The sequence below is a fragment of the Tympanuchus pallidicinctus genome, unplaced genomic scaffold, assembly GCF_026119805.1.
Source record: "Tympanuchus pallidicinctus isolate F22 unplaced genomic scaffold, pur_lepc_1.0 scaffold4, whole genome shotgun sequence".
NCBI classification, from domain to species: domain Eukaryota; kingdom Metazoa; phylum Chordata; class Aves; order Galliformes; family Phasianidae; genus Tympanuchus; species Tympanuchus pallidicinctus.
The window spans coordinates 22,161,126-22,288,754 of record NW_026294758.1 but is presented as its reverse complement, the minus strand read 5'-3'; the positions used below and the strand labels follow the sequence as shown (position 1 = coordinate 22,288,754).

At 39.9% G+C, this 127,629-nt stretch overlaps 2 protein-coding genes across 14 annotated transcripts; one reads left to right on the top strand and one right to left on the bottom strand.

Moving 5' to 3' along the window:
* The first annotated feature begins 46,040 nt into the window (after positions 1 to 46,040).
* Positions 46,041 to 105,861, top strand: CAST (calpastatin). 12 transcript variants are annotated; one of them, XM_052701516.1, is made up of 30 exons: positions 46,041 to 46,174; positions 52,443 to 52,505; positions 62,906 to 62,971; positions 77,442 to 77,501; positions 82,450 to 82,497; positions 83,733 to 83,789; positions 83,893 to 84,009; positions 85,626 to 85,724; positions 86,201 to 86,302; positions 87,042 to 87,122; positions 87,219 to 87,272; positions 87,854 to 87,943; positions 88,105 to 88,200; positions 88,689 to 88,790; positions 90,193 to 90,276; positions 91,248 to 91,295; positions 93,793 to 93,897; positions 94,184 to 94,285; positions 95,875 to 95,976; positions 96,861 to 96,935; positions 97,730 to 97,762; positions 97,893 to 97,982; positions 98,526 to 98,624; positions 99,658 to 99,759; positions 101,397 to 101,489; positions 102,300 to 102,353; positions 102,750 to 102,839; positions 103,348 to 103,427; positions 103,822 to 103,888; positions 104,605 to 105,861. In XM_052701516.1, the coding sequence occupies exons 1-29, from the start codon at positions 46,136 to 46,138 to the stop codon at positions 103,877 to 103,879; spliced, it is 2,289 nt and encodes a 762-aa protein (XP_052557476.1). In that variant the 5' UTR covers positions 46,041 to 46,135; the 3' UTR covers positions 103,880 to 103,888; positions 104,605 to 105,861. The 12 variants fall into 12 exon arrangements, with proteins under 12 accessions (XP_052557476.1, XP_052557478.1, XP_052557481.1 ...); XM_052701518.1 differs by having other exon boundaries at positions 62,903 to 62,971; positions 77,445 to 77,501; XM_052701521.1 differs by having other exon boundaries at positions 62,903 to 62,971; positions 103,353 to 103,427.
* Positions 105,862 to 106,549: 688 nt separating this feature from the next.
* ERAP1 (endoplasmic reticulum aminopeptidase 1) lies at positions 106,550 to 121,008 on the bottom strand. 2 transcript variants are annotated; one of them, XM_052701512.1, is made up of 18 exons: positions 120,408 to 121,008; positions 119,469 to 119,607; positions 118,168 to 118,302; positions 117,476 to 117,596; positions 116,949 to 117,103; positions 116,257 to 116,370; positions 115,328 to 115,459; positions 114,669 to 114,800; positions 114,431 to 114,514; positions 113,917 to 114,080; positions 113,341 to 113,420; positions 112,864 to 113,047; positions 111,521 to 111,677; positions 111,247 to 111,431; positions 110,392 to 110,553; positions 109,658 to 109,798; positions 109,466 to 109,547; positions 106,550 to 108,244 (listed from the first exon to the last, which is right to left on the bottom strand). In XM_052701512.1, exons 1-18 carry the CDS (start codon positions 120,878 to 120,880, stop codon positions 108,098 to 108,100), a joined length of 2,787 nt encoding a protein of 928 aa, XP_052557472.1. In that variant the 5' UTR covers positions 120,881 to 121,008; the 3' UTR covers positions 106,550 to 108,097. The 2 variants fall into 2 exon arrangements, with proteins under 2 accessions (XP_052557472.1, XP_052557473.1); XM_052701513.1 differs by having other exon boundaries at positions 113,917 to 114,077.
* Between the last annotated feature and the right edge of the window lie 6,621 nt (positions 121,009 to 127,629).

Sequence of the window (127,629 nt, the reverse complement as noted above, 5' to 3'; positions counted from 1 at the left end):
AATGCATGAGATAAGAGAACCAATACACAGGTAAACAGATTGAGCTACATTCAGAGGAAACTGGAAGCTATTTTTAAAAAGTATATACATTTCTTCTGAATTTTTTTTTTTTTTGACAGTTAGTTTGCAAGCTATTACATACATGAATTGTGATTAAGTCACAAAAGGTGACAACCAGCAACGATTTTAGGTTAAAAATCCAGAAAAGTTTTCCTCTGTGAGATAATGTCTCACTGAAGTAAATGAGAAATCAAGTTACAATTTCCTCTTGCCAAAACACATACTGGGCTCATAGTGTGAGCACGTAAGTGAAAAGAAGATATCTTTTAGAAACCACACATTTTGTTACCTTTCTGTGGTAAGTAGGAGCTTTTTTTCCACATCAGCATATTGCAGAGAAGAGTGCCATGCCTACCACCTACCTGTGCACCATTTGTCATTAACCAAGAGTAGGTGAGCATCTATCCATCCCCACAAGACTGCTTCACGACCGACCTGTCCAGGCTCTGGAGCTATCCTTGTTTCTCATGGTACTTGATTCCCCTGATGAGGCCCTGCCAGTGCCTGAGGCTACCTCAATAGGACATGCACTCAGCCCTACAAAAAAACTTGCAAGAATTAGGCTGATTTGCTCAAATGGGGGCAAATTCCACTCTAGTCATTCTTTCAGTTAAAAATATTTTACTTGGGCTTGGATTAGGTCAATGAAGAATAAACCTAAATCTTGGACCTTGAACTGAAATTAAAATGCTCAGTGTTGGATTGACAAAAACAACCAAAGCAGCATGTGGCCATGCATAGACTTGTGCCTGTTCTTTGCTCTTTCTCAGGGCAGTATACAAGTGCCTATGTTACCTAACCAAGAGACAGCCACACACAGTGGTCTTGAATCAGTGCTTCCAAGTGCAACCTGAGTACTTTTGTCCAAGAAGTCAAATACTAATTTACATCAAATGAATAAAATCCATCTGGAAAAGGTGCAAATGTTTGAGTTACTAGAGCACCACTGCATGTTGGAAAAGAGATTTAAAACATTAGTTGGGCTCAGGTTCAGCTATGATAAAGCAAGGGCATTTCAAAACACATCAGTCACCCTTGACCACAGCTGCTGTTCACGTGTTCCAGCACTTTGTGCATGCGTGGCATTTGTGTTAGTAGAAGGCATTACTAGCTTTCAGTGGTGTGCTAGCCAAAGCAAATGTAATAAGTAGGGATAGGACATGCATTTTAGACAGTGCTATAAAGATGCACTAGTGAAATCACAGGTTTTATGAGAGGATCGCATAGGAATAGATGTCCTTCATCTCATAATGTCCAATAGCAGGCCCTTACACTTTTTAGAATCATAAAAGCCATTAAGATTGGAAAAGACCTCTAAGATCACCTCCAAGGGACGGTGACTCTACCACTTCCCTGCGCATCCTGTGCCAGCACCTCAACACTCTTTTTGAGAAAAAATTGTTCCTAATATCCAGCCTGAACCTCAGGGGTACTATTTACAAATTATTTGCATTGGCAAAATAGAAGCAACTTGAGTAAGAATAACAATTACTTTCCATTTAGTATCAAGAGTTCCAGTACACAGTAACACAAGTACCTTTTAAGAGAGATCAGACAGAAGGTTTATTTGCTATGGCTGCAGTGAGACAATGCTCATGTCCCCTCTGCAATCCTTTGAACAGTCCTTAATATGTTGATGAAGCCTAGTACCTGTGCCTGGGAGGGATTAGCTCCTTACTAGGCTGGGCACTAGGCTGCAGTCTGGCAAGGAGGAGTAAGAATCTAGTCAAGAGATGGAGATCAGTATGGTAACTGGCAGAGGTAGCATAAAACTGGGCTGGACACTGTCAGAGGATGGGATGACTGTGTGGGAGCCAAGAAAAGACACAAATTCTTTCCCAGTCTTTACTGCCTTAGCATCACATGCTGGAGTCTGAGAGAGCTAATCTCCACAAGCACTTTATGACTGGTAGCCATCTAAGGAGAAATGGGCTCCTTTTGCTGATGGGGCATGAAGGGAGTCACTACCTACTTTAAATGGACAGGAAAACTAACCCTACAGCATATGCATCATTACTACTAAACTGAGCATGTAACCTGAGCTGAGCCCTGTGACTGCCTTTTTGCATATTAAATGACACAGGGTGACTGTAAGTCATTTGAAGAACTATCACTTCCTTTAAAACTTGTAAGAATAACAGTTTGTCACTAGATAATTTATTCTCATCCTGTACATGAGGGAAGCCATTAAAGAAGGAAAAGGAAGTATTTATTAAAAGTATTCTTTTCCTAAGCCATCTTCCTCGTGCCAAATATTCTTAGAAGTTTATTTCTCCCACATACAAAAGGCATGCTGTGATCTCTTTCTCTACTGTTGACAAGTGCAAGAGAAAACCTAATCTCTTCACTAAGAAAATACAATTCAGGAAGAGTAGAATGTCATGGGGTGGGTATGTCAAGACTGCAGAGCCACACAGAGCAAAAGAGGTTGATTATGTAAGCAAAGAAAGTACATCACACAACAGACTAAACTTAATTCCGGTGACATCTGAAAACACTATATTCTGCATCTTCCAGAATGATTATGTCTCACCACAGGCAAAATTATGCTTTCTCGGGAATGCACTCATTAGAAAGGGAGATAGAAAAGGTTACCAAAATCAAAGAAATATTTGCTTCATCTTAAAAATTATACCATGGTTAATAAGCCAATTTTTTTTAAAATGGGTCACTATGGATTGTTCATTTTTCTAAGATATTTTCCTTCTCCACAACTTTTTATTCTGTCTTCTGTTGACCATGATATACACTCCATATAAAGATTTATTTAAATGAAGTCAAAGCCTAACTCAAATACAAGAACGTGATTACAATAGTTTCCCAGTTTATTTTTTTATTACTTGAATCTTCGTATTCAGTAACACTTCAACACGAGATTGACATCAGTATTTTTTCTAGATCAAGCTATGCCAAATCTTCTGCCCTCCCTTCCCTGCTTCCCTTCTTTTCCTCCTTCCTTGCCTTCTCTCCTCTCCCTCCTTCCATCTTTTTAATTTTTTACAACAGCAAGAGGGTATTTGCAGGTTTCTCTAGATTTTTATGGAACCAGCGTTAAGCCCTGTTGCTAAGCAGAAAGCAAAATCAATGTAGAATGCAATCCATACCATCTCATCTTTGAATTGCTGTAGACATTTTACCTTTTTCTTTTAACAGTTTTCTTCATTAGAAATCTGGTAAGATTTTTTAACTAGTATGTTGCACTCCACTATATTTCCAGACTATAACATCATGCTGTTTAACTTAAAGGTTCCATTCTGACGAAATTGCTAAGACAGTTTCTGGTATTAAATGACCATTTCTGAATACAGAGTGAAGCACACTGAATTTTAAGCAGATTCCTTTCACTTACCTGCTGGAATTTGTATGGATCTTTCTCTTTTACTCAAGTCATGACAATGAAAATTTCTTTGGCATCAGAAATTCTATAGCATTGTAAATTGCTTACATTCACGGTTGCAAGAACTGCTTAAAAGCCTGCTCTTCGTGTAAAGTCAAAAGAAAAGAAAATCTTCTTTTCTTGCATTCCATTTCCTGTTATTTAGTTGTAAAGACTCCACTAATAGTCAGCCTACTGCCCCACTGCCATGAGAAATGGGGATGTCTCCTAGTGCTTCACATGCATCTGAAAAGGACTGTGCAGAGGCATGAGGTTTCTTACCTGGCAGCTCATCCCTTCTTCTTGCAGTGAGTCTGACAGCAGCACCTAATGCAGGTCAGTACTCAGCATGCAGGTCCAAAGCTAGCAGGACCAAAGCTAGGTCCCCAGCAGCTTTAGTGTCTTCTCCTTCAGTGGGAAATCTGTATTTCTGGATATCTGTTGTGCAACTTTTGCCTCTCATCCCAAGGAGAACAGTAAGTACATGCCAACTTGTGTCAGTCAGTGGAGCTGGGAATATATGGGAGTGTATTTCTCCATGGTAATATTGGATGTTCACTATCTCCCAGATTTTTATCATATTTCTCTTCATCCATAAAGCAGGAATGTGCTATTCCCCAACTTACAAACAGATAGAAGCAGCCCAGGCAGATTTGAGCCCTCTCAACTGATTCACAAGTGCAACATGCATGCCTGCCTCAGTCATGCTCACAAATGGCACTCTGCGCTGCATTCTGCATTGTAGAACTGTTTTAAATGACCTGTCACAATTCACAGTAGAACTGGCAGCTGCATGATGCAACAAGGCTAACAGACAACCAGAACAGTCAACTGCATCCCATTCGAGTTGATGCCACATGGTGAACCAGTTATCTCATCAGCAACAAGGAGACTTGATGGACTTATGCTCCTATTTGGTGTACACATCCAGACTTTGAACTGTAGGGCACTCATGCTGCTGTGCCTGTGTACCTCAGTGTTATATAAGTGAAGCTTATTTTCCAGTGAAGCTCTGGAAAATGCAAAAAGCAGAAGCAGCCCCACTTTCCCACTCTATGGCACAGTACTTCTGCTAAATCTTCTCTGCACTGCTGTCTGCCAATCTAAACCAAACTCAACAGTTTTAGTTATTTAAAGCTGGAAATTCCTCTTGACAAAAAAAGAAAATACAAAAATATTCCATTTTATTCAGCATCCTGAACACCCAGGATAGAAATAACTATCTTGTGATTGAACAGTTATAGCACAGCTGTTGCTGGATTAAAAGGATGATTAATTCATACACTTTATACTTAAAAGTTATTTTGGAGAACATGTGAACAATATATGCCTGGAAATTCCCAATTAGATTCAAGAGCATGTTGGAGTGAGTAAGCACACACCCACTGAAGCAGATGTTTGTTTGCACTATCACAGTGCATGTATCACCTACTCAGCTGACTTCAGAGACGTGAGGGGGTGGTTTGAAGATGCTGCTGAATTCAAAATGTCCCTGTCATTCATTTTATTATTACACTTCTCCGAATTAAGAGTTTTTGGAGAAAATTTCAAAACAAAAGTCAAGCAAGAGAGAGTAGACAGCCCTAAAGCTATTTCCTTTAGCAGGGGATACTTTGCTCTTCCCCTTCCCTCCCTCTTCCCTCCCCCTTCCCCTCTTTCCTTCCTCTTCCCCTTCTCGTTCCCCTTCCTCTCCCACTTCTCCTTCCCTTTCCCTTTCCCTTTCCCTTTCCCTTTCCCTTTCCCTTTCCCTTTCCCTTTCCCTTTCCCTTTCCCTTTCCCTTTCCCTTTCCCTTTCCTTTTCCCTTTCTCTTCCCCTTTTACCCTTTCCCTTTCCTCTTCCCCTTCCCATCCCATCCCATCCCATCCCATCCCATCCCATCCCATCCCATCCCATCCCATCCTATCTATTCCTCTTCCATTTTTAAAAGATTTTGGAACAGAATCTTGATATTTTATCAAATTGCTTCCATCAGTAATAATCCATCCTTTTCCTAGAGTAATAAATATTCATTGACATTATCTTATTTATCAGTGTGATGCTCCTTAGGCACTCACATGTCCATGCCATGTTTGGAATCAAGTCCCATTCTCTGCCTTTCTGAACATCATCTTGACTGCAGTTCCAGCGCAAGTGATTTTCTGTGGAAAGTCAGCAATGAGTGAGGTTATCAATCTCTTTTTTTGACAGGAGGCTTCCACTTCGCTTTTTGACTTGGGCAAGCAGTGAAACAGAACTATGAACAGTACAAAAAAAGAAAGCAGACCTAGGGATATGGGAATAAGACGTCTTGCAGTGTTATACTAGTTAAAAGAAAAAAAAAAAAGGCCCAAACCTATTCAGAACTGAATTTCTAATGTAACCAGTTTGTCAGCCTCAAGATTTAAAACAAAAAAAGCCAAAAATCATGGATGAAAATAATCCTAACAAAATAGACAAATTCTCATTTTTCAAATGCAAAGAAAATCACGAGAATAAATTCCAATTTTAAATATTGCAACACTCTCACATAATTTCCTTAGAGAGAAGTTAAAAGATCTATCATTAATACAGCACGATTCATTACTTCGCTCTTTGCAATGGAAATCAGAATTGCTATTCTTTCTTATGAAGAAGGAAACTGGAAGGATAGTGAAATACGGTGACATGCCAAAGAACATGCAGCAGGATGCACAAAATGTGGACATCCCAAAATTCAGGCCATTGTTCTACCTAGGCAGTGAGTCAACATAAAAATTCAGTGGTCTGCATTTCTCTTATTCGTTGTAAGTCTGTTTTCAAGTTTATTTTCTTAATGTTTTCTCTTCGAGCAAGTTATCTTTGCCCTGCAATGCAAGGAGAAGATGGGCAAGATAACAACAGGTAAAAGCTAATCACTCCTGTTTAGAACTTTTAAATCCTATTCTCTACAGTGCACTTTGCCAATACTGAACAGACGTGAACATACTTCTGTGAAACAGCAGCAGTAAATTCCATTTGCAGTGAAAAAAACATAAATACTATAGCAGTAGTACCTATTGAACATGTGAAGGGATAATTTCTTTCTTTATTTTTTGCAGAAAGGCATAGAATTCTGTATGTTACACAGCAAAAACATGTTCAGTGGAGTCACAGCTTTTTCACATCTGTAGCATTACTTTTACCAGTGCATGGCATTTACTGTAATGTTCTCTTGTGCTGCAGCTTTAGGCATTGTGGCACTGCTCCCATCTGCCCCAGCCTCCCCAGAGGCTATCACAGAGCTGGTGCTAGGGAAGGTGTATTCCTGTCTTCAGTTAAACAGCAGAAGTGTGTTTGAACTAAACACTGGATTTTGTATTTATGTAGGCAAAGAGAACTTGTAAGTTTCCCCTTTTGATTTAGCAGTCAGTGTCACCAAGAAGAGCCATGATAACATGTTCTACAGCTATTAATATATCTTACTGCTGCAGCTCGCTGCAAAGGGAGAGCAAGTCAAAGATGAGTCAGTTCCAGCTCCTAAGATAGCTGTGATAAGCCAGATCACTGAAGGGCCTTCTTCTCTGTGTCACAATACAGAGATGTACACCCAAAGGCACAGACTAGACAGCTCTTCACATACATAGGCTATTAATACAAGGATTTCTTGCCAAACACAAATTCCATTTTGATCTTAATTAAGAGCCCCCCCATCCTAATTTCTGCAATTCCTTAAAAGTATTTGCGAAGCTTTAATACAGGAAAGAAATAAAATATTTTACGTACGTTGAGTCTCTTCTCTGCCTTTAATCATTTCAGCATCATTTAAGGAAAACAATAATCTACAAAGGGGGAAAATCACAACTGCGTCACTTTGATACCACTCACACTCTTTTTTTCTCTCAGGTGCCCTCAAAAGCCTTCCATGTGGCTTCTCCCCCACAGAGGAGGGGACAGGGCCAGCAGAACCAGGGACATGACTGGCTCCAGGCTGCAGCAAGAAGGTTGGCAGGTTTTGGGAGCACATGTGACCCTTCACCTCACTGTGGTTTTGCTAATTTCTCCCCTTTGGGCTGTGCCTTATAGGTGCCATGGAGTTGTTCAGTGAGGATGACCAGTGTTAGTGCTGTGGAGCCAGGACTGTTCTGGGTCAGAGGTCTCCTGCTGTCTTTTCCTTTCTCCTAGTTGCCTGACTAGTTTCTATTTGTTGCAATTCTCTAACAAAAAGAGGTCCTTGATCCCAGTGGGTTTTTTGTTGTTTGTTTTGGTTTTGTTTTTTTTCTTTAAAACATTTCAATGTGCTTTCTCTGTGCAATTCTTCCTTTTCTTCTTTTTCTCTTTCTTTTGATCTAAAATTGATGACAATCAAGCTTGCACTCCAGCTCTTTGAGAGGACTAGCACTGCTATACTCGTGAGAGCTTGAAAACAATGCAGAAGAAGGAAAGAAGAAAGAAAATGTGCTCGAAGAAGCACAACCCCTTAGGGCAAGTTCTTCATGTCAAAGCACTTGTTGGCGTGTTGTTTTGAGGCTTTCAATTTAAACAACAGATGAAATGCAGTGGCCTGAATCCTTCCAGCTGAAGCTCTGAGGAGATGAAGGAAAGATGGCTGCTGCACTGCGCTGGACTTTGAATTTATTTTTAGAGTCGGAAACCTCTGCTTTTCTGTGGCACTCAGTATTGTTGCCTCAAGAAGAGTGTCAGAAGGAATTTAGCTTATGCACTCCCTTCTTGTTTCTTTTTCTTTTTTTTTTCCTGACCCTAAATTCTACAGCTCTGAGATCTGTTAGGTGTTTCCAGTAAAACCTTCTTCCCCAGATTGCCTTCGTTTTTCTAAACCATTGACTCCACTCATAAAATCTCAGAGAAATATGATAATTGATGCTGCTTATAAGTAACTTTTAGGGAAATGTCAGCAGCTCTGCATTCAGCATATGCTGAAGCAGTATTCTTCATATGCTTAAAATCTCATCTCCAGTCTCCTGGAGATAAACAGGTCACTTCCAAGCTGTATTATATGAACAGCATAAGAAAATTATAGATATGAGCAACCTCCAGATTGTACTAAGCATGGAAAATTAAATCACCTTCCTTATTCCCTTCAGTGGTAAAGAGAGATTTTTTTACAACAATTTTGTGATGCTGAAGGATACCTGCTATAAACACCCTGAGGAAGATGAGAGGGCTGGAGAATCTCGCCTGTGAGGAAAGGCTGAAAAAATTGAGCTTTTTCAGTCCGGGGAAGAGAAGGCTATGAGGAGACCACACTGTGGCATTCCAGTACTTGAGGAGAGCTTATAAACAAGAGGCAGACCAACTTTTAACACAGTCTGATAATGACAGGGCAAAGGGGAACAGTTTCAAACAGAAAGAAGATTTAGGATAGATATCAGAAGGAAATTCCTTACTCAGAGGGTGGTGAGGCACTGGCACAGGCTGCCCAGAAAAGCTGTGGCTGCCCCAACACTGAAGGCACTCAACATCGGATTGGATGGGGCCCTGGGCAGCCTGAGCTGGTGGAAGACAACTAGCAGTTCCTGAAGTTCCTTTCAACCCAAGCCATTCTATGGTTCTGTTACTATATGATTCTATGATTTCTGAAGAATTTACTTTCCATAAGTTTTGGTAACAGAAGCCCTTATCTTCACTGTCATTCGTCATGACTGAATATAATCAAGAATTTTATGAATCAGAATCATTCAGATTGGAAAAGACCTCCTGTCACGGTTTTATGATTTTTGGTCATCAGTATTCCACACCATAACATCATGTAATGCACTGGGGGTGGGGTTTGATATCTGCCGAATGTTCGTCCGTCGGAGAAGAACTACATTTCCCCAGGAGGCTTTGTGGTCAGCAAGGGGATATAACTCCATGCAAGGTCACCTGAGCCTTCTTCTTCGCCTGCTCTTCGCTGTCTGCGCTTCGCTATCTGCTCTTCGCCGCCTGCGCTTCGCCGCCTGCGTTTCGCCATCTGCACTTCGCCGTCTGTACTTCAGTCACTCAACTGGACTGCACTTCTCACCCCAGCATTGTGGTGAGGTCTATACAATTCAAACAGACTCTCTCTCTCTCTCTTTGTAGTTTACTAATACTATATTTAGTAAAATCATTTGTTCCACCTCAGATCAGTGCTGTTGTTTTTTCAAGTATTTTGGGGTCCCCTGCTTCCCCTTTTCCAGAGGCGCGGATCCGCAGATCCCTCCGCCCTGCTGGTCACGGAACTGGGCCGGACCAGCCCATAAACCGTTGACACCTCCAAAATCATCTAGTCCACCTGTCACCAATATTGCCCACTGAACCATGTCCCTAAGTACTACACCTACCCTTTCCTTAAACATCTCCAGGGATAGTGACTTTACAACCTCCTTGGGCAACCTGTTCCAGTGCCACTATTTCTGAGAAGAAATTATTCCTAATGTCCAGACAGAACTTCCACTAGTGCAACCTGAGCCCATTCCTTCTCATCTTATTGCAGTTACTTGGCAGAAGAGGCTGAACCCCACCTCACCACAATCTTCTTTCAGGTAGAGAGTGATAAGGTCTCCCCTGAGCCTCCTCTTCTCCAGGCTGAGCAATCCCAGTTCCCTTAGCCGTTCTCCATAAGACTTATGCTCCAGACCCCTCACAGCTTCACTGCCCTTCTCTGGATACTCCAGGGCTTCAGTGTTCAATGTTCTTGTAGAAAGGGGCCCAAAACTGAATGCAGCACTAGAGGTACAGCCTCACCAGAGCTGAGCACAAAGGGAAAATCACCTCCCTGCTCCTGCAGACTGCACTATTTTTGATGCAAGCCAGGACGCCATTGGCCTCCTTGGCCATCCAGGCAAATTCTTAACACTTGTCTTACTCCCCATTTCTTGATGTGAATGGATGTGTGATTGTCCATTGTCTTGGAGTCTCTTCAGTTCTCAGCAAGAGTACTGCTGTTAGAGAAGAAAGATGTAAATAAAGCAAGCAAGCAAGCCAGTGACAGAAACCCTGTGTCACTTGGAGTCATGAGCTTCTCCTTATCCCTATGAATGGTTCAATTGGGCTTGCTGACCTGGGAGAAGAGTTGGCTGAAAGACCATTGAATCTTCACTGCCTGGATTTTTAAATATTTTCTTCCTTTTCTCAAATATCAGAGCAGTACTGTGTTCCTCCATGAATCTCAGAAATTATAAGAGCAGTCATATATGCTGTTTCCAATATGAAGGTAAGAAAAAAACAACAATATATTGCTAACCAAGATGCCATAATAACAGTATTCCTTTATTTTTTCAATGAAACCCTGATTCCTTTGAAATCAGTTAAAAGCTGGGAGGAGATGATTTTTCTGTGTACGCTGAATTTTCTGTCCATTTTACATTGCTAGTCTCTTTCAAGCAGGCTACCTTCCCCCCATCTCCCGCCCCACACATTCCCTTTGAGCGAAGCATCAGCTCGTTCTTATGAAGAAATATTTCTCTTGATCTCTGTAGTGCCTCTCATCCAAATTGCAGCTATCTCTTTTCAAATGTCTCATTGTCTTCTTAATTAGAAACCAGCCCCAGGGTTTGATTCCTATCCTCCTTGTTCCCTGTCAGGAGCTGGGAGGCTTGCAATCATGGTTGGAATTTTTACTTGCCTTCTCCAGAGCCCACAGGCTGCTTCAGAGGGCTTGATTAGCACTGTAGATATTCTTTGTGTGAGGCTCCTATCAGCAAACGAAAGGCACAATCCTCAGACACCCGCCTGCCATCGCTACAGCTGACAGTCTGTGGCATAATAGCTTCTCACTGTTACAGCTCTCCTTGGCTCTCCAATTAAAACTGAAAAAAAAAAAAGAAAAGAAAAAAGGGAGGAGAAGGGAAGGAGGGAAGCTTTCTGCATACTAAACACTCTCTGTTTCTCAACATGAGTACAAAGATATTTCTAGCTGTTTCCCAAGAATGGTGAGGTAGAATTGCAGCCAGACAGTAGGAGCAGAGGCTCTGAAAGCAGTGGGTGAGCCTTTGGTTTGCCCCTGGGTGCCACCAACAGGCTTCTCTGAGCTGAATGCCTGGGTGAGGCTGAGCCATGGACATCCACTGCAACAATACAAGTCCAAGAGGATTGATCCCAGAACAAAGTTAGAAAGGGAGCAAAGTAAAAGAAAGGGGAAGGCTTTATATAAAAAAAATATATATTGTAATAGTTCTTTCACTCTTCTCTAACTCTCCTATCATTTTTTAAGTTTGCTTGTGACTTACAGCAGTGAAGGGTAAAGGAGCCCCGAGCGCTCTTTATGTTATGCGGAGTGCCAGCTGACAGCAGCTGACAGACTGCAGTGCCAGTGGTGGTGGTTTGTCACCATCCTCCAGGGGATGAAGACCCCATGGGCTGGTCAGGCAGGACACACACAGCACGCTTCGCCAGGAGCTTGCGCCATCATTTCCATCCAGTGCTGCCTTTTCTCTCCGTCCCACATTTCCCCTTGTGTCTGACTCTGCAGGCCAGCTGTCTCTCTGCAAGTCTGGCAGTCTTTTCTTAAAAAAAAATAGTGCAATTTATTTGGAACATACAAGCAAGTGCAAAATTTGCATATAACCTTAACTGCCAAGGAAAGAAAACACATTCAAAATCAACTGATTCCACTGGTGAGAGCATGATGCTTAGCATTCCTGAATACACTGAGTAAATTACATGTGCAATACTACTCATGTGTTGCCTGACTGTAAGATTTACTCATGCAAACAGCCGCAGAAACAACATAAGAAGAAATCTTTGGCATATTTTCAGAAGGCAGATGTCATAGCTGAGGAGCGTGCCTGACAATAGGGTTGTAACCCAGGAAAGCAGGAACCCACTGCTTGTTTGGATGCCTGACTGGAGCCCAAGACAATTATCAAGTGTCCCAGGCAGCCCAGATCTCACTATATTTCAAAAATACTGTTTTTCCCTTTCTCCCATACTTTCTTATCTATCTTAAAGTGGGGATAAATTCAGTCCATCCATTTGGTGCCACACAAACACCCCATTGGTGCTCTCCAGCCCCGCAGTCACACTGATAAAAGTGATCTATGCAGTTGTTACTGAATGAAGTGTTTTCAAGAAGCTTCCACCAAAAGCAACCACCAATACCCCACCTGAAATATTTGGTTGTATGTACAGTTGGAATTATTAACTGTTTTGCAAGCTCATGGGCTTGCTAAAGAGCTATGTTTTGCCTGAGGATTTGATGTCCATGGTAAATGTCACAGGATCATAGAATCGTAGAATTATTTGAGAGGAAGGAACCTCTAAAGGTTATCTAGTCTGAGGGTCCCTTTCGTTTATATCCAAACAAGTGATGCAAAACTGAGAGGTAGGCCTGCTTTGAAATGGCAAGCCACTTTAAACCAAAATCCAACTAAATGAGGGGGCTGAAACTCCTTCTACTCTGGTTTATCATGGTGATGAACTGGACCAGTATCTATGCACACATTGCCTAGCCAGAGGTGAAGAAGGATCTACCAGAGGTTCCAAAAGGATGGTAAGCTTTTTTCTTTCTTTCTTTCTTTCTTTTTTTTTCAAGTAACCCATAATATGATATAAAACACATTCTTTTTTTTTAGTACTATTGCAACTGTGTATGGCTTTGGAGAAGGCTCAAAACGTGCACACAAAGAGAAATTTACCCAAATTGAGACAGACTGGCCAGCCAGGTCTTTGGATGCATCTGTTGCTTGGGTACATTGCCTTCTGCTACCCTTGTGAGGTAGAAGAAACACCCAGGCAGAGACAGCTGATCAGAGTCAGAGGTGCAAGAAAGACCACAGCTTCCCTGTAAAATGGATAGCATGGGAGTATTCAAAAGGAAAGGATTACACTGGGAGCCTGTTTTGTGATGGGGAAGATGGATGGAAAAGGGAAGGTGCTGAAGACAGCATGGAAGTGGGGAAAAGAAGGAAAAAAAATATTTCTATACACATATCCTACATATACTGTCTATTACACTTTTTGCATCTATTGAAGCATAATTTTAGTGAATTTGCTACCCTGTAGGGAAGTAAATACTAAAAGCTCAGATCATTAATCCTTAATACTGAATAGATGCAGCTTGTTAGCTTGTACTTCACCATGTAATTACAGCTAATGTGAAATGTTCTTAGAAACACTGGGCTGCTAATCTGCACATCCAAGCTGGATATCAGCAAGAAGATGTCCTGGAGTGGAGAATCACGTCCAGATGGGGGAAGGTGCACTTTCAGCAGTTCTGATGACTGACAGCAGATGCTGGCAATTAATTCAAATTTAAAGATGACATGTTCAAATAGTAGGCAAGTAACGTAAAGATTCTAAATCTAATCTTCCCAAACAAAATCCCAGTCAATCCCTTTGGGATCCCCAACCACAATGCCCTTTTGCTGCCACCAAGACTTCGGCATCTGGATTTGACTCTTGATCTTTTCCTGCAAAATCATTTACTCCTAGATTCCTCACATCCACCCTGGGAACTCACTGAGCATGTGACAATTAACATGATATGCAGCTCCCCTTTCCCTTCCCCCTTGTTTCATTTTCTTGATTACTGTAGTTAAAGTAATAATTTAGTTTATAATCAGTTGCTTTGTGCAGTTATTTATAAATATCTGGATTTTGAAAGGCAGTGACAATCTCATCCAAGATAACAAAATCCACTACTGCAAGAGTCCTAGGCAACTTGTGCTGTTTGCTCATGAAAGCATTAAGATGTGTTTATGGTCATTTCAAAGTCACGGACACCTGGCTGAGCAGATTACACAGCCCTGATGCCATTAATTTGTCATCAACAAAACTTAGTTTTAACAGCAAATGTATTTTCTGAATTATCAAAGTGATCTGCAGGAGATCAGCAGAGGCTTTTAGAAAAATTAGTTGCTCCTCTATCCACAGCCAGAAATCACAGAGCACAGACTTGTGCTGACGTACACAGCACAGGCAAATGAACTAAAGGATGATTGCTGCAATTATCGTTGGTGGACAATCAGAACTACAAAGTGGCTGAAGAGAATTATCCTGTTTAACAAAGGGAGAGATGATTTCAGTACGAGAAGATACATACGACAAAAGTGCAGAGGATTTCAGAGGGAAGGAAGTGAAGACTGATGTGATCATTAATTCATTCTCTGGACTGGTCAGATCGTCAATAACCTAACCCCACCTTGTGGTTGTTCTGGACTCGTTTGTTTGCTTTGCTCATTAGGCTGAAAACTCTTGCTGAAGAACAGCCAACTATTGTTTAGGGCTTTTGACAAAAGGGAAGATACAAAGAACAAAACCGAGGAATGCCATTCAGGCAAAATAAGGTACTGAAGGAGTCCATATGGATGGCAAAGGAAAGATAATGTCAAGTTCCAAGCAACTTGAAAGCTAGGTTTACTGAGTCAAGTGGTAAGAACATTTTAGGTCAACCATTGTAAATCTGTTATAGCATCAACCCAATCAAACCTGGGGAAAAATTAGTGTGTCATTATTTATTCAGAGCATCCCCAGTTTTTCAAAAGTTGTATTATTAGAAACATGCATTCCAAAAAATGATAACCTACAGTTATCACCATGCATGTTTTCAGTTAACAGTGGGTTCTTTTGCTAAAAAGCACACATACAGCACTGCACTTAGTTAATAAGAAATGGAATAAAAAATGGATAAAAATTATCTCTTTTTAAGACACATGTCTGTTTTCCCTGCTTTTGTGAAATCAAAACATCAAACAAAGAAATCTCTTCAGTGACTCACTGGCAACCTATGAGCATATGTGCCTACCCCCACCAGCCACTCTTACATCAACACTTTCACAAAAGCTACCTACTGCAGATTGTTGATTGCTCTGATTAGCTTGCTGGTCACCATCGTGATATAATCTCCTTCTAAAGCAATTTAATTAGCACAGGGAAAGAACTGACCTTTCTCAAGATTTTATTTTTTCCACTTGGCTAAATATATCTCACTGAATATGTCAATAGCATCTCTGATGCACTCAGCTCTCCAATATCCTGTTGGAAGGAAAAAAGAATTTTAAAACACTAATTTTATAGGTAATGAGGAAAATAAGCTTTTTAATGTCCTTTGAAATAGGCAAAGCTATTCGGAATGCAGAATTGTTGAGAAAATCCTTAGGTGAATGGATTATAGACAATAAAACGTTGTGCTTCTTGTATTTTATAGTAATAGATATTGCAAATAATGGTAATTTTACAAAAGTACTCCGTTTTATTTTCCATCATTCATGGATCATGAGGCACAGAAAACTGAACAAAATCCAAATACTTTAGCTGACGTCCATCTTACAAGCTGCCCATCTTGCAGATCTTGCCTGCAAGGACACACCTGAAATTTCCTACTTCATAATTCCATTCATTTCTGGACTGCAGAAGCATCAGCTGTTGTTGTACAATGTGCCGAGCATCTCTGCATAGCAGCTATAAAGACACAGCTATTCCCAGAGCAGTACTTGCCCAGTTCCTTGCCAGAGCCCAAAAAGCACTGCACGTTTTTTCTGCTCACCCACTCCCATAAAAAAATAAACACTGAGGGTCTTCAGACCTTGCTACTGCCACTGATGTTGATACGAAGTATCCACCCCAGCAAGTGCAAATAACAATCCTACCTATTCTGTATTTACAGTCTGTGTATAACAATAGAAACAGCCCAGAGGTTCAGGCTCATATAAAGACAAACCTTGATTGGTAAGTACGTGGGATTCTTCCAATGAGAATGCTTCTTCCTCAGATGCTGGAAAAGAAAGAAATGCAAGCACCTATTTTCAAGCAATACACAGTCCAGACATGAGCAACATAAATGTGATTTGTTGCAATCAAGTGCTGTCTCATGATCAGTAGTACTTTCTTGTTGGATTACTTAATCTGCAAGGCTGACAAGGAAAATGAAACATACTGTGTGCACTTAAAAATGGTTACCTTCTTCAGCTGCCTTATTTTTAATATAGTCTTGAGAAATAAAGCAGCAGCTACTTGCTCTGTCTAGTCAGGATTAGTTTCAGCTTTCTAAGCAAGTAGTAAGAAGGTAAATCTGAACTCAGAAAGGTTGAAAGGTCTTTGTGTTTTTTCTCTATCTCCACAGGGTGGAGAAAGGACAAAACCTGGTATGCACTCAGACGCATACCTGCAGACTTTGCTTGCTTGTGTCACCCTTCCCATAACACTTTCTTCTTGCTTTGCTCTGTGGCTGTAAAATTATTCAAGATATCAGCCATCTGGATAGGAATTTCAGCTTAACTACAAGAGCATTATTTCATCTAAAAGCCGTCAGTCTGTATTTGTTCCCAGCTACCTGCCTCTGAGCCATACTGTTTGGCTCCTTAGAAGCTCAAAAGCTACACAAGGAACCCACCCCTCCCAGGCATGGGTACTTGGCCTCATTAGAGCATAAATGAGAATACCTCCCAAGGATGGATACTAGACTTTGCTAACAACAGAATGATCATTTCTCCTCACTTCTTCCTTTTCTAGGAAACAGTATATAGGTCAGGTCTCTGCAGTCACTTGGCCAAGATGTAGAGAGCAGAATGTCCTCTCACTATGATTTTGGTGGATAATGCTTCTGTTTGACTTTTCCTAAATAGTGCATGCACTATTGCACACTTGGAGTGCTTATATTGTCTGACAGCTGCAAGAGGACTCCAAATTCTAGCTCCCCATGCAGCCTATCAGTCTTTTTGTGTGAAGACTTGTTTGCTGGATGTTGCGCACCAAAGACACGCAGGTGATTGCACTGTAAAATTGCACCCTGCAATTTGATGCATGTGTGTGTAGCTCCGCATGCATGCACATGCCTTGATACGCATGTACGGGCACACAAAGAAAGCAAAAACGCTCTAGAAATTATCTTTTTCCACAGGAGTTTTTGTTAATTTTTTTCCTTACTTGTGTTTCAATTTGTTTGAGTAGGACATTACAACAGATTTAGGCAGTGTTATTTTTAAGAGATAGCTTGCTTTAAAAAGTTAGCCAGCAATAGGGACAGGATGGGATCCACTTTATGGATGAAGTTAGTGTGGCTTTTCTCCTCCATCCTTTTCAGATCTCTCACATATCATTTCTTTCCAAACTGGATTAGAAAAGAAGGTGATCTCAAGCATAGACTTGCTGCTATAACTAAAACATAGCGTACATCTTCTTGAGTCACTGGTTGTGCCATAGCGTGTGTGACTGTGATCTGATGCAAAAGCTGCCTGAGTCTCTAATTGCCAAGTATAACATGAGATACAGATTGAATAGAATGTATATATACTGGGAACACTCAGCTACTATAGCACTAAGGGCCAGGAAAGAACCCAGATGGAATATGTACGCAGTGAAAATGGCAGAATGACAAACATAAAGGGGCTGAATGGTAGGAAAAGAAAGTGAATCCAACCTTTCAAGGGATAATTATAACTTTTGGTAAGAGAAAAAGGAAATATTAAGCGTCAGAAGTCTGTGTCATGCCCATGTAAGTTATAGGAGTGACTCATACTAGCTTCACCTCAGCATCATAAAACTAGCACTGAGAACAACAGCCTTCTGTTCTGCCTGCAGTTATTTTAGAATGACCTTTTCTTTTTACTCTTTAGCGAGACAAAGGGAAAAAAATAGCACCATTAAGGTTGGAAAAGGCCTCTAATAACATCCAACTGTCCACCTAGCTTGACTTTGTATTTCAGCTCTTTGCTTTGGCTCTTGCACAGCTTTGAAAACGTAAGCGCAGGTGAGGCAGAGAAACACACAGCATTCTTTGCCTGGAGACTCAGACAGAAGCAAGGCCTGAGCTGACAAGGAAGGTGACATTCTGCCTTCTTCATGAGAAAAGCCTCTGCAGACTTCAGACTACCTGATTCAAGCCCCACCTCCTGCTGGGTCCTGCACTGTGCTTAGCAGCACCAGCAGGCACTTACAGGCAAAGCACAGAGCTCCTGCCCACCTGGTCCTGCTGTCAGCAATTGTCTCTTGTGGTGGCATTGCCTTCGGCACAGAAGGTTATATGGTAGTCTGTCTCCTAAAGCTGCCACTGCTTTGTCTGGTAAAACAGGTCCATTTACCAAGAGCACGTGCTGGATTCTGCACCTGAGAAAGTCTGCACCTGACTGGGGGGATGAGATGCTGGAGAGCAGCCCTGCAGAAAGGGATCAGGGTGTTCTGAAGGATGGCAAGCCAAACATGAGGCAGCAGTGTGCCCTGGAGCCCAAGAGGACAACCATACTCTGGAATGCAGACAGGCCCAGGGCTGCCACAGAGCAAGGGAGCATTTGGACATGCTCTCAGACACAGGGTTTGGGTTTCAGGTCCCATGAGTCCATTCCAACTAGGGGTAGTCTGTGATACTACAATCCTGTTGGATCCCTTTCAACTTAGGGTGTTCTGTGGCTATAATTGTGCTTTTTTTTTTTTTTTTTTAAGAGGAAAAGGAAGTTTTTTTACACAAAAAGGAAATCTTTGTATTTTCAGTAAATCCAGACCTGATCACATTCTTTTTCTGTGACTATTTCAATCAAGGTTATACAGCCATATGTAACAAACCTTGTGAAATAACATTGAATTGAAAAAGGATTTTTGTAGATATAAAAAAAAAGAAAAAAAAAAAGAAAAAGAAGAAAAGAATTAATTCATTTTGAAGGATTTAAGCTTCTCTGTATTTACCAGGTGAGATGTTTTCATAGCTTGACTACATGCTAGAGGTGAGCATTAATGGCAGGGTCACCACGTATATTTTTCATGCATAAAACTTAACATCACATTTTTAGACATGTTTTGTGGAGGTGTGGAGTATTTTATTTCTGAATGTATTCCATTTCCTTGGTGGCTGAAACCACATTAGTTGTCCAGTAGGGCTCAAAAAAACCACCAAACAAATGAACAAAAAAGGCCAACTGGTGAGCTTGCCTCAACAGTAACACTGTAAGCTGAAAATGAGAGACTTCCTCCTGAAAACACTGGAGGATTTCCAAGTAAAAGGCACAGTGGAAGTGCCAGACTGCAGCACTACCTAAAGTGCCTGGTGAGGCTCTTATGGCCAACAGAGAGCAATCAGCTTCCTGTGGCTTGCTCCCTGCTTCATGCTGGTTGCTGTTCATGCAGCAAGACCAATTGCTTTTACCAGAGGCAGTCGTGCAGGAATGATGGAACTGGCTTGTCTCAGAGCAGCCTCTTGTTGAAAACCAGCATGCAGAGAAACCTTCTGTGGAGGCTAAAAGCCATGGAGGCAGAAATGTACGTGTGCCTTGTTGAAATTTGCATCATGCCTAGTGGCGTGCAACAGATCTTGCAGGGGACAAATCAATTACTTAACGTTGAGAGAGGCTGTTTCTTGATTCAGATGTGAGATGAATGATTGTAGGAATTAATAAAAGATAAGCAGAAACAGAAGGATTTTTAATATGAAATTGTATAGGCTTGCTTGGTGTGTGGTTTAGCACCATGAAGATACATTTAATTCAAAATTTTAATGGAAAGATAACTTGAATTTAAACTTCGGCACTTTCCCTGATGATTGATAGGATCCTGCAGTCCCGAAAGACCTGAGAAAGCAATTCATAACAATAACAGTCACTGAGCAGCCACAATACCCAGGGCAATGTTGCAGTGCAGAATGTAGTTTATCCCAAAATAGAAGTATGTGGTTGATTTAGTATGGTACTATAATCATAGCAGCATTTATATCCAGGGCTGTTGCTTGAACTTTTTCTTGAAGACAGCATGGTAAAAAAGAGAACACAGAGAAAATCTACATATCCAGAAAAGTATCATGTGGTAAAGATAAGTGACTTAGAAAGATGTAAAGTTAGTTAGTTATTTTTCAGCTATTCTTTGCATTGCCTTTTTTTTTTTTTCAATAAAATCTCATGTTGTGCAGCAGAAATGTTCATGAACTATGAAAATGATGATGGCCAACAGCCTCTTAAAGCCATTTTAATGAAAGATCCAGGAAACAGAGCCTTGAACAGGGTTGGCTGGCTATCCCTGCAGCAGTGGCTGATCTCCTGTAGCATTCCTGACCTTCTACAATTTGCAGACTCAGACTGCAAGACACAAAACTAATTGGAATTCAGATGTAAAAAGGAATTAATGCAGCTGATGCCGGTGGAGGAGCTGATGCACCCTCAGTATAAGTTAATGCCAGCTGCAGCTCACTCCATGCTTTGTCCCCGGTAGGACACAAACCAATACTTGAAGTGAAACAAAAGAAGAGCAAGATAAAATGGGTTATTTACACACATGTTCACAGCCTGTCTGGATGAGCTGGCTTCTCCTGGGGAGGGGAATTGTGGAGACCCCAATTTCAAAGAAGCTATAGCTGAAAATGTCATCTTGCCCATTCAGAAAAATGCCATTTCACAATTTTTTCTTGCAGGATCTTCATTGTTGTTAGTGTATTCACTCTCATTTAACTAGGTAAGACCAAAAGGTAAGCCGAATGCCTGATATTATTTTGCAATCTTCTGCAATTAGCCATATATGGCAAGCTTACTGTAGGCCACACAATCAATGAAATCAAATACAGAAAAATGTGAGCATAAACAGCATTCAATTAAATAGCACTAGAATAATACAGGAAAAGCAGTACATCCTACAGTGTTTAATGACCAATAAATAATTTAATGTGTCATCACTTTTTCTTTCTTATTTCCATCCATAATATTGTGATAAAAGCTCCTGAAAGCTGAAATAAATTATACCTGCTGATTTTTCCATTATTTTCTGCTACAGATTTCTATTAGTTTTAAGTGTACAGTTTCCCTTTACAGCAATTGTGCTTGTTTTCCCAAAGATTCCATCTGATGGCATAAGAAATTCTTTTTCTTTTTTAAAATAAATGTATTTCTGTTTCCTGCATGGGTGTGAGCATGTTCTCTGTCCAGTATGAATGAGGATTCTAATTTAAATCTGTGGACTGCACTTGGTTTCCCAATCTAGTTTGTCTAATGCTTGAGCTTCTAATACAAAGCATTTAGCAGTCATAAGTTAATTATAAATGCATGTTGAATCTGTGGTGCTTTAAACTATGTGCATTTGTCTAATAGGAATGAAACACAAAAAAAAGCAGTCATGTCTTTCTGCAGTTTTTTTTTGTTTCAAAATTGAGGGTTTTGATTATTGCTGTAGAGAAAAAAAAAAGAAAAAAATTAAAAATCAGAAAGGTCTTCTGTGCAAAGAACAAGACTGTTGTTCTGCATTTTGCCCCAGAACTGCAGCATAGGGGCACCAGCAAGTCAGTGCATGCTGCCTCAGCATGGCGTGCCGCCTGCTCAATGGCTTGCACAAGCACACATGGGTGTCATTCTCAGGTGATTTAATCAACATCAGTAACCCTCTCCCACTGCAACATCAGAGTCCCCGTCATTCGTATCTGATTAAGAAATTTTGAGTCACTTTCTGACTCTTCTCTGATGCTTTTGTCTGCAGAATAATTTTGGTTAAATATTTACGAAGAGCACTGCACAGTCACAAAGTCAGATCAAACATATTTGGAAAAAGTGTACAACTTAGGACATTCTGGAGTTGTAATTATGTGATGTCAGAAAAAATGATTTTTTTGAAGAACAATTATATTACTGCCTGCTCCAATATGATGATCAGTCATTCATTTAGATGGCCATATCATTCCCTGTCTACCCAAAAGTTCACAGATTCAGTACATCTATTTCCACATGTGGTGTGTAATAAAAGCAGTGTTTTCTCTTGTAAGCCAAAATTGCACCCAGTCTGACTCCCCAAACACTGCACCTGTGAATGCTGCTTTCACAGAAGTGTTGCTGATGTAGAACTCATGTCTGGACCTGCACATGCTTGTAGCCTGGGGATAAGTTGCTGAAAGAGATTGCTAATAAAATGCTTGCAAACTGCAAAGTTCAAAATGGATTTTGGTGTTGTTTTATTTGTAGCCCTGTTCTCCTTTGGAATGATATGCTTTATTTACCAAGATATTTTCAAGTGCAAAGGTTTTTTACATTTGTTAAAGACTATTCATTTCACTTTACTACTGGTCTTTCAGATGATCTGTTGTGTTGTGGGTTCCCAGCATCCTCGGGGAATGTTTAATCTTTCTAATATGTAGCATCAGCTCCCTCTGGCACCATGGCTACAAGATACACTCCACGTTTCTGTCTAGAGTTATTGGAGATAATGACTTTTTTTTTCCTAGTAACTTCTTTCTGTTATTCTGATATGGACTACTGAGACTTCTACTACTCATGAGGTTTAAGTGAGAACATCATTCACGACTTTCTGAGAACATTTATGTTTTTTTCAACTATTTAGAACCATTTTTTAACAATAAGAACAAAAAAGCTGAAAAGCTCCAAGGTCAATGTTTCTTCTACTGTGCACTCTGGGGAAAAAATGGAGAAGAGTAAAACGCAATCTGTGCTTTAACAAGGAGTGCTTTTGCTATAATTGCACTCAAAATTAACACTAAATTTTACAGCAGTACTCATTCTTTTCTGCAGTTTAATTTCAACTTGATACAACATTTTGTTAGAATAAATCTAAATCTTTTCTTTTTCCCAGTGGAGACAAATTCAGTAATACTCAACAAGTGCAAAGGTTCCTGGCTAAGCAGAAAATCAAATGAGTGAATTGATCTCCTTATGTACACCCAATAACTAATGCAGAATCTACTGTGGTGCTGTATTATTTTTAACAAAGTATACCATAGAAAAAGGCATTTTCACAAAGCTGAACTCAAACTACATATTTGCAAGACACAGGAACTGAATGTAGAGAATTAGCATTGCTTTAACTGCTCTCACATTATGAATCAATCGCCACCCATAAACAATCAGAGTAATGAAAAGCCACAATTCACATTGGAATCTTTTTTTTATTCTTTCTTTTTATTCCTTCAGGAGCCTTATTGGACCACCGTGAAGGCTTGCTGCCCTCACTGTTAAGATCAGTAATGGGTTTGGAGACATGGCGTCTATCCTGTAACAATTGTTATATGGAGTATAAGGGCTGGGTTTGCCCTTCATAAAACCAGATAGGCTTATCTTCTCCCATGATCTGAAAATAAGTCAGAAATAGCATGGAAGAAATATGGCTGTGGCTCCTCATCCAGCTATTGAGTTTTATTTCTACTGATGTGTGTTTATAACTGACCCAAAGGCAAATGCTGTTCTTTAGTACAAGGCCTTTATTGACCAGATTATTCACGGTAGTCTTGTTTATTCTGCAGTGAGAAGAGCTGCTTTGCCTCGGGCTTGGAGGGTCAGCAGAGCCTTGTCTTGCTGTTTAGTCCAGAGTGCCGAGCTGGTATGTGTGAAATGAAGGCATGAGGAAGTGGAAGCAGGGAAGACTGACTTACAGTCTTGAGGAAAAAAAAAAAAAAAGTAATGAAAACCTTCAGAATCCCTAAATTGACATACGTTTTCATTACCATTAATATTAGTATGAGTCAAGGCAGGAACACAGTTACCTGCACTAATATTAACAGCAATGGAGGATTAGGTGGATATCATAGCTCTCCTTTAAATAATAATTAGTACAGCTTTTTTATTTCCCTGATGAGCCCAAGTAAAATGCAGACAAGAAGACACTGATACTGCTCTCAAACAGACGTAAAGGACAGTAATGTTTTAGCTTGCTAAGCACGTCTATTGTTTTCTCAGTAATACATCAATAAAATTCCCATTTGCCTGATGCAGAACATTCATTTCCTCATGGGTTGTTGCCAATTATCAGAAAGAACTGATCAATAAAGTAAAATTATCGGATTCATGAATGTTAAAAAGTCATGCATAATTCACAGAGCATGTTTAATTCCAACATGCTGGAAATGAGTCTTGTATAAAACAGCATAGCTACCACGCACTGCAGATGTCAAGAAAAGCACGTCAGATTACTTCATTTGATACAGATATAGAAAATATAAAAAGTGTTGTCCTAATATTCTTGAAGCAATCAGGAGACATGACATGGACATGGACAAAGATTTATGACTGTGATTATCTTTCTGCTTGCTGACGTAAATTAGCCTTCTGGGAAACCTAAGTTATTTCTCAATATGCTTTTAATGGTCTGAGTCAGAACTGCAGATGATCTCTCTCCTACAAGGGATTGATAGTAAAAATAAAGGTGAGTGCTTCCAAAGGACAATAGAAGTGGGAACGAAATATTAAATGGATGTGAGCTCATCCTTCAGTGTGTCACAGGTTCTGCTGCTAAGCAAACATGACTGTAACATGAAAATAAAGTGTTTACTTTTCCAGCTGAATCAGGCAGATGATTATTCCAATCATTGACATTATCTCTGCAAGCAAGGGATTATGCCTCAAACTGACAATGCACTGTTTCAAAAGTAATGGAAGTTTCCTTTGTCTGAGACCATTCATACGTTACGAAGCTCAAGTCAACTATGTTGGACACCTGATGTATTTCTGCATCTCTTTTTTCTTCTTAATATTATTATCCTTTCAACTTTGCATCTGAGTATCAGCCCAGAGTTTTACCTTCCACAACACGGCATCACAGAAGATGCTGCTTAGTTCAAGGCTATCAATTTTGCCAGTCATTACAGTGATAGGAAAGAACGGAACCATCCGTTCTGAGTAGCCTTTGCTCTGGAAAAATCATTTATTCTGTCCAGATGGCAGACCAAGAAGTTCGCCCACTTGTTCTCTTCCTTCCTGCTGTAAGTATTCTCTGTATAAGTATGGTAAGTACAGCTGCAGCTGTGACTTCATGAATAGGTTTATAAGGCCACCCTTAAATATGCAAATAAAGAAAAAAACATTTAGATACAGTTATCTTTCTACCAGTGGACATCTGCACTTACAACAAACTTCCTGGATAATTTGCATAGTGTATAGCCTTGACACAAAAGGAATGGCAAATGTTATAATCAGATGCTAAAGGAAGATGATAAAATGGCAAGGGTCAGTTGGGAATATGAGTAATTGATATCTGATTCTAGACATTGCTTTTATTTACTTGCTCAAGGGCAAAAGTTTTTAATAAATGATGCCAGGATACTTTTGCAAGTTGAATCTGTTCCTCTGAACTATCACAGATGAGCTAGAAAATTATGTTTCGGCTTGAAATCAAGCATTTGGAGATCCTATACTCCCACTCATTTCTGCGAGGGGGTAGTTTGGGGCTTTGATGCAGTCCATTCCAGCACCTTCTCTTCTCCTCATAGCTGGCTCCCACTAATCCTCATGATGTTGCACTGCCAAGTTGCTTGCCTAGTAACTTGAGCATAGCTGATGCATACATAGCTTTCACACTGAATGGGTGGTACACACCGTAGTAAAGGTGCTCTTGGCATTGGTTATCAGGGCCTACCAAGTATTCATTCGTGTGACATAAAGAAGAGCCATTTGCCAGTCAGACTTCTGCTCTGTGCTCCTCCTGTTTGTACCCTGCCTTGCAGAGACTTCCATGTGCTAAGACAGGGAAGTAGCCTTCACCAATTGAGAAATATGGGGGCTCCTACCTTGCTTACAGACACTGAACTTGCAGTGATACACAGGCATTTTCAAAGTGAATTACCTATTAATCAATGTACTCATAGTTGTTTTCATCTGAATAAACTCCCCTCTTGTTTTTTCTTTATCTCTTATAAATTATGCCTCCTCCTAATCCCTGTACAGCCTGTGACAAAGCATTCACAGACTTTGATGAACTTCGAAATTGAGCGATTTTAAGCGACCACTAATTAACCCATTATTCAAATGAGGCAGAAATCCTTGCACTGCAGTCAGGTGTAGAATGAAATAGATTTCTGGATGCTGCTAGGAGCAGGATTTAGTGCTTCCTTTCCAACAGCTGAGACAGAATGCGCCAGGGCAGTGGTGGGCAGAGTCCTGTCTGCAAATGAGCTGGGAGAAGATGATTCTGAACATAGAAAAATGGGTGGTTGTAAAAGAATTCAGTCACTTTTACCTAGGTTTTCCAAAACACTGCAGCTATATATTCACAAGCAAAGTGTGCAGAAAATAAATCATCTCATATGGAGGAGGAACTTTATCATACCAGTTTTCAACAGACATTAATATAGAATACTAAAAATTGTCTTTCAATATGATGCCTTAAATATCTATTGAGAAAACATCAGTAGAAATGCAGTAGTGATTCCTGTGGGGTCATCCTCGGCCTTCTAAATGCAGTGGGTTATACATTAGGAGGAGTTTCACTTGCAGTTTGCAGTAAGCACTGCATATCATTTTCATGGCACAAGAACACTTTTACTGTATTCTGTAAGACTGCATAGCCCTGCCTGAACTCTGCCTGGAAAGGGTAGAAAAGGACACAGATGTTTTTTAGATGTTTTCAGCTTGACAGAACAAAGAATAAGGTTGGATAAGCAGGCAGGCATCTGACTACTGCTTTGCAGAAAACTATGAAAGATTCAAGAGAATAAGAATCAAACAAGCATGGAAGGAATTAGGAAACAGGATTATTGAGCAGAAACATTTTCTGCACAAAGATAAATAATTGTTCAATAAAATGGGGGCAGAAGGTTTATTAGAAGAATGGAAGTGCACCCTCAGCAAGTTTGCTGATGACACCAAGCTGAGCGGTGCGGTCAACACAGTGGAAGGAAGGGATGCCATTCAGAGGGACCTCAACAGGCTAGAAAGGTGGGCCCAGGTGAACCTAATGAGGTTCAACATGGCAAAGTGCAGAGTTTTGCACTTGGACCAGAGGAATCCCAGGCATCCTTACAGACTGGAAGGATCGGTCCTTGAGAGCAGCCCTGTATAGAAGGACCTGGGGGTCTTGATAGATGAAAAACTTAACATGAGCCGGCAGTGTGCTCTTGCAGCTCAAAAAGCAAATGGTATCCTGGGGTCCATCAGAAGAGGGGTGGCCAGCAGGGACAGGGAGGTGATTGTCCCTCTCTACTCCGCTCTCATGAGCCCCATCTGGAGTACTGTGTCCAGGTCTGGAGCCCCCAGTACAAGGAAGAGGGTCCAGAGGAGGGCCACAAAGATGATCAGGGGACTGGAGCACCTCTCTACAAAGACAGGCTGAGGGAGCTGGGCTTGTTCAGCCTGGAGAAAAGAAGGATGCAGGGTGAGGGATGCTGGAACAGCTGCCCAGAGAGGCTGTGGATGCCCCGTCCCTAGAGCTGTTCAAGGCCACGTTGGATGGGGCTCTGAGCAGCCTGGTCTAGTATTGAATGTGGAGGTTGGTAGCCCTGCCTGTGGCAGGGGGGTTGGAGATTCATGAACCTCGAGGACCCTTCCAACCCTGGCCATTCTGTGATTCTGTGATTCTGTGTGCTGGAAGGAATGCCTTGGTGACCTGAAAGATAATTTTAAATCCTTGTCCCCATGAAGATCACAAGCAAATCTGTTTCTGACTTTGGTCAGGTCAGGACTTCCTTTTTGAACAAGGCTCATCTCAAAGCAAACCAGGCTTGCTATGGAGTATGCTTCAGTATGGAGAAACCAAATTTAAGCACATTTTTATGAAGGCTGGTTGCAACTGTGACCAGCAGAACTACCTGATATTTGTATGCACCCACTAGTAAAAGATGTCTGTAACAAAGACCCGGTAATAGAACACTGGTCTGCTCCCAGAGAGTGATCTCTGAATCTCAGTAGCACAGTGCCTGGCCATAAGGGTAAGCCTGGCCCTTAGCATTTGGCCATAACTAGGGCTGTCTGGATGGTATAAACCACCGTGCTGTTTGCTGACATTCCTCTGATCTGTTTATTTTCAGATATTTGATAATGGGGAGGAACCAAATACAACTCTCCATTTTTAACAAGGTAAGTTGTTTGCACATCATCCTGTCTGAATTCAAGACTGTCACACTGACTGTGAAACAACCATGTTCTTTCACATGCACAAATAAGGGATGTTTACCACATACCCTCCAGGACAGTTGGCCAATATAATTAGAAACTCTCCTATGGTATTTTACAGGAAAGGTCTAGGGAAGAAACCACTGTGTCAGGTTGACAGCTTGCAGAGAGACAGTCAATGTACTGCTAACAAGCCATGAATGTACCCTCTGATTAAAATAGACTGGTAAGTAGAATAGATTATTCTTGCTCCTACTTAGCAAAATGATCGTCTTTCCAAATATATGACAGCAGGCAGGTAATAGCTTCAATCTTCCAAGATAACGTATTTTATCAAAAAGGAAAAAAAGAAAAAAAGCATAAATAGTTAAAGGTGTATTTCCACCAATAATTTCCACAGTAAAAGTGTGTGTCTGGATTGCTTGCAGAGACCAAGGGCAAGATAAAAAAAAAAAAATAACTTAGCAGCCAGCACACAAAATAGCAATATGTAATGGGAAATTTTAAAAGTGGAGGAGAAACTGGAAACAAAATGTAGTATAAGATCAGCTAAGATTGTTCAATAAAATATTTGGTGCTGAAAGAGACACAAGTACCATTAACAATTTGTTCTGGATTACTGTCCCAGTAGCTGGATAGTGCAGATTACTTGCAAACGTATTAATGAAATTTCTTTATTCTTCAGTTGTGTTGCTTCTGTATTATGCTAATGATGAGCACATTGCATAGCAATCAACTCACAATCAGCAAAGTTCATTTACTGTGGGTTTGTAATGAACATGACCAAGTAGATGATGACATCCAAATCAAAAGCCCCTGTTTTTCCTAGATATGACAGCATATGACAGCACCCTTGATCCATATTATTTTTCTGATTACCATTTTTATGGAGTTAGAAAGCTGTGTAAACCAGCTGCACATCAGAATACTTTTCATTTTGGAATTTGACCTTCCTTATCAGTGACTACCTTGCTTTGTTTGTTGCTTCTCCTCTCCAGGAGAATATGCAAACACTGGAATAGTGCTCAAAAGTCCTTATGTATGTATACCAACACTTCCTTGTCCTCAAAGAATACAGATAGCTGCAATAAAAGTCTGAAGCAAGTATTAAACATTAGATAGTGTTATAGATTGCAAGAAAGGTACATACACTGAAAATGTCAGCATATAAGCATGACTCAGTATGGCTGACCTCCATCTCCTAGGTTCCAGGTGTTTCACATACAGTCATACTTGAGCTTCTAGTGTAACCATAAAACAACCAGAATGAAAGAAACAGATTCTTCAAATCCTTCCATGCAAACTAAGCAAAATTTAGTTTCAGTGCATTTAATGGAATGATGAGAACTGTGATGAAAGCCAGAGTTACAGTTATTCTATGGAAACAACCTGTTTGGTAACACCATGTGCTAGTTTCATCTAGTATTGACAATATATGTGGCTGTCCCTCAACACAGTTGTTTTCTTAAATGCCTGAAGAACAACTCTATTTAAATGATTTTGGACTATTCACAAAACTGTCATCTCGTGTTTTACTTAGAAGATAACTCAATTTGTATGTAAGGAGCAAGGTTAATCAGCATCGTGTTTGTAGCTACTGAGCTCAAACTCCTTTTAGGGAAAATACTAGTTTTCTTTTGACTTTTGAAAACTGATCTTTGAAACTGAATCAATAAATCTGCACTGAGTATGTAGTGATGGTTTCCTCCCCTTTGCTATTGCACAGCAGTGAGGAAATAATACATCTGTTAACGGTCACAAAGCACCACAGAAATTCTAGTAAGGAAGATTGCCAATATAATGCGACAAGGACAGAGCTCATTAATGGATCTAAGAACCAAGTTGTTCTACAGCAAGTTAAGACTAGACTTAATTTCCTGGCATTTACAAAATGTTTTTCCTGTGTGGCTTTGATGACTACAACAGTCGTGCAGTTCATTTGTCCACCTTCATGAAAGATAGAGCCATTCCAGAAGGCATGATCTTTTGCTTTGCATGGTGGCCCTGGCAATCTGACTTCTCTCTTTGGAATAATATGTTATCCTACAGATCATTCTCTGTTTTACGTGTGTCATCTCCTTTTCAGGCACTAAATCTTCCTTTTCCCATCTCGACTGCAGTAACAGATGTGTCAATCTTGAAGCTTGCCCTTTTTCAGGGATATCACTGTATTAGCACAATCAATACTTAGTGTAAGCCAAGGGTGGGCACTTATGCACATAGAAATATCAGTATTATGGATTATGGGCAAGGCAGTCTTTTTGTCAGCTTTGACAATTGCTCTGCAGGTGCAGCATGGCTTCTTTCAGCAAAGCCAAAATAGACACTTCTGGAGCCACAGGTCCTAAACAGAGAGGTATCAAGTGTAATAAGAAGGTGCAACCTGGAGATGGAGCTAGCCATGCCATCTCCCATTAATGGGAGATTTTTTAAGACAGAACACATACTGTGGTAGAAAGCTGTGTGTGACAGCAGCAAAACCAAATGTTGCATTTGTGAAGAGAGTAGCACTTTTTCTGTATTCTGGTGGAAGTGAGCATCTCTACAGCTCCTCTGCCCACCCCACAACCCATGTGCCACACCAGGCAGCAGCCTGTGATGCTGCAGTACACAGCTGTGATGGCAGCTGTAGGGCAGTGACAGCAACAGGGCCTGCCTGTGCCTGGCAGCAAGTTGCCATGGCTACAAGGTGAGCTGCTTTGGGGAGAAAATGGGAAGATGAACTCTGGCAGGGCTGCCAGTCATCAGCCAGCCCTTACTGCAACTCAAAGCCTCAGCATGGCCTCATGCAGGCCACCCTGGCCCCGGCAGAAGCTGCTGAATGCCCTAGAGCATCCAGCTTCAGCCTGGCTGATTTCAATTCCTGCATGCAGAGATGAACTTCTGGGAAAAATGATTATGTACCTCATTAGTTCATTTTCTCTTTCTTTCACATGCACCCCCTAGCCTTTGCAACTTCATTAAAATAGAGGAAGAAAGGTTACAGTGGCAGGGCGAGCTCATAAAGGCTTTCTCACTGTAAACATAGAACTCGTGCTAAAATAGGGAAAGAAAAGTCCCTGAGTGTATCTCAGCAGGCAGAAAAAAAAAAACAAAAAAACAAGCATCGAGTTTCTGAGTTCTTTCTGCTGCCGACTCTTCAGCAATGCTATGTTATGAAAGATTATATGAAAAACACCATTTTTCCTGTTTGTAGTGAAGGATAATCACTCTGGGTAAAAGAAGTAAAATCTGTCTGAGTTACCTGGAGTGAAAATAGTACAGTATTGGACCCTTCTTCTTACTGCCTTCGTTCCTGCCCTGTGCACTCCAGTTCCTAACATCAAGTCCTTTTTAGCTATGAGGCTGAAGTGGGAAAGTCCCAAGCCCTCATGAAGAAGCACCCAGCGCTCCAGGCAGGAATTTTAAACCCTGAGTTCAGCAACAGCAGAGCACTGCCACTGTGCTGCAGGCAAGTGGTAGAAACTAGAAAAGAATAGTAGTCCCATGATTACACATATTTTATGCCAAAGTGTTGATGGCAGTAGGAGAGATTCAAAAGGGAAAGATTTCAGAACTAACATTTGTCCATCAGCAATAAAAAGAAGGGAAAGCTTCAGAAAATCTTTTCATTTGAAGATGGAAAATTCAGTGGAAAAAAAGCAATGACCCCATAGCAACTTCTCAATCTATTTTCTCTTTTTCTCTCTCTCTTTTTTTTTTTTTTCCCAACCAGAAGTTAATTTGACCCTGGTTCTTCTAGAACATTCACTCCTATTTAGACTGTCAGCAAAGATACCTGTTAAGTGCACAGCTACTTTTTTTTTTTTTTTTTTTTTTTTCATATTTCTGGTCCTCCATGAGTGAGAAGAACAGGATGCACTAGGCTCTCCAGCAGACATGACACCTTTACATTTTACTCTTATAAACCTGAAGATTCCCCCCTAAAAAATCCTCTTGATACCTCTCTTTGCTGGAGCCACGGTCTCCCAGAATATTTCACAAGGACTGAGATGGATTATTTCAACCAGGAATAAACCTCAGCTTTGTCACTGTCTTATTCACACTTGATAGCATGAATTGATAATATGCTTAAATTTGCATGCTAGATTAATCAGATGCTGTCTTCCTTGTCTTGTCTGAAAAACTTTACAGTGTGTCAAATTAAACTCTATGTAAATTTGTTTCATGCTCAGAATTTTTCATAACGTGTGTTAAATTTTTATTCTAATGTAAATTAATTAACAGCTAGTACAGACAGGGCAAGTGATGGACAAACAGGCACATTTGAAGGAAGAATGGAAAGCAGCACAAAACTCATATTTTTCATTCAATCACAGTTTCTGCAGGCTGAAAGGCATGTACTGACTGATTTAATACCAGTCTGTAAGTGAAATCTGTGTGAAGGTTGTGTGGTAAAAATCACAGAGATCCCCAGTAGTACACAGAGGGCACTGCCTGGGTAGGCTGCCTACTTCCCCACTGCTGGAGGTGCTGGAGCTGATGCACTTCTGTCCTTGACCTGTGCTTCCCCATGCTTCTCTTCACGCAGACGCTGACTCCATAGCTTATATGGTAGTGTACTCACTGACCTAGGGTAGATGTTTCCCTGTGTACCAATAAGCAGAAAGAGCTCCAAAAATGCAGAACATGTGGTAACCATGGAGGTTTGACAGTAAGCTAAGACAAGAAGATTCCTTTCCTTCCTCTCCCCCATAATCAAATAGGCATTTTTCTACTTTTTTTTTTTTTCTTTTTTTTCCATACTGTGAATTTGTACCTCCATCACGTACGCAATCCCTGCTACATCTGGCCCACAGCAGTTGGTCCACAGCTGCTGACAAAATATCTCAACAAAATACTAAGTCTCTGTGTGTCATCCTATTTTGGGCTTGCAGTAGCTGACAGTCAATGTAGCCGTATGCCATCTTGTTGCTTCTGAAAAACCTTTGACTGTGCTTTCACTGCAGGACAGTTCATGGCTATTGAGCATCCTGGAACATCCTCCCTGGAGAAGGAAGATCCTGACATTTTTTCCTCAACCTATTGATAGAGAACCACAGTGAATCTGTAATAATTGCATTGCAAAGAGCACTGGAGAATGGACCCCCAAAGTCCTCAGGGCACAAAGACAGGAAGGACAGCATGTTCAGAAAATTATTTCCAGAGCTGCTAGTCACCTAGGGTAAATGGTTAAAATGGGCTACAAATTACACCTGAAGGCACAGTGCAGAAAAATTCTTTATTGTTATACTGACAAGGAATTCACACCTCCAAACAACTATAATCTTCATATGCTTTTATGTGGATTGAAAGTAAGCTTTCTTTTTTTCCCAGGCTTTTAATAATCTTTTTACTTTTATGTATAATGCAGCCAATCGTCTCTAGAAAATATAGCTGCTGCAATGCTCAGCCTAGCACAGAATGCCAAATAACAATGATAATCAGATATAATCTATGGCTTCTTTTCTCTGTTTGCATAGGGCAGATGTTAGCAGCCCTTAGTGGCCAACCATAGCTTAAAATGATGATTAGTTGAAAAACGGATTAAGAAAGAATTAAAAGCATACACCATATCTTAATATGATAAGTGAGAATGGTCAAGTTGGTATGAAAACTTACTTCCATTGATTCATTAATGATCTCATTTTATATGAATCCTGGACATCCTACTCCCAAAATACAGGAGAGCCTTTTGAGATCACACTCATAGAACAGCCCAGGTTGGAAGGGGACCTCAAAGATCATCAAGTTCACTGGGAAAAGGGAGCCTGGATGAAATTATCTGTCAACTTCCCCCATCTTATCTCAGAAATCTCCAGTGATGGCAATTCTGCACCTCCAGTGATGATTTTCCAGTGATTGATTGTTCTCACTGTAAAAAATATTTCACATGAAGATAACACCTATCCTGAGGCAACTTGTACCTGCTGCCACTTGTCTTACTATGTGGTTCCTTGAAAAGAGACAGTTTGTGTCCTTTTTGCAGCTGCTCTTTAAGTACTGAAATACAGTTACAAAGTCCCACTCTTCTCCAGGGTGAAAAGACCTAATTCCTTCAGTCATTCTTTATTGTGCAGGTTCTTCCTTTGACCGTCACCATGGCCCTCCTTTAGACCCTCTCCAGTCTGTCCACAGCTGTATTTTTTTTTAATTGTGTGGACTAAAACTAGAACGCAGTACTCCAGGAGCTGCCTGACAAGCCCCAAGTAGAGTGGGATGATATCTCTGCTGGTAATAACCCAGCAGGTGCAGCCCAAGGTCTGATTTGCCGTTGTTGCTGCAGCGGTGCACTGCTGACTTACGTTCAGCTTGTTTATCTTGATGTCCAGGTATGTTGCAGCAAGGCTGCTTCTCATCCCCACAGACCCTACCCTTGTAATGGGCTCTTCGGTTTATTGTGCAAAATGCAGGACCTTAGACTTGTCTGCTAAACTTCATATTTTTGCTTGTCCACTCTTCCAGCCTGTCCAGTGCTCTCAGTAAACTGGTCCTCCCTTTTGATGTGTCCACCTCAGCACTCAGTTTTGAGTCATCAGAAAACAATGTGATGTCTGAGAAACCACTGTGAAGGAAAAATAGGTTTTAATGAAAGCCCTTCTGACATATTATACAAAGAGAGGTAGAAATGAATTTTTTAAAAAAATTGTACTGTGTTCAGAGGGCTGTTATCTCACAATCATTAAGATATTCTGTTACCTATCCAGCATATGGCCGTGAAAAAGAGGTGAAAAGAGGTAAATCTTCTGAGCATAACAAGAGCAGAAGTACAGCAAGGGTTTCCTTTGGCCACTCAGATATGCTAAAGCTGTGCCTCAGTCCCAAAACTTCTTGGCAGGCTCAGTATTTCGTTCACTCCAAAGTGCACCTCTGCCTGTATGTTTTTCTTTGCCACTCTTCAGCATGGAAATGAAAGCACTGAGTCAAAGAGCACAGAATCACAGTACCTTTGAGGTTGGAGGCACCCCTGGTGGTCATCTGCTCCAACCCCATGCTCCAGCAGGGACACCTACAGCAGGATGGCCGGCACTGCATCCAGAATGAAGTGAGTGTGCACACACCGTTGCCGAAGAACATATTGTTTTAAATTAAACGGGCTCTACGTTACCAGCATTTCAGCTGTTTTCTGATGCACCCTGGTGTATACTGAGAGAACTGTTCTGCATCAGATGTTTTTTTTTTTTTTTTTTTTTTTTTTTGCAGATAAATATGCAAGCACAAGAACCCTTGCCAAGGAGTTTTCAACCTTGAAAACTGCTCCTTTTGTTTACCTTCAATTTGTTCATCTTCAAGGCATCCTGCAAAAGTGGCCAGCTTATTTGAATGTTTCTCAAGGAAGTGAGATAGGCTGTGCCCTGTTTTCCAGCTGAAAATTTCTAATTCTACCAGGCAGCTTTAATTCTCAGAAATGCACAAGAGAATAATGTGAAATCATTCTTTCTGAAAGTACACGTACTGAAGAACAATGTGGAAGCTCACATTTCAGTTCCCCTTCTGATCACATCTCTTATGTGAACCATCACTGCTGCATTGCTATGTTTTATCTATTAAAAGCAAAATTAAGTCTGTAAAAATTGAGGATGCATCTGAGTCAGCAGCAGTTTGTTTCTTGGTTCTAAGGACTGCAGTTCTGTAGTGCAAGTAAGGCATGCAAATATGTCTCTATCCAAACAACCCGAGACTGGTCCAAACACTGACTATCTATTTTGCCTTCAGTCACTATACCTTTCACAGTATTGCTTGGCTGTGCCTTAGGCCTAAAATGAGAGCAGTCCTTCAATTTTCAGCTTCCAGTATCCATAAATGAATCTCTGCTTCACGCAAGGGATCTCATGGGTCCCCCCGGCGGCCCCAGCAGGTGGCAGCGCTGCCCAGGAGACTCCCTGCCTACACGTGCCTACCACCGCCGCTCATTTCTACCAGCGCTCCAGGAGGCTGAAATTTCAGACTACTTTTCATTTTGAGTTACTCCCGCTGCTGCGTCTTTGCGTGCTCGCACGGCATAAATATTAAATGGCGCTTTAGGAATGTCGATAGGTTTTCTCCCGTTGTACCAACCCCAGCCTACTTACAAAGCTTCACTGAGGATCTCACAAAGAGGGCTGTGTGTTGAGGGGGAAAAAAAAAGAAAAAAATAAAAAAAAAAAAGGAAAGATTTCCAACAATGCGGCAGTTTCATTTGTCTTTTAAACGTGCTTCACTGCTGGAGAGCATAACAGCAAAACAAAACGATCAGGGCAGCAGAAGACAGGAGGAGACGAGCAGCACAAGGAAATGAGTCACAGGCCCAGGGGAAGGCAAAGGGAGTTCCCCTGAGAAGAGGCAGTAAAAATCAGAGCCTGCCCACAGGCTGGGGCAGCCTGAAGAGACTGAGTAGAGGCCAGCTGTACCATGGGACAAGAAGAAGCCAGCGTCATTGTGCTGTTGAGGTATGCAGCCATTTTAAGTAGTGAAAAGGGATGTGTACATCTTTTAGCTTTAATTTTCCAAATGCCATCTTTCTGCTATATCACCAGCTGTACAGGGGGTGCTTGAGACTCCCAGATGTTATTGTGATATAAAAAGAACCTGTGGAACATTGTTATTTAATCAAGCAGTTTCATGAGGCATAGTTTTGATTCCCATTGTTTCAGCAGGGAGTGGCTAATGTGTCATTTCCAGAGCATTTGGGGGATGAGGAAAAGCCCGTGCAAAGCAAGCATCAGCCAACATATGCATTACCTTGGAACAACCCTGCATTTCTTGCAGGATGTTTTGCAGCACTCCACAGTCCAAAAACAAACAACAACAACAACAAACACGTGGCTTTATTTGGGAAAATCTAGTAGTGCCTCAGCAGACTGCTGCAAATGTAAACACTGAGAACAACAGAAGCTGAGGGTGATACAAGCTGGTGCCTTAGTTGTGCATTTGCTGTGTGAGGCATGGTGTAGCTAGTGACTTTTCAGGTGTCTTGGTGCCTGAGGTGGGAAGAGGAGAGGGAGCTAAAATGGCCCCCAGTTGTCCCCATACAGGCTGTGATGCTATGCTTGGCAATTCAGAGCCAGTCCATCAGTGGCTCCAGTCAGCCTTTCCAAGCAAAACATACAGGAAGACAAACAAGAACCATGAGGAGTGCTATCCTGTCCCGCTCTAGGCTTTGCAGTCCTGTGTCTGTTCCTACGATTTCCAAGTCCTCCAGTGCTTTGGAAGTCCCATTTGTATTTCCAGGCTTACCTGCTCTTTTTAGTCTTCCCATCCAGTTCCCCATCAGGGTGATTTGTTCCTCTCTGATGTGTAAAGTGCGTCCTCTGCCCTTAATGCCATCCATCTGCTTTGGCAGCAGAGGCAGAAAAAACAGAGGAGATATCTACTCTGGCGCCATGCTGTGGCACAAATATGGGTATACTGGAACATAACTTTTCACCACAAATATCAGTGCACCAGCAACCTGCTGACCCCGTGTGTAGACACTGTATTGAGAAAGATTTGGCAGTAAGCAAAGCTGGGAGAACTCTGCAGTTTTGTTTGCAAGGAGAATGGACTTTGGTGTCCTGATTTAGAATAATAGAACCATTAAAGCTGGAAAAGGCCACTAAGATAATCTAGTCCAACCCCAACCCATCCCCATTCACCCAGTAACCATGTCCCTTAGTGCCACATCCACACGTTTATTGGAACACTTTCAGAGACTGTGACTCTACCGCCTCTCTGGGCAGCCTGTGCCACTGCATCACCACTCTTTCTGAGAATAAATTGTTCCCAGTATCCAACCTTCACCCCTCCAACTCGCCCAGCATAACTTGAGGCCATTCTCTCTCATCCTATTGCAGTTACATGGGAGAAGAGGCCTTCCCCACCCCTCACCACAGGCAATAGGAGAAAGCAATAAGGTCTCCCCTGAGTCTTCTTGTTTGAGACTAAACAAACCCAGTTCCTTCTGATTTTTTTTTCTGACATGAGAGAGAAGGGACTTCTGCTTGTGCTGATATTTGGAGCTAGCTAATGCAAAGCACTGTTGCTTCAAAAATAAAGGTTTTTTTTGAACTTAATCTAAAACTCAGAAGGGGCAGTTGCAACAAGTTTTGAGGCAGGTCACTGGCAAGCACAAATGACCACACTCCATCTGGTTATGCCAGACACTAAGTTGTGGGGGGAGCATTTTTCACGTCCCCCAGAGCCTGGATTAGGAGTTGTGCATTTGTGTTTATACATTACTTGTTTTTATTTAAGTGCAAAAAATTTGACTGTTTCAGGGTCTTACGGAAGGGACTATCTACTTTCTCACTTTGAGGCTGTTGTTTCTGCCACATCTAATAATCTCAGGTTTGTACTTTGCTTGTTACTCCACCTCTGAGCTGCTCTGCCGTTGGCTTACAGCGTTCCTGGAAACAGAGCAGAGCATGTTTGTCATCTGGTGCCTTCAGATGCTGAATCACACCAGAGGCATATAGCCAACAGCAGGCATCTTCCCCTGCTATTGTGCAGACAGAGGGCTGAAGGAACTATTTACTTCCCAACACAATCATGCAGTCCAGTCCAGCTCCCATGCAAAGAGACTTCTCTGCTGTTTATTCTGGAAATTGGGATGTAACCTGTGCTCCCTGGGCTGTGGTAAAGGTGCAGGCATGGAGTGCCTGTGAGGGAGGTAGCTGGGGCAGCCAAGTGGCATTCAGAAGAGCAAGCCTGGGCACAGTGCAGCTATTCTAGGTGTTGTCTCATGCAGAGCCACACCAAACAAATGCATTTCCTCAAGCACAGTACTTCAGCTCAGATTTTGCTGCTCTCTTACCCTGTAGCTACTTGAAGTGACTGTGTTTTGCAATATTTGGGGATACCTGTGAAAGCAGGAATGAGTTTAAAATATGAGTTCCTTCATATCTCATATCAGAAATCCTGTGTTTGTGTCACTCACCACATCTGCTGCACTCTGTGCATGCAGGCAAAGCTTATGCTGCACACAGCTGTGGTCCAGGGGTATCTGCACACACTGGATATCTGCACACAGCTTTCTGAATGGACACTGTCTGCAGGGAGCAGCAGCATTGCCTTGGTTGCCAGGGCTGCTAGGGCTTGAAGGTGTGGTGCATTCTTCTGAGTGGAAAATGTGGGTTTGAGGTTTTATGATGTGTGCAAGACTGTTACTTCTGTAATGGTTGGCACATCACCTGGTGCGAACTTGCACTGGATTGAACTACTGAGTAGTTTCATGGCAAACCAAGTCCTCTGCCTTTCTGTACTGATGCCTGGACCTGAACATGCATGGAAACTGGTCTCACTGCAACGCATGGCCACTCCAGAGCCCACGGTTGGACAAACATTAAACTAACACACAGCTTAGAAAGGGTAAGTGCTCTCAGGCAGAAGTGGTGCAGGCTGAGAAAATTATCCCTGCATCAGTACCATTAGAGCTGTATTTGTCTTCGGAAAAGCATGAGCTGGGAGGGAACTGCTGCAGCAAGCTTACCCCACAACAGAGTGTACAGTGCATTGTGCCATGACAGTGATGCTTGGACGCTTGGGTGAATCAATGCTTGATACTGTTGGGCTATTTTGCAGCCAGAAAATAGCTGCAAGCAGTAAACAAGGCAGGAGTGATGTGTTTAGTGGTGAAGCATAGCAAAACGAGCATTAGGGTTGCAGCAAAAGGTGAAGGCTTCTTTTCCATCCTCTAAGCTCAGTGGCAAGTCAAGCTGCACAGAGTGCTGTGGTCCTGTCCCAGCTACTTACTTACTCATCACTTGTTCTGTTCACCATTAGTTCAGTTTACTATTTTTTTTTTTTTAACTTCTCACAAAACAACATATGATTGTGAAATATTTTTCATGTTACGCATATTCCACTTCAGACCAATCCCAGTTTCTTTTTTCCATATTTCTGAAACAGGAAGCAATATCCTGCAAAACAATGTTGCAGCTTTCCATAAAACTTGTCCTTAATAGCCTGTACTTTGACTTCCTGTCTGCTGTTTTCACTGGAATCTGTCTTTTGTCATGGAGTCACAGAATGTCTTAGGTTGTAAGGGACCTTGAAGATCATTCAGTATAGTAATAACCTAAAAACAGTCAATCTGAGAGATAAGTCGTGCACAGTGTACAGTCTCTGATGATGAAGAAGAACTTAAACCACTGAGCAAATCAGAGGCGGTAATGGGAAAGTGGCAGATGGCTATAATAGGTTCAGGAATGTCACGCTGCAAGTAGACCTCTATTTGGAGACATGGCTATTAATGTTAATGCAGACTTTAATGTGTTAATCTCATTTCCAGTGGCGGCAGTAGTTAACTAGTTGAGTTCACAGTAGACAAGCCAGACAGCAACAAGGCTGCTAAATGCGTGACAGCATCCAGCAGCCCCCATCCAGCCTGTAGGAGATGACTCAGCAGCGTGGTGCTACATTCGGGGTGATTCTGTCTGCTTACATTCCTGTTTTCAGGCACACGGAGCAACTATGGTCAGCAATGTAATTGAGAATGCTATTTTTCTTGCTCTAAAGCGTGATAGACTATTTATGTGCGTGTGTATATATGAATGGATGCATGAATGTGTGGCTGCATGCAAATACAGTTTGTCCAGATAATTATGCCATTATGAAAGAGTGTCCATTTAGATGCAAAACTCCTTTAGACTTCTCATAGTCTGCAAACTAAAGATCACAATGTATATAATAACTTTTCTTCATCACTGCTATAACTCTACTGTAAAGCTTGGTAATCGGAACATAAATGTGATCTGACTGAAAGTGTTGTGCATAAACAAAACTCAAGGTCAACATTTTTGTCCTCTACCAGAACACTATGTGACATCTCACCCCTCCTCCACCTCCAGTTAGCAACAGGAAAGGCAGAAGACTCCTCTTTTTCCAGCAGTGCAACTGGAGAGATGAAGGCTGTTGGGACACACACCACCCAGGTGCAGCATAGCATCGCTGTAGGAAGAACAGGTGTGCTGCATCTCATGAGGATGAGCAGGGCTTAGCACTGTAATTTCCTTTTCTATCAACAGGAATTTCTTGTTTGCCTGAGGTTTCTATATAAGCTGCCACAAGTGCAGAAGAAAATACTGCAAAAATATTTCTATAATTTCTGACATCTCATTTCACAGGCGGCTGTGGAAAATATATGCGAAGGGGCATCATCTCCAGCCAACACAGCAAAGAGTTTATGAAACACTTGCAGGAAGCAAAACAAATAAACAAAAAAAAGATATTTAGTAGGGTTGGCACTTTTGTGCTTTCTAACCAGCATCAGACTGTTCCTGCCAGCCCTTGGGGTCAGTCACAAAAATGACCACCTTTTGTCATGCTGAAAAAACCCAGGCCACTTTGAGCTGCTTATACTATGGTAGCTCAAGGCACACAAAACTGAAGGTTCATGCTGTGGATGTCCCTTATGAAGGCAGAGCAGAGGCACATAGAGGAGCATTTTTTTTCTTCCTTTTCTGATTGCCTACTAGCTCTAAAAATTCTCCAAGGTTTCTGTTGAAATTCTGTCTCAAGGTTAATATTTTATTGCATAAATATTTTATTGCATTCAGTCTAAATTAACTGTATATTTCACTGTTGTTTTGCTGTAAGTGGATATTGTTTAATGTTTAGTCATTAGTCTTTTGTTTTACCTGGGAATCACAAGAATATTGGTTAATGCATTCTATCATAGAATTATACAAAAACATTGACAGGTAGATATGTATATGTATGTATATATAAATACACCAGGTATATGTGCAGGTACATACACATATTTTGTATAAATACTCTATTTATGAATACCACATATAAAATACTCCAGTGCTGTTTGTTTTTTTTTTCACTTTTGAATTAGTCATAAACTATACTTTTATCTGTCTTGGTCTTTTCGAGTGCTAATTTTGTATGGATCTGTGCACAGGTAGGTGAGAAAAAAAAATATAAAACAGAAGAAAGAGTCACAGGACATTGTGATGTGGTGGCACTTAAAACCTCATCTTCATTAACCTTGGATGGCCCACGGGAAGTCACTCACCTTTATGATTTACTGCATCTTTGCAAACCAATGCAAACAACATTAGAGCTTGTTTTACAGGATATGCAGAAACCTGCAGCTATTTTTCATAACCCTTCCTCTGTTAAGTCTCTGCAAATGTTAATTAGCTTATGATGAATTTCATTCGGAGGTATTTTTTATTACAAAACGGGCAGTAATCTGTCCCCTGTAGAATAAAATATCCACCCTTTCTCCCCAAAACTGGAAGTATTGAAACCAAACTGATGAAAGCTTAACTAAGGGGACCATTGCCTAATCATAATTTTTGGAGACTGGTGTAGAGTGGTGCTGGATGGAATTCCTGTACTCTGAAGGGAAAAACATTATTTCAGTGTCAAATGGAAACTGATCATCACTGAGCACATGTTAGGAAGTATATGAACATTTAAATCTCTCTCACAGGTTTTACATTTGCAACCTAAGGAATTGATACAACAGAGTTTGTTAAATTTTACCTGTTGAAACTGTAAACTGTGCTTAATCGGTGTGTATTTCACTCTACTAGCATGGTTTTATACTGATTTTTAGACCACCTAGTGTATAAAGACTTTAAAATTTCTGAATGCACGGATTTTCTTCATCCCAGCTCACATGAAGTGCTATCTAGAGGGTTATTTAACTTGTTACGAAGCAATCACAGTCTGTGATTTGAGAATCTGAGACAAAGGCTATTGTCATTTCCTTATGTACCAGTGCTGCATAGTGCAGAGTTCCGCCAGGTTTACAGAACATCAGAAATGTCAGACATAATTTTTGCTGTAATTTTGTTTTATACTTTATATACTGTTATATACTTTATACTGGAGAGAATATACTTCATCCCAGGAAGGTCTTTGTAGATAAAACCAGCAGACAGAAACGAGCTGCAGGTTAGCCACTCCTACATAGTTGCAATGTTTGACATTCATTAGGGTAATGCCCACCTCAATATACTCTCAATGTACTGTACTTCCTTTTGGATCTCACTTTATGGATATCAAATAACCTTGTACCATTCTTATCTATATCCAGTGCAGAGAAATGCCTGTAATTTGCTAAAAGCTGTATTTAAACTGAAACAAATAAATGATTTGAAGCACACATTCCTGAACTGGTCTCCATCCAACTGTCACAACTATTTTAGGAATACAGCAATCTTATCTTAGCTGCCTTAAATCTCTGCCAAGTCTCAAAACTGACAGCACTATTGGGCCTCACCAGTAGAAACTGGCTGTGGAGAAAAGAAACCTTCAATAAGTCTGTATTTATCTGTATATATCAATTAAATTCAGCTTCAACAATTATTTAATTTCAAATTTAATTTTGTTTAATTAAGTTCCAGATCAATATGTTGTGATTTGTAAAACTATAGGAATAAAAGAAGGCTATAGAATCAACACCTGTTTTCTCTTGGCTGGTATAAGGGTCAAGTCTTCTGTCTGTACAAAGCAAATTTCCATTTAGCTGTGGGATGGGATGTAGTCCAGCAGGAAGTCTTCAATCCACACTAAGCAAACAAGGGTATATAATTTATATGACAAAAGAGGACATGTTTACAGGTGCTTAGAAAAATACAGGTATCAATGTATACAGTAATAAAATATTTCTGTTTTAACAATAAAGGTTTGAAACACAGCTTTGTACTGTACTTGTACTGTACTGCGAGAATGTTAACGACTATTTGTCCTTATCAACAAATAGGATTTCTGTAACTGAAAAACTTCCCAATTTCCATTTCCCAAATGCTTTGTGAACGGAAGCAGTAGAAGAAACTAAATATACTTTATGTGTCTTTATTAATGCTGCTGTGTTAAAGCAGAGTGGGGACTGCAGGCACCCAATGAAAAAAAGTAAGTTCTGCAATGGCCATAAGAAGGCATTGTCCGGAGTTCAGAGGAAAAGAACAGAAAGAAAACTGACCAGAGTCTCTTGGTAAATCAGAGGGAGAGGGGTCAGCTAAGCAAACAACTTGTTCGACTCGTTTTGTACTTCTGTATTTTTTTTAAACTGTCGCAGATGAAAATCCAATTATATATGAAATTTTAAATTTCATTAATTTACTGAATGACTCATGAACTTGCAGTACTACTCTTATGGAAGTTATGTTAATAATATACATATATATATATATGTGGCAAAAAAATTAGTTAGATCTTGGTAGAACTTTCAGCACCTTTTTATCCACAGGCATATCACAGTAACTGGAGACCTTTGGAGTTTGAGTATGGTAAAGAAACACGAACCTGTGATTCTGCATTCCAATTTGTCTGCCAGTACCTTGGATTAAGTATAAACGTACCCACAAAGTGCATATCTAAATGACTGTTTAAAACATAAAGCCAATTATTTTAAATACTTGCTTCCACTGCACATTATCAACAATAAAAAAAACTTGTGTTCCTGCAGCTGCTGCTGTTGCTCCAGCTGATATACACTGAACAAGCAATTTCAGGACTGCCCATCATCTTCTGTGTTCATGATCAGCCCTTGGCAGACCTCCCAGGGCCATGTATCTCAGCACGTATCTGTAGGTTTGCTCACTTGCAAGAGAAACGCAGATGCTGTGAAGGAATTGTTAGAAAATGCAACAGAAACAATAATAACAACCTGATCAATCTCCAGAACACTGCACATGTATGCAGGTGCTGCAAGATCTGGAGTAAGGCTCTGCGCTCTTCCCTGCAACTATCCCATGCTGGAGGGCATCCACCACGCCCTCTGAGCCAGGCAGGGCTGCCATGTTATGCACAGACTGATGCAGGTTGAATTCTTCCAGAATATGTCCTTCTGGGTAGATATGTATGGCAGACCTGAACGGGATTTCTGAGGGTCATTTCAAACATCATGTCTTATGCCTAACTTCCCACCAGAGAGCTTAAAATAGACCATGTGCTGGATCAGCAGAACCCTCAACACCCTCCAGGACACTGATTAGCAAGAAGCTTTTCCTGTATTACTGCCTCACTTCTGGGTGACTCCAGGATTTCAGTCACTGATGGCTTCAGTTGCTGTCATGAGGCATGTAGCAATAGAAGGGGTGAAGCACACGGAGTTGCCTACGTGGAGTGCTGTGTCAGACAGCCCTTCTGCGTGCAGCTGAAGAACTCCGTGCTGTTCTTCCTGTCACAGTGAACTCGTGTGCTTAAAATTTTAGGCAGAATGGAAAGCAAAACCCATACATGCTATTGAATCACTTCAAAGGCCAGTGATGAGTGCATGTAGTGCAGGAAGAGCAAGGAATGCCTCAGGCTGGGGATGTGCCTGACCCACGCTGCTTCTCACCTGGAGGCTGAAGCCATTCTGAGGCCTTGCATACACCCACCCATCCAACAGCACTGACTGGGGCTGCTTCCCAGCAGCTGGCTTTGATCTGCGTCTGGGAAGGACTTTTGTCCTCATGCTTCAGGGAGTGTGGCTGTAAGGGAAAGAGCACTCCCTGAAAACTTCTTGTTCCTCCTGTTGGTGTATGCGACCTCAGCACACACATACGTGCCCAGAAACCACTGCTGCTCTTATTACCCTTATTATAGAGAATATCTGTTTTGATCACAGTTACTCAGTCATGATTCAACTTCCAACAGCTTTGCGTGACCACGACAACCCCTGCCGTATTTTGGAACAGCTGTCAGTACTGTTGTCAGTCAGGAGCTCAGTTCTGTGAGGACTCCTCAGGCTGGGGTACTGCTTTCTGACCAAGTACCCAGTGAGTGCCACTGACAGGAGCCTCAGTGCTGCGGGACACGTCTCAGTCCCAGGCTGAGGCCACGGGACGAGCAGCTTTACGCTCAGAACTGTAGGAATGCACAAGCCTTGCCAAGAGACTGCGAGAAAAGGCCTTCCACGGAGAAAGCAGTAAAACTGTCAGTAACTCCACTTGAAAGTTGGAAAGTGTCGACACTTCCCCGTCCCGCCCCAAGCCTTAACAACAGCCACACAACGCAAGCCGCTCCCGCGTTGGAGGAGCGAGCTGGGACGCCCTGCCCTGGCCCCCCCGGCCCGGCAGGAAGAGGAGGGACTGGCCGCGCGGTTCGGCAGCGTCTCTGCTCCGCGCCGCCACCGGTCGCCCCCCGCCCGCAGCGGCACCGTGCGCCATGTCCCAGCCGGGCTCGGGGCCCCCCGGCCCCGCCGCGGTAAGGTGGGCAGGGAGCGGCGCGAATGCGGGGCGAGGCGGGCGGGGGGCACGGCGACTGCACTGATGGACCCCGACGCCCCCAATTCCCCCTCCCCCCTCCCCCGCCAACCGCGACCCCTCCGCCCGGTCCGCGGACCCGCCGGCACCGCCCTACTGCGGAGCTCGGTGGCGGCTGGGGCGCGGCCGTGGCCGCTCCCTCGGCGGGTGCCGCCCCCGGAGGGAGGTGGCCGCTGGGGCGCGGCCCGTGCGTCTATGTGCCGTGCCGCGCCGTGCCGTGCGGAGCAGCGAGCAGCGCCATGGCTTTCGCGCGCTGGTGGTATGCCATGGTAAATGCGGGGGGGCGGCTGCGGCCTGCGGAGGGCTCCGCATAGCGGCTGCGAGTGGGGCCGCCCGTGTGTGGCACGAATGAGCGGGGAGGTGGGAGTGACGGGCGGCAGATAAGCGCCGTTCACGTGCTTGTGTTGTTGTGCGTCAGGTCCTGTGAAAACCTGTGGCGTTTTCTGGATGTAGCTCCGAAATTCTGCTGTGAACTTTGTCTAAGCGATGCTGGAACGTGGGTTCGTTCGTGCTGATGGCTGTTTTTGTGATGCTCTGAATAATGCGAGCTCTCGAAGCGACTAAATTATGCCATTCGATCAAAACTCAGCCATTAAGTGATTTGCAGCATAAGGCAGAGCGTGTGTGGGTTTGTTTCTGCTTTGGCTAAAAATCCTGCAGTGTGCCTTTTTTTGGAAGCGTGTGCTTAGCTGCAGGTAGGTCATGGAGCTGCCAGGAATAATTTTGTCTAGCTGAACAGTCTCTGAGCAAACCTCATCTCTCATGGCTCTCTGTGGTTCTGCTCAGCTTCGTCAGTGCTCATTAGACTGACAGGACCTGTAATTGCTTACAAGTCATCTGAATTATTAGTCATAGCAGGAAGCAGTTGGTCTTTCAGAGGAATGGTGAGAAGGAGCCTGCCCTCTCTTGAAGTTTTAGAGAAACTATATACAGTGAAAGGTGTCTTTCAGAGAAAACATCGATTTAACATATTTCCTGAATAATGGTTGAGGTAAATAGGATCCCCCTAATTTCTAATTGCACTTTTCCATTGCTCAGAGTAGCTTGGATGTTGGATTAGTGATGTTTCTGAGTGTTACTTGTTATAATAAGTCAGTGATATGGCATGATGATGATACCACAGAATCAGAAATAGGAAAGTGTGAGAACTGATGCATTAACTATTGATGGCTCTGTAGTCCTGGGCTACTGAATCCAGGATAGGAAAAGATACAAAGGCCACCTCGTTTCCTACGTTCAAAGAGGGAAACCACATCTCTTGAGTTCTGCTGGAAAGCAGTCTGTGTAGTTACTGGTCTTTGTGGGTGACCAGTGTCCTCTATGTTCATGTAAACATCTATCACTTACTGGGATGCTTTCTTCCTGAAGGGCATCATGGTCTAATAAATGGGGGAGTGCAGGAGGCGAAAAGGAAGAGAGGAACAGATATGAGAGATTCAATGGTTGTTCTATTAGGTGTTGGTTTGGTTGTTTGTTTTTTTTTTCCTAGGAGATGTGTGCTAAGCATACTGATCTTACAGCCCTTTGCATAATGTGCAAGGGCTGTAAGAAGAATCTGGCTTTCACCTATGCTTTCTGTACACTTCCTTGATGCATCTTTCATCTGGCAGTTCTGTGAGCGGCATCAAATATCTCTGTCTTTTTCCCAATTTCAACTGAAAAATGATGGTCAGATTCCTGTCAGCATAGAATGATTGTCTTCAGCAGCAGCGATGCAGAATTAGTTGACTTCAGCTGAGAGTGTTGCAGGCAGACTTCCCATCTTACCCAGTTACTGACAGAGGTCATTACTGACCTCTGAGATGCTGTGCAATTCTTTGAACTGGGGGCTTACTGGTGCTAATGGAACTCCTGATGTTTAGGAAGAATGTCTTGGAGCAGGACCTTTAGCTGATGTCTGATTTTTATAAATGTAAGCTGAGGATGCAGTTGTACATTCTGTTATTAGTATTTTGCACAGCATTTGAGTGTGAAGGTAAATGTGCTGAGGCAATAGTGTCAAGATGTTTTTCTGCATGCAGAATAAGACAAAGATCTCAAGTTAAACTTTGTTGTTGATGATACTTCTTCGTTGTTTTTTCTTTTTTTTTCTTTTTGGATTTGTCATTATAAGTGGTTTTGCTTGCTTTGTCCTTAGTGAAGCATATTTGGAGCCAATTTATTTTTCCAGCAACTACAGAAAAGTGTTGCAAATAAGTTACATTTTAAGTTTAACTAAAAGTGTATGCTGGCCCTTTTTGTGACAGATTTGGAGCTGCTTCTGCCATCAGTATGTGTATGTTGTTACCACATACATAAATTTCTTTGACATTGTAAGAAAAGTGAGCAAGAAAAAGGATGCCCAAAGCAAAAGCAGCCTCTTTCGCCCACGCGGACATAAACTATGGTTGGTATATACCAACCATGTGGGTATAAAAGAGAAAGACATGCATACCATCCCAGGAAAGCTTAGCTGAGTTTCTTGCTAAGCAAATTCATTAATTTATTTAAACTACAAGTCTTAGTGCTTGGAAATGCAAAGCAAAAGGGAGCTGATGGAGGTCATTTTGAAAATCGGATCCCTTTTCATATCTTAAACATAAGCTTTTCATGGAACCAGTGTGATCTTTGCGGAAGGTGTATTAGAAAGTTGTGCTTTCCTCCTCAGTTTACCTCCTCAGGGTGGCAGACTTTCAAGTGAGATAATGCCTTTGTAGACTGTTTTATTATCTGAGGCCAGAGAGCATCGGTGCTTAATGTGTATGCAGTATGTGACTCCAAGTGACTGGATAAAAATCACTTTGGTGGGGACTTATGTGCTTGTTCCAAGTGTCATTTGAATTTTAAATTGGAGTCTCATTATTGTAGATGCTGTTTGACACAGCTTTCTAGTGGGAAGGCTTCAGGAGCCTAATCTCTGCCTGACTTGAAATTAGGTGTGGCAGAGCTGGAGTACTTGGCCTCCCTAGGGTGCTTCAGGGTTGAACAGTTGATCTTCTTGAAGGATGATTGAGGGAATGCTGCCAACCCGTTTGTCCTGCCTTTCCTCTGACTCCCAGGCTCTCTCTGGGAACCTCAGATTACTGTACCTGACAGCCCGGTCTAGAGGTAGAAAAAGAGGTTTGACACTTCGGTTGGGATGCTCTTCACTTCAGCCCCCTGCTGGGACATAGTCCTGGGACTGAGAACTCTCTTGAGGTTATGATCCTGTCTGCCGTGTGTTTCCTTGGAAGGAAAGAAGATGTGGACATAGGTAAGAAGGGTAGTGCCTGGTTTGGCACCGACAGAAGTCTGGTGTACACAGTAGGATCTGTGTAGGATTCCTGCTTTTTGTGACTTGCAAAGGAAGAAGAGAATCATTCTGGACTTCAGTTGGTGTTGCTGCCCAAATCTGAGAGAGCGTACCAATGAGATTGACAACATACATGCAATATCAGGAAGATGTGCTTGCTTTGTTAACCCACTTCCATTATGATAATTAATATTCTCTTGGGAAGCCAATAAAGCCTTTCATTCTGTGCAGTATGCATTTACAGTTCTCCATAAGCTATCTGTGTTGATAACAGTAAGAGATGCAGCTCGATTCATGGTAGCACTCAGCTTTTTGAGTTTTGTGCTGCAAAAAAGATGGCAAGGTGTGTGAGGAGCGGCTGAGGTCCCTGGGTGTGCTCAGCACAGGGCAGAGGAGCTGAGGGGAGCCCTCATGGCGGCTGCAGCTCCTCCCAGGGAGCGGAGGGCAGCGCTGAGCTCTGCTGTGTGTGACAGCGACAGGGCCGAGGGAACGGCGTGGAGCTGCGTCAGGGGAGGGCGGGTGGGGGTCAGGGAAAGGGGCTGCACCAGAGGGCGGTGGGCACGGAACGGGATGCACAGGGCGGTGGGCACGGCCCCAGTGCTGGAGTTCAAGGAGTGTTGGGACACTGCTCTCAGATGCAGGGTTTGGGTTTTGGATGGTCTTGTGTGAAGTCAAGAGTAGGTCTTGATCCTTGTGGGTCTTTTCCACTGTGATCCTATAATGAGAATGTCTATGTAGGATTGGAGTCTAGTCTGCATAAAATAGTTTTGTTGAACAGCAGCCGTAGAAGTTGTTTAAAACAACCTGTGAAGTTTTTGTCCTCTACTAGCATAGTGGAAATGGATAAGAGACATGACTTTTTTTTTTTTTTTTTTTATTTTTATTTTTGTTCTGTTTGTTCGTTCAGCTATTGTGTCCCCAGCCTGTCTGTTGCTGTGCTTGAGCACATTCCAGCTGAAGATGGGCTAGTGATACATGGCTCATTACTTTCTAGTTGTAGCCGTGCAAAGAAAATGCTATAGGAACTCATTACTTCAGTGATTCAGTGATTTAGCAAACTTCTCCTACTGCTTAATCTGCAAAACAGAAAGGAATGGATGGTTCTACACTCAACCCTTCTCTTTACTCAGCAACACCAAACAGTTTTGAATCATTCTCTGGTGTCTGAGTTGCCCTGGGATACTAGCTGAGATATTAGATAATGGCTTTATTATGTCGCTTTTTGTTATTCATGGGGAAACTTACTTGCTTTTAGCATTTTTTTTTTTTTTTAATTCTAAGGTTAAACAGTGTGCTGTTGGAAAAGATTTTTTTGAGGGACCATACTCTCTGTTATCAGAAGTGCAAAATAAAACCATTGTTGAATACAGTGCGTTTGCAGAATATTCTGTATGTTGCTACACATGAAGAACAAGTAGGACTAATGGCACATTGGGTTAGGTGGAAGGAAGTTTAATGTCTTGGATGGGATGACACAAGAGTTTTGAAGAGGAACTGTATTTTTTATGTATGCCTGTGCTTGAACCATGACAGAGTTTTTGTTTTCTGTAAACAGCAAAATTCTAGAAGTCAGAATAGCAGATTTCTTCCACATAAGGAGGATTGGACATCATAAGCATTTGAATGGTTATGAAGAAAGTTTAGATGTTGGAGTTCATAGTCATGGTTGGACATGTAGTGTTGATCTGTTAGAGCTGGTTTGTTTCTACAGGAGTCTGTGGAACTGACAGCGAGTATCAGAGTGCCATGCTAATGAAGACTAAGTAATAACATGAATATCTTATAACAGAACGCCTCACAACAATAGTGTTAAATGTAGTACTATTGAAATCATTATTTTCTGACTGTAATCTGTTGAAGTCATCCAGCAGGACAATGCAGTCTGGTCATGAATGGTGAGCCCTATGGGTCATTGTTAGCACTGGTGTTTTTCAACATCTTTTTCAAAAACTTAGTGGGACTGAGTATATCCTCAGCAAGTTTGCTGATGATACCAAGCTGAGTTGATAGAATAGAAGGAAGGGATGACATCCAAAGGGACTTGGACAATCTTGAAAAGTAATTTTACATGATGAGGTTCAACAAGGGTAAGTGTAAGGTGTTGCACATGGTTTGGGGCAATCCCATACAGACTGGGGGAAGAACTCCTGGAGAGCAGCCCTACTGAGGACTTGGGGTTTCTGGTAGACAAAGAACTGGGCATGATCCAGCAGTGTGCGTTTGCAGCTTGGAAGGCCAACGGTATAATGGGTTGAATTAAAAGAGGAGCGGGCAGCAGGGCAAAGGAGGTGATTATCTCCCTCTGCTCTGCCCTCATGAGGCCATACTTGCATTGATGCATCCAGACTTTGGGGTCTCAGCAGAAGTTTTTTGAGCTGTTGGAACAGATTCAGAGAAGGCCACGAAGATCAGCAGAGGGATGGAGTACAGAAGGCTCTGAGAAGTCACTGTGGCATCCCAATGCTTAAAGGGAGCTTATAAACAGCAAGGGTACAGACTTTTTTACATGGTGTCATAATGACAGGATAAGGGGAAAAGGTTTTAAAGTAGAAGAGGGGAGATTTAGATTAGCTATTAGGAGAGAATTCTTGGTGAGGCACTGGCCCAGGCTTTCCAGAGAAGCCGTAGATGCCCCATGTCTACAGGCATTCAAAACCATATTGGATGGGGATCTGGGCATCCTGATCTAGTGGATAGCAACTCTGCCCACAGCAGAAGTGTTGGTACTATTTGATCTTTAAGGTCCCTTCCAACCCAAGTCATTCTGTGATTTAGAAATTTTGTCCATTAGTGAGAAGGGAGATGTACTGTTCTATTGTCTTGTATTGTGGAGAGTGATAGGTGCATTATACATGCATTAAGATATTTGAGACTTTCTCAGCATGGAAGGTATAATTCGAGATCTTAATATTTACACATCTCTTTTCTTTACTTATAGCAGGGCGACAAGAAGGCAAGTGGAACTTCTTCCAAATCAGGAGAGAAAAAAGAAGCAACGGAGGTAAATTCAATAATGCAAATATGTTAACAAGAAAAACTCGGTAATTAATTACCTCTGATATAAATTTTTGTCTTTTGATTGCAAACTGGTAATTTTCAGATAAAACTGATTGCGTTTTTTGCAATAAATTACAATTTATTGCAGGTGTGTGCAGTTTTTTCATAAGCTGCAGAGCCACCTGATGTTTTCTTTCTTCTGCTTTCAGAAGTTCTTCCATTTAGTATCAGTAGAAATTATCTCAGTGAATTTGTGTGCTCTGCAGTGCGGGTACACTTTGATACACATCTGATGGTACTGACTTTTTGATTGTTGGGAAGCGGGGATAAAGTGGAGTGTTCTGTCATGTTCCTTTCTTGCTTGTACTCTGGATTTTCTTCCAAATGGGAATATTCAGGCATGGATTTTTCACATCTGAGCCTCATCTTGGCACATTTGCATATGTGTGGTCAGTGCTGTATTTTCAATAAATATTACTTTTTGAAGATACGGCTTTGTCAGGAATGAAGCTTTCCTGATCAGGAGGTCATACTGGGCTATAATGTTGAGTGTACAGCAGGCAGTTTTATAGGCTGATCATAAAGGCTGTTGATGACAGTCAGAAACTGTATGGGTTGCAGACTGTGTTCTGAACAGTACTTTGTACTTCTCCCAGGAGGCCTAAATTCTGTTAGTCACACAGAGATATGTTGTGTGCTGTGGTGAGTCACTCTTGTGCTGCAGAAGAAAGTGTTGTCTGAGCCAGGATGCAAGTGCCAATAGTGATCATTTGTTCCTCTCAGCTGATGCAAAATGGGAGCAGTACTTTTCCAAGGAATGTTAGCAGCAGATTTACAAAGAGAAGAATTTACAGAAGCATCTACGACTTGTCTACTTGTTGCCTTCAAATATCAGTTATTTGTGTAAGGAAAGCTGGAAGTAGGAACATCTGATACTTCATTCTTAACAGAAGCTATTTGGAAAAAGAACTTTGGGTAAGCTATAGTGCTTTTAACTGCTGTGTCTATCAAGAGCAGTTATCATTTTATTACTGTCTTCAGAGTAGATGATTAGCGCAGTTACCAATCCTTCCTGACCAAATACCAGAAGAGGGGTGCCTATGCTGGGTACATGATCCTTTTATCTCAAGACAGTGTAGTTTTCTTCAGCAGTGCTTTTGTACCTTCATAGTTTTATATTAGATTTTTTTGATTGCATGTTGTTGCTTTTAACATAGAAATGCTTACCGTTTTGTGGGACTGATGGAAGTTGAAGTTCGTAGTTTGGATGGTGGAGTTACTGTTCCAAACTGGCAACAGAAGGCTGTTATTAAGTTTATTTTCCAGATGCTTTTGCTTTTACAAAAAGCTTCTGATACACACCTCTCTTTCTTCTAGAATGCTAGCTTGAGGCTGTTTGTTTTCTGAAAACAAAACCAAGGTGTAGCCTTGTTATGCCCATTTTTCTTTAACCCTGTTTCTTCATAGCAGCCAATGGTAGTTACTTGGAAGCACTTAGGGTGCACTATATCTTAGTGCTGTTTCATCTAGCAAAACAGAGAAATATTTTGTAATGGTTTGATAAGTCTGTGAGATCCTGCTCTACAGGGCCACATTCCTCTTGTAAGGGTTAATCTCCTTTGCTTCATTAATCTTTGTGTTGTATTAAGGAAAAGACACCCTCACACTGAGATTCTGTTTGCCTCATTTCAACAGTGCTACTCAGACTTCAAGGCAGACCGAGTGATCTGCTTGCCCTAGGAGTGATCAGCTTCAGGTTAGAACATGCATCATCTGTTACTGTAATGATGACCAATGGAATATGTACAAGATGCTGCACAGCTACAAATAAGTGGTTTGCTAGAAGGGAGGCAGCTGGAAAATTCATGTGTTAAAATGTGTAAGTGAAAGGAGATACAGGCAACTCTTTATCCACATGATCCAAAGATAGCATGTGCATGTGTTACAGTTGTATTAAGCAGCACTCACAGACAGGTTTAGTGGTCATATGCCTTATCTCTTTGTGTCTTGCATTTCAGAATCTTAAAATTGCTAAATTCACATTTTGAAGAAGATCAGACACTGAGAATCTTAAGTTTGCCTTGAAATGTTTTCATTGCTTGTGGATGTGTGTGTGGTAGAAAATAGCATAAAATAAATGATCATTGTTGGAGTTGATGATTGCCCATGTGTTTTAATCTGTTTTATGCATTTGCAGCTGGGGTGTACCTGCCATGCTGCAGGACATGCTGCCGTTTTCCCATATCCATGCCTCTAGGTTCACAGCTCACTCTGTGAAAACTTGAGATGTTATGGTCCTGAGTCAACATGTTTGCAAGATACCATTGCAAAATGTGAGAAATAGCAAATATCTTTTCTTCTCCTTTCCTCCCAGTTTTCTAAGTCTTTTGGCAGCTTTTATGTGCAGTTTTAGTATATGAGAGACAACTTGCATAGTTTTTTTTTTACCTTTCATCTTAACGTCCTCTTCAAGCTTTTGTGCATCCTTTCAGCAGTTTCAAGTCACTTTGGAATTTGTATACAATCAAGGAGTTACTGCTAATGAATATTTTGGATGCTAGATAAATAATTTTAAGGGGGGAGAGGAAAACTCACTGCATAGTGAATGATAGTTTATAAACATCTTGAAATTAAAGAAATTAAAGAAAAATAGATTAATCTATGAGTCTGTGAGAAAGAGCATCAGCGTACGTACATCTGGGCTATTTTTACATGGCTGGTTTTGCTGTCTTTTGTATCTACTGTTTGTTATTGTTCGAGAGAGGGAAATTGGTTGCCCGAATCTTTGCCTGGTCTCAGAAAGGTAGATAGAGTGTTACAGTGAATTGCCTTGTCACAGTCATGTTCTTTTTCTGTGTTTGATAATGCCACTTCAGTGCGATGCTCCTGGAGACGAAGGATTAGCAAAAGAATGCAACTCCTCATTTGGGAATCTCAGCTGAACTGATCCAAGCACAAATCTTGATCCTGCCCTAATCTCCTGTGAAGCATTCCAGAGTGTTAGGCAGTCTGATAAAATCTGCTGGGTTCAGAGTGAGACTTTTTTTACAGTATTGAGCTTTTCTTTTAATTGTGCTTTGATGTGAGACCCAATAAGCAATTTTGAAGTCTATGCATTAAATACAGCAATGCTTGTAGAAGGAACAGAGGTGCTGGATTAAAATTCAGATGGGCATGATTCAGATTAGTTAACTTTTGAAAAAATCAGTTCTAGTATATTTAAAGGTACATAAATATGACATTGTCCATTGCAGGCTGCAGTGTACTTTAGTACATATTCGTATGTGTAATTCCTGGTTTTGATGCAAACACTGCTGTTGTGTCTGACAGGTTTTTGAAATATGCCTTCTCTGTTTTGAAGTAGCTCATCCTGGTGTTACTAACTGCACAAAATCTGGAAAAAGCTGTTATCTTTCCATTGAGTGAAATAGAGCGAAATATCAAGGGGAGCTTCTGTGTCAGTCTAACTATGTAGTTATTGCGTTGCTGGTGTCTGAATGTGAAAACGAGGACCTCATGATCGTTAAGGTCTTTTCCAACCTGAACAATTCTGTGATTCTATAATTCTATAAAAGGAAGACAGAGTAATATGTTTGAGGAATTCAGAGCTCCAGATTAGGGCAAAGATGTATTTTAACAGAGATGGTATGAAATAAGATCCATATGAATACGTACTGCCAATTCAAGTCGTGCTTTCAAGCAGTGTAGGCAGAATATGTGCCACTTCCTTAGCTTATTATTCTTTACTAAACAGGAAATGTTCCTTATTTTGAAAGCATGATGGCAATAACTGGCTTTAAAACACTATTGTTCTTTCCTCTAACAACAGGATTTATTTGACATTTTAAAATCCTGATGCTGGATTTCTTATCCAAAACAAACATTAGAGTTAGTTGGAGTCCAGGAGCATTATTCTGAGTAATGACACTATGACTGGTAAAAATGTGGGAGGATGCTTGTTATTGATTCAAATTTTGGAGGATCATGAGTAACTTTGATGAGAGCATTTGTAAAATTTCTTCCTGCTTTGATAACAAGTTACTTATTTTAAACTATGTTGTTGTTTGTTTGTTTGTTTGTTTGTTTTCCTAAGCCTAATGCTTCTTGGAATGCCAAATACAGTGCTTTCAAGTCCCTGGAATGCAACTTTGCTTTAACAGTACACTAGCTTTCTGATAATAGTTTTATTCTTTGTAATGGGAAAACACAGTCAGTCAATATGGTGATGAAAATCATTGGAACGTTTGAGGAGTTGAGGCTTTCACGCATTGCACTTGAAAAAGAACAATCAGTATAGAAAGATCAGTGTGCTGGTTTAAAAAAAAAGTTATGTGCTGTTACAGATGCACTCATTTTTATTCTAATTTGAAAAGTCACACTCTAGATAAGGCTTTTATATTCATTAAATCTGTAATAAGAGGAAAAAGATCGCTCTGCAGGATGGTCTGGCTCTGTCTGTGGATCCCAGAGGGAACCTAGAAGATTGACACAATCCAGCGCTGTCTATCAGGGGACATAGGGTGGCATTAGGGAAGTAATGTATTGCGTGGATCAGTCCTTTGTAGAAGGAGTGATACTGGGCAGTAGGGTAATGATTTGTTTGCCGGTTTTTCTTTGCTGCTTCTCTTTCTTTGCTGAGATATAATTATATCAGGTAAGTTTTGATATTCATTGGGAGTTGTTATGATTCAAGACTCTGTCTACTCAAGGAAGAAATTTATTGATCATGTGATTGTTGAATCCAAGATTGAAAACTGTAGGTTGATACACTGCTTGGAGTTGTTAAAAGCATTTCCTGAACAGAGATTGAGAGTTCTTTCTTCATGTGATGACTTTTTTTTCATAAAAGGAAACTGCACTTTAGTTGTTTTTAGAGCAAAACTATAATGAAAAAATGAAATCGTGTAGCCCATCCTGAACGTGTAATCAGTATTTCTGGATACCAGTATTGCGGCAGTTCTTTAGTGGGAAGATCTACATATCAGAGTGATAGACATTATATCTCCCCTCTATTAAACATGAAACAATTAAGATTCTATTTTGAAACAGTGTTTTGGCTTTTTATTTTGAAGTAACTTCTAATATGGAAGAGTAGACTATGAATATCCTTAAGACACAGTTTTAATTCCTTCACACACAATTCTGTACGGGCCACTGATTCACATAATCACAAAATCATAGGGTTTGGAAATGATCTCTATAGGTCATTAAGCCCAACTTCCCTGCAGAAGCAGGTTCTCTACGGTAGATTGCACAGGAAGACATCCAGACAGATTTTGAATGTCTCCAGAGAAGACTCTACAGTCACTGTGGGCATCTTCTTCAGTGCTGTGTCACCTTCAAAGTAAAAAAGCCTTTCCTCGTGTTTATATGGAACTTCCTGTGTTCTGTTTGTGCCCAGTGACCCTTGTCCTGTCACTGAGCACCACTGACAAGAGTCTGGCACCATGCACTTTGCTCCTGACCATTAGGTAATTATAAGCATTGAAAAGATATCCCTCAGTCTTCTCCAGGCTGCTAAATACTTCCATGTCTTTCAGCTATTTTCACATGGAAGATACTCCAAGCCTTTAAACATCTTTGTGGCCCTCTGCTGGACTTTCTGAAGAAGTTCCTTGTCTTAATCTGGAGAGTCCAGAACTGGACACAGTACTCCAGATGTGGCCTCACCAGGGCAGAGCAGAGGAGAAGGATTGCCTCCCTCAACCTACTGGCCATGCTGTTTTGAATGTTCCCCAGGATGCCATTGGCCTTCCGTGCCATGAGGGTACACTGCTGGCTCATAGCCAGCTTGTTGCCCACAGGGACACTGAGATCCTTCTCCTCAGAGCTCCTTTCCAGGATGACAGTTCATAAGCCAACCTTTTGGCTTTATGTAAAATGTCTTCTGACATACAGGATGGTGATGAGGCAGGGCAAGGGGCCATGCATGGTCTATGCAGTTCTGTGGTTATTTCTCCAGCTAGAAATCAGGACTGTGTGCAGTACTACAGGGTACATCTTTGTGTGGAGGGAGATGAGGGGATGTAGGAATCTATATGCAGACTACAAAATTGCAAAAAATGGAGAGACAGTTATTGCTTTTATAAAAGTAAAGTTGTTCATTTTGTGTTTTGGTTTTTATATGATTGTTATTTTATATTGTTATTGTAAATTATTGATTGTCCAGTCTTGGAAAAAAATGTGCAAATGAAACATCTTGCCTGGACTTTCCTGCTGAAGTTTGGTACTTGTTGTCCAAACTGAAGTCTACTTCTATGCAATATATCTCTGTCACTTGTTTCATCCCTCCTCTTCCCCTGGAGTGGAATGAGGGAAGGGGACAGGAAGAAAGGACTTGTAGGAGCCTTGTCTGTCAAAAGAAGAATTGCCAAGATGTGAAGGCTCCATGTGAGCCCGGAGGATGGCCTGAAGTTAGGTCTCCTCCGGGTGATGATAAACTTACATGATCTTCGCATCCCTGAAGTGTTTGAGGTTTCTGGAAATTAGGTCAATTTGCTGGACTCTTCCTGCTGCCTAATGGCAGCAATTCAGAGGCTGACAGTCCCCGCCCTGCCCTCTTCCTCAGGACTCAGTGAAGAAGAGATGAAAGGTCATAGGGAGGGACGAGGGAGTGGGATGGGAATTATGGGCTTGTAGGAGTCTTGGCTGTCAAAAGGAAAATTACCAGGAATTGGAGGCTCTATGTAAGCCTGCAGGATGGCCCTGAACTGGGGTTCTCCCCTCTAATGGTAAACTTACAGGACGGGAGGATCAGTGCCAACACTGAGGTAGCCGTTTGGATGGAGGTGGATGGATCCTAGTGCCCCTGCAACGGTGTTTGGGGCATGATCTCTTCCTGGCCAGCCTGACAGTGTAGGGTGGTGACTGGTATGCCCTGATGGAGGGAGATACACTTCCATCAGGTTGTCCTCCCGAGGTGGATCCACCTCCGTGGGATGTCTGTCATGGTGGGTCCACCTCCATGGACTCGATGTCATTGTCCCTTTCCATCAGCCACCTCTTCTTGAAAGGTGGCTGATCCATCCTCAGTCCAAGGGAAAGCTTCCTGTGAACTTTCTGGGGAGACCAGGTGCCACTGGCTGCTGTGACTCAGCGACTGGGGTTCTGGACATGGGGTCCCTGTGTTTATAGGGATGGCTATGGCAATAGGATTCTGAGTGTTCCATGGTGACCAAAACATGGTAGTTGGGAGTTGGGGCCTATGGCTCTTGCTCTGAGGTGGTTGAAAGAGTGTACCAAGCGGGCCAGGCAAGGGGGTTCTCAGCCACCTTGCAGTTGCCTACTGTGGAGCCATCTTGGTGCCAGCAAGTAGCAGAGAGGGGCAAAGTGTACTGACACCCTACAGAGAGCCGTAGGAGATGCAATCATAAAAAACTGTTGAGTTTTGACTGTTGCATCAGCTGTTCTTTCTTATTCCTCATCCCTACCCCTGGAACTTGAAAAGTGGCATCTCTTCTGCCCTGATCTCAAAAGAGAAGAATGGTGAGGAGAGTGCCCACTACATGGTATGTGTGAGAAAAGTCAGATTTCATCTTCCATGCTCCCAGTAGGCAGCTGTAGCCAACACTCACACCGTCCCTGAACCTTCTCAAAGCCTACTACAGATTCCTCATGCTGCCCTGGGATGCCATGTGTCTTGGGCCCTCCCCAGCCTGAGGCCCATGGGATGAGTCCATAGGTTGGAATATGAAATGTAAAAATGATGAATCCTGCTGCTCATTTTGAATTTGCATATCCAGGTCAAGAAGAAGCCTCAGAAATGACCTGCTGTTTTAGGTCACTCGTCTAAGCTAAACAGTCCCATCCTTTCTACATACAGGAGATGCTCCAGGACCATAAGCATGTTTGTGGCCCTCTGCTGAACTCTCTGTAGAAGTTCTCTGTCTTTCTTGAGACAGCAAGTCTAGATCTAGACACAGTACTCCAATGTGCTTTTAGTAGGAACAGAGTGGCAGAATCACCTCCCTCAACCTGTTGGCCAGCACACACTGCTGGCTCATTGCACTGCTGTCCATCAGGACGCCCAAGTTCTTCTCTGCTGAGATCCCTTCCAGCTGATCAGCCCTCCCAGCCTGTACTGAATGCATGCAGTTATTCCTCCATCACATTCCTCTTTGCCTAACTCTCCAGGCTGCCCAGATGTTGCTGAATGGCAGCAGAGCCTTTTGGTTGCCAGCCACTCCTTCCAGCTTTATATCATCAGCAAACTTGCTGAGGTGCACTCTCTATCCCATCATCAGGTCATTGATGAAGATGTTGAAGGAGACCAGAAACAGAAATGTTTGGTTCAGTTACTTCACCACTTCTTCCTTATACTATTTAATTGATAAACATAGATTAATTGTTGGAACAAGAATTTATTTCACTTGAAATACAGATTTCTTACTATTTCTAGTCCAGACTATCTAGGTGGGTGGTTCCAGTCTGTGGGTGCTGCTGAAGACAGACAGTGCCAGTGTGCATGAATCACAGACAAATGCTTCGCTTTTCTGCTAGCTGAACCTGCAAACAGGAAGGTGGCAGCAGCATTTCTCTGCCTGGGTAGAGAGATGATGTCCGTGGGCACTGTGCTGGGCTCCAACACGCAGCCAGAACTGTACTGAGTGGTACAGGTCTGCAGAAGACTCCAGTGGCCGTGCAGGAGGTGTCCTGGTTTGGAGTGGCTGGAGGAGGTGGCCATGTTCTTAAACTCTTTCAAGGGGGGAAATCACCATTGCTTTTCTTTTTTTGTGACACACTATGAAGTCTTGCTTGTGTGTCGTTGCTTTCAGTAGTAATCATGAACACTTTGATGTGGCTGTCTTATTTGTTTCAGTCTGTGTTGCTAGGCTAGATTTTTGTGATGTTACTCTTTGGTAAATAGTCACAAAAGTCCTCTTCCTGAGGCTCTGACTGGATGTTAGTAGTTGAATGTTCAGCATTATTTATGGAGATGGTTTCCTAGTTTTGGAGCTGAACTGCAGTGAGAATGTGACATGGAAACAACCTTAAACAGAAGATTATGACTGCTATTCTGTTGCAGGAGATATTGTACAATCCTTTGAAATCTGGTGTTTGTGAGTTTGAGTGCAGGTTTCCTGTTAAGATATCTGAGCCATCATCATTCTACTGACTTCTCTGCTGTAGAGTAATTGAAGTGTAAACACTTCATCTTGTAGATCTTGAGCTTCCATTTGTCAGAGAAAGTGACTTGGTCTTATCCATCTTCCTCCAAATACTTGATATATTTTGCTGTGTTCGTTATTAATGGCTGCTTTTTCTAGTCTTCACTAGATGTCATGTCAGCAGTTGCTGAATGCAGGTTCAGAGAGGATGTCCTGTTTTGTTTCAATTGCAAGTTTACTTATTAACTAGAAAAGCCATCATTTTGCTCTTAGTTCTGTATCTGTACTTCCCTGCCTGAGATATATTGTTACTTCCCATTTTGTTAAAGTTATTTCTGTAGAGCAGTAATCTACCATCTCACTACACAATTAGTATTTTAAAGTCTTATCATAAATCGCTCATGTTGCATATATTCTGTCCAGAGAGGCTGTGGATGCCCTTTTCCCAGAGATGTTCAAAGCCAGGTTGGATGGAGCTCTGGGCAACCTGGTCTAGTATTAGATGTGGAGGTCGGCAGCCCTGCCTGCGGCAGGGGGGTTGGAGCTTGATGACCCTTGATCCCTTGGTCCCTTCCAATGCAAGCATTCTATGATTCTGTGATACGGCTACTATTGGTTTGGCTCTTTATTAAAATAAGTCACTCTGCCACAGGAAATAACATAGATCTGTCAGAAGGACAGAATTGCAGAAATTGAGGGACCTCAGGAGATCATCTGATTCAACCCTCCTGCTAAAGTAGGTTCACTGCAATAGGTTGCACAAGCAGGTGTTCAGAATATCTCCATAGGAGACTCCATAACCTCTCTGGGCAACCTGTTCCAGTGCTCTGTCACCCTTACTGTGAAGAATTTCTCTCACGTGTTTGTATGGAATTTCCTATGTTCAAGTTTTAGGCCGTTGCTCTTTATCTTATCTTTACACACCTCTGAGAAGAGCCTGGCCTCAACCATTTGCCTCCCACCTCTCCTTAGATATCTGTAATCATTTGTCAGATCCCCTTTTAGTCCCAGGATTCTCAGCTTTTTCTCATATGGGAGGTGCCCCAGGCCCTTTTATTTGTTTTGTGAAACAGTGCTGGAGAACTTCAGTGCTGGGCAAAGTCATCTGAAATAAAGCAGTGTGAATTAAAGTTACATAGGAAAACATGTTCTTGGATTACTTACCTTTTAAAAATGTTCTTACAGGGATTTTTTTAGAATAGAGTTTTTTAAATACTTTATTTAATATACAGTTTTACTTCTTATTCATCAACTTCTGTTTCTGTTTATTATGTTTCTTTCGTTTATTTTGCAGAAGTCAGCAAGTGCTAATGTCAGTCAGCCTCCCAAAACACAGACAAGTGGAGCACCGTCTGCTGCTAAGGTAATGCATAGTAAAGGACATGGTTTCTTTGAAAAGTGAAGAACACATGTTGTTATTCTGTTACCTAGTGTGGGATAGAAAACAATTTATGTTTGCTGGCATTTAGTATCACTAAGAGGTGTTCATGTCTTGCTGGAAATGCTAGGAAATTGAAATAGAAGGGGAATGCAAATCACTGGAAGACAACTTCATTTGATGTATGTGGCTGTGGTCCTTTTTTCATTCTTAGATATTGCTTGTGTGTTTAAATTCTGTTTATTCAGCAGAATCAGAACAGAACAGAACACTGATTCCTATCTTTGCTTTTATATTCCTTGGTTCAGTTGTTCAAGAAGTTAGTTTAAGAGACATAAAGATGACTCGCATATTGGAGTGTAGTTGGTGCTCCATGAAGAGAAACAGTGATCACGGCTTTTATGCATCCTCTGGTCTTTCAAAATGTTGAAGTAGGAAGATGAAAAAAAACACTTTTGTGGTCACACATGAACTGATGGCTGTAGTTGGTGTAGTCAGCTGCTAAGTGCATGTTCTGTAAATGCAGATATGCCATCATTTGAAATATCAGCAGCACATATTTCTGCATTTTAAGGACATTTTCCACTTCCTTAGTCAATGCTGTTGTAAAATAATACTCCCAAAAGACATTGCAGTATTACATAAACGATTATTTCTTTCTGTACATTAAAGAGTAATGCAAATATGTAAACCTTGTAATCCCTTTTCTTTAGTGTTTTTGTGTTTCACAATCATTTTTGTTGCGTTTCTGTCCCTCTTAGTTTAGCAATGCCTTTCTCAACTTAGGTTACATGTAGATCACATAATAGGATCAGTCCCTGTATTGAGCAGCCTAGACAGGAGAAGGCTTCAAGAGGGACCTACAGGAGAGTTAGGCAGCGACTCTTCCTCAGGGGGCATAGTGATGGGACATGGAGGGATGGTTTTAAACCAAAAGAGGGGTAATTTAGATTAGAAGTTATGAAATTCTTTACTCAGGGCTGTTGGGCCTTGGCACAGAAGCTGTGGTGCCCCATCCTTGGAGGCGCTCAAGGCCAGGTTGGATGGGGCCCGGGGCAGCTGAGCTGGTGGGGGGCAGCCCTGCCCATAGCCCTGTCCTAGTTGGAGCTAGATGATCCTTGAGCTCCCTTTCACTCTATTGTTCTGTTATTCGGTTTTATTTCTATTGTAAGCATATTTTTCACTTTAAGTGTGTAACATACAATGCCTGTGATCCTACTGAGAATAAGAACTGGAAAATAATGCAGTAAAAATAATGTGACAAAACAGAATTTCCAGGCATCATCATTCTGGTTTCTAACAACCCAGTCTATGTATTTTCCTCAGTGCATGCATGCATCCTCAGTTCTGTGACATTACAAAATATTTATCTGTGAGGATGATGTCCTGTAAAAGTATTTGCCTCCTGCTTCCATAATTACCTCTTAATGAAAGGCCATTTTAAGTTTAGCCATTTTACTTCCTGCTGGTTGTCATTATCTTTCTTCAGTTGGACCAAACTTTCTTTTAAATGTATATTTTAATTTTTGCAGTTTCCTGCAATTCTACAGTACTGTTTGAATTAGAGCAAAACTGATTAATTGTTCTGTTCATGTAGATTGTGCAACTTTTACTTCTTTATAAAGTTATTTGGCAAGCTGTATTCTTTTCTGTATTTCTTTTTAAAAGATTGATTTTAATGCATATGTGAATTTTACAGAGAAGGAAGTATTCCTTTAGAAGGCAAAGGCAGCCTTTTATCTCTTATGCTGCAAAAACTACTTCAAAGCTTTTAATGCAATCAGAAGTGTTCCAGCAGGTTTTGATAACTCCTGTTTCTTTCTTTCTTTTTTCCCCATCTTGTAGCTTAAATGTGTTCAGAGTATGAAATCTCCTGGAATTCCTTAATCATTTTGTTGGTCATTAATCCTTTTCATTAATGTACTTTATCCGAGATGAATTTGGCAGGGAGGTGGGGAAGGGGATGAGAGTGAGTGAGAGCTGCTGCAGCTGTTCAGTCTTTTAATTTACTGTGATCCTCTGGTAGAATTACTTTCTGTAAACTGAATAGCTGGAGTGTTTTTTTGGTCTCTCTGTTATGGCCTGATTTCTTATCCGACTGTCAGTAAGCAGGAGTAACTACTGGTTGTGTTCAGCTAGGGTTGTCTGCGTTTCTGAGTTTAAAGACACAGGAGCGTGTGCGTGACGTCAACTTCTCATTGTTTAATGCCTGGCTAATATGTGGGTAGTTTAATTTCCCTGTGGCTCTACCTTGTAATGTGAACACGCCTAAGAATCACTGTTAGTCTGGCTTCATTTTCGCTGCACTGTCTGAGCTGCCATTCCTGTGCCTGTGCTCTTTATTCTTCCACTCCTAAGTTCCCATCACTGCTGCTGATATTACTCAGCTGCATCTGCCTGCTCAGTGTCTTCTTAGACAGGCTTTATACTTGGTTGCCTGTGCCTTCCAGTGGTAGAAGGTAGAAATGCTGCCTCTTCACTCTCCTTTCTTTTGTATCTGCATAGCTTTTGCGTTCTTTGTGTGAAGGGCGTTCAGGAAGATGAAGCAGCAAGTTTGACATGTCCATTTTCTGTAAAAACTCAAGTCTAGATGAATAATTTATTCATTCAATATTCAATAAATATTCTGATTTCTTACTGATGCTATTTTTTTCTAGAACAAAGTATCACAAGCCTTTATCTTGATTTTGGTGTAAAGTTTTGTTTGGCTGCTATGTTGTACAAGAGTATCTTCAGCAAGTACACACCTTTTACAGAACCATATCAGGTAAATGGAGGAAAAAAGAAACTCGGGAAGAGTTATGATCAGTTATTGTTTGCTGTTGAGCAGTCTTTTTCCTGTATTTCTTAACTGCAAACCAGGAGATCATGCCAGTATTATTAATAGGCAGAAATGAAGAATTAAAACTGAACTAACCTCCCTCCTGAACTGGAGGTGATGTGCCCGCATTGGTGTATTTTCTTTTATGGTCTTTTACACTGTTGTTGGTTTTTTACCATTTCCTTAGCCAAAAGGAATACCAATTCATTGTGCAGTGTTCAATCATACCTATTAATAGAAGACACTAATATTTGACTACAGCTGGATTCAGTCGGTTTTCTTGGATCTTTGTGATGTTATGTGATGATATCAAATGGATTTTAATGTTTTTTTTATGTAAAAGATTTTGACGATAATCTTAGTGAACCCACTGAATCATTATTATTAGTTTTTATTTTGTTCTTAGGCTCTGTAGTTCAATGAAATGAGCATTATTGTCCATGTTACTTCCATGGACGGTTTATTGAAGCTGGGTGCTGGGTGAATTCAACAACACTGGAAATTCAGCAAGAATTACTTTTATTTCAGACTTGAGTGATACTGAATGTTTTCAGAGGAAGTTTTTCAGAGGAAGACCCTACTATTTCAGCATTAGACTGGAAATTCTCTCAAGTCTAAATACGAAGATTATAATGAAAATTGATTCCTGCCCTCAGTATATTTTTTGGATTTATTTTTTTCAATTAATTATTTTATTTATTTATTTTGTGCTATGTGCTGTACTTGTCACTATAGTCTGATTTTTGTGAATTTTATGCCAGCACATTATTGTGAAGGAAGCCATTTCTAAATAGAGGAAGTTGCGGTACTGATTTGATGCGTGCACAGAACTGCGTACGTCTATTCCAGTGTTGCCAGTAAAGTGAGCAGCGGTTTTGTTTGCCATTTGGGATTTACTGCCAGAAACATTTAAATGAAAACTTTTGTTTCATGTTCTCCTTAGAGCACATGGGTGCACAGATCCTTCGTAGGGGCTTTGTAACAAGGTTGTGGGGTGTTTCCTGCAGGCTGCTCTTAGATTTACTGCCACTGAGTTACCCTGTATTTTAGAAGGATCAGAACTGTGTCAGTGTAGAGGTCAGTGCTGGATTTCTTGGTAGCAGAGACGTGCTAAAAATGGACCACAATACTAAAAATGTAAATTGTAGGAATATGGAAAATGTGTAGAAGAACTGACTTCATGTAATGCTAGGAGGAGGCTTTGGTTACTGGAAGCTATTTGAAAAGTAGTGCTGTAGAAACAAACTGCTCTCAAGAGTACCGCAAAAGGTATAAATTGTAATGTTCTGCAAGGATATAAATCAATGTACTGTAATCATTTAAGAAAAAGGATTCTGTACTTCACTCAGAAGAGTATTTTCTTAAGCACTCTGTGTGATCCTTGGGTACTCTGTTTCTACTTTCCTTCTTGGGATGACTTTTGTTTATTGTTCCCTTAGGTAAAGGGCAGAGAGGTTATTCTGAAAAATGATTTAAGTATTCTTTAGTCTTATTGGAACTTTTTCTTTAAAAACACACAAGCAAGTAAACAAACTGAAATACTCCCAGATTACATGTGTTCAGGATTTGATTCTGAAGGAAAAAAAAAAAAAAAAACAATAAAGCATGAGTCATATTTGGTATTTCAGAAATAACTGAAACTTTTAACTTCTAAATTAATTCTTCTAACTTCTAAATTAATGTAAGTTATTTGGATTTGCTGTGATTAAAATAGTCTTGATCTTAATTAATGACCCTGCCATTTCATTTCTCCTGATACATAAAATACTGGAACTGTGGAATGGGTCCAGAGGAGACCACGAAGATACTCAGAGGGCTGGAGCAGCTCTTGTGTGAAGAAAGGCTAAGGGAGCTGAGCTAGTTTGGCCTGGAGAAGAGAATACACAAACGTTAATTCTGCTTAGGGCAAGTGAGTGGGTTCCTTTCCTCAGCACCAGCACAGCAAGCTCAGCAGTTGTAAGCTCCTTATGGGAACCTGGGCGTAAAGCGAGGTAGGCAGATAGGTGGCCTGTGTCTGTTTGTGCTTCCTGGTAGGGGAATGGGTTCCACCACGCTGGGGCTTTCATCTGCAGCCGAAGGTGGGCAGGGGCACGTCCCGTCGCATCGCAGTGTGGAGTGCGCAGTTCTACTCCCGCAGCAATGTGGCGTAGGCCCGCCGTGGCGTGCCTGGGCTCCCCTCCCCGCATGCAGACAGACGGACACGGGTGCTGGCAGAGGTGGGTGGTGCCAGCAGTCGCGGGACGGCAGGGGAGCTGGTGCTGTGAAAACTGAAACCACAACCTGCAGGGTGCTGGTGAGAGTGACAGCCTCGCCAGGGCGTTATTGCTGGAAGCAGAAGGCCTGCCTGTAACATGTAAGCTAGCTGTTCTTGCTGGGTTTTCTTTCATATTACCTCTGCTTTGCACTCAGTCACATTTTTGTTGTACTTCTTGTTTTTTCCCTTTCTTTGGGATTTTTGTGGACTGAACTAAAACTAGCTGCTGGCTTTTGGGGTTTCTCATCTGCAGCTTTTAAGAGCTGTGTGTAGTGAATTGCCTTTAAAATTATTTTAACCTGTTGTCAATGATCTTTTCAGTTTCCAGCTCGGTAAGAATGCATGTTACGTGTGTAACACAAGAAATTGTTTACATGACATAGCAGAATCTTGAATGTGGGAGGCATGAGGAAGAGCTGACTATTTAAGTAGTGTTTGAGTTGTTCTGTATTACTGTACTGATGTTTTCTTTCCTTTTCTTCTCCTTCCTCCCTCTTTTCCCCTCTCCCCCTTCCCTCCCCCATTTTTTCAGCCTATGCTGTCCTTGCATCAAAAACTCATAATTGCAGAGCTTAATATACCCATGGCACAGAGCATTGCGTAGTCAGGGTGGAGTGACCTGCAAGAACTACTTCTTGGTTTAAGTCTGTTTAGGTGTCAGTACTATTTTTGTAAACAAACGAGTGTTTGTTGTACTTCAGACATAAGTGATGCTAAACTTCCAGATACGTACAACCATATGGAGAAAAAAAAAGCCTTTTTATTAAATTGTGTATTATTGCTGTTTCTATAGTAGTAGAAATTAGGTTGGATTTGCTTATTATATGCTACTGTAAAATAAAACTGCTGATCCATAACCATTGGTATTCTCTGTTTCATCTGAAAATAGTATGTAAGTTCTTAGGAGAAGTAGGGTTACCAGTGTTGTCCCTCACTTTTTTTTTTTTTTCTTTGGAGAAAATGAAAATGGTATGTTAAATAACACACAGTTCTTGAATGTTGCAGAGACTTGTGTTGACTGTTTGATTAATCTCCAAGGCTATAATTTTGATTATAATAGTCAAACTAGATAATATTTGTAATGGCCAGCTAGTGGTGAATGAGTGAGAGAAACTTTTTAAAAGTAGTTGCTTCAACATAAAACCTGCTGGTTGCTTGTTTTTTTTTTCTAAATTAAGTACTTCTTACTGACAGCCTGTAATATAATATGTTGCTTTATTTTTTTGTTTTTAAGGGAGTGGTTAAGCATGCAAGGCATGCAGATCTAGCAGAAAAATCTGTTCCTGATCTTGGACTTCCAGAATGGCTTGTTCCATGGATGAGTCCCAGTGTTGTCACGGATCAGCCAGTGTTGTCTCACAACATTGCTCCTATAATTTTAGTCTTTGGGTGGACACTCCCAGTTTCAAATCTAGGCAAAGCTGTGTTGCGTTAAAGTTGGTGGATCTTGGAGGATGGGAAATGGGCGTAAGAAGAGTCACAGTGAAACCTCTGTCTCCAGAAAGCGAAGGAACTTCCTTTGTGTGTGAGTTAGCCCGCTGTGTGTCATTGTATTCATTTTTGCTCTTGTTTTCCTGAGCTAGAACATAGACTCACAAACATTTGGGAAACTTTGTTGAGATTCTCTTCTGCAAAAAGAAGAACCCAACAGGAAGGCAGGGAGGTTTGTGGCCTTGTGAACTCACTCCTCAGGAGCTCAGAAGCCATAATGACAGTACAAGAAGTAATCTGTCTTCCTGCCTTTATGTCTTGAAGTGCTGAAAGTTGTAATCCTTAGAATAGAACCTCTGTGAGGTATGACAGGACCTCACAGAGAAGGACATCTTATATTTTTCAACTGGAGGTTAATACGCTCATTCATCTAGAACATGCCTGGTACCATTCTGAAGCAAGTTTGGCTGTTCCTAAGTTAAGAACCTATCCTGAAATTAAGAAATATATTAATCTGGGTTTTTTAAGTTGGAATTGTGAATTAATATTGAACTCCCTTTCTTCGTTCCTACCTTCCTAGTTATGGAGTATTATTGTGAGTTGATATTTTAAAGACAAAAATTTACCAAAATGCTTTGTGTTGATTTTTGTTTCTTCTATCTTATTTTCCCATAGTTTCGATATCTGACACTTTTGTCAGATACAGCAATGCACGTATCAGTTCATAGAGCTTTGTTAATAATACTTCTATTCTGAGCCCAGTCTATAATGAACAGTATTCCTCAATAGTTCTTGTGACCACTGGCTGACCATTATGTGTATTGCTTAGTTTGATATTGTAAGAAAAATAACCAAGCTCAAAGCCTTGGAGAGCGTTAGTTTTATGATGAGGTCTTCTTTTACATTATATGGTTTAACTTTTTAAGCCCCCCTACCTTAAAGACTGCTGGCTTCATTTGGAATTTGCAGTTTCTTTTCCTGCCCTCCCTTGGTTGTACTGAAGACCAAGGGAGAAAAAACCTAGCTGAACTCAGCAGCTGCATGCACATGGTTGGCACCCCGTACCCTGTTTTTCTGGTGTTTTCTTATCAGCATGCAGTATGCTACTGCAGATAGCTTCAGAACATTGTGTTGTTTAAAATCATGCACAGAAATGGCAGTAGTTATAATAATTACAGCTATTAGCTCTCCAGTGAGCACCTCTATATAGAAAAATTTAGAGGTGGGAAGAGAGTTTTTTAACTACCTATGAAAAAAGAGAGTTCTGTTACAGTGACAAGTACATACGCTAATGTAATGCAGTAATTTGTTGTGCTCAGTGGGAACCTGAGTAGAGTGGTGACAGTGCTGTTACCCTGCTTCTAATACTTGAATATGACTGAATAGAAATAAAACTCCAGTGCATGCCAACTTAGAGAACGTATTGTAAGTGAAAGTGGAGTTTTCCAAAAGCAGATGGCTAAAGAACACATTTTAAGAAGAAATAAGAATAGAGAGTTTAGAAAAATGTAATGATGTCAAAACTTTTTCATGACACCTCTATACCCAATAAATAGTTTTACCTGATGCTCAAAAATGTGTCTGCTCTGAGTAATTTTGGTGTGCATAACCATGGGAACTTTCTGACAGCGAAAAGTTAAGTATGAAAGTAGAATGCTTTTTACTGGAAAACTTTTCCAGTGTAATAAAGCCTGAATGGAGATCTGTAATCTGGATTCTAGTCTGTGATTTTAACTCCATTTGTAAGACAGAGAGTACATAGCCTGCAGTATAAAAGAGATGGTCTCTCTGCAAATGCGCAGAGCCTGAAGCTAGCAGGTGAACTCTCCTTTCCTTTGGTAGGTATGCACTTTCTTTCCAGGTCAGATTTTATCTGTTCACAGATCAAATTGTATGTTTAGATACTGTGCATCTTCTGTGACTGACTAGCAGACTATTTTATTCTACTTCCAAAATAGGTAAATGAAAAAGCTCTGTAAAAGTATCAGTCAGAGTAGGAGACACTAACAAATAAAGGGATATTACATCTTACCTGTGGGATGGTTCTAAATTTTTCTGTGTGCCCCTAACTTCCTGCATGTGAGTGGCCAGAAACTGAGATGCTGGAAGTTTCTGGAAGAGTCAGGTGGTACAAAAATGTCCTAAAGTTGTTGGACATTCACTGCTCTGGGTTGTGTGTTAGGTTTTTTTGTTTGTTTCTTTTTTGTTGAGGTATCAGCTGCTCGGGAACCTTAATTGTAACATTAAAATAATACTCAAAAAAATAATTGCACACCTCTAAGGTAAAGGTGATTTGTCTGATCAATTTCTAGGTGATGCAAAGCCTTGTTCTTCACTTTCATAACGTTATTACTGATTTTATTCGCAGGTTGTGCTTGACAGCAGTTAATTTCAAATAACCAAACTTGGTTACTACTGTTTAAATGAAACCTATTGCTTTAAATTTGTGTACCATTGTCCATGAGCTTTAGCCAGTACATAAAATACAGGGATTAAGTATTGCCACATTTATTTCCTGTGCTAATGTGGCATAAATGTTCTAACTAATCAAAACAGAAGAAGACAAGAGGTGTGAGTCTGTGTTATGAAACTGGACTGTTCAGTGTGCTGTGTGGTATTCAGTATATTTTGCAGCACTTGAAGCTTGAAACAGCTTTGTGAGCTACTCAACTCTTCCATTCTTGGTTCAGGCCAATCTCTTTAAAACATGCTTTGTCACATCAAGAGCGAAGTTGGAAAGCTTTGCTATGTCAGGGCTTTCATGGCTTTAGTGTCACAGTAACAATGTCAGTAAATAATTTCACTGTAAATTAAAATTTGGCTACAGAAAAAAAAACTGGCTGTCCTTTAGGGATTGTAATCTTCCTGTCTCTCATTAAATGTCACGAGCAGTACAACCTTTTTCACTAACATGGTACATTATAAATTTCAGTAGTGAAAAAGTTACTCTCTTCGTTGTATGTAACAAAGTCAGTCCAGTGCAGGTTGTTTAGGAAGGAAACCATGCTGATCACTTCTAAATAGAAACTGATCACATCAAGTTAACAAAATGGCTTGTATAGTTGGAGTGTTCTGTGTAAACACACCAGAGCCTGTCTGATAGGCTTAAGTAGAAATCCATATTCCGGTATATCATGTTATTATGTTTCTAATATAAAGTCTCCACAGTGTTAATAAGAGCCTGAGTTCTCATTTTCACTTTTTCTTCTGTTAAAAAGAAGTTTTTCTGAGCAACTTAATAGTGAAACTATTTTTTGTGTAAGAGGAGTAGTTAAAAAATAATAGGATACTTCCAGAATTATTTAGGATAGAAATGCCATAGAAGCATTCAAATTTGTGATTTTTAATTCAGCTATTATATAAATCACATTCTTACAGCTTCAGTGCTGTATTTTTTCCAGTTTTAAATCTATGTAGCTTTGCTTGCATTGTTACAAAATGTGTTGTTAAATGCACTAATGGCTTATAAATACTATTCTTGACCTGTCTTCTGCCTGCTAAAAGACTTCTGCAGTATGCTCTAATTCAGGTGAGAGATCTAACCTGAAACAAATCAAATGGCATTTTATACTGCAGTGAAATAATCATCTGTTATTTTACAATGGTTCTCCAAGCAGGATTTGTTGCTTCTCACACACACGCTGTTAGAAACAGAACCATTCGCTTAAAGGAGCAACCATGTTTAATCAGACAAACCAAATTTTTGCCTTGTCTTACAAACCTATAATTAATAACCAAGCCCAGACGCTTATGTATCACTGTTCAGACGCTTATGTATCACTGTTACGTTGCAGCAGGTTTTTTTCTCTGCATTGTTGGACATACAGGATAATAATACTTACTATAATAAGTATTATATAAAATAATAACTTTTTTTCTTAATTGTTAAGCCTAGGAGGTATTGCCAGCTCTCTATGAGAGGTGTGCAAGCCCTAAAAAGTACTCAGGTAGCTCTTTAGCCTTCTTTCCTGCATTGAGTGCAGCTGTATCGCTAAGCAGACGTTTGCTTGAGCTGGCCCAAAAGCTCCAGTGCTGGAAGTGCCTGGCTTGTCTCGGCAGCGCTGCTGTGCAGAGCCTGTTCCCCTGCAAAGAAAAATCTCTCAGCTTTGATCTGAGAGATTCTTTGTTACAATATTAAGCGGAATTATTCCTCTTTACCCATTTTTTTTCTCTTTTTTAACTAGGGGGCAAAAGCTGCCATCTTCCTTCTTCTGTAATCTGCACAGTCCTCATCGGTTTTTCATTTCTCCATCACAAATTTGTCTTCAGATGTATTTCTTTTCTGTTTCTGCTGCAGTGAGATGGCCAAAACTGTCTTAGGACTTGTCCTGAAGTGGCTTAAGTTGGAAAGATGGAAATTTATCCCCGTATTTTATATTATCAGTTACAGAATTTATCATGGTTCCCCTCTGTTTGTTTTTGGCAGTAGTATCTTAGCTTGTGGTACTGCAAAATTGTGTTTCTGCTGTTAGTGCTGTCCATCGGTGCTGCCTGCATATCTCGTGTCTTCTCTTGTTTTTGTTTTCTCCTGTTTTGCATCTAAACTTCGACCTGAGTGCAGCCTCATGAGTGCTTTCAGAGGCTTCTTTGAAGCTCTTCCTTTGTGCTGGAGGAATACAGGTTTTAAGTGTGGTAGAGTTACCTCCCTGTTTGCTCCAGAGAATATCATTCCAAGTTCTGTGAAAAATTGTGGCAACATCAGTGTGTCCCACAGAGTTTCTTTCCTATTCATCAGGCTTTTTTCCACATGCGATTGTATTCAGTGTTACATTCACTTTGTATGCTTTCTGTTGATTCTTATCTGTTTGTTTGTGTATCATTCTGTAAATATTTTCAGCATCTCTTTTTCAGTTAGCTGGCTGCTACCTTGCACCTTACAGTTGTTTTCAGGACTAAGCAAGGACTGTTTTCTGACCAATACTTTTCTGTGTAATTTTCGAAAGTTACAGTTTAAGCTGATGATGGCCTTTGCTGCATTGTGTGCAGTATAGTTTCAGTAATTTGCAGCTTCTAATAACTTGAGAGCTGGCCTGGGGTTCTTTTGCTGTTACGTTTTTCCAAGAGGCATTTACCCTCACTTCCTTAAATAGTTAAAACTATCCTCTTTTGATGTTTCCCATCTTTACTTTCTTTGATCTCCTCTCCTGTTGCTAGTTCCATTTTTTTTCTGTGTCTCTGGCATATACACAGTGAGATTAGGAAACAATGTTTTAGTAAGATCTGCCTTGTTAAATTTGGCAGGCCAGTTTTGGAGGGCGTTCCTTCTCTTATCAAACAGATCCTGTGTCTCAGCAGACTATGTTGGAACACACTGTTCTCTAACTCACAGTCAGCAGTGTCTGAGCTCTGTTGGTCTGTTCCCATGTTCATCCATCGGCTTGGACTCTTCTGAGTGCCTTCCTAAGGACTGTGCTCTAGGAAGCAGGTGGAGACCCTTCCCAGGAGCCCCAAGGGGCTGCATGGCACTGCCAGCACCACTGTGTGTCTAGGGGCCAAAGCTGTGTGTGCAGCCACAGGAAAAGCATCAGTGCTGATGACACTCTCTTTCCATTTGCTGTAGGCTCTGCCGTTTGCATCTGAAACAACACAAGAAATAATTGTGTTTTCTGCCACCAGTGTGTGGTTTTCTGTCTTTTGTCTCCAGATGCTGAGCTCTCCTTATTCTTCACTTCCTGTTGGACAGTTTAAGCTCTTCTGTTTTTCCGGGCAGGTTTCTTTGGCCCGGCCTGTGGCAGGGCTTGCTATCCTTTTTCATGAGCACAATATGCTTTGCTGTGCTGGAGCCTCTGTAGCAGCTGTGCATCAGGCAGTTGTTATCCTTGTTGCTAGGCAGCATTTTAATGTTTACCTCCAAGCCTGACATGCATTTTTCTGCTGCTTGCAGGACAAAACTTCACCCATTCTGCAGTCTGATTAATGGACTGCAGCAAAAGCAGTGTTTTCATAGCTTCCCTACTATCGGGTAAGGCACGTGTCCCTTGGAACAGGAAAACCAGAACAACCCACAGTAAGAAGTTGTCACCCAAAATGGATTTGCAGGAGTCAGACTGTTTTTATAGGCTGCGTGCTAGTTACGAGACAAATATTTAGACCGTGGCAGCCTTCTGTGTTGTCATCACCCTGTGAGGCTCAGTGTGATTGCAGACTGTGAGCACCGAAGGCCTTGGAAGAAGAGACGTGAAAATTAGAGGCCTTCAATACTGAGAACTGGGGCAAAAGGTGCTGCATGGATGGAATGAGGCACACCGTGGTCTCTGAACGCAGAAGTACAGCTTTGCTTCTCAGTAGCAGCTGATGAGCAGCCATTTGTTAACTGCTTTCTATCCCCTAGCTGTCAGTCAGCTGCTGCAGTGGTGGTAGATATCTGCAGGTCAAGGTGGTGCTGCTGTACTGGACCTTGGTGAAGTTTTTCAGAGTTGCAGGAAGAAGGGTTGGTGTGGGAGTTTTTTGCAGGAGTGGAAGAGATAAGGTTCCCGTACACCATAAATAAATCATGCGGTGCAGAAAACAGAGACGTTCTTTGTGAAATGAATAGGCACTGGGATGACTAATACGAAGGTGTAGAGCAGATACGTACTTATTAGTCATGTAGAAGGAATTCAGATTAATTTCATGGAGAAGTAAGAAAAGGAAAATGTTACAGAGCAAAATAAGGAAAACATAATGTTGCCTGCAGATTACTTAATGACGATAATATATAAAAAGATCATATAGAAACATTTGTTCCTTGTCCTGATATAGGAGCCTTTTAAAAATTCTTATGTAAATCTCCACTCATGCAAAAGTTCTCACCTATTATATGATTAGTCTTTATGTGTATACATAAGTGGAAGTGGAAATTATTTGCTTACAGTTCTGTAGTGTGGCAATCGCAGATTCTTTCCAGTGTATACTTAGAGTTCTAAGCCTCTTACTAAGGTAAGAAAGGTATCAGATGTGTTACAAGGAAGAACATGCTATAGTCATCATAGCATACCTTTTAAATTTTGTGCAACATTTTATTATTCTTGAGAAATAGTTATCCTGTGAAAAATAAATATTACAAATTTCTATGTGGAAATAAGAGGTCACTCCAAGAATGGAATAGTTATGCAGCCTCTGAGTTCCTTCAGATTACACATGTTTTAATTCAGTAAGAGGCATGGTAAGCATCTGAAGACAATGAAGTCTAGATATTTTTTTTTTTATTTGTGCTGTTCATTTAAATGCAAACTGTTAACTTGTTGCTGCAATTGAGTTTGCAAATACAGCTTTAAGCACAGAAACAGTAAAGAGGATAGAGAGGTAGTATTGCATTTGTGTAAAGTATTGATGAGAGAATTAAAGTATTAGTTTCTGGGCTGTGGAATTCGATACAGTTACTGAAGAAGTAAAACATCTGCTGCTGGGGATAACACCGGGGATAGCATTGCTGAAACTAGGAGAGTGGGCTTTGTTGTTCATAGCTCTTTTGAATGCATTGCATGATATACAGAACAGGTCCCTTCCAACCCCTCCAATTCTGTGGTTCTGTTAACACTTTTTGGTGTCTGTTACATGGAAAATAACGACCTCTTCTCATCTTAAAAGGTTTGAGCTTCCAATTTAGTGCTAAATATTTTGTGTAACTAACTAATAAATCCAAAAGCATAGTTACTTTATGGAGAAATTTGAAATTTGTAAGAACCCTGCATAGTAGGTTTAAGTTCAGTACAAGAACAGAATTTGAGTTCGTTTTGATACTTGATATGAAATTTGTCTTTCAAAAGTGTTGTTACACTATCTGTTGTCAAAATCCTGCATAAACATGTAGGAGAAATACAAGCAAGATAGAAGATGTAAAATGATAAATCTCATTTTCAGTAACGTTGTATTTTTTACTCCTGGCTGCTTATCTAATGGATTCTGGTTGCCTATATACTTGCTTTTTGGAAGTATGTAGAATTTATTGTTTGCTTTTTTTCTTTCAGAAGCAGTCTCCCTCTACGGATGCATCAAAACCACCCATTATGAAGCCATCTGAAACAAAGGTACGGATATCTGAGACATTCAGTCTTGTAGCTAAGCATAACTATGTGAAGCAGTGGAATTTCTTTTTTCATACCTCTGACTAAGATGCTGACTAACTGTGCTTTGCATATTTCTTGTCTACATCTTAGTTTCTTCATTAAAAAAATCTAAACAATGTTGTACAAAGGACTTAGGGGTTTTATGAAAACAGTGCCAAATTTTAGTGCAGTCATGCTTCATGACATGTATATAGCTCCCCCCAGTGTAATTACAGTTTTATTCACCTGATGATAATTTCACAAATTGCATTTTCTTGTAAATCACTCATTGTTGGCTGTCTGAAAGCGTCCTTGCTTTTATTCTTCGTACTTGTTTTCTGTCTTTTGTTGTGACTACAACTCCTTCAGTATAGAAGGTGTATAATCAATCCTTGTGTTTTACTACTTGGAGGACAGTCGTCCTTGTCATAGTAGATGGGCATGCTTTTCTTATTAAAGACAGCCAGCCTAACTTATGCCTGTTTTCATTTAACACAATTTATGAATATTTCAGGAAATGTTTAATGATGTTCTCCCACCATTTTCCATAATTATATCAGAGAATCCAACAAAACTATAGAATACTAACCTAGACCAGCAACAGACTCTGAGGTGGTGAAACTTACGACTGTCTGCATCTTGTGTTAAATACAAAAAAATAATAGAGTAGCAAGGTTAGAGGAGGCATCTGGATATAATCTTATTTAGCCCCTCAGTCAGAGCAGCGCCGCCTTTAAGATGCTCAAGACCTTCCAAACTCTAACTACCTCTAAGTGTATGGATTGCGCAGCGTCTGTTGATAGCCAGATCTGATATTTCATCACCTTCATTATGATTGGGTTTTTTTGTTGTTTTTACCTTTTACTGTACTGGAAAATCCTTTGCTGTCTTTTCAGCGTGCACCTCTGAGGATAGTCTAGGTCCATCTTCTTTGTGTATGAAGCTAGCTGTTAGATTACCAGCGCTCTTTAAAGTGTTTACAAGATGAAACAGCAGCAGAGACATATACTTGAGCACTGACAAAAAAAAAAGGCTGTCAAACACAAACCACTTCAAAGCATAGTCCCACATTTGCATGTGTGAGATAACAGATGTTTCCTTCTAATGCATGTTGTGTTATTAATGTCGGTTCACCTGCTAGATTAGGCAAGATGCCTGCATTTTGACAATAGACTAATTTGAAGAGAAATAGTATTGCTAAATCTTATTTTCATTTCTAGTTTTAAATTTCTGGCAAACTAATTCCTTTCTAATTGGCCTGCTGTAAACAAGCCCATTTCTCTTTCTTGGAATCCCTGTAGTATACCACTATCCTTAAATATGTTCTGAACGTCTCTTTAGCTTCCAGTTCTGCATATGAATATTTGTCTTGAATTAGGCCTGTTTGCTGCTGCTCTGAGAAAGCTGTGATTTTACTGCAGCTTGGGGTCTTTTTTTCTTTTTTTTTCCTAACTCATTTTTCAGTCTCCTGGGTCAGTTTAGTATCTGGTCCTTTGGGTACTGACACAGTGCAGATGGAAATTGGCAGTAGAAAGGGAAGTAGAACATCTTCTCAGTAAGGGATTTTGGTCTGTGCCATGAACTGGTGCTGGGCTTCAGTTTACAACACATAAGTATCGTGACTGCTCACAATTGACTGAATATTTACCTTTGAATGTGTAGTCTCATACTAAAATAGAGAAAACACTGCCTTGACCTGCCTAGTAATAAATTCTTATTATTGGATTTGAACTTTGCTACTGCTGAAAGTGTATCTAAATAAGTATCTCTATGTGAGCATTTTTTTATTCATGATCGTATGTTCAGTGTTTAGCATCTTCAGGTGTGTATGAGTCTTGAATCAAAGTATTGCTTATGTGAGCCCATGTATATTCTGTAATATTCAAATAGATAAGTTTAGAGTCTGAGATGTACAGTTATAAACATATATACATATATATATACAATATAAACAAGTATAACAAATAGTGTATACCGTACTATATCTGTATCTATATAAATAGATATACTATATCTATAAAAATAGATGAAGTAAAATACTACTTACAGTATGCAAAAATAATAGCGTGTAGTTGCATATAGCTAGGTTGTAAAGCTGAGAATTTATGTTCATGTTTGATATTCTCCTCAAATATTGACAGAATTTAAGCACTCTATATTTTTTTCTGCAAAAAAAAAGAGTGTTTAATATTCTGAAAAGCATGTAAGAAAAACAGAAATTTGTGCTCTGCTTCAGGTCTCAGGCATCCAGCAGGCAACATTCCGCAGCAGGAAGAGTCAAACTATGCTTCTTATACTTCTGCTCTCACTTCTCTAACATTTCTTACAAAAAAGATTATGCTGCTGAAGGTCATCTCACGTCAGTTTGATTCTCTGCTTTAGATGTTACACAAATGTATCCAACCTGTTTGAGCCAAAATCTGAAAATTTATGATTGCCTTTTCAGTGTAGGATTTTACACAACTGGATGCCTCTGTCTTTGAGTTAGCCATACTATGGTCAAATAACAATAATGCACAAGTGGGAGTGCATAGAGTATGAACCTTGTAAGTACTGAGTTTTAATCCGCATAGACATTCAAGATAAAATCCGAAGGGGGGAAATCTTTGAGATTAGGTGACTATTACTATTGTTTTCAGTACTTGTTTTTTCACCACTTTGTAGCACAGGAATTGGTTGATCCTGCTCTCTATCTGTGTTTTGTTTATCTTGTATGGTATTGAATGTCATATGATGATGTGCTCTGTTCTGTAGCTTCCAAACCTCCACCCAGCTTGTGCCCAAGCATCTACATTTCTACACATGCTCACATTTTCACAACCAAGTCTGTACGGTCCAGTGTATGGGTGTAAATACTACCATAACAAATGATAAACAAGTTTTGGCAGTTTCTTTATCTAGTCAGCTATCAAATATAAGCTAGGTATGTCTAAATGGTAATTAATGGTTGGCAGCTGAAATAGGGAAAAATTATAAGGCTACAAACAAATCTAAATTACAGGCTTATATAATGTTATTTGGTTGCTTACTGACTTTTAATAGGCTGATGGAAAAAGACAATGTGTTGTTTGTCTCTTAGCAACTTTAAATATGCTCGTAGTATTTATTAGGATAAAAGGAATAAGGAGAGTTTCTGTCTAAGGCTGTATTTCCTGAGTTCAGAAGCTGTCTTATTGCATGTGGATACAGTGCAATGACACATACTGCAGGTATGCCTGGTCAGCTGTGGAGAAAGCACAGTCGTGGGTAGGGGCAGAGGGCACAGTCTGCTGCCACAGCTCAGCTGCTATGAGCTGTTCTGCTCCCACCACTCTCTGGAGTTGTGCCCCACAACTGCAGATTTCCTCTCTGGGTGACAGGGCAGGAATTCGGGCTCTGTTCCACTTATATGGCCATGTAGTTTTCCATATGTGTTTTCAGATTTTTTTGCACTTAGTGCTGTTTCTAGCACTAGTGACAGATTAAATTGCGCTTCCCTGAACAAACCATCTCCCCAGTTGATTCTGCAGTGAGTGCTTCTGAGGTTCACACTTATGGGAATGGCTTTCCAGAAACCACATTAACTCTACATTTGTTAATCATAGAGCAGTTAAAGTAGCAACAAAAAAGCAAAGTAGTAAGAAAACTGTGATGAGTCATCTGGCACTTAGAATCATAGAATCACAGAATGGTTTGGGTTGGAAGGGACCTCAAAGCCCATCCATTCCCACCTCTGTGCCGTGGATAGTCTCCCCACCTCCCTCAGCTCAGCTGCCCAGGGCCCCATCCAATCTGGCCTTGAGGGGTGGGGCACCACAGCTTTTCTGGGCAGCTGGGCCAGGGCCTCACCACCCCCTGAGTAAAGAATTTACTCCTAACATCTAACATAAATCTCCCTTCTATAAATTTAAAACCATTCCCCTTTGGCACTGACATGCCTTTGTAAGAAGTTGCTCTGCAGCTTACCTGTAGGCTCTGTAAAGGTACTAAACAGCCACAATGAGGTCTCCCTGGAGCAAGCCCAGCTCCCACAACCTGTCTTTTCATGAGAAATGCTCCTGCCTCTGACAATCCTTGTTTCTCTCCCCTGAACCTGTTCTAACTGCTCCATGTACTTACTGTACTGGGGGTATCAGCCTGGATGCAGTGCTCCAGTTGGGATGTCACGAGGGCAGCACATAGAGGGACAATCCCCTCCCTCTCCTTGATGGAGCCCAGAATGCAGGTGGCCTTCTGCAAATGCACACTGCTTTTTCATGTCCAGCTTTTTGCATACCAGAGCCCTCAAGTTGTTCTCTGTGGGGCTGCTCTCATTGAGCTCCTGTCTGAGTCTGTACACATATCTGTGATTGCCCTAACCCAAGTGCAATACCCTGCATTTGGCCTTGTTGAATCACATGTGGGCGTTTCTCAGGACTCCCTGGGTCCCTCTGTATGACATTTCTTTTTTCCAACTGCGCCACTCAGCTTGGTGGTGTCTGCAAACCAGCGGAGGTTGCATTCAATCCTGCTGCCCATGTCACTGACAAAGATGTTACACCTCAATTTTTCTTTCTTCCCATCATATAGAGCTATCTTTTGGCTTTTCAGTGCTCGTTCTTACTTGTTTCTGTAAGTATTAATTTAGAGCTTACCATACTTGAGGCGAATCATAGGAATCAATTCTGTGGCATGGTTTCAGAAAGTTTTCATATTTGAATTAATCGGTTTATTTTGTTTGTTTATTGGCTTTGTAACCTCTCCTTTCACTCTCGGGTATGAGGAATGTCTGTGTGTGCTTATATACATTGACAGTTCTTAGATCACTGGAAGGAAAGTAAGAGCCAGAGCAGCATACTAGTTGCACTGCGCAAGTACAAACCAGTCTAGTATTTCTCTTTAAATTAGCTTGCACGGTAGAAATACACAAATATATTAATCTCTCTCTGAATATAAATTTGTTACATTTCAGTCCACATCAACAAGCCAAATAGAACCTGAGAAAACTGCAGATTTGAAGGTGAGTACTCAGCTTTCTCTCTTTTGCTTTTGCACTTCATTTTTTGACTGACTTTGGGGTGATAGGATAAATTCTTAGCCACTATTTTGCTGAGCGAAACTGCTGAATGAGCAGTAACATACCTGTGTGCAAATGAGCTAGGTAGCGCTTTGTGGAAGCACTCAGCATGCATGATTGTTTTACAGCAGCTTAGGAAATCAGTTTTGTTTTTATTTAGGGGAAAGATGGGCAGAAAAATGTGGAGAAAGCTGGTGTTCTTATTTTTCCAGTTAGCAGCCTTGGGATATAGTTTCAAATTTGTTTGGATATCAGTCCTGAAGTACAGACTTCTTGTCTGTCAATTGCTATTAGGCATATTTATCTGAAGAGAAACAAGCAGTAGGCCAAATAGACTTCCTCACTGTAGGGAGGATTAACATTATTTCTTTTTTTTTGTGTACAATCTCGTTGTTTACTCTTTCTACCTTCCAGAAAGAGGAAATAAACCTGTCTTATAAAATATATATATATATCTCAAGTATAAAATAGAAACAACCAATTCACTTCCCCCAAAGCCATCCAACCCAAAGGGTCGAAGTTACTTCAGCCTTAATTTGCAAAAAAGGGCAGACTGTAATTGGTCAGAGAGATTTAGTTTAGCAAGAGTATGTAAGAAAAGTTAATTCACTTTTCAATTTGCACTATTTGAAAATATAATTTAAAATAAAATTTTTTTAAAAGGATAAATGAGTATTAGAGAGTGGAATAAGCATGCTTTTCTACTTACAAGACCTAGGTATGGCTGTGCCTGTGATAGCTTCTCTAGATACATACCTTAATGCAAATACAGTTTGAAAGATGAATCGTCTCTGTTTCCTCTAAACTGCACTTTTGTGTCAGTAGAAGCATATTTTGTGCGTAGCTGGCTAAAAATAAGAACCTTTTTAAAGACTGCCATTTTAAAAATATACCTGTAGTTATAGAGTCTTGCATCTTATTTTCTTTTTTTTTTTTTAAACAAGCTATATAAAGTAAAGTATTTAAAGGATTGTTCACTTCAGAGGGTGTATTAGGCAGTAAGTACATTCTCCTCCCAGCCCAAATTTCTGAGTTTTGGTAGATAACAGGAATAAATCTTCTTCTCATATGCTTCTGTTCAGTAAGAATGTTTATGTATACATTTATTTACTTACTGTAGATCTTGTTCCCTGGCATTGAATTGTGATAAACGATCATAAGTTTCTCTTTTATGACAGCCATCAAACTCTCAAAACAATCAACCAGCTGAAGAGAAGCAAAAGGAATCCAGTGGTGTAAGTCATAATCGTCCCTCTCTGATACTTTTTACTTTTGTTTATATATATATAATATATATATGTATTCTCAATCTATTGATAATGATTTCTCTCCATACAGGCAAAAAGCCCAATTGCACCTTCTGTGGTAACAGCTTTTAAACCAAATAATATGGGAAAGGAAACTACAAGTCAAGCTGAGCAGCCTTCACAGGCAACCACTGCAAACACAGCACAGGTATAGTAAAAGTAGCAATCCAATTTTTATTTGTTATGTTATGATAAAAGTTAGAATTCTGCATCTAGAAGGATTCTTACGCTGAACATTATGAAGCAAGATAGCCTCCGAAAGTCAAAATGTAGGAAAAACTCAGAAACTGTATTAATTTCAAAGGTGCATATGACAGATTTCTTTTTGTGCTGTTCTAAATTTGAGACACTAGAAATTTCAAATTCTACACACTGATTAAATTAGCCCCCTGGCTATACCAATTCCAGCTAACTCATGAGAGCATTAAATGAGAAGGATTGTCTGCAGAGCAGATACAGCTTCAGTGGCAAATAGTATTGGTAGTTTGTACTTGTTTGGTAATCCTGATGGTGTCCACCTTGTTTTCCTCTCTGTACATCTGTTTACATTGCTTAATGCACTGTGACTTTTGTTCAGGCAAGCAATATGAAGATTACTACAGCCGTGGAGCTGCTTAACTGTTCTCCTGTATGTTACGTGCTTGGGACTCCTCAGTCCACATGGAAGCTTTCTGCAAGTTTCTTGCAGCTACTTAGGAGAGATTGGTTCTTCAGAATTTTTCCCTGTACCTTTATTACCAAAAGTGAATAGATGAGACCATGTGATCAGTCTTTAGGCGCTTTATCTATGTGGGCACTGTCAGCATGGAACTTCTTTATCTGTGCAGTTTCAAGTATATTTGAAGTAGCAGTGTTTAATCCAGATGCAGAGATCAGGAGGCTATATGTTTGCAGTAGGATAGGCCTAAATGCAAGGCTGTAGGAAAAAAAAGTAGGAGGAGAAATGTTGGAAGAAGTTGAGGAGGTATCATTTCAGAGGGGCAAGTGGGGAAAATACTAGGGCAAAAAGGTCTGGTAGAGTCAGGATCTACATCTTTTGGTCTTCTCATCTGTGTGTGTCTGGGTGGCAACACCAGAGTACCATGAAGACTCTTGCAGCTCTACACAACATAGCATTTTCTTTTGTTTTTGAAGTCTGAAGTCTGTATTGATGTTGCTCCATCACTAAACTCACTGTTGCAATAAGTAGATAGCTTACACTTAATTTTTGAGCAGTATTTGCTGCTGGTTTTAACAGTGTACTGAGAACCACCATTCAAGCGAAAGCTTTAAAAGGAGGCTTGGAAGGGAAATCATAATCTTTTTCGCACTGCAAATTTCTTTTGCTGGCAAAAAAAAAAAAAAAAAAAGAAGTTATTAAAATTGCATGGGTTTTGCATGCAAGGTCACACTTTGTGCTGTGGTCAAATGCTAGAAGCAGCATATCATTCTAGAATGTTGCATGTAGATGGTGAGATCAATCTGCCAAAGCATATGGATGCAGTGGAGATGCATAAACCAGTTGCTGTGTCCAAAATAAGTAAATTAAATTGAATGCTCTCGGCTAGTCTGAGTATGTGCAAACTGCAGATATCCAGCTTCCAAAGCCTTCAGACAGTATGTGGAACTGTTTTTGTTTTTTTTTCAAATCAAAGTGTATATAAAGAGGAACAATAGATACATGTGCCGGAGTACAATATCTGTTTCACTTCGTATTGTCTATAGAATTTTTAATACAGGGTCACATAGTGAAATGATCTCTTAATTGTTCTCTTATTTCTCCAGGCTAAGACTGAAAAGACATCAACAGCAGATGGTGCAGGTGCAGTGGGTGAAGGTGCTGTTGCAAGTATGGTTGCTGCAGCTGATAAACCAAATACTGAGGTTGGTCAACACAGACCTAGAGAAATGCTTCCATTGTAAATTGACTTCAGGGAATGTTTCTTTTTCTGAAACTTTCCTGGTTCAGAAAAAATAAATTTGTAATTTCTGAAGTAATGCTTTCTAGTAGTTATGGATTGTGATGAAGGACTACGTGAAGGAACAGGTAAACATCTAATGGCATAGCATTTGCTTTCTGATTGATCTACAATTATTTTTACCACAAGTAGCATAAAATTAATGAATTTTTATTTCTCACTTACATTCCTACATGTCGTTCAGCTAGTATATAAATGCAGAGATCTTGTTACTGACACTGGGATTGAGTTTAAGACGAGCTTTTGTTGAAAATACTTGCAAATACAAGACCTACACAAAAAACTTTCTTGTCTAGTTCCTAAAGTTTCTCACAGATTCACCAGATGATTTTTTTCTTTCCGTGGGATAGCGTGGCTTATAATGCTCTGCTTATTTTTTAGCCTGCCATGGATGAATCAGCACTGGACAGCTTAATAGATACACTGGGTGGATCTGAAGAAGATGTGGCTCCTAGACCAGTTTACACTGGTCCGGAAATTACGGTATTTAGCGCTTTTCAGTTTTTTGGAAAATTCATCTCTAAAATAAGTCTGCAGTTGCTCATGGTATAGTGATGCAGTAAGTTACTTCAGTCTGCTAAGAGGCATAATAGGATTTAAACAGCCGCATTCTAGTGCTTTTCAGTAACAGAGAAATGGTATCATTATGTATATATTGCAGCAGGACATGGTTAAGTGACAATGAATTTGCTTTTTGAATTGTCTTCCAAGTACATTTACAAAAGGCATTAACAGATGTGTTAGAGAACAATAAAGACTCTAGGAGCTTTCATATCTACTTACAAGAGAATAAAATATTGAGAATTTGAAGAATGCATATTTTCAGAGTTAAAATAGGAGAGTCAGATAAGGACAGTTAAGATTACGAGTCTAATTCATTACTCATCCAAAACAAGCAAGTTGGGATTAGTAAATATCTAAAATTCAGTACATGTAGAGTAATATATATTCTTTGATACCTTTAAATGACTTTGTTCCAGAAATAATCTAAGAGAGTTCTGCTAGATGACACACAGCTGAAATTATTTGATATACGTATGCATGACAGTAGATTCTGAAAGATATTATACAGCTGTTTTTCAGTATTGGTCCTGTGATCTAGCCAATATTTTTATTTTCTTTCCAAAAATGTCACTGTGGATAGATAAGAAAACTTAGAAATTGTAAATTTATTTCAGTGAACAGTAGTATAAAAACGATGATGTGTACATTCTTTTCAAAGGAAAATATTTCTTCAGAGTACTTGGAAGAACTGGGTAAACGAGAAGGTAGCCTCCCTCCAGATTACCTTGCATTACTGAAGGTTTGTGAGTTAATGAAATACACAATTCTTTGTCGATTTTCTTTCTTTCTGTCTGTTTTTGTTTCCCACTTACTACAAAATCAATTCTCCTTCTAGAGCAAAGTGGATGGCAAAGATGGGGGCCTACCGAAAGTAGATGAACTTTCTGAAGTAAGTCTTTCTTTATGTGTGTATTGCAAGGTGAAAAATAACCCAATTATCATAGGATTCCTTGGAAAATTAAAATCTAGTATGTCTTCCAGTAATAGCAGGAAGTGGGATTGGCCTGTCAGATAAAGTAGATACAGATAAAACTAAGAACTGGGCACAGGGATTTTTTGTTTGTTTGCTTATCTGCTTTTTAATAAAGAGGTAAGAATTGACAGAAACAGAATCAAGTCAAATAAATGCTTTCAAAGGTATTGGTTATAATAATAATAATAAAGGGACAAAATAATTGTCATAATAATAACATAGAGAAGATATATTGACTGTGCATACAATAGTCTCTATAATCTTTTTAGCAAGATTACTTACACTTACAAATGCTTATACTTACAAGATAATTCTGTAAGCTGATTTAATTTATCTACTTGTAAGTTCAATATATGAAAATCAGTGCTTGTCTGAAAAAAATGAATGAAAAAATGAGAAGTATCATTTGAGTAAACATATTGAGATTTTAAACTAAGTTTGACAGCATTGATATTTGAACTTCACTAATCAAAACCTACTTTGCAAAATTTATTCAGAAACCAATGACAGATGATGAGCTTGCAGATGCCCTGTCGTCTGACTTTACCTGTAGTATTGCTGCTGCTGAAGAAAAGAAGTCAACAGAGGTATTGATTTTTTTTTTTGCCATGCAATCTTCTATTGTAGTGAAATACTTCTGTTATCATAATGCTTTACTCTAAAATAATGTTGACAGTTTTTATTTTTGAAAAATATTTTTGTAAATTTGCCTGTAATAAAATCCCTCTCATTTCCTCTCATACTGAAGAAACAAACTAAGGAAGGAGAAATCATACAAGCAGAAGCAGCAAGTTCAGTGAAGACTTCAGTTCCTCCTAAAGAGAAAAAAACAAAATCAAAAGAGGTATAAAGGTCTATCTTTTGGCTAGTTAACATCTGATTAAAATTTCACTGTGCCTTGTCTTATAAAGATACTTGTCATCCTCATTTTAGTTGAAAATCCTGTTTAGCCAAGAGAGTAGGGAAATGTTAGGAATTCTGATAGTGCAGACTATCCAGCGTTTGAAAGATCTGGTCTTGACGGATCAGATTGTTCCTGTCCTCTGTAGAATGACTCTTATTTTGACTGGAGGAGTAAAGTAAATTTTCTTAGCTGTTTTAGACTGCATTTAACATCTGGATGTGATTTTGTTTTCTAACATTTTACAAAGTATTCATTTTTTTTTATTTAGAGAAAATGTTTGTTACCTTACATTTTTTTTTCTCCAAAATTTGCCGTATGCTTCAGTGTGGTGTTACAAAAATCAAATGTAGTAAAGTCAAAATGACCAGTGTGGTGTTGAATGTTGAAAGAAATTAAAAAATGCATATTTTCATAATATTTTCATACAGGAAATCAGAGAGGATGCAATGGAAGCTCTTATGGATACTATTGGTGGACCTGAACCTGAACCCGAACCGGAAGATGTTAGCACCATTGTAGAGGTGTCAGAGGTACGATCTTGCACCATTAAAAAGTAAAAAAGAATGTCTCCCGTGGAATCTTGGATCCTTTTTGCTAGTTATTGTACAAATGTGTTAAATAGTTTGTAGCAAAGCAACTTTCATGTCAAAGCCTAAGGAATATCTGAGTCCAGTTTGGTTTGGAAAATTTAGAACTTACAGAATCCCAAGTGGAATGAGGTAGAATATCATATGACATTCTGGAAAACTAAAGAATTTTCTTTTTTAACTATGTAGATATGAATACATATACCTTTCTTTGTGTTAGCTATAGTTCCTCTGTTTTGTTCCCAGTGAATAGGGTACAGTCAATATTAGACCTTTGCTTTGCATATATTGCTTGTTTGATTACTTTTTAATAAATCCTTTTGATGTTTTGTGAGATGTTTTCCTTCATCCACCCAATTCCATTGTCTTTATAATCTGAGTCTTGCCTTTAGCTATGTCTTCTCAGTCTCTTTTTTTCCTTCAACAGTAAGATTTCTGCAGTATTTTGTGTGTTGTACTTTGACCTTTTATTCAGTTTTGCAACTCTATTTATAACGCCACTAATAATACTTTCTTCCTCCCGTCTTCACTTATAACTCAAAGCAGGTAAATGACAGGGAAATAGCAGAAAGATAATTATTGCTGACAAGATATCTCAAGAGTATAATTTTGATAAGCAAGACCATGTTGTATTGCAGACTGAGTCTGGGCCTACATGTATTTTGGTGGATGCATTGCTTCATGAAGAAGGTCCAAAGAGTGAAAAGTTGTGTTTGAGTAGCTGATGACAAATTGCGTTTTGTATTGTCAGTGTGATGCAATCCAAGGGAACTTAAGGACTTTATGTTTCCCAAAAGGTCTAAAAATACTGGCTGTGAAGTTACAGTTCTGTACAGTAGCTGGAGCTTTATGTGTTTAGAAAACAAAAACAGAATATAGTCCTTTTTATGGTATTGATTCTTATTTTTTTCACAGAAACTGGATAAGAATAAATTGAGGAATTTACAGTATCTATGGCCTTTCGGTATCTGAAAGGGGTCTATAGGAAAAAAGGGGACAAACTCTTCAGCAGGGTCTGTTGTGATAGGACAAGGGGAAAATGGTTTAAACTAAAAGATTAAGACTTTTAATATAAAAAGAAAGTTTTCTTTATGGTAATCATGGTGCAGTGCTGGTACAGGTTGCCCAGGGAGGTAGTGGATGTATTGTTACTAGAAACTTGGTCAGACTTAATGTGTCTTACAACTCACACAAATCTATGATTCTATGAACTTGAGTATGTTGATGTACAGAATATTTTTATCTGATGCTAGTATTTCTTTGACTGAACTATCTTGATAGTGATGTTGAGTGTATGCTATGCTTTTGTTTCTCTCAGTAAGTATTTTTTGTACTTTTTTTTCAGGCAAAAGCTAAGGAGAAAAAAGAAAAAAAGGCTGGAGAACGGGATGATACAGTACCTCCAGAATACAGGCTAACTCCAGAGCTGGTAAGTTTTTAAAAATCTCCGTTGCTATGTGAATAGGACAGTTGTCTATAACACTTTTTTTGGTCACAGGTAGGGACAGAACGTGCAGAAAACAAGCTGTAGTAATATATTCAACCTGTGGCTTTACCTTCTAGATAATTCTTGTGTCTTTACTTTCCTTCCTTTCCCTTATGAGCATGACTACATTTTTTCAGACATCCTCAGGAAGGATAGGATCTTCCCAGCTCATGTGTTCCTGCCTGAAGAGTGGTGTGATTTGTTTCTGATATTCAGCCTCAGTGTTGGAAAACTGCTCTTGGTTACCCATTTTCGGTGTAGCCTTGAACTACTAATGTAAAATAGTATGGAAACTACTTCTTCAGATTGGAAATTAAAATGATGGAGATTTGCTCACAATTAAGAAAACCAGCAGTGGAACTGAGATTTGTTTTCCGTGTAGTTCAGTTTCACTACAGAACTGATGGTTTTTTTTTAATGTTTGTTAGAATAATTGATATTAACAAATTGGTGTGAGAACTGTCACTTGTGGAGCTGTATGTTTACGCTCTGTTTTGAGTGGAGCACTTTAACTGCTTAATTAGAGATTTCAAGGCTGTCTAGCCAGGAATGTGGAATATAACGGCTTCTTAGCACAAGTGAAAAAGCTTGTCTTCTGCACTCAGAAATTACCTTTCTATTGGATTAACTTCTGCTGTTTTGCCGTAGAATTAATTCATACTGAATACTGATATTAACAGGAATGAACAGTTATTTTCAGTTTTGTGGCCTATTTTTATTGTGTTGACAGCCCAATATATATCTATTTTTTAATCTGCTAACCTGGTGATATAAGAGCTACCTCTTTTTAGGGGAATGCCTCTGACTATGTCGCTGATTCAGTCTGGTTATCTCATATTATTATTTTGAGGTGACTGTGGAATATGGAATTATTTCTTGCAATATTGGAAAATACTTGCTTTTTTTACTTTCAGGATAAAGATGGAAAACCAATACTCCCAAAGCCTGAAGAAAAACCTAAGGTTAGAAAACTGACAATAATACCAATAAAACTGACAATAATGTCTAACTGACAATTCACGCTCAGAGTGAATAGATACCCTGTTTTTTCCCCCTTCTGTCGTCACTTGTCTCTATGCCATTATGTAAGTCTGTTGATTTGTTTGTGTCTTTAATTCCTTGCATGAAAAGCACTGATCTGAAGAGTCAAGTAGAAGCCATTTTTACTGAAATTTACTGGCTGTGAATGAGGAGATCAAAGTAAGAAAAAGATCTAGAGGTTACTTAGGTATTGAGCAGTTACAGAAGTAACTGTTAACACAAAGAAAAGCTTTTGTAAAGAAATAGTATAAGGTGTCTTGTAAAAGTCTGTTGGAGCAATTGAAGTACAGATAGAGGAAAAGTAGGAAAGTCAGTGTTTTCTTGACAGTCATCAAATATAAGGTAATATAACTGGAAGGAGGCAAAAAGGTGCTACAGACATTTTCCTAAATAAAGAGATCAACTTGGACTTCTCAAGAAGCATCTTTGTTATGGCTTGGAAAGTGCAAGATAGATTGAGTGGATTAAATAAAAAGTTTAATGGTTACTTGAAAAAGTACAAAAGGAAAGCGAAAAAAAAAAGTAGAAAAAGAAAAGTAACTGAAAAGAAAGGAACTGAAATATTATGACTTAAAGAGCCATAAAGAGCCAAAATATTTGGGCTGGAATTGGAAAAGTACAGTTAACCTTCGTTCTTCTGAAATGAGTGTGAAGTTCAGGACCAATCTAAATGAAAATGAAATAGTGCTTTTGTAACAGAAATGTGAATTAATTTAGTATTCAAGCTTGAAATATGGAGGAAGACAATGACAGTAATGAAAAGACTTCACATTTCTATAAATTTGTGTCTGTCAAATCTCAGATATTCAGCCATCTGGATGGGTGATGTGTGAGAGCTGCACAGAGGAATACTGACAAACATGTCACAAGAGAAAAAAGAGAAGGCTTTGAGGGAACCAGAACTGATGTTAGGAGACAAGTTCTCTTGTTTCACAAGGAGCACAAAGAAAAATGTGCCTAGAAGACAAATGCTCCAAAACAGGAAAAAAGTACAAATTAAAGGAGGCTGATCTATAGTATGAATGAGGTCCAATACCAAAGCAAAACAGGATATCCTATAGCCAAAGAATGACATTTTTAGCAGAAGGATAAGTATTCCTGTGCTTTTATACCCTTCTCCATCTGAGACACAATTATAATTGAATATTTGACATATCAGGTGTATGCATGTTTCATGAGGTTTTCTTGTTTTTTTTTACTTTTTTTCCCTCTGCGTTATGTCTCAATTTGTAATTTGAAGAAGGCAGTTTTCAACAAGTCAGACTTGCCAGTGGTGTCGTCGGTAATTCAGATCTATGAAATCGAAAGCAACAAAATAAAAGCAATTCTGTCACTAGCTGACTAATCTTCAAATCAGTTAGCATCTCATCCTCAATTCCTGCGAATTGCAGTCAGTTATTTTCATGATTTCAGCTGGACTTTTAGTAGTTAGGGTCTTCTTTTTGCATGCCCTTAGCAACATATGGTATGATTACTTTTGTGAAAAAAGTTGGTTTTCCTAAATGATTTTTTGAGATAGCAGTTTAGAGAGGAAGTCCTTAGTTATGAATAGTGAAACTTTTCGTGATTAAATAATTTAGAAATTCTTAGGGAAACTGACCAACAAAAGAAACAGTGTGAGAGGGGAAAAAGGTAGGAGTCTCCTTTAAGAATATCATAATATGTCTTATGAACTTAATCAAATAAGTCTTTATTAAATGAACTGCACATAGCCATTTAATGGTTATCACTGATGTTAAATCAGCTGACATTTTGGTGTAAACCTAAAAGCCAGAAGGATCACAGGAGCATTTGTAATAGATCACAGAGTACTAAATTACGAAGTATCAACAAATTCTAACAGTTTGCAGGGCAGGGAAAGAAAGCTGCAATTTATTCACTTTTTCCTGGAGTATTCATAGGGGAAGACATGGAATGTCAGCAGTCACTGCATGAGCTGAGAACTTATAAGTAACACTGCCTCTGGGGAGCTTTACTCTGTACTTCACTGTAAAAAAAAAAATTAAAATGCAAAAATCATAACCTGATGCTGCCGCTTTCCAAAACCTCTGTGTAATTTGTACTTTAAATACTGGAAGAGCATGGCATTGGTTTAGTAAAATATCAGTGTTCTGTTTTTCTTTTCTAGTGAGAAAGTTGCATTTTCATTTCAATAGCCCAGTAAACTGTATTGAACATAATGTTCCCTAAATTTTGTACGCAACATTCTCTACAGTTACGTTAGCTTTTAATATCAAGGAAACTGACTCATTCTGATTTTTCTTGTTGTTGGATTTGCTTTTTTAGTTCCTTGTGCTTTAAAATTCATGATGTTTTTTGGATGTAAATGTCAGAGGTTATTTTGGTATTGGCTACAAAGGTTTGTCTGTAAGAAATAGGCAGTGAGTCACGCATACCACGCATGTCCTTTTTTTGCAGCCTTTGAGTGAATCTGACCTTGTTGATGAATTTTCAAAAGACTTTGCCAGCCCTGCACAGCCTGCAGTACAATCCAAACCATCAAAGTCCAGCAGCACATCCAAAGTAAGTGTAGTCTCGAAAATGTGGTTTGTTAAGACTGGATAGTGCTGCTGTTCATTCAAGAAAAAATATTTCCATTTCTTTGTTATTTCTCTGTGGCTTTCAGTGGAACATGGGGTATGTCAACTCTGTTTGGCATTTAGTCTTTAATTGAAGGGCATCTAGCTTTAAATTTGGACTCTTTTTCTTCCTCATTTTGTACTGTATATTTAAAAAGCAAAACAAAACACTTAACAGATATGTTTGGGGTTTCTGAGCATATTCAGTAAGAATATGCTTTCTGTTTCAGAAGCCGTCAGCTCCTGCATCTGCAAAAACTGCAAAGGATGAAGTAGTCCCTCGTGCCACAGCTTGCTCTGTGCAGTCTTCAGCTCCAACATCTGTGTCTTCTGTGAGTAGTTAGAGCTAAAGGCAACCTCACTCATAGTGAGGAATTCGTAATGAAGAATTTCTCTCGTAGTGAAGAATTTCTTTTCAATATTTCATTTAATACTGTCTTCTAGTATAAAGCCATTACACCCCGCCAATTCCTTATCCACCGAGTGGCCCATTTGTCAAATCCCCATCTCATCAATTGAGAGACAAGAATGTTGTGAGAGATAATGTCAGATGCTTTGCACAAGTCACATAAATGACTTCAGTTGCTCTTCTCTTATCTGCCAACACTTTTACCCCATCAAGGAAAATCATTAACTTTGACAGGCCTGATTTGCCTTTACTTAAGCAGTGTTGGTTGTTAACAGTAATCACTTTGTTTTCCGTGCATAATTTCCAGTAAGATCTGCTCCATGATCTTACTGAGCATGGGGATGAGGCTGACTGACTTTCAGTTTCCTAGGTTTTTCTTTTTTCACTTTTCAGGAATGGGGACTATCCATTTCACCAGTCCCAGTGGAGGTTCGGTTCACTGAACTACCATAATTTCTCAAATATGGCTAAGCGACTTTATCCACAAGTTCCTTCAGGATCTGCAGATGCACCTTGTCAGATCCTGTGGCCTTGTGTACTTTCAGATTCATTAGATGGTCTCAAGCCTGCTCATCTGCAATGAGCAGTACTTCATTCTTCCAATCCCTACCTTTGGATTCTGCAGTCTGGTTAGGACACTTGCCAGGGAAAATGAGGCAAATAAATCATTGAGTGCCTCAGCCTCCAGTGTATCTCAAGTAACCGAGTCTTCTGTTTTGTCCAATCAAGAGAAGGCTCACATTTTACTTAGGCTCCCTTTAATCACTGATGTACTTACAGCAAGGCTTTCTCATTGTCCTTGATGTCCCTTGCCAAATTTGCTTTAAGGACTTCAGCTTTCCCAACTTGATCTCTGGATGTTTGGACAATGTCTCTGTATTTCTCTCAGGTTAGCCATCCTTGCTTTCACTCTCTTCAGATTTCTTATTTGAGCTTGAATTTGACAAGATTTCCTTGTTCATCCTTTAATGTTCACCCATAAGCTCTTAGTCAGTTTCTCTTTACCCCCAGGCAGAGTTTGTGCACCCCAGATGGTCTTTGACATCAAAGGAAACACCCCCTCCTCATCTTCCCTGTTTACCCTTCCCATGGAGCCTTCATCTTTCCATTATAACACACAAGTCATGTGAACCACTTATCCATGATGCCAGTAAAAGCATAGCCCTATGAATGTGATGTGCATTTGCATGGAGTCATTTGGGTTTGGCCCCTGATGAAGTTGTCTTGCTGGCTGGAGGGGATTGTGGTGCATGTCACACTTAAACGGGGAAGGTCAGCAGGGAAGTTCTTAACAGAGTAATTTGAACTGACAGTTCTTGTGGTCTGCTCTACCCCCTGTGCCATTAAAGGGATGATGCTAGTGAATTTAATAAATACTTCGGGAAGAAGAGATTATACAGCAGTAGAATTCAGTAATGTGTGTCTGGCAATTGTAGTGTATGAGGAGTTTTCTTCAGCTGCAATGAAATTCCAAACACATAATTATGTTTTGCTATATCAATACTCTGGCAGGTTGGTCATGTAGCCGATGAAGCACTAGAAGCCTTGTCCAGTGGTCTTGGAAAGGGGGAGCCTGATCTAGAAGAAAAGAAACCTGAGGTGGACAAAGTTAAGGTAGAAAAATATTCAGACCTCAAAAAATGCTTTGTTGGTATACATATCTTCATTGTTTCTGTATTTCCACAGGCTAAACAAGTTGGAGGAGTACTCACACTTTTTAAAAAAGAATATTTACTAGCGAAACAAGTTGTGTTTTGCTTAGGAAATTCTAGTAGGGTTTAAATACAGTGAGTACTTTGTTGTTGTGCCTGTTGGTAGTATTTCATCTTTTGTCAGCTTCTGAAAACTGCTTTTGCTTGAGTATTACTGCAGAAACAAAGCAGAGGTAATGTGTGCATTGGAATTGGCAATTGGAATTGGAATACAGTTTAGTCCTTTTCCGAAAGGAACATTTATGATGAGTTGTTTAAATTAGGAATGTCACTGTGGGCTAAGTGCTAATGAATGTAAAAAAAAAGAGCAACTCTTCTGGTGTTCTAGGAGCATGTCAAACAAAATTTTTTAAGGTTAGTTTTACTGTGATGTCTTCCTTATCGTCTTCCTGTACAATTTGTAGTGGGAATAGTCCTTTATGGATTCAGCGACTGCATTCTCTGCTTAGACTACATGCAGGGTAGTTGCTGAGTGCATTTCAAACGAAGTCAGAATTTTGGCTCAGAGGTACACCGCTGTTATGTTTACTGGCTCATTCTTGCCCATTTACTTAACTCTGCTGATCTTCATTGAGGGATGTGGAGCTACTCCTAGTAGAAAGAAACGCAAAGATAGATTAAGCCTTTTTGAAGGGCTCTTTGAATTTGCATGAGATTTTTTCATCTGGCTTTTGTATTGAATTAGAAAGATTGATTTGAATCAGTAAACTGAAGACACTGAAAAGTTTTGTATTTGAGTTTCTGTTGAGATGTGACAGTTTTATTAATTTTATTTTGCCTTCAAAGGAGAAAACCAAACAGAAAGAACACAAAGAAGATGAACAAACAATTCCTCCAGAGTACAGATCAACGAATGCAAAAGTAATAAACTTAATGTTCTATTTCAGTCTGACCTTTCATTCCTCAATTCACATGGATGAAACTGAAACTGTATTTCATTTTGATATGTTTACTTAAGGCAGTTTTACTCTACATAGAAGTCATGGTTTGTAATTCCTGGATTATCTGATATCCTTCATTAGATGCCTCCATAAGAACTGAAATGGTTTAGATGCAAATGCCTGCGCATGAGTAATTTTGTTTGAGATTAGTATGGTGGAGTCTTTCATCATATTGTAAAATTTAAATTTTTAAGTCATGACTACTTAAAACTGTTCTTAAAACACTCCACAAAACAACAACTTTCAAGTAGAAATTTTTACAGACAACACCACACAACTCATTTGACATAAATGGGTTGCTTACCCATGGTTGATTACCCAAATGGTTGATGGGCAGCCAAGTCCTGCCCATCACTTGCCACAGGTACCAGTGTGACACCGCCTTTCTTGACACTTTATTCAGCAGTATATTGATAGCAAGCTGGAAGTTGAGATCTTATTTAATTCTGCTGCTTACTTTCCACAGAAACAGAAAATTGGAGAAGCTCAGAATCCACACAGTGAATAACTTTTAAGTAGTCATGTCTTTAAGTTGCAGGACCTTGATTTTTTAGATGACGACTTGGGTAACAGAAGTAAATGCTAGAAATTACTAGTTAGATCCTTTTCTTTGGTAGTACTATTTGTCAGTAAGTAAATTTCTGTCAGACTTCTCATATTGCATGGTCATTTAAGGACTGCTTGATTTAATGTAAGGGAATTTTTCTTTTGTAGGATAAAGATGGAAGACCTGAAGAAAAGTCTCAGGTAAAGTGAACATTTACATATTTAGAGGACTGTTTCATTCATTAATGGCTAACTCAAACATTTGTAAGATTTGCTAGTGTTGAATTTTATAAATAGACCTACTGATATTTTTTGTCCTTTTCAATGATAGCCTGTGAGTGAAAACGATCTGTTAGAAGATTTGACAAAAGGATTTTCTCCAGCCCAATCTGCACCATTACCTACACAAACTGTAAAAAAGGTGAGTATATTTATCTTCTAAAGATGTATTTTCAAATAATTTGAGTAACCTTTTGTTTTATTTTTTCCCTTAATTTTTATGCAAATATTCATGAGTGATTAAATTTTAATTCTGTAGCAGGAAATTAGTGGAACAGAGAGCAGGACTTCAATAATAAGAAAAAAGCTGGACAAGTTAGCTTTCGCATTTTCTTACCAGTTGTTTGCATATATAGTGCTTGAAGTAGAAATTTCTGAAAGTGGTACTGGATACAGATGGGCTTGGTGAAATCTTACCTACTCTTAGGTTTTGTAAAACCTGCCTTTGACTTAACTAAGCCAGATTTTAAGTAGCTGAGATGGAAGATTGAACATGAACAAGCTAAGATGGAAAACACCTACATTCTGCGCACAAGAAGACATTTCAATCTAAAATAAGTTAAGCTTTGAAGAAAAAGGAAGCCCTTTAAGAGCGACGTGGGCATTGCATTTCAAATGTGTGGAATTTGATGAATATTTTTCTTTTAGTCATCTCTGTTAGTAATGATGCCATGTCTTGTTTCAGAAAACCAAAGCAGGTAAAAAAACTGCAGATTCTTCAGATGTTATCTCTGCTTCTACAGTTTCCTCAGTGCACTCAGCAACTCCCCTAGCTTCTACATCGGTAAGCAGTTTTCTTTAGATCCTGCTTTCAGACGAGAGATTGATGAGTAGAGTTCGGAGTGCCATAAGGCCAGTTTTACCACTGTAGGCCATTGTAAAGTTAAGTCATTAGTTGTTAATAATGGTTATTGAGATAAAAATGTTTTTTTTTTTTTAATCTGGAAAAAAGAGTTTGGAGTGTTCTGGACATTTTGTGTTTGCCTTTGAAGAGTGTTCTGTCTGTTTTATCTGAATAGTGTCATATTCCAGTTTGTTCTTGAGAGCTCCCTGACTGTTCTTAGAAAACGAGGAGCACAATCTCATGCTGATTGCTCCAGAATTACAGAAGGTATCAGCAGGATTTGGCATTTCAGTTCTGTGGGCAGATGAAGATAGTTACCTGCGTGCAAACAGCTTCATTTTTAGGCTTTGATCTTGTAATGGAACCACACCCTTCTTTTTCTGTTTAGGTAATGTCAGTATCACAAATAATAATAGCATAGTAATCAACCAGTGGCTTAGTAATTTGCATTTTGTAAGCCTAAACGTGAAAGAATTCAGTGTTAGTGAAAGCCCAGGTAGCTCCATGTCCTTCTAATACCAAGATTTTTCTTACGCTGAGATGTAATGTTGTATGTAGGGGCCATTTTCCACTTTGATCCGTGCAGTGCGAGCGCCCTCTAGTGTTTCCAACCCACTTTGAAAGGGGAATGTAGAACAACTAATCCGCAGTGATGATATTTGCAAAATGAATGACTCCTAACAAAAAAAAAACCAACAATCTTTTCTTAGTACTATTCTCATTAGTTCAATTGTGTAACAAAACAAAACCGTTAAAATCAATTCTATAACCTCTACTTGAAATCGATTTCTGTATGTCTTCAGTATACAAATGTTTTTTCCCCAGCTGTTATGACTACTTTGCAATTAGAAACTGAAAACTATCTGTACTGTCTTCTCTGGACAATACATGAATTAGTACTTAACGCTAGCTTAATAAAAAACAATATTTTCACAGCGGATTTGGTTTCTCACATACATTTATATTTTATTAGGGAGGAAAAGAGATGGATGATGCCTTGGATCTCTTGTCTGATTCCCTGGGACAGAGAGAACCTGATCCTGATGAGAACAAACCAGTTGTGGATAAAGTAAAGGTAATAAAAGATATTCTGAAACTTTTGCTATCTCAGTAAAGTGAGGACTTTAATTTTTTATTATTATTATTTCTAAGCAGGCAGTCTTCAGTCAAATGAATTCTTTGTGAATTTTGTCAGAGATATTGAGTTAATACATTTTAGCTATTTGGAGATAATTGTTAAAATATTACAGGAATTTGCAATAATTTGACTTTGCACCCTTTTGTTGTTATTGTTCTACTTATTTTTCAGGTTTCTTCTCTGGCCTCTGAATGTTATGGCCTTTTTGTCAAACCTCATTGACTTTTATGACCCCACAGACAAATTAATCAATGGGGATACTTGTTTAACCAGTTCTATTTTTTTCTACTTGCTTGTTTCTGATTGTTTCATCCTCATTCAGTACTTTTTCCATATAATTGTATAAAGAACTTTCTGTTAATAATTAAAGCACATTCATCTCTGCATAATAGTAGTAGTTGTAGTAAGCCGTAAGCTGAAATACTTAAAGGATTAGTTCTGAAGTATAATCACTATACATAACCATGAATAAAATAGACTCAAAACGGGAAGGTTTCTAGTCTGACTTAAGGTCATTGTAGTGATTTTTGGCTTCCCTATTTCCAGTCATTGGGGACTGACTGTCATGACTTTTTCAGCGTTACTGAGGCTGGGTTGGCAACCACATCAGGCAGTTCCTTCAGGTAGCTGGAATGCATGTCATAGGGTCCCATGTACTTGTGCACATTCAGCCTCCTGAGGCAGTCTTGAACTTGCTCTTTGCTTACAGTGGGAGTGATTTTGCTTCTGCAGCCCATACCTAAATGTTATGAGAGATACAAGAAGCCTGACTGCCAGAGACCACTGAGGCAGAGAGCTTGTTGAGTACCTCAGCCTTCTGCATATCCAGGAGGTTACCTCATTGCTCTCTGCATCTTCCTGAGGAAGTGAAGCAGAGGGAGGTGTGAGACTCTGCTCCAGGGATCCGATGGCAGGTTGGGAAGCACAGAGCGATGGAGGTTCAGAACAGACAATGGGAAATATTTCTTCACTGTTTGGATGGCCCAGCTGTGAGACAGGCTTCTTGGGGAGGTGGTTGATGCCCCATGCCTGTCAGGATTCAGAAGGCAATTGAATAATGCTTGAATTATAAGCTCTTAACTTTTGCTTAGTCAGGCAGTTGGAGTAGATGATTTTCGAAAATTTCTTCCAAGAGAACTGTAATGAAATTTATTATTATTAATGTAATGCTAATGTAATTTAGACAGAACTATTTTCTTTATGGTGGTCTGCTGTTGCATATATAGGTGACTTAGTGAATAGGTGCACCTGTTGAGAGCTTGTAGTTTTAAAACTTTCAGACATTGAGCACACTTGGTTGTGAAATAGAAGTATGTGGATGTTTCCCAGTAGTTCTGTAATTTTAAATTCAAAAGAGGCAGCTGTCCCATTTTTTTTTTAAATGAACACTCACAGTTTTCTGATGTTTATAATGTTTGTCAAACTAATTTGACTGATTTTGTATTTATTGAACTATTTCATGATGCACAAGAGAGAACAACCTTCTGTGTAGTAAATAAGTATCCAATTTTATAATGTAATAGGAACAGGAAAAAATGTAAGTACTGAAATTCTTAAAAAATAAATGTTTTCAGGAAAAAACTAAATCTGAACACAGAGACAAACTTGGAGAAAGAGATGATACTATTCCACCTGACTATCAAAAACTTCTGGAGTCACCTGGTGAGGTAAGGAGAAACTGTGTGGTTTTTGTTACATTATTTTACTGTAACTAGAAATTTGTGCACACATGCCAGAGTTTCCTCTGTGGAATTACAGGGAGAACAGTGAAACCGAACCAGGAAGAGTGTGTGATGTATTAGTATATATAAGATTTACATGTTGAACCTTAATACTAAAGAAAAGCTGTCTGCATCCTTTCTTGCATTTAATATAAAAAAAACAAACAACAGTCTGACTTAGGTAGTGTTTTATAGGCAGTCTGAAAAAATAAATCAATTTTAACAAGCCAATAGTGTGAATATTTTGGCAGATATATGGCGCATTTTCTTAGTTGTTCCAGAGAACCAGGAGAACAAATTCTGTATTGCCCTTTACGAAGATGTTGTTTATAGTCTCCTGTACACAGGAGCTATTTACAAACTGTATGTAATAATGCTTATTGTTTCTAGGTAGTTTCTAGTCTGAGAACTAACTATATATACAAGTATGACCTTTGTGGTATGTATGAAGCCCTGTTAGCTGACATTCACTGTAATGAGTGACTGTGCTGACAGTGATTTGATCTGCTCTAGGTCAAGAAACTTTTTCCTGTAGACTGCAAAGGCAGATGAAATGACATAGTCAAAAGAATAGAGAGTGAAAATACATTGTGAACTGAATTTGAATGTATTTCACAAGTAATAAAGAAGTCAGGTCAGAATAGTTCAACTTTCATAATAACATGAAAACTCCCTGTGTAATACGTGAGAGTGTGTTAAATCATAATAAGAATCTGACCAGCCCAACTTGAAGATGAAATCTTTGTTCCTTCAAAGGGTAAACCTGTCAAGCCAATACCAAAGGATGCTTTGAAAAACAAGGAACAGAAGGTAAAATTTTTTACATTTTTGGTCTGTGATTGTTTGCTGCGTACTCTAATCTTATTCTTTTTCTTTTTTTTTTTAATCTGTGTCCTTTGGAGGCTTAGAATTAACTTTATTGTAAAATGTCATAAGTGCTACTGAATACAGTAGGTAATAGGAACAGCAGACAGCAAAACTTTTCTTAAGAATAACCATTATAAGCACACAAATGTGCTAGTAATGTAGGGATCTGGTATTCAAAGATATTGTGTAGTTTGGAAACCTCAAATAAATGCATCTGTTCTGTAGAGGTAATGTATAGAAGACATACGTAAGGTGATTGAGCCATTCTTTAATGCCTAAAACAATAACTTGGGCTTCAGGAGTTAGCATATTTTAACTTCATAATTAACATCATTGCAGAAGCCTACAGATGAGTCTGCTGCTATCGATGCCCTGTCGGGTGACTTTGATACTAGTCCAAAGACTTCTGCCACACCACAGCACTCAAAGGTAGGACATTTTCTGCTAATAACACACAAAAAAACCCCAAACCAACAGTTTTTCACTACTCTATGAAAGTTGTTTTCTTTGCCATAGCTCAGTTTAGAATCAGATGTATCTTCTTTAGAATGTGCTTTCAAAATGTAATGATTCTTAATACTATAAGGGAAGTTTGATGTGTCCTCAGAAAGCCAGATTGATGGTTGGACTTGGTGATCTTGAAAGTCTTTTCCAATGTTGATAATTCTGTGATTAAGAGATGTTTTAGTTGGTGATGACCTTTTGAGCTAAATCTTCGTGCTTTGTAGCAAATGCAGGATCTGTCCAAAAACACCAGCCTTTTTATGTCTGTGTACATTCTTGTACCACACTTTCCCCAGTATTAAGTAGGGATCCCAACTTCCATGTGTGCAGCCTGCATCTATGTATTTAAAATAATGTGTAAGGGCAGCAATTTGAGTAAGAGCGATCAGTCCTGTAATGTGTTTGTAACTGTAATTATATTTTTTCTTTGGAGTGTAGGAGAAAAGTGGAAAGGAAACAGTCACCACTAAAGCAACCTCAAAGGATGAAAGAAAACCCAAGGATCATAAAAAGGTAGAAATGCATTGCAGTATGGACAGTCAGGGTTAATATGCACTGTAATTGGGACAGATGAGCAGCTGCAATTTGGAATTGTATTACGTGCTCCTATTTTGGGGGGAATTTTGCAGCAATGTGCTAACATCTGCTCTGGAAATGTTCTTTACATTTTAAGTGAAAGGATTTTTGCTTATGGTGAAATTTCTGCACATTACTTTTGTATAGCAACAGAACAGTCTTACATTTTTCAGTGTAAAAGTGAAAGGTCTTTAAATCCAGAAAGATGTGGGTTTTTTAAGGTTCTGAATAGTGACTGAATCACTGTGATTTCTGATGACTATCTATCAGTGTATAAGTTTGGGTTTAGCTTAGTTCAGTTTCATACTGTCTTACTCATTTTGCCCCCTAGGCAAGGGGACAGTCCTCCAGCAGCAAATCTGAGAAGCAGAAAACAAGCTAAACGTTAACCTTTCTAGGTGAGATATTTTCTTCTCTTTTCTCTGAGCTACCATAAAGACTATTCCCACTATTCACACTAGTGTTGTCAAAGCTAAGTTTTATAACAGTTTTAATTAAAAGCAGACTGTGATTAGAGACAGAGGAACACGTGGAATAACTCTATACTTCAGAATTCTATGCAGAAAAGCCCTTACTATTTTTTCCATTTGTCCCTACAGCTAGTATAAAATTATTTCCTGTAGCTAAATTTCTTTAAACCCTTGTAGTTTTAAGCATTACAAAGCATACCATACTGATTCCTTAGTAAGACCTTTTCTGTGGAATTTACATAGACCAAGCAGTCTGGTTGTTTTTATAAGACAGTTAACTTATGTCATTATTTCTGCATCAGTCAGAAAAAAAATGAAACAAAGCAAACAAAACAAAACAAAACAAACTCAAAAAAAAACCCCACAGCTAAACCAAAAGGTTCAACAGGTTTCATCAGTTGATGAATGAACCTAAGTCCTGTGTGAAGACTTAGCAATGGACTTCAGAAAGGCAAAGATGTGCAAAGGTTCTGTATCTGCAGCAAGCTGATATACTTAGTGCAGTACTGCTTTTGAAAAAAAAAACCTCCTTTCTTGTGATATTTTGTCTTCCTGGGTTTATTTCTGTCACTAGATATGTTACAGCTGTTGATTTTCCATGCTAATGTTCTTCTCTTTAATTTATCTATTTTTTTTCCCCTCAGGATATTGGCACGTGATGTGAAGAGTCTTCTTTTTACTGGGGATAATTACTGCTGCAAAAGCTGGTGCAAAAAGCATGTAGCTATTTTAGGTGTTTTTTGTACTGTGGTATTTCCTGGACTTTTTTCATATTTTCCTTTTTTTCCAGTAGTAGATTAGTTTTTTTTTTTTCTAGCCTTTCATATTATTGTACTGATGTGCTTTAATTTTTTGTGTAATTTTCTTGAGTTCTCAGAGGAAAAGGATGCTTTATATTTGTAAGAAGTATATTTCAGAAATTAATAGCAATGCCAAAAAGAAAATGCAAACTTTTGCACATAATCTCCACATAGTGCCTGTAAATCTCAGAAGAATTTGCATGTGCTAGCAGTTTTAACATTGCAGTGAGTGTAATAAGTATTCTGGAATACAATGAGCTTTAGTTATCACCAGTGCATCTCAGCCTGGCTGCACAGTCTTTCCTGACTTTTTCTTGATGAGAAAACACAGATAAGCTGTGGAGGCGTAAGGAATGAGAAACTGGTGATAACTGTTTCATCAGGAATAACAAAACAGGTAGTTTTTGATGATGCCTTAGCTGCAGCTAACCATAGCAAAACCACTCCAGATAATATGGACTTTTTTTAAAATTGCAATTGCATCTGTGCTTTTTCATGATTTTGGGAGTCTTCTGGACTGAAAAAATAAAAATCACTGTGTACCACCACCACCATTATAATCACACAAGAGGAAAGAAAGGTGCATAAACCTTAGCAGAGATCAAAGAAAAATTAAAGTTGACAGCTGGGCTATTTTGATTGTTTGTTTTTCCTTTTTTGCTGTTTCTGTTCCTTGTTTCTGTTCCTCACACTCCAAGAGAGAATGCAGTAGAACAGAATTTAATGCAGCAAGGAACAACGTCCTTTTCACCAAGTCTTCAAGATAACAGGCAAGAGCAGGCACCCTCTAGGACATCTGCTGCAGGCAGAGCTTTTGGGACCTAGGCATACCAAGTTCTTCCATTTGTTTACCTCTGTCTTCATTACTTGCAAAACACCTTTTTGCACATCCTTACACATGTACTGCTTTGCTGTTAGCTTACAGAAGAAGGTCATACTAGGGGTCAGTATTTGCAATGATTCCATTACCTGATTCTAGTATGAAGTGTGGCAGACAGAGGTGGCCTTGAGGTGAAAGTTGGAGGATAATCAGAATTTTGACTGTACTCTGCAGTCTGTACTGAGAACCTGTGTCACACTAATAAAGTTTTAGAGAATGCACCATGATGTTTCTAACTTTTTTTATTTACTGCAGCTGTTACAGGAATAGTTGTTGGAAAATAAAAGCAAGAAATAATTTAAAAATACAGTGGCCTATTAAAACTGAAAATGTGTTTTAAAAAAACAAAATGCTTGTCAGAGGTGCTTCATGAAGCCCTCCGTAATCTGATTGTGAGCCAGCTACAGGTCCTTCTTCCTTGCCATTGGTTTTTCATGCTGTATAGCAGCTTAGTAGGGCCAAACTGGGCCTCAGGCCCAGAACAGCTCAGTTGAGTGCACATTAAGAGTTTCCAGAAACAAAATGAAGTGATTATTTTGCTGAAGAAGTCCAGTTAGAATCTGGGACATAATATATACAAATGATGAATGGTCATTCTCTAGAGACTGAAGAAACCCTTATTTTAACAAAGTATGTGGACCCTGCACTGCACATCCGTAGCTGTTGCAATTCATGACTGATTCCTGACATAAGAATTTCAGTAGAGTGCTCCTAGCACGATGAGCAAGCCTTATTCATGACACACACATCTGGGTGTCTAAAATGTTTATTGGTGTGTCACCTCACACAACTCTATGAATAAAGACTATCAGCGTACTTGGCGATTCTCCCTTTTCTCCCATAGAGAGAACTGCAACGTATCTGGATATATGCTTGCAAATTAATCAAACTGATGCTTCCCTGAGGTGGTTTTTGTTTGTTTGTTTGTTTGAGTTAATTAAAAAAGAATGGGGGCAGGTGGGTGTTACAGGGAGGGCAAGCAGTATTACTTAACTTTCCCTAGAGTTAAGAAATTAAAGAAGGTTCTTGGAGCTGAAAATAAAGCAGATAAAGCAGAAAATGGCAATATTAATTCCTTCTTACAATAGAAAAAAAAAAAAAATCCCAAAACAAAAAAAAGCATCCCACGTATGGACATGAAGTACTTTAACCAGAACTGTGTAATTTTTTTTTAATTATTATTACTGTAATCAACTTTTCAGCAATACCTGAAATACTGAGTCTCAGCTCCTTACAGTTGTTATGAATTGCTGCAAGTCATCCAGGCATCCCAGCCCAAAGTAAGCTACATTTTGGTGGAGCTCTATACCTGGCTGCTACATCAGCAGCAGTACACCTGTAAAGTACTGCAGTAGCTTAGTGAAGTTCCACTGGCGTTAGAAGCTAAGAACTGAACCTCGGCTGTTCATCAGAAAGTAAAACTTCATTTCATAAAAGTTCAAGTATTGAGCTGAAAAAATTCTCTAACTTTGGTACACATGGTGCACATCCTGTTCTGAATTGTTTCCCTCACTGAGTGATGAGGTACAAGATGCCTTATATATGAATGGATAGAGCAAGTGAAAGGAAACGGTATTTTATACAGGATTGAGACCAAGCTTTTGGCCTTTCTAAAGACTTTCTGAACTCTAATTGTAGGTTTCCACTTTTGGAGCAGGTTTTATTCCTAGTAGACTGGAAAGTGAACAAAGCACACTTCTTTGCTTAAAAGCTTATGATTAGTTCCAGCTTGTGCATTTATCCATAGATTTCAGTCTTTGTTTAGAGGTTTGTCTGTGTCAGCCAGAATTGAAATACAGACAGGTCAAAACAGCAGAGAAAATAAAAAGCTGTAGAATTACAGGCATGCTTGTCAGGAGCAAGAAATCAAGTGATCTTAGGCACCTATGACAATTAGTTTTTTTGGTTTTTTTTTTTTCTATTAGTATTTGAATTGAAGGGTTTTTTAGGTAAGCAGAGGTCATTCACTACTATGTATTAAAAAATATATAATAAAAATAAAAACACTTCCAAGATTTCAACTCATATTCTCTTACCTATGCCTCTTTCATAATATTCATCAACTATCTGGGCAATTACCTTATAATCCTTATCATCATCTTAGAGCTAACAAATAAAGCTCATTACAAATGAGTGTCTGTCCTTTTAACCACCAATGAGTATTTATAGCAGTAGTTGCATTTCAGTTAGTTGTCCAAGGGATCACTAAAAGCAAAATTTCCAGCTAAAACAAACTGTTTAATCATCTTAAACTCAGATTCACACAGGTTCACACACACAAAATACGCATGCTCCTTTCCTTGACGTAACTTAAAATACAAAAATATTTTCAGTCAGCAGCAGAAGGCTGAGAGCTTCCTCCAGAAGAAGTAATGCCTCAGGCTTAGCTTTTCCTCCAGCCCTGTATTTTCAGTGCCTTTCAATTATTTCTAACAAATACAAACAAGCCATCCTAATTTATGGCTGGTTCTTTTGCAGCCATGTTTTGATTTCCTCAAAATATCTGTCCATCCAATCTATGTTGTCCTCAATAGTTTCAATGGCTTGCTGGATACAACGAAGCTGTGCACTTTTTTCCTCCAGAGAACTGAAGAATTCTTTTACCTGTTAGTTAAAAAAAAAAAAAGTGAAAGAGTTGCAGATGAATGAAGAGGCAGCAGCATCTCCTACTTTCATAGCAAGAAATTTGTGACAACCATCTGACACAAAGACTTATCTTAGAAGTTTCATAACTGCTTTATTCCAAGAACTGATGGAGATTACATTTAAAATTAATTATTTTAAAAAATCCAGTTGAAATAATGCAATGCTGTATGGGAGGAATCTGTCCTTTGCTCATTCAACAAACCCTTATGGTCATTGAAGCTGTGGCACCTGCACCAAGGACAGCTATGTGTCAGCACAGATTTTCACCACAGAGAACGTTAAGTGTTGATGATAAAATATTCAAAGAAGATTTTTCTACATGGAGAGGTCCATGCCTCCTTCAATTTTCTACCAGGAAAAAAAAAAAACCCACAAAATCTAACCCCTGCAGATCCTCAAGGGAGATGCAGCCACACGTCTGAGCAGGGCACAGAAACATCCCCGCAGTCTGTGGCAGTGGCCAACACACTGCAGGCACATTCACTGAGTTCATTTGGATCTAAGAGGGCTGAGAACCAAGTACAAAACAATGTGCTTCTCCTTGTTTTCTTTCATTTTGGATTTATTCTGGTCATACTACTTCTGCCTGTATTGTGCTCTGAATCAGGAAATCTTAAACTGGCAGCAGCAGAGACAGCTTCTGAAAAGGAAGTACCAGGGGTTCAATTTTGAGGTCCCTGTGGGAATATGAATCTGCGCACTGACCAGTCTTGATTTTTTTTTTTCTTTGACACTGACAAAGATGGTGGAATAAGTGAACAAAATGATTATCATTCATGACATATTTGCCCATCACTCTGCTCAGTGAAAAACCTCCTTTTTTTTTCCTTCAGTACTTCTCAGAGGGATGCTGTAAGCTCTTGAGCATACACATTTATACTCTACATCCAATTCCTCTGCCTAAACAAAACCCATCCTTCTCCTTGCCACCAGCTTAATGCTCTGCCTTAAGCAATCCAGCTGTATTGCTGGAATCATCTCCAAGGAAAATACTGGATATTACTTTGATTACTTTTTATTACTTTGGGAGCTATTGGGAATAGTTGAACGGTTGGACCGGATGATCTTTTAGGTCTTTTCCAACCTTGGTGATTCTATGATTCTATGACAATTCATAACTAGTCATGCTTTTAAGATGTTAAAACTTAATCCAAACATTTATTCCAGTGACCTGCTTACCTGTGCAAGTTGTGGCCTTGTTGAGTACAGATTTGTCACTCCAGTGACAATGTGTGCTATGGATGATGAACCGAGTTCAAATCTAGCAAAAAGAATAACCTACACTCAGAAAGTGTGTTATTAGTTTGTAGGAAATAGTGTTTTAATATATGCTTGGGTGCAGACAGGAGTGAAACAACTTCTGTTCCTTACTTTTCAATGAGTTTCTCCCAGTTTTCCCTTAAGAAGGTCCAAGCAAGATGATAGCCAGATGGATTTCTGGCAACAGACACAATAATGTATGGGAAATCCTGAGTTTTTATGATGTCACCACGCAGACCTTCCTCCATTAGCCTAAGAATTAGTAACAGAAATTGAAGTTGTTCAGACCAGTAGATAATAATGACAAATGATTACTCCCCTTAATATTTTCTATGTTGTAAAAAGTTCAAATTCCTAAAGGTCCTGACACATAATTTCGTTGTGGTGACTTTGAACTTTTTATGGTGTATATCCACCTTCTCCATTAATATTACTTTCACAAGTACAGTTACTTGACAGACCAGCATCAAGCTTTAGTGTTTGAACACCTGAAAACTTCAGTAGTGCTCAGCTCTCAAAAGCAGGGAAAAATCAGGTTTTTGTAAGAAACATACAGCATATCTAGCTACAACCAAAGTAATTATGAAGGTAAAAAAGTGTCTTTCAAGCAAAGGAAAGGTATCAGAACAGCTCTGCATTTTAACCCAATTCGCTACTGCAGATTTACTACTGGCACTAAAACCACGAAAGGAAGTGCTGCAGCCTCTTACTGTATCAACTCCATAAAACATATCAGAAATCCTGAAATTAACAGCTGTGAAACAAGATGGAGCAACTCCAGTTCCTGTTTCAGAACTGGTGTATCTTCCCTCTAACGCACTTTTTTTGTGTAACACACCACTCACCACTGAAGTTTGTCCTTATTCCTGGTGAGGCTGAGAGCTGATGCAATTTTATCTTTGTCTACACTGAAGGAGTGGTGCTGGTATTTACTAAGGAGGAAATCCCAACCTTCAGATGTCTGTGCTCCAACGGCATATACTGCTGTCTTCACATCTGCTGGCAGCCTACAGAAAATTGAAGATCAAGTTACATTCCATGTCACATCTAGGAATGTATGTAGGAATACAGCCGTGTCATGCTTCAGCTGGTGCAACAATTTGTTAAGAAATATTGGTCCTCCATAGGTATTAGAAAGCAATGCCTGTTGCTGAAAAACACAGGCTGTATGATGGTGCTGTTACTGCCCTGGAAGTGATTTCCTGAATTGCTGGACTCATTCCTTTTATTTTGTTTTTCTTCCTTATTTTGAATATTCTTTTCCTAGCTGTTTTGTATTTAGTCAGATACCAATGTGGTCATTTTTGGCCTGCCCAGAACAATCTCTCAGAGATGTTTTCGAGGGTGTTTTAGAGAGTTCTTATGGCATGATGAAAAATATGAATTAGGCCAAGTTCATGAACAGAAGCTACCTACTCTTACACATGTAAAAGAGGGAATACATTCACACATAATTTTCACTTTTCGGAACATTTCTAACAAAAAAAGTTGTGAAGTACCACATGACGTCTGTGATGGTTTGGGTATAAGATATTCAACAAAGTGTCGAAGAAGTGGAAGCTAAAACTTGAAAAATGAAACTAAACTCAGCTTCGGACTGCAGAAAAGATTGCAGTAGAACTCATAAATTAACGCTGCTATAATTAAACAGAAATCAAAAAGACAGCCCTAGAAAAGGGAATAGTATTTACAAAACAGACCTTAAGGCTCCATGGGATTTCTGCCATTTTGAAAAATACTCTTCTGCTTTGTCCACACAGGGCTGGTACCTGCGCACACATGCAAACACCAGCAGGGACTGCCGAAGCATTCTCTCAGACACTGAGCCTTCATCACTCCAAAGCTGCTTGTCAATTAGGTCCTTAAATAGATTGACTATATAGTCCTAAAATAAGGCAATAACAAATATTTATGCAAAGCACGCTTTGCAAGGTGCAAGCAGAGTTACCAAGTTGTAGACACTTAACATATTACCTTTAGCTGTTTTTCTGTGCCATCCATCTCTCTCCGCTCCATGAGCTTGTATATAGGAACCAGCTCATTCATACCTTGGAGTATGGGCATGATCTGTGTTTCCCGTTTCATGTATAAAGTTAAATCAAAAGCTTTAGAAATCGACAGTTTTTTTATTCTAAGGAGAAGAAAGGAGACGATAAAACAATTTACAATTAAGCTCATAAGACAAGCTTAAAAGCAGAATCCCTCTCCTAGTCCATTACCTTACATTTGTACACTTGCACTACATCTGCATTGAAAATGAAATGTTTTTGCCCCCCTTTAAAATCTATTCATTTTCTCCTCTGTGAAACTTCATGCTGAGAATGTAACTTCTGATTCTCTTCTGGTCTAAAAAAACTCCATTTGAATTAGAGAATAAGAGGTCTGTGCCCTACTTAATTGCCTTCTTGCTCCTCAGCTGGACCAGGGAAATTGTAATTTAATTTCCATGCTTTCCTTTCTTAGACTTGAGAAAGGACAGCTACCTGTGGTGCAGGAGATACAGAGATTTGACAGTCCTAGTGAACATCAGTACTTCCATATAAATGTTCTCTCCAGCACTAGCTCACTTGCAAAAACTTCACTGAGAGATTTAAAAGGTTGTGTGAAGATGTGCTGACAGCACCTCGTGTCCTCAAAGAACACTTTAATCCAGGTTTTGAATATTCAACCTACCTTCCTCAGAAGCTAAAATTGTAGCAGAGATCGGTAGGACTATGAGCAAAACATTGAAAGAAAACAGAGGTTTGATAAAAACAGATACGTTCCATTTTGATTGCAGACCTTAGCACAATGTTAGCAATGGACAAAATACATTCTACTACTGCAGTCTCTGCCAGATCCATGACTGAATACATTTTCACCTCACCAAATGTGTGCCATGTTTGCATTCTCAATGTCTTCAGTGCTTAAGAGGGTAATAGTTAAAGGCAACCTAAGAAGACCTGGTATGATATCATAGTAGAAAGAGTTACGGTGTCTTAAAAAAAAAACCCTCAGCTTGCAGAGAGCTCAAGGGCTCCATTTCAAGGAGTTTTAAGTCTCATAATTTTGTCTGACAGACCTCACTACGACAATAAACAGGCCATTGTTAGGGATGGCACACATGTATATGTGCTGCTTCCCTGTGAAAAATGAACTCTGAAGTAACAACACAGCAAATACTGTATTTCACAGAGAACTCAGTTGCAAACCTGCCTTCTCAAAAACAAGACTCAAACAGTAAGCTACATGCTGTTGCAAACACATGAGGGACTGTTTGGAGCATGAGAATTACTATGTCCTCTGGTCTGTATTTTGTCGCGGACAGAACATCTTACCTCACAAGCTGGAATATATTGTTAATAAGACTTGCTCTGTCATTGCTGCTAATTATCGTATGATTTTGTCTTAAAAGGTTGATCAGACGATCCCATCCGTCATCTTCATAGTGCACAATGTAATAACCATTCATGTCCACATTGAATTTAAGCCATTCAACTTCTTCTGGAAGGATAATGACATCTGCAAACATAAATATAACTCCTTTGTGTTAGTTATTCAAATACAGTCTAGGTTTAGACCCACAATTTGTTTCATTTCAGAGATTTAAACAGAATTCCAACATGGCTGAATACAGTAAGAGACTATTATAGTGATGTTATTCAGATAACAAAAAAAAAGCTTATTTTGTTGTCAATTCTGAAAAAAAACCAAACCAAAACGAACAAACAAAACAAACAAAACAAAAAAACAACAGCAAAGCTAAAAAGCTTTTGAACTTTGAACAAGTTAATTAAATTAGTCAAAGAAATTACCTGTTTTGGTTCTCATCAAAAATCTTTGAACAGTGTGAGATTTGCTGGTAATGTAGGTTAGTGGAATGTGCCACAAGTACCTATTGCAAAACAGAAGTGCTTTGTTTAATGAAAAAGCTTTGTAAAACCTTCTCCAACTTAGCTCAGCCTAACAGCTGAGCAGTATCTTCTACCTGCCAGATGACAGCCACGAGCTGCACTCACTTCTGTTCATTTCAGTACAGACCCACATGCATCTAGCTAATTTTAATTCTGTTTGCTTGGAAGATTAACAGTGAAGCTGCAACAGTAAGAACTTCCAAGCCTAGTTCCAGTAGCACGTTTGCAGTGCAGGTTTACTCAGCTCACCAAGGTGCCCAGCCCCTGCAGCTCTGAAGCTACTCCAACCAGGTACTCAGTCTCACCAACTGTACCTACTGCAGCAGTGGTGCTGGTACTGAGCTGCACAAAGACACTCAACTAGTTTGCTCAGGCAGCATTCCTTAAGAAACAAGAGTAAAAGCTCTTACTGTTTATCTGTGTTTGCGACAGGTGAGTACTGTAGTCTGTGCCCTGAGATTTACCCATTTTCTTTACCCATTTTCTGTGGGTGAGAGAGAATGTACTCCTATCTTGTAGTGCTCCTGCTGCAGATGGACATTCTTTCCTCTCACGGTGACAGTTACCAGGGGAAAACCTTTTTGCAGTGTCCAAGTGTCCATCATTGCCTTCACATCTAGAGTCTCTTTGGTCCAGTGCTGCTGAGTGAGAGAAAAAGACAGGTAGGAAGAGGAGGAAGACAGATGGAGTACAATGACAATGAAATAGACTTAAGTAGGAAAGCACTGAATAAAAGCTGCTGCGAATGTGTAAGCTCTGCATAGAAAAGTTTAGGATGGAACATGGGATATCAATACATCTCTGGCTGATCTTCCTTTGGACACTTTTACATAATTACCAACTAGTAGTGCAGTTTTCCAGTCAGCACTGGGCACAGAAGTAGGATTTATGTCCAGGTACCAATCCTACAGCACAGGATAGTAACATGAGGACATGTGAGTGTTACATGTCAAACTTCCAAATACTACTGAGTAAAATACTAGATGCTTACTGCATTTGAAGATGACTGTTGATTTCTTCTGCAAAAGCCATCACCCTGTAGTTCACTTTTTTCAGTATCTACTGTGGGACAAATCTGTAAAAGAGTTTCAGTCACCCATTGATGTAATAGCTTTAAGTGGTGTTTGCAGTTTTCTTTAGTGTATAAGAGAAAGAAATTACTGGTGAAAAGCTATGAAATTTGATTAAAAAAAAAAAAAAAAAAAAAAGAGAATAAAAGAAATACTTGCATTTGTCAAACTGTCCCACAAATCTTCATTCTTAGTATTCTGGTAACTGTATTTCTGTAGGTACTGCACAATTCCAGCCTTAAACACATCTGCAGTCAGGAAGTCCCTCAACATATTTAATATACATGATCCCTGATAAAAAAATGAGTGACAAACTGTTTATAGCACCACTCCTTAGACAGCAAAATGCTTGTTTTCGTAATATTTCAGCATGCTACTCATCCAAATAGCACTATGGCTTTACTTGTCTCTGATCAAAAAACAACTGAGCTTTATATACGTGTAAGTCATAATTCTTAAAAATATAGTGGCTTGAGTAAATTGTTATTATTTTTTTAATTGCTATATAGAACGGGCACCATATAATCCTACATTGAAAAATGCTGCTTGACTTAAGCATCTGAAATAACGGTTTAATGGTTTAAATTGATACAGAACAGAGAAGAGGGAGTAAAACCTTCTCTTTTTAGACAGAAAAGGAAAAGCACCATCTGAACTTCATTCATGTGCTTTGGACAAGGAATTAGGCAAGTTCATAAAAATGTGTACTGATGCCTTGGCTCAGGGATGCCCAGTACAAAGGACTGGGATCAGTACATTACAGCCGTAGTGTACCTTCAGTACAATTGAAAATAGAAGCAGTTAGTTACTTATTTTACCTTCTCATATGAAACTTCATCAAACATTTCTAAAATTTGAGCTAGATCCTCCACAGGAGTAGACACAGGATGGGATGAATTTAACGCATCCACTTCCATGGCATCAAAGCATCTTCTTAAGAAATAATCTTCCTAATGGGAGGCAGAACTGATTATTGGTACTACATTTTGCTCAGTGACTACTGAGTTCCCGTTGGTTCACATTACAATCCATGCCTCATCATCTTTACATCACACAAGGAAAGCAACGTACATCTTTCTTTTTATTGCAGAGCATTAGAAAAAAACACTGACATTAACATAAGAGATGCAAATTTCTTCCACCACTCTGAACAAACTTAGACCAGTTAGTGAGAGCTGAAAATAACTCCACAAAAGCACACTCCAACATCTTTTCGATGACAAAAAGAACGGTCAGTAACCATTAAACAAAGAAAAAAGAAAACACAAGAAGAACAACAAAACAAACAAAAAAAAATGCAATGGTGAATTTCTTCATCATCATTCCACCGTAATTTTATAGCAAAATCCCGCACAGATCTTCCCAGTGCATCTCACTTTGGTGGGGCTATGCAAAATTGCAGAATTACTTATGTTACTTACACTACTTATTACTTAGGATTTAAGTCTGACTGTATGTGGCTAAGAGAAAGATAAAATCACTTCTTTACACTTTTGAAAATATAAATAACTTAAAAAAAAAAAAAAAGAGTGCACTTTCATTACAATCATTAACTTTCATCATCAGTTTCTGAAAATAATTACACGCTATTCAATCAACATTCCCACCCTTCAGAGTTAAAATCAGACAATTCCTTCAAAATGAAATTCAGAAGTGTTTCACAGCACAAAACTGCATGGTCTTTACCATACAAATTAGTGGTCTTAGAAGGCAGATCTAAAATAAAAATGCAGGAAATACCACTTACAACTCTCAGTTCTGGATGGGTAACGTTTACTGACAGGAGCTCCATAAACTTTGCAAACCCTTCATTTAACCACAGGTCATTCCACCACTCCATGGTAACTAGGTTGCCAAACCACTGAAACAACAAAAACACCAAACTCCTGAAATTAAGTACCCAGCTTGTCACAAAAGCTACTGCTGACCTGCATGAAACTGAATTTATATTATTTTAGGGATCCTTGAAGGTCCTTAAAAACTGACTTTTTAAGGATCTTTTTAGTAATATAACTAGCTTTGGGCTCTTTCATTTGTTGTTTTTATGGTAAAATTCTGAAGCACTGGTTTCCACTTCCATTCCTTGAAACCTTGTAAATTAAACAGGTTTGTTAGGGGAGCCACATATAAATATTTTCCAAACCTTTATGTGTCTATATCCAGGCCCCACAGCTAATTAAGATGGTTGACAGTGGCGCAAAGGCCCCACTGAACTACCAAACTTACCAGAATAAATACATGTACAGCCTTCCATGTCTGTGCAGCCTGACTAGACTCCTTTACTGGAAATAGTCCTCACTGCTCAGAGGAGAACACCCTCAGGCTGGAGCAGCTATTTTCAGTTTGTAGTCCCAACATCCCCTCATCCACACAGAATCCACCAACCTTGACCACTTTGTGGGCCCATTCTGATATTTTATTGTTATTCCTAAATCTCACCTGGTGAGCCAGCTCATGGGCTATTATCATAGTAATCCAAAGCCTAGAGGATGCTGAGGACTTTTCAGGATCATACAGCAACGCAGATTCCCGGTATGTGGTCAACCCCCAGTTTTCCATAGCACCAGACTGAAAATCAGGAATAGCTGCTAAATCTAGAAAACAAAACAAAACATTAATATACTGCTGGGATTATTTTACCCAGAAAGAACCCAGCTACCTGTTCATCCCACTTCACCACAGCACCCACTCAGGCACACATTCACATATATCACACATACTTTTAAGGGGTTCCTCAAATGCAATAGCGAAAACATACTTCAAAGAAGTTCTATACAGAATACAAGGATTTTCAGTTCACAATGCAGCTTTTAAAACTACTCTTAAGCAAGATGACGAAGAAAGCACAAAAGCATAAAAGCTTGTGAGCCAGTCAGCCCAGTCTTACATGAATTACTAATTCTAGACTATTTTTCTCTCTGTTCTTAAAAATATTATCATGATCAAATAGATTATTTGACGCTTACCTTGTTTTGGTAAGGGGTAGGGAATGCTGAAGTAGTCCTCATAAAAGTCTAGAAGCTTTACTGCTGCATCCAATGCATAATGAGCCTGGTTGATCTTTTCTGGTACTGTGTATACGGAAATCTACAGCACACAAGCAAGCAGGATTTTGATACCACTGTCAAAACCTTGTCATTTGTTCTTTAACACTGCTATTAGAATGACCATAAAAAGTGACTCTAGAGCACAGAGTGCTCATAGAGCACCGCTCTTATGCAACAGTGCTTTTTAACAATCCAGAAAAAATATGATAAAAACTAAAAATACAAATTCTAACTTACTTCTGCAGCCAGTACACTCCTACAAAGACTTCTACAATTTCCACCCCTATCATGCTGGAGTTGTTCAAGCTACACAGATATATTTTTCTCTTGATTTTCTAAGAAAACAATATTTCATTTCCTTTTTCTCTTACATGTGACAATGTTACACACAGTGTACACGTATAAAAAGCAAGAATATTACTAAAAGGTTTTAACCCAATAATACTTGCAAACTAATCATCCAATCATCTAATTACAAACCCTTCTTCATTCTGTCTTTTAATTCATGAAAAACTTCAGGACATTTAAATGCAATGATTTAACTGAAAAGTAAACTGTATGTTTCCATACAGATCTTCTTACAAAGCTCTTAGAAACTGAGAAATATCTACCTTAACTCCACGATTGGTTACTTTGCTGATGGACTTAAAATCCGAAACGATAAAGGCCACAAGGTAAGTGCTCATCTTGACACTGGTATCAAAATGGTCCTCAACAAGCCATGAAGCTATATTCACGGACTTCACCTGAAAAAAAAAAAAGCACAGCACATCATTCATTGCTAGTATGCATGAGGACTCTCAGATCATAAATTGCTGTGGTTTTTTTTTTCAGTTTTATTGAGACCACTTTGAAGATACATTGGAAAGAATCAATTCCCATGGCTATCCTCCCCACACAAAGAAAGCATAACATACAAGTAATTTCACTCATAAGAAGTGAAACTTACAAGTTATTTCAACATTGCTAAAACTAGATAAAGAAAAATACTGGTTGCTGCTTCAATTTTCTTCAGTGTGTGGCAGCACATCAATCAAATTAAATTGTCTAAATCTAAACACATATTATTCATGAGAGAAATAAACTTCAAACAATGATCAGCTGTCTCAGTATCTAATTGACAACAAGATGGGTCACCTGTTGGAGTTATCCATTTTTCCTTTTGGTTACATACAAGCCTAGCTAAATAACTTAGACTCACCAAATAATGAAAAAAAAAAAAAAAAAAAAAAAAAATCACCATTCTATCCATTTCTCTATGCAAGAATTGCTTTTTTAAAACCAATTTTCAAAATATTTCCTTTTTAGAGAGCTACTTTGTGTGTATGGGGAGGTATTATTCCTTCCTCACAAACCAGGAACTGGTAATACAGAAGAACTTACAAAGAATCTCTCTTGCAGAAATTAAGATCAGATGTGTAAAATGTAACTTACCCTATTTTATGCAGACATATTTGTAACTGCAAGCAACATTTGGAGTCATTACAGGGTACTGCATTTTCACTGAGATATTTCTGAAGGCCAAACTATCTCTTTTTTACATGAAAGGTCTTTTTAGCAGGTAATTAAGGTAATACACAGGGATCGTGTCATGTTGCATTCAGACATATTTTGTTATTAATCTTCAAAATCTATGACAATGATGGAAAGCATTTGGTGAATAAAATACAGGTTATGAAAGCCACATCATGTTGAATATTCTCAAACCACTGCTAAGAAGTAGGAACCCACTGGATGCATGATTTTCTGCATTCCTTTTTAATCTTGTGTCAAAACTACTAGCAATAGCCCACTGTCATAAAAGAAAGGAGGTAATCTTTAGGCCAAGCATTCTCATGCTTGGAAGTTCTCATTTTACTTTCTTGTTTGAATGGCCACCAAGAATTGCACAACGTTAAATGTATCTACCTACCAGTGGCATATTGGACAATGCAAGGTGATTTGGTTCCCTCCTAATCTTAACTGAAAACCTGGCTTTGAAGGCTGGTTCATCGAAACACGGGAAGGCCATTCTTGCAGATGTTGGCTCAAAATGAGTTGATGCAAGCACTCTAAGTAAAAAAAAAGAAAGGAGCTGTAGTCCACACATCTTCACATCCACAGGGTTTATCACCTGTCTAAAAACTGAGTAATTTCATATTAAGGAAACAACTATATGTACTATTACGATATTTTGCACTTTAAATCAAGAATTGCTGTTTCTGAAGCTGTAAAGGGGAACTGAGGTGAGCAGATGAAGTTTATTAAAAACCACCTTGGAAAGGACTGCAGAATAAGAGAAAAATTGCTATGAGCCCAACAAGTTGTCAGCCTTTTCCTCTCGCCATGCCCAAGGGGAATCAATGCATACGTTGGTGGATCAAGGTCTGCTAAAGCCACAGTCAAAACCTTATAGATTAGGAGTAAATTCTTTACTCAGAGGGCAGTGAGGCCATGGCACAGCTGTGGGGCACCAGAGAAACTGTGGTGCCCCATCCCTGCAGGTGCTCAAGGCCAGGTTGGATGGGGCCCTGAGCAGCTGAGCTGGTGGGGGGCAGCCCTGCCTATGGCACACGCTGGGGCTGGGTGGGCTTTCAGGGCTCTTCTGACCCAAACCTTTCTATTGTTATACAACTGTATGAACCCCATCGCTATCTGAAAAAAAGGCAGTCCCTTCCCACTGCACAATTTTGTTAGATTTTATTTCTCAATTGCAATAGAAATCTCAAGAATGGTTTCCGGAAAGAAAAAAAAAAAAAATCCTAAAGCAGGCAATAACAAATTCTAAAGCCAGAGAAAAATCAAAGAAAACATATTTAGTGCTTTAAAAAGAAAAACAACAACAACAATAACAAAAACAACCAGCAAATACCTGAGTTCTCCTTCCTGAGTTCTGTAGGTGCTTTTATAGAAGCCGTGGAAGGAGTCGGAGAGGTTCGCTGAGTACTGGATGCGGAGGGTGTAGTTGTGCCCGGCGCACAGCGGCTCGGTGGCCAGCAGCGCCAGCTGCTCGCGGGGCGGATGCCGCAGCAGCCTCACGTCACGCACCGTGCAGGTGCTCCCGGCCCACGCCTCGATGGCAGCCCTGGTGACGCGCAGGCGTTTGCCGTGCAGGACGACCGCCTTCGTCGGCTGCGCGACCGCGACGTCGATGTCCACGGTGCCGGTGAAAGTGAGCGTGGTGAGGTTGGGATGGATGAGGAGGTGGTAGTGCAGCGGGACGACGCTCCTGGGCAGCCTCACCTCGTCCCAGGGAAACTGCGCGCCGCCGCCCTGGGCATCGCCGGCACACCACGCCACGCTCGCCAGCCCCAGCACCACCACCTCCCAGCGCGGCGCTGCCATGGCGGACCGGCTGCCGGTGGCGACCACCCGCACGAGGAAAGAAAGCTCCAAATCGCCGCCGTTCGGACGCGTGCAGCTCCGAGGCGGTACCTGCGGCCTGCGGGCCCCGCGCGGCGCTACCTTCGCTTTCGCTTTCGCTTCCTGGCGGTGCGCCCATCGCGCCGCGGGGGGCGGGGGGAGCGCGGCGCGGCCGGGCCGTGTCAGCTCGGCGGTGCCGTCCCCCGGCGGCGGCACGGCTGGTAGGGCTCCGGCTGCTGGAGCCTGATACGCCTTGCTTTGCTGTCCAGTAGCTCCGTGATTAAAACGAGGCGTTTGCTGCCAAAGAGTGCTGCTGTAAGTTGAGCGAGCGCTGTCATGTATTTCAGCTGCTGCCGCGGAGCAGAATCGCTCCAAAAATCACGGAACGGCTGAGGTTGGCAGGACTGCTGGGTCAAGCTGTTCTAAGCTCAGCTCCGGCAGGGACACCCGGGGCAGGGTGCCCGGCACCACGCGGCACCAAGCGGCTTCTGAACAGCTCTGAGGAAATCTCTGAGGCAATCATAAAATAGTGGTTTGGGTCGGAAGAGCCCTGAAAGTCCACCCAGCCCCGACCCATGCCTTGGGCATGGCTGCCCCCCACCCCCTCAACTGCCCGGGTCCCATCCAACCTGGCCCTGAACTCCTCCAGGGACAGTGCACCACAGTTTCCCTGGGCAGCTGTGCCAGGGCCTCACCACCCTCTGAGTAAAGAATTTCCACCTAACATTTGTCTCGCTCCAAATTTATAGGAGGGAGAGGAGGTTCTTTTATTATCTATATACCTGGCGTGAGATTTAGAAACAACAGTTCAAATGTTGGTCCGATCAGTTTATTACAAATCTTAATTAGGAAAATGGGAAAGGGGAGGACAGACGCTATTATGAATTAGGGTAATGGGGAATGGAAGGAGGGCAATAGAAAAGATAGGAAAGAAGATGCAAGGAGTCTTTATAAGAAGCAAGAAGGAGATAGTCACCACCATGGATCCAGCGTGGCTCGTAGTCTTTCATCTTCAGTAGTGGTGAGTCGTTGGGCAGAGTTGTTCTGTTGACGAAGATGATGACAACGGTTACCATGGCGATTATGGCTCCTTTTCAGTGCTTTCAAAGTGGTCAAGTCAGCTGTCTTTGGAGTGACAGCTCAGATCCAAAGTGGTTGAGTCAGATCTCTTGGAGTGGCAGCTTCTGGCTCTGGGATCTCAGCAGGAAACTCCTTTGTTCCTATTTTCCTGGCCTTGCCAGCAGATAAGAGGGAGCAGGGAGGTGCCAACTTGTATCTTGCCTTCACAGGATGCAGTGGCATCATCCCCCAGTCTCCCATAGCAAACAGGAGTTATTTGGTCACAGGCTAGGTCTTCCACCAGTAAACAGTCCTGAGCACTTCTTCCGAAGGCAAACAGCTCCAAAGATGTAAAATTGTCCACACAGTGATGTTGATTGCCACATGACAACACCCATCATTCATCTTCTAGACAAGTCAGTCTTATCACAAGAAATACCTCAGGAAGCAAGCTTTGAGCTAAAAAACAAAGAAGGATTCTTACAACATTTAACCTAAATCTCTCTTATTTTAGTGTAAAACCATTCTGCCATGTCCTGTCCCTAATAGACTGTGTAAAAAGTCAATTCCCTCTTTGTTAGCTCCCCTTGAGATCTGGAAAGCCACAACAAGGTCTACCTGGAGCCTCTCCAGCCTAAATAAGCCCAGCTCCCTCAGCCTTTCTTCATAGGAGAAATGCTCCAATCCTCTAAGTATCTTTGTGACCTCCTCCGGACCTGCCCCATCAGCTCCATATCCTTGTGCTTCAGGCTCCAGGCCTAGACACGGTGCTTCAGATGGGGCCACACAAGAGCCAAGCAGAGGGGGACAATCACCTCCCTCTCCCTGCTGGCCACTCCTCTTTTAGTGCAGCCCAGAACACAGTTGACCTTCCAGGCTGCAAGCACACACTGCTGGCTCACGTCCAGCTTCTCATCCACCAGGACATCCAAGTTCTTCTCCACAGGGCTGTTCTCAAGGAGACCTTCCCCCAGTTTGTATAAATACCTGGAATTGCCCTGACCCAAGTGCAGCACCTTGCACCAACATTGTGCCTCGTTAAACACCTTTGGGTTCAGTGCAAGTGCCTTCTGCAGCAGAGCAGGGGATTGTAGAGTGTGGGGGATTCCAGCATGATTGTGTTGTGGTGTAAACTGGCAGGCAGCTAAGCATCACACTGTGTTGTGCTCACTCATCACACAGTGGGATGGGGATGAGACTCAGGAAAAGAAAAGAAAAATACAAGAAAAAAGAACTTGTGTGTTGACATAAAATGTGTTTTGTACAACCAGACAGGAAGACAGAAAGGAGAGGAGAGGAGAGGGGAGAGGAGGGGAGGGAAGGGGAGGGAAGAGGAGGGTCCTGGCACAGCTGCCCAGAGAAGCTGTGGTGCCCCATCCCTGGAAGTGCTCAAGGCCAGGTTGGCTGGGGCCCTGGGCAGCTGAGCTGGTGGGAGGCAGCCCAGCAGAGGAGCTGCAACTGCACGATCTTGAAGTTCTTTTCCAATCCCAGCCATTCCACAATTCTATGATTCTTATAGCCAAGGAACCTAGAAAGTGCCCTGTCCTTAAAGAATATGATATTTAGTTAAATTGCATTACACACATTTCAGGAATGGCCATGGGAAACACTCACTCTTTTTTTCCCCCATGTCCCCCACCAGCTAGTGCTGGAATATTTTGTGGATTATTTTAGACAGCTGCCTGGAGTCTACATATATCTTCCATAATTTAACGTCCTGTTATTCCAGCATAGACTATTAGTGCAGTAGCTCATGCCAAGATGCAAAAGCAGAACAGAACTGATTAATTATTATTATTATTATTTTTAACCCTGACAACATTTGGCCACAAAACGTCTTTTTCGTGATTCTGCAACTAAGAATTCTAACATGGCATACAAAATCTTCTTAAGTGCCCACTTCATGAAGAAACGTGGCCAAGTGCAAGGTAATATTTCTTCCTTGTAAGTCACATTAATAAATGAGAGTAGCAGTTACTGTAAGTGATCCAAACCATTCCACTTGGTTGGCTGCTTTGCAACTAAGCTCTTATACCAAGTCTACTCTAAAAATTCTGTGATGTGGATTCTGCTCTCACTCATAACAGGGTACCTAAGGACAGAATGTAGCTCACAGTTCTATTTGCCAGAGCTCTTCCCTTTTTCCCTCTCTCTTTCTTTCTCTTTCTCTCTCTTTTTTTTTTTTTTTGTACACAGTTTTTTTGTAAACAGTTTTGTATACAGGTAAATTTATAACCTCCTTTAAGAAATATCTATGTTAATAGTGGACCATCTCTTTTTATACATTACTAAACTGCACTGAATTGGGCAGGCATCAAAATGGGATGCAGTTTTTATTATTTTAAGTTGTGTCACATAAACATTATTACAGTTGAATATTGATTAAACAGCCTAACCCTAATATTTCCGTTCAAAGAAAATTATGTTATTTGTTAACTGTTTGTGTTTAATTTTTTTTTTTTTAACAAAACTATTTTATGATGCTTTTGAAGAAATTGTAATGTTTTAAATCATTCTTTCTTTACTAAAATTACATGAAACTGGAAGTGCCATTCATGTCGGTCCACACCGGTGGAGAGAAAGCAGTAGTTTCCCTGTAGTTCCCCTTCATGGTGGTTTCTGTTTGGTTGGTACATGTAAAAGCTGAATTGTGGGTTTTACCAGTATGGGAGTGTAAGGATTACTTCCTCAGCTCACACCAGGGGAAAAAAAAAAAAGAAAGAAAAAGAATGATCAAGAGCACCTTTCATGTGTGCAGCAACAGTTTTAGGACATGTGAGAAGGATTAGGGCTCATGTTGTGAAAAGTAAAGCTGTTTGCTAGACCGATAATTCTGCAGATACTTAATGAAGTCTTAGACCCTCATGTTCCAATCTTTTTATGGTGAGTCTAAGAGCTCTCTGATTTTCTGGGTATGTGATGATTCTCAGCAGGAACAACGCTGCATGTCAGTCTGGTGAGAGATGACGTCTCTGTAAGAAAGTGACCACAAACAATCAGAAGAAGAATTAGGACCAACAGGTCAGTGTGCATGACTGTATGGCTGTGCCTTGCTTTTGAACCTTGTTCTACTTGTCGGTCTGCAAAATGCCTTACCAGGTAGCTAGTGCACAACTTATTTTTTTCTATTAAAGAAGCTGTACTTCAGTAAGGTGAGCATGGAGGGCACCCGAAATCAGTGGTATCTACCAGCAGAGAGCATCCTGGGCATTGCTCAAGGCAAGCCAATGGCAATTCTGCAAAACACTCACCCACCAGTTTGCAGATCAGAAACTTCCTGAACGTGCCTTTACATTCAGAGCTAAGTTGATTTTCTTTCTGGGGCTTGGATTCCTTAGCTTTGAACATTTTAAAAGCTCAATATCCACAAAACCTGGCAGCAAGAAGTTCCATCACTTACTTACATGAGAACTGTGTGTCCTTCTACTTGTCTTAAATCACCCTTCTACCGGCTGCATTTTGTGCCACCTTTTTTTTCAATAGGCTAGTATCCCAAATGCAGGCATATCGTGCATGTCAATTTTTTTTCAGACTGTTTGTATCTATTGCTTTAATGTGGTCTCTATATTTTCCACTCAGAAGTTATGAGCGTTCCCTACTGAAAAACCACTGCAGATGATATAACCAGTTACCAAGCCATATTTTCATCTTTTGTCTGTTATTCTCTTTTCATTGCAAGAACAGCTACCTCTATCAAATTTAATCGGAAGAGGGCAGTATTTAACTGATCTTGGCAAACAGTTTCATGACTTCCAGTGTTTGGAATCTTTCAGCTTGGGGGATCCTCTTAAGATTCTTGGATGAACACATTTTTCCTTAAGCCAATTAAAAATAATAACGTACTTTAAATGCAACACCTCACATTCAGAAACAACATTCTGGGGAGTTTTTACTAAATCCTGCGGGAATTTTACAAGAGTACTTGCCAGAAGTAATTGAAATTGTCTGAAGTGACATAGTTTTATGCAGTTGGATGGAAATGCATTTCATTTATAATCTTTCTGTTCTGGGGGCTCCGAAACGTCTCACACGATGGCTGGTGATTTACAGTTATTGCAAGTAAAGGAGCTTTACTTCCTAAGGAGCTAAGGTTGATCTGGTGTACTTCCATACACTGGAATGGTTTCTTCCAACATGCTTGCAGCTAAAGTTACTGCTAAGGGGGCCTTACAGTATGTCTGTGGGCCTCAAAATAATGCATGTTTGTGTTGCATGTCTGTGAAAATATATGTACAGCCCTGAGCTACATTTGGAGCTACATTGGTTTGAAATTCCCATTACTCACAAACATAAGTCTTCTTGCATGGAAAAAAAGCCATTTCTGGTAACATCATGTTGGGTATAAAGGTGAAATAGTGGAGTTCTGGTTGTGTGTTAACATCACTGTGTTTATTGCTAATAAATCAAACTTTATTACTGGAATGTAATCATCACTAAAAGAAGCATATTTGCTGAATGGATGTTTCTGATAAACTTTAAAATTTAGGTAATGTAGTTTTCAGCTATAAACTGGAAAGGTGCAGTGGGTCTATATCCATGGGATCACAATGTATATGAATATCCATGTACTCATGTTAAAGCTTTGAAGAAAGAAAATGAAGGCAATTTCAATCGATGGACAGGAAAAAAACAGGTTATCTAAGAAAACAACTTGTGCTTTAACTGCCTCACACAAATACAGAATAGAGCTATAGATATATAGGTACAGCAGTGCAGTTTATTTTGAATCTCAGTGTTTGCGTCTTTAAATATGAATCCCTGAATATATGTGTACTTTGAGTTGTAAATATTCTTGAGAAAATCTGCCAAAATTATGACGTTGCTGTTGAGTTGTTAAACTAAGTTACAGATAATATCATGTTGACCAACACAGACTCAACTTCGATGTTAAGCCTGCATTTGTATCATATGAATTTTTGGGACATTTTCACTAGTAGCCTTTTTTTTTTTTCACAATCCAATATTAGTTTTAGCTGTAGAATTTATTTATTTTTAACCTGATCCATTTGAACTGAGGCTCTACTCATTTCAGACTAAAACAATATGTCTCCATCACAGATGTTTCTTTTCTTTATTTCAGATATAAAATCTGTTGTTCTTGCAATAAGCAGTTGCAGAAATTGGAAAAAAAGTCTGTAGTTAAATCTCAGCTACACTATTCTTACAGATCTGGGATGCATGCAGTTTTGCTTTTTTTCTCTATCCCATGTCTTGCACCATGTAGAATGGGCTAGCAGCTTTTATTCCCCTTGCAACAGCAGAACTCAAAAGGATTTCTCTGCAGTCTTTTTGGACCTCAAGGAACTTTCTTCAGCCCATCACGTAATATTCTCCCTTCTGGCATTCAATAGCACTTCTGTTATTTCCTCAAAGAAGGACTGACCTTTGCATGAACCGACAGGATTCCTCCATACAAAAAAAGCATATCAGTTTGCCATTTCAAATTCAGGGTAGTTAATTATAAAAAATTGACAGCATGGTAAATTCTGAAACTATATTTATCAAGTGTGGCGAATATGCCTCGAAAGTGAAGTGCTTGGTGATGAAAAGGCAGAGCTTATAAGAGAGCTAAATATTTCAGCCTGAAATATGTGGGGTGAAAAATTTTTCCTCATTCAGTCTTAAGTGAAATGATTTAGAAGGAAATGCGAAGCGGATATGACTATTGATAA

Bases quoted from the DNA above. Each gene is read 5' to 3' on its own strand.
- CAST (XM_052701515.1), top strand. From the start codon at position 46,136: ATGTCCCAGCCGGGCTCGGGGCCCCCCGGCCCCGCCGCG. The intron at 86,303-87,041 runs GTATTTAGCGCT...TTCTTTTCAAAG, and splicing joins ACACTGGTCCGGAAATTACG to GAAAATATTTCTTCAGAGTA. The intron at 88,201-88,688 runs GTATAAAGGTCT...ATTTTCATACAG, and splicing joins AAAAAACAAAATCAAAAGAG to GAAATCAGAGAGGATGCAAT.
- ERAP1 (XM_052701512.1), bottom strand. From the start codon at position 120,880: ATGGCAGCGCCGCGCTGGGAGGTGGTGGTGCTGGGGCTGGCGAGCGTG. The intron at 116,371-116,948 runs GTGAGATTTAGG...TTGTTGTTTCAG, and splicing joins CCCATGAGCTGGCTCACCAG to TGGTTTGGCAACCTAGTTAC. The intron at 111,678-112,863 runs GTAAGATGTTCT...TCTTCTCCTTAG, and splicing joins AATATATTCCAGCTTGTGAG to AATAAAAAAACTGTCGATTT.